Source organism: Colius striatus, chromosome Z, assembly GCF_028858725.1.
Source record: "Colius striatus isolate bColStr4 chromosome Z, bColStr4.1.hap1, whole genome shotgun sequence".
Lineage (NCBI taxonomy): Eukaryota > Metazoa > Chordata > Aves > Coliiformes > Coliidae > Colius > Colius striatus.
Window position 1 is genome coordinate 21,432,890 of NC_084790.1, and position 121,896 is coordinate 21,554,785.

Here is a 121,896-nt window from a genome sequence, read left to right on the forward strand (position 1 = left end):
AACAGTAACCTCTCTATTCCTTCAGTCAGTGTAAAAAGAGTGATTCTATAGAAAATGTGTGGTAGAACAGCAAGATTCTTCAGCAACTGAATGGATACAAATATCAAGAGAGGATAGTATAGCTGTGATACTTGCTACCGTAAGCTTATAGGATTACTGTTCCTAGAGGGCGTTTCTGTTTGGTTGTTAACATAACAGAATTAAAGGGCGCGAGTGTTATATCCTTGCAGCACTATAGATATAAAAATATGAAGTTTATGTCTGCCATGGGTGGATACTAAATCCTACTTTATTGTATGCAAGCACTACAAAATTCAATGATTTAGGAATGAAAATGTTATGTATATTCATGGCTGCATTACTTCACACATCCTAACTTTATTGGCTGAACTGTCATAAATGTAAACATATTCATTAATGGTGGAGTTAATTGGGCCAATCTTAAAAATGCAAATTATCAAAATATAATAACTCCAGTTCAGTTAAAATTCATGGATTTACACCAGGTTAAAGAAGAGATAAACATTTCCCTATGTAACGTTACCCTCTGGATAACACTATTTCATGCATTGATCCCTTCCACAAGTCCAGAGCTTTCATTTGAACTGCAGCACACTTTGCAGACAGGACTGAGATTAACCCCTTCAAGCAACAAGCAAACGGAGAAACTATCATGTCCCTGGTTATTTTCTTTGAATCTTAATTAAAGAATAACATTAATCATTTCTGCTGTAAATTGTCTGTGCTTCTCCTTGCCAGATTATTTCATACATAGTGTATTTGATTTCATGAATAGATTCAGAATACACAATGCCTCCAGCAATGGCTCCGAGCAGTTTTATGAAGAAATGGCTTCCTAGTTTCCATAATAACCCTCAAGACATTTCTCTGTAATATGATAAGCATGAATGGCAATCTGCCATTCAGCACCAAATATGTTTCCAGATTGATCACAGGGACTAGTATTTGGAAACAGATGATGTTTGAATTTTCAGACTCTGATCCACAAAGAGGAGATTGCAGAGGAAAGAGACAGTGATCAGACACATAAACAGACTGAAAAGAATCAGCCATACTTGCAGAAGTAAAGTTAGGATTTAAGGATTATTTCTTAAATTGGTAACGAAAGTATGTGAAGTGAGATAAATTATTTATATACATAAATTAATCTTTCCATTAATACAGTATGACAGGGCAATGTGCCTTCTCAGGGCTTTTGCTTGGGCTAGTAAATAATTTCCATCATTTTTGAACAGTCAAGGAGGACAGGTGAAGTGCCTGAGGACTGGAGTAAGGCCAATGTCACGCCAGCCTTCAAAAAGGGCAGGAAGGACAACCTAGGAAACTACAGGCTGGTCAGCCTCACCTACATCCCTGGAAAAGTGATGGAACAACTTATCCTGACTGTTGTCACTAAACATATGAAGGAAAAGATGGTTATCAAGGGGAGTCAACATGGCTTCACCAAGGGGAAATCCTATTTGACCAACCTGATATCCTTCTATGAGTGCATAACTGGCTGGCTAGTTGAGGGGAGAGCAACAGATGTCATCTACCTTGACTTGAGCAAGGCTTTTGACACTCCCATAAAATCCTCATCAGAAATCTCAGGCAGTGTGGCTTGGATGAGTGGACAGTGAGGTGGATCGAGAGCCCAGAATGACAGAGCCCAGAGGGTGGTGATCAATGGCACAGAGTCGAGTTGGAGGCCTGTGCCCAGTGGGGTTCACAGGGTTCGGTTCTGGGGCCACTCTTGTTCAACATCTTCATCAACAACCTACATGAGGGGAAAGAGTGTACCCTCAGCAAGTTGGCTGATGACACCAAACTGGGAGGACTGGCTGATTCCCCAGAGGCTGTGCTGCCATTCAGCAGGATCTCAACCAGCTTGAGAGTTGGGCAGAGAGGAACCTCATGAGGTTCAACAAGGACAAGTGCAGAGTCCATTTAAATATAAGAAAGAACTATTTCACTGTGAGGGTGACAGAGCAGTGGAACAGGCTGCCCAGAGGGCTTGTGGATTTTCCTCTCTTGGAGGTCTTCAAGTCTCATCTGGACATGTTCCTATGACACCTGATCTAGGTGAACCTGCTTCTGCATGAGGGTTGGACTAGATGATCTTTAAAGGTCCCTTCCAACTCTTACCATTCTATAGTTGTATGATCTTCCTCATAGCTGGTATAGTCTGTGTTTTGGATTTGTGCTGAAACACAGGGATGTTTTAGTTACTGTCAAATAGCCCTTGTAAAACATTTTTTTTTTTTGCTTCTCACACCACCCTACCAAGAATAGGCTGAGGAGTGCACAAGAAGCTGAGAGAAAGCATGACCAGGAGAGCTGATGCAAACTAGCCCAAGGGCTGTTCCGTAACACAAAACATCACAGCGATTATATAAACTGGGGGGAGTTGGCCATGAGAGGCCAATAATTGCTTGGGCATTAGTCAGTGGATATTGAGCAAATGCATTGGGCATTGGTGGGTTTGGGGGTTTTTTCCCTTGGATTTTATTTTTTTCTCTCTCTGTTATATTTCTTTACATCATTATTATTTATTATTGTTGTTGTAATTATATTTTATTGTCATTTCGGTTAGCAAACAGCTTTAACCCACAAGTTCTACTTTTTTTCCTCTTGATGTTCCTTCCCATTTCACTGGGAGTGAGTGGGTGAGCAAACGGCTGCTTGGTGCTTAGTTGCTGGCTGGGGTTAAATCCCAACATGCTGCTACAGAGAACACTAGTGTCTCTGGACACTTACCTGCTATTAGTGGTGAGCTAGAACCCAGATGTCTGCCAATAAAGTAAACTTAGATACTATCTACACAGGGAGCAACGCCAGCTCTCAGATATCCTTGAATGGAATCACACTGTACTGTCCCTAGTTGGTTTAAAATGTGATCTCAGTTTGAGCTACAAAGTTTGGCAGACATGATTTAATAATTGTTAAGGGAAGTTAGATCCAGTCGACTGCAGGATTCAGACCTGAAGCATAGCTCCCAGAGACAGGGTGCTCCCTTGCAGCCCCTCTGATGCAGGCAGCTGCACTTCTCCCTTGACAGGCCCAGGAAGAGTGAGATTGAGGACAGATTCCCCATAGGAACATGCATGCATACACATATGCCTGTGCATGCATGTAAAATTAATACACAGGTGATTGCACAGCTTTGCACATTATTTTTTCTTCATTGGTTCTAGTTTCACTAAATTCACACCTGAATTTTGTATTTCTGATACAATTACCAAGGTCACCTCAGCCTAACATGGTAGTAGTAAGGCTGCTGCCTTTGCAAGGCTCTGTTCCCCAAAAGATCACCAAAGCATGTGTCCAAATATGTGTAAAGCTTAGCAGTTTCTCCCTTTGTGAAATCTGTAAAATTCAGACACCCCTCACAGTGTGATCTATAACTTTTTCAGCTTCTTGCTGTGTTGCCCATTATAGCCAGCAACCTTCCACATCACATCAAGTAGTTTCTCACTGTCCCACCAGTCCAGTTAAACCTCTGACCAGTGCCCAGTAATCCCCATGCATGCCTTAGCAATACTTTCTCTGACATCACTGATGAAAAAGTAACAAGTATGGGTTGCAAATCAATCTCTGGAGACCTTAACTGGATGATATGCCAACAGGATTCATTTTCTCAGTCTTTCAATGAACTGCTTCTAAATTAAGTTAATCAAGCACAAACCAGTTTTGAAAAATGTTAATATTTTCACATAGATATCATGCAGGACTGAGCACAATGTCTTACAGAAATATAAGCGTTGTATGTCAAAACAATTACCACGGTAAAAAATAGTCAAATTAATTTGTTACATTACCATTTGTTTATTCCTCAATGACTATGCCACCGCTAAGTTTTTACCTTGTTATTTTGAAACGTCATTCCTGCCTCCTTAGGTTATTATCTTTTCCATTTCTGAGCACACTCTTCACTGTTTACTGAATGTTATCTGTTTCTTTTTAAAAATACAAAGCCTGATGGTCACACTTTTGTATTACTGTCCACTGTCTTGAAATGATAGGAATTCTTCTGTTCTCCTGTAGAACTCTGCACAGAGATTTTGAAGCAAAATAGGAAACCTAGTTTATAATTTGGTTTTGCCCTTAAACATGCTCTTGGGAAGGATTGCTGAAAGCTTCACAAGTCTATACTGATTTTGGAATAAACCTTCACAAGTTCATGACTGTGCATGAAAATCATGCAACATGCAGACAGCTTGCACAATTTTACCAGAGCTAGCAGAAATCTTTTCAAAGAAATGAAATTGCATTAAAATGTGCTACTTTCTGGAAGCAAAGAATTTTTCAGAGATCTATTTAGTGCAACAAACTCCTGCTCTAAATCCTCTTGCCACTGTCAAGGGTAGACAAGGAAAAAATGAGTATTTGTGAATCAGTCTCAATAAGGGAAAATGAGCTCAGACTTCTGCCTTCCTTGTGGGCATCTTCATTTGAAATTCTCTCTGGAAATTGCACTAGTTTTCTTACAAGAAGGTCCCTATAATTTGCCTAATTGTCAGCCTGGCAGCTTTACATACAGCTTAAATGCAGAAAATGAAAGGAATGATGAGGGAATTTCATGGAAGAGCTTTTATTTCCCCTGATAGAAATATCATCTCAACCTAATTTGCATGTTAGTATTTCACATCACCCTCCATACCTTACTGGTGGAAATATATTCACTCTCATCTATTCCCATAAAAACAGAAAATGAGAATTGATGTTTGTTCATCTTGTTCCAACAAAGCAGCTCCAGAAAGAGTGAATTTGGGTCAGACTAAGTCATTACCTGTCATAGGGATATTCAGACTTTTAAATAGAATTTATTTCTTTTAGAAACAGAGATAAAAGAAGAAACATGATCACATTTCTGTATTTAAAAAAAAAAATAAAATATCTACAGGACAGCCTAGGTTTTAATGGCAATTACATGCCCTCTTTTTTGGACCACATCTTTGTAGTCAAGGCCTGAGAGACAGGAAATCCGAGTCTTGCTAGTAAATTGCTACTGCACCTACATGGTCATTCCTTACCCAGATTCTTAAAAGTGACTTTTGACTTGTAAACCTTAGCAATATTTGAACTCTTGCAAAGACTGACTACTATTCTAAGTCAGTAGGACTTTCTGATGGTCATGTCCTCAAGACTCCTAAATGACAATTTGAGTAATACAAGTTACTTGGAAAAGTCTCATACTGTCACATTTTCTCTCTCTTTAAAATCCATACTACTGTCACCCATTTCCAATGGAAAAGAAAGTCCAATGGCAGAGGTCTGTTATTGATCACTTGATAGTGATTGACATTATATTTACAAGGCCATAAATAGTTGATTCAATCTCAACATCAAAGCTACTGGGCTTTTTACATTACTGTACTTCATCTAGTGACAGAAGAGCATTGTGTATAACTCTGGACAAAAAATGGTGTTGCCTCAGTCTCCTCCAATAAACTGTTATTAATTTTGTTTATCTGAGTACCACGTAGCTGGAAGATGCACAAAAATTAAGAACTTAGAAGTCTGTATTCTGGACTAAAAAGGAAAAGGCAAAAGTATGAAGGACCATCTAACTATATGTAGTTAATATTATGTGGGATCTCTGCTTCTGTGCTGTTAAATGCTCTGTTTAAACTGCAATGTATGTCACTAGCACACATTTTTGTAAGTAACCAAGACACCATGGAAGAATTTGTCATAAATCATAATAAAAAGTGACATATATACATATATTATATACAGAATATATGCTATATATAGCTGCATACTTAACAACAGTTTTCAAATTTCCTGATTTCTTATGCATTTAGCTATATTACCTAGAATTTAAATACATATGTTTTTACAGAGATTATGGTTCACATTCTCTCTAGTATTTTACTCTTTACTGTTATGTTCAGAGATTTTTAATCAGATCTTTTAAACATGGAATGTGCATTTAGCAGGAAAAGGATTACAGATATATTCTGTGTCTTGATGCAAACTACTGGCAACGTTCCTATTCTCAAATTGAGATTTTCAAGTCAACTCAACAGTAATGTTTTAAGCATAATATACTTCATTTATACTCTTCCTTGAGGGAGATGGAAACACAAATACCATCTTAACTAATTCATAAAGGATAGATTTAGAGTTATAACTAAATGTGTCTGCAAAATACCGCTTGGGAAAATATAGGCAAGTGTCATTACATGTAGAGCCAGTTATCCTGCTCGAGAATCACTCCAGAAACCTACAAGGTCATATCATATACAGCATGGATTAATTGCTGTTGTCACTGCACTTCCAGCATAAGCATGGGAAATGCTGACCTCAGTTTGTATTCAGCATTCAGAACTGTTCCAAAGTGGATCTAATATAGTCTTAATGAATGCTTTCAAAAAGTTACTTCTGGTTTTTATCTGAATAAATGGGTGAAAAGCTGTAATTGAACTACAATCCATACCATGACTTCAATCTGCATAACAATTGATACATATGTATTATTTGGTTTCTTGTTTCAATAATTAACCAAAACATAACAATTTGCTCTATGGACAGTTTACATAAATTATTTGGCTGCATCCAGGGTACAAAGTAAAAAGAACTTTTGCTGTACATCATTGAAGTAAGGTGGATACCATGTAAATAAGATGCTGTGAAATACGAAGGAGCAAATTATGAGGCTACATACACAAATGTTTCTCTGGTTCTAGCCAAGTACTGAGCCTTCTGCTGTAAGAAATGTACATCCATCAACATTATCTAATCTTTCTCTAGTCGCAATACATAAAGACTATTGCAATTATTTGCTATTATTTAATTACAATTCTTTAATTCCACTCTTATCTTCAAAGTTTTGTTTTACTTTAGAGATTAACCAGTTCTAGTGCAAATTAATACAATTCCTTTTTATAGTAAAAGCAAGCTTCCCTTTGCTGTTCCTACTCTGTCCTCAGAAATCTCAGAAATCTTGATAAACTGGTGCACATCATTTTAAATTGCTAGTGATCAAATCTCAGGTGAACTTTCTTTAAAAAGTTTTATTTAATTATGCATTTAATTCAACATATGTTCAGCATAAAAATATTATTCATTGACATTTACTCACAGTCAATAATTTCTATTCAATATTCATGATTTTACAGCAATTGCCTGGAAAAATGGCCCCAGACCTCAGAGCCTCACCAAATAGCTACACAACAGTTTAATGGCACTAGAAAATGCCTTTCCAGGTTTACACACTAAATATATGGTTAGACTCAAGGCACTAAAATTTCACGTTTGTTTCACAGGACAGAGGAAGACCTTTTAGTAGTCCAAGTGACCTGATAAAAACTAGACATCTTCACACAAGCATATCATCCTCTTAAAGCAATTTGAACTCCAATGTCAGGCTACTTACAAGAGATAAATCTAGGAAGCCCTATAGTATTGTTAAGAGGAGACCTAGACTTGATTGTAACATTTTCCTCAAGCTGACAGAGAAATTTCTGATGACGACATTAGAAAGATCATCAAATCATAGAATGGTTTGGATCAGTAGAGACCTTTAGGGACCTTTACAGCAAGGGACCCTGCAATAAGGAGGGACCTTTTCAACTAGTTCAGATTCCCCAGAGTCCCACCCAACCTGCACTTGAACACATCCAAGGATAGGGCATCCACAGCCTCTCTGGGCAACCTGTCCCGGTGACTCACCACTGTCATCACAAAAGATTTCTGCTTTATACCTAGTCTGAATCTACCATCTTTTAGTTGTCCCTTGTTATCCCTGTCCTATTGCTACAGGCTATGCTAAAATGTCAGCCCTCATCTTTTTTATAAGCCCCCTTTGAAAGGTCACAAAAAGGTGTCCCTGAAGACTTCTCTTTGCTCCTTTGTCTGACAAGCTCTCTCTGTATCCTCTGGCTGGATCTGGTAAGTACAATCTTTCCAGTCTGGTAAAAATGGGGCTCCTGTCACAGCATAATCACATTTTAATGAATTGGTTTAAGGCCATTTTCATTTTAAGTGCATGGGAGGATAAAGCTCTCAGTTTTATCACAAATCTACACAGTTCAAGGGGAAAAAGGTGACTCTCCCACTGGTGCCTCTTCACCCTCTGATCTGCCTGTGAAGTGAGTTGTGCTGATTCTGAACTACCTGCCACTAGAGAAAACTCTAGAGAGTCCTGTCGCAACAGGATCAGGCTCCTGTTAGCGGTCCCCTACTAGGCAGGTATTAATCAATCAAGCACAGCAATCCACATTAGACTTTTGCTCAATGACAAATTGTACAGAAGAGAAGAACAACCAACAGGTAATGGGTTGTAGCTAATTAAGCAAGCTGAACAGAGAGGCTACTAATGACAGTTGATTGCTAAACAGCTACAACTGTTAGTTGTAAAAGTTTCTAGAGCCTTTTGACACGATCTCTGGCATGTTATATACAAAACCACTTGGAGGAATAAATTAATTGCAGCTTTGCCATGTCCAGAAAGAAAATGGGTGGGAAAAATCCGATGCAAATTAAAAATGAAAAGGTGATTATCAGAATTAAATGAATCCTTTTAAAAGGAGCAAAGTCAGACAGAGGGCTTGATCAGCAGAAATGTGACAAAATGAGAGCGTTAGGTGACTTGTCTTAAAGTTCACTCTAAATTTCAGTTCCCTTAAAACCAGCAAATGAACCATCTTCAGTTACTCAGTCTCAGAATATCTTCATGACTCTCATGGCTTTTAATAGAATCTTATTTATGTAAGTACAGTTTGGAGATCACCCTGAGCAGCAGATACACATTATCCAGCTACCTAGAATGAAATACAGTGATTTTCTTTTTTTTTTTTCATATTAAAATTGTTACAAGCTGCAATTGGTTTTGTTTCTCTGGCTCTGGAGATGATTGTCACACTGGTGTTGTCCCCATTTCCTGTAATGTAGTTTTCAGTCCATGTAATTATATTGCCCTCCTGGTTCTTGACCAGGTAAATAACAGTATGACAACATACAATCCAAATTCCATTTCAGGACATTAAGAAATTGCCACTTACTTATAGAAAACTGGGTTTGCTCTCTCCAAATCTAACTGTCTTGGAATAATTTTGTTTGTATCATAAGGAGTCAGCAATCATTTGCACTATGTACAAGACAGTGGATATGGGCTGAAATGCCATCTCCGGACCTTAATGACAACATTTCAAGAAATGGGAGAATGCTTGGGATTGACAAATTGGAACTCATATCCAGAGCAGTGATCGGGAATTATGAGTGAGACAAGAGAGCTGGATCATTTGGTGTGACAAGGGCCTTATCCCAGTGCCTGGGAACTCACAGGACTGTGGCTAAGCAGAGCTCGGAAGAGTAAAATGCCATCTGCAACATCCCACCAGGCTGTCTGAAAAGGTACAGCATAAGTAACAGAAGGTTGAGTTACAGGGCATCTACACAAGCCTCACTTTTGACTTCTAGCATCTCCACATCCTGCTCTGCAAACAGTCTGAGGACAGACAGTACTACTCACTATGCACCAGCAAGTCTCTTCTGCAAATCATCTGGACACATGCAGTAATACAATAAATTGCCCTGTGAGCAACCCAGGGACTGATTCCTAGTGAATTTGATTGCTCTAGCTGGCTGAGTTTTAGCAGAAATATAACAAGGGAATGCTCTGGATGAAGAGTGCTCTGTCACGCTTCATTAGGCAGCAGAGTATCTCTAGCACGGAGAAGCCATAACTGAGGAATTAGGCCCCCAGTGGCTTGGGCAATTGCTCCAGGCATGTTTCACACATACCTGCACTGTCCTATTGTAGGGCTTGAGTTCAAATATTACCCTTTTTTTTTCCCTTTCCACAAAGTGATCAGTGGTGTCTTTTCATTTACTAAACAAATCTACTTCCATGAAATAAGAAGCTTGTGTCTTTGGCTCAAGTCATACCAGGAACTTAAAGAGGGACAGCAGACAGGCTTAAGGACTGGTGTATTTACATCAATACTGTTTAATTATCAAGATAATATCTGGCACATTTTTCTATAGTAACAACTAATTCCCACCAGGCAAAGTTTGGGCATTGTTTTGCAAAGAAGCAATTCCAAAATACAGTAAAGGGACAAGAAAAAGAGAGTGTAAGTATGTGAATGTGAGCTTTGTTCTGGTTTAATTGTTGCTAAAGACTGACAGCTTTTAAATCATGAACACTTCAAGTTAAACAAAAACTTAACAGAGTGAATGCACAGACACTGTCACAAACCTATCTGGCAACATAAGCAAGTAAACCCTAACTGATTAAAAAATGTATCAAAAGAGTACAAGCAGTTCTTGGCAAACCAATAGTGAGGCACGGGGGGTTTTCCAATAAAAATGATTGAGTTCTCAGTGTTTCAGGAAGCCCTTATGTGCCATTCGCAGATTTACAGATCAGAATCACCAAAAAGAAATGAATCAATATACAAATTAATTACTGAAGGAAAATATTTTCTTCAAGATCTTCTTTTATTTGCAGTATTTTACCGAGTCCTTATCATCTTTAAACTAAGGAAAGTGAAGTGTCATTCCAGAATTGTACAGCAGATGAGTTAGCTGAACGTAGGACGTGTTCCTCGATATTTACTTTCTTTTCCTCTCCTTCTTCAGCAGGTTGATAACCTTTGTCTTCCACAGTTACTAATTCATTTTTGGGGGTGTAACTGCCCTCCACTCATGCCATAAATATTGTTAAACACAAAATTTCTTTTCCCAGTCTCTATCTGCAAGCTTTTCATATCTGCCTCAGCACGCAGTAAGGGCTAATTCATCTGTAAGCGTACACATTTTCCAGGTATATGAGTCAGTCTAACAAATTATTTTGCAAACCTCTCTTATAGTCTTAGTTCAACACTACTACCAACCTACCAGAAAGCCTACCTAACAATGGGATGCACAGATATCAGCACTGAAGACAGGTCTAGGTGAAACATTAATATCCTCGATAATCCCTGGTAATCCTTGGTGGAGGAATCCAGACATCATGACTAAACCCAGATTACCTGAAGGCCACAGAAGATTTCAGTCATATTTTCAATAATTGCCCAGACTAGGGAGAATAACTCCTCCCTATCACTGAAGAGTCTTTTGTTTAGGCTTTTCCATTCTTCTTTTGTAAAGAGGTGTGCTGGAAGTGTTAGATGACTAGAGGAAACCTTGTTCTGTTTCTTCTGCAGCCAAGTCAAAAGGCTTTGGCTGACATTAGAAAGATGATTTTTAAAACAACCAACTATATGTGCGGTTGCTGCATCAGGTAAGGCTGTAACAGCTGAGAAGAGCAGACAAATGTAAGCAAACCTCCAGAAGCCTTGTGCCTCATTCTTGTCCCTTCCCTTCACACCTCCTAGTCAGCTTGCTGATGCACAGCAGTGTGGAAGGATGGGTTAAACATTGCAATTCCAATGACTTTTTAGCAGCATGGAAGAAAGAACAAGTCAATAATTATCTATTTTCCTGACCGAGTTGCATTCTATAATTATATGTGTCAGTAGTATTTGATGAATCATACTCTTGAAAAGTCCATTTTCTTTAGAGATCTCTTAGATTTTTCATTACAGTTGTTTAAATAATTATATGACTTATTACCTTCAAGAACATGATGCAGAACCAGCCCATCATTGATTTTTGCTTCCCCATTTCTTTCTGTTCAAATTATTGTGCACCTAGAACTAGTTTAATTGATACTCAGGTCAGCTGGGGAGAAAATTTTAACTATTTTCTATCTACAATAATGTAGGGCTTTTTTCTCATCAATTTTTCCTTACTTTACATTTGGACACACTCATAATTACCTACCCTATCTTGTGATTAGCAGCACTCCCCAGACACACATCTACTTCTTAGGGAAGCACTTCTGATAGATTGTGGAAAGGAACTAGTATGTAAGGCAGTCAATAAAAATTTTGGCACAGTCATCTTCAACAATGTTTAGGGAAGGCCTCAAATAATATTTTTTTTATCCCACATTCTTTCCCTCAGAGACCACTAATAATTTGGTTCAAAAGCTATACCTAGCATTAAAATCTCCCAGAGTATAACAAATCTGCTTGTTTATACAGAACATAAGCTTGTAGAGACTCATGGCAAAAATGTTAAAGAAGGCATGACCAAAGAAGCGGTGGCAATATATATATGGATACACTCCCAGGAGGAAATTTATGGGAAGGGCTGTTTTTGTCACAGCCACCAGACTGTTGCTCCTGATGATCCCACAGTCCACACACTAGCAGGATGGCTAGAAGGCTGCTGCGCATCACTGCTACCTTTTGTCTTCAATCCTATGATGGGTTTGTGTGGAGCCTCGTGTGCTTGGTAACAGAAAGGGAGGAGCTGACCCCATAAACAGTTCCCAAAACTTCCCCCGGCTCTGAGTTGGACCCACCTCCCACCCAGCTAGCCTGATTTGGCACCTCTGTGATCACTATTAAAGAACACAAATTTGTAGTGCTTAGGAGGAGGTGAAAAAGGAAGAAAGGAGGGGCACCAGACCAAAGAATTCCCTTGCAGCCCACAGCAAGAGAGCAGCTGTCCCCCTGTAATTCACAGAGGGCAATGGCAAGATTAATGATTGCCAGCAGCTCTAGGTGAACCCCAATCAGAGGGGGTGAGTGTTGTAGACCCTGACCCAGAGGAAGCAGAAAGGAGCTGCAGACCTCAGGATGAACCCACATCAGAGCAGCCCATGCAGGGCTGCCCAGAGTGTGAGGGACCCCATGCTGGAGCAAGGACGACCAACAAGGAGTCCACCTGCTGTGAGGAGAGCCAAGCTGCCAGGAGTCATCAGGAAAAGGCTGACTGAAACCCTCATTCTCTGCACCCCTCAGTGGGGAGGAGGAAGGAGCATCAGGATCAGGTGGCTGAGCTCGGTAAGGAGGGAACAGTGGAAGGAAGGGAATCTTAAAGTGGCTGATTGCACTTTTCATCTTCACCTTTATCACTTATGGATGGGTATTTCTGTTTGTTATGGTTTTGGTTGGTAGTGGATTAGATTACATTTCCTTTTCTTCCCAAGTCATGTAGTCCCGTCTGTTTTTCCCAAAAGTGGTGAGCAAGCCCTCCCTGTCCTTAGTTCCAAAGGCCCTGAGTGCCTTCTCTTCCCAGTCCTGTCCAAAGGCAGAGCAGTAAATAAGTGGCAGATTATAGTCCTTTTTCCTGGATGGACCTAAACCATGATAGACCTGCACAAACAGACATCTGAAACATATTTCATACAAGGAAGAAGAGTCAATGGACAGCAAGGATTGATGTAAGGTTTAACGATTTAAGTAAGATTTATGAAAGGTGACATAACCATGAACCCAAAGCAAATGTTTGTTTCATAACAACTGATGTTTTGTACAGAATGTAAAAGGAAAGTCAAAAAATCAGCTTAATGTTGCCTATTAGGAGCAACCATCAAAATCTGACTTCACAGTCAGTACTCTTTACCCTCTGTGTCCAGTCCACATAGACTCATATATTTTAAAGTTTATGAGTTTAGGGGTGTTGGAGAGTGAATGCATAAAATCAACTTGCATAAAGACTTTGTAAATAAATACCACATTCTTCTTCCAAAAGATCCTGCACAAAGATCTTTTCTCCAAAATATCTTTCATTGTGTTAATTTCCCTGCAAATAGAAGAGACCTGCATGCCTGAGATTCTTCTAGAATTGGGCTTGAAAATGCAGAGCAGAAAGACTGTAGCAATGCCTTCACATCAACAAAGACACTCCGCACAGCAACTGAGAGAAAGGTCCTGAGGCTGGTTATTCCCAAGCTTTCCCTGCACTCACCTCCTCAGTTTCAGGAAGACATCCCTGCTCCTTTAATCTAACTTGGTCTAATTTCTCTAGTTGTAACCTTTTCTTGCTTACAGAGAGTACTGAGGCCCATATTTGCTGCTTCTTATTACCTAGCAACAATCTCAGTAGAAATCCCTTGCAACATCCAGCTTTGGCACAGCTAGTCTAGAGGGAGTTTTGTCAATGAGAGTAATGATTTGGGGATAATTGGCATATAAATACAACTAAACTGATTCTGATGATAAATACTGCAAAGGGCAGTCTCATTAAGTCTTGCACTGAAATGAATCAAGAGAGTTATTCTAATACATGGGCTAAAATTACTCTATATATGTGTGTGTGCATAGTTAAATAACATTATTTCTATTTCAAGGTATTTCCAAGGAGCATTTTTATATTGACCATGGTGGGCTACTGTACGTAGGGTACCACCCAATTGGGAAGCTTACTTCTTGATTCTGTTTTTTCACTCCAGTTACAACTAAAATTTCTCTACAAACATCCATATAACCTGAGGTAATAATCTTACCCAATGTCAGTAACTTCTTCATAAAAGCAAGCCTCTGCTGTTGCCCTTGTCATTTATGTTGTGCAGGAAAGGCTATATTTAGCAGCTTCGTGCATGGAAACATCCAATCCAGAAATCTACAGTGATGGACGATGAGCCCTTGATTTCTGCATTTGAAACATCATCTGTGTGCTGCATTGGAGCTTCCTAAGACCATAGCCCTTGTTTAGTTGTACCATGGTTCTGTCTGCACTGAATTACTGTCATCATGTTCTATGAGTGATGCTAAGAGAGCATGGTTTATCAACTCTACGCTCTCTGCACTGCAGATGTCACTTGAAATTGAAAAACAACCATCACAATTGTCCTTAGGGTATGTAGCAGTAACGCAAGGGCTGAAGAAACGAAACAGCCAGACAGAAGAGGCTGTCTCTTTAGGAAAGCTTCAAGGGAAGTCTAAATCAAAAGGAAAAATATATTTTAAAAAGGGGTGGGGAAGTAAACATGGCTGGAGATAGTTGTGTGGTATTCTAAACTGTCTTCTGTTACAAAACAAATAAGCAAACAAAATATGTTTGTGTGATAATCAATCCTTGCTGACTTCCAGACATTTTACAGAACTAAAGTCCACATTTCCATCCATGTCAGATAAATATATTATTCATCTGTTCCTTACCACACTTTCACATCTGTCCTACTGGAAGACCTTAAGGTCAAGAGCCTCAAATCTCCTTGAGAATTAGTTCCATTCCATGAGAATGTCCTGGTCTTACAGGACAAGTAGAAACACAGAAATGAAAACAAAAGAGTTTGCTCTGCTCTGTGGTAGGTTGTTGCCTGGACTGTTGAGTCTTCTGAAACATGTGCATGGCCTGAACTCCCTAATCATCAGCCCTTTAAAGTATGGAGGATCTCCTCTCTCTCTCTCTCAGTGGCTGTGGCACTTTGCAAAGTATTTACTTTCCAATGCAAGAGAGTGAACCCATGACTGGTTCTACTCTTGGCCAGGCTTTCACCTTGCAGGCACAGGCTATAATTTAGGCTGTGAGCCCTTTCAACAATTCTTCCATCTGTCTGCATATGTTGTCTGGAGCTGCAGTCCATTTTTCATTGGGAAGTAACTGGAGCCATATGCTTCTGATCCCCTATCAGGAGCAGGCAGTGATGTTGTCCTTGGAGGAAGAGAGCCCAGGCTGCACACCAACAGCTGGCTCAGAGCAGGGGATTGCTCCTTACCACTACTTGAGAGAAGAAATTACCGGTTTCTGAGATTAAGAGGATGGGATTTTGGCTTCCTGAGATGTAATTGCTTTTGTTGAGAAGCCTTGTGGCAGCATTACTAGGGGCTGTGTGTTTTAGACCTATATAACAAAAGGTAGAATAATCTTTCCAGACTCATATGTCTATATGCTGTATGCTCCTATATAAGACAGTTTGCTGAAGCCAGCTTCCCTTGGATAGTTTTGGGTTAGAGACATGTACCACAGGAATACTCCAACAATCACGTAAATAACTTCCCTGTTACATAGTCCATTCCTTCCAGTCTGCATACAACTCAATGCCACCACAGGGCTGGATGCCATTCACATCTCCTGCAGACTCATTTCAGGTTTGTTGGAGTCTCCAGTGCTGTCTTCACCAGCTTTTACCATATGGAAATCATTGCATAACTTATACGTCACTCAAGTATTTTCTCTCTCTTTGCCAGCCTTTCCTCTGGAGCAACTCCCTGTAGTTCTGACATCTGGCTCCAGAAAATGTATTATGTAACCGAGTAAGAAGGGACTCATGGCTGTTGAGCCACATGCATTTCTGGATGCTGTGTTTTTTTCTTCTTACATTTCTCTTCCTACCCTGAGAATGTAAATTTTTTTGCTGTTGTTACCAGCACACAGGACAGCACAGGAGAAAGGAGACAGAGTTGCCTGCTTTGTCTGTGCTCTCTGGTGAGAACTACTATACACAGTATGAGGCTTGCCTGCCACCATGGACAAGAGGCAGATGTGAGCTAAGTGGGGTGTTTGGAGCTAAGCATGGTAACGACTAAACCACTGCATTTTAGAGAATCATAGGATCATTATAGTTGGAGAAGGTCTTTAAGATCATTTAGTTCAACCACTAATCTCACACTGCCAGGCCCATCACCAAAATAAACGATTCTATGATTCTATGTGGCTTCAGCAACTTCATTCCAATTTAGGACTGACATCAGTAAAAATGCTTCTCTGTTACTGGCTCACTCGAGGCATATTGCTTTCACAGTAAAGGTCACAGAATCACTGAGTTGTAGGCATTGGAAGGGACTCCTAGAAATTATCTAGTCCAACTCCCTGCAGAAGCAGATTCACCTAGATCAGGTCACTCAGGAATGTCTCCAGGTGGGTTTTGAAAACCTTCTGAGAAGGAGACTCCACAACTTGTCTGGGCAGCCTGTACCAGGGCTCCATCACTCTTACAGGAAATAAGTTTTCCCTTGTGTTTAAGTGGAACTTTTTGTTTTCTTTGTGTTCAAGTGGAATTTTGAGGTCAAAATATATTTGTGGTCTAAAACATATATAACATCAACACCTGCACTCGCCTCTGCTCTCAGCCATCTAAGCCTGGAGGTGAGTGAAAGTATTTCCTGACAGAAGTCAGAGCACCACCAAAGCAGCACCACCCAACTGTCTGCTGCCTTCTGTATTTACCACCAACAGTTTCATCACATTCATCCTCATGGAAGCTGGCTGCTTCAGGAACCGACAAGCTTGCACTTACCTTAACAGCACCCTGGGAAGGCAGGAATGGTTCATAATCCAAGGTCTGCAGCAAATCCACCACCTGACTGTTGTCATCCTCCATAAGAGGGAATGCTTTCATAGCCTTTGTCAGGGACCATGGAGGAAAATTTATTTCTGTCTTTAGTTTCCCACTCCTCTCATATTTTGGGTGATGTCACACAGTGCCTCACTCCCTGGAAATAAAGTGGCAATATATTTACCAGCACTACAACCACACACTTGGTGACCATGCTGCCTTGTCTCACCTGTTACCAATCACATTACAAATTAAACCCTCTGACAGCAGCACTCGCATAGAGGTTAGCACAGACTCCACTGAGGCAGGACTCTGCACCTACATATCATTCCCAGATTTCTGACACATAACAGTGCTCTGCCTGGCAACCTCATGAGAAGTGAATTCACTTACCCATCTTGTGTACACAAGGAACAGAGCTTGTGCAAGACTTGACTTTCAAGTGCAGAGAGACTTACCTACCTTCCATTCAGCATCCATTATATATTAGTAGCTTTCACAGTTCTCTGTCTGGCAGATGCACAGCTGTTTCACAAAGCACTGCAGCACAGCAACATATACATTTTGCCAGCCACATCACTAGCAGTAAAATCAAATTAACAACCGAGAAGGAGCATTAATTTAGTTTTTTCAAAATAAAGCTTTTGCTGGAAGCCACAACAATCACCAGTTCAAATCCCTGGCTTTTAGCAGGTAAAATTTGTCCTTGAAAAGACTGATCTGTGTAAATCAACTTGCTTTTTCTTTTCTTTTAAAATGGTATTAAAGTAATTTCTCACTTTTACCTTTAAAAAATAATAAAATATTTCTGCTTGTCAATCTTATTTAAGATTATTTTTCACTCTCTCTTTGCCTATCTCAGCTCTCTGTCATTATTTCCCTTCAGGGCTCAATTATTCTCAAGTATTATGTCATTAACATTATTACATATGCACCCATAGCAGTACAGCTAAGTCTTGCTTTCTCCTATTTGTGGTCTGGATTCTCACATTCAAAATAAATAAATAAAGGATTACCAAGGACTCCTATCTTACTGATCTTTGCAGTTTTCACTAGTTTATGAGTGTAAACATTTATAAACAACACAATTTTAACAGACCTGATAATGATAAACAGCAGACCCAATGTGATGTTAGATATATTTACACATTGGTAAAGAAAACAGTTAAGGACAGGGAGAAGCTTGCTTATATACTACATTAAAGAACATGTTGACTGTGTCCCTACAGAAGCAAGCAGTCTGTATCATGTTCACGGCACAGATAAGATTCTGGGAACTGCTGCCCCTTGCTGGAAACAGATATCCATTTAACTATTGTCTGCTTATGCAATACATGCGTAAAAGGTTAGTGAACCACTGGCTGTACTCTTGCATGCACCCAGTGTGTGAAATGTTTTGTCACATCACTTCTTCTCTTTCGATACTTCTTAGGAAGACTTCTGGACATTTTTCTTGGACACATGGGACATATGACATATCTCTCCTTGCTGACTGGGTAGCCAGAAAAGCACAGCTTCCCAAAGCAAAAACGTACCTTCACAAATGATTTCTCCACAGATCTCCTCCATCACCACTGCAGTGCAGGGTGCTGTGCTGCATAGTAACACAGCTCTTCTCCTCCCCTTTTTCCATTTTCTTAGTATCTGCCATTCTTTGCATTATAGGAGTCTGCAAAAGCTCAGCATTGCATTTTGCAAGAGAGTGTACAAATATCTAACAGGAGACAGTCTCCACCCTCAGAATCTCAAATTTACACTGAAAATTTACAGGAAAAGGAGAAAGCACAATTACCCCTCTATCACAGCAGCTATCAGTCACAGGTAACATAATTTGTGTCAGCACTGTAGAATGAACCTCAGACAAAATTTCACCATCATTTTGAGTGGACATTGCCATTTGTCACTGGCATAAGCAGCCTTGCGTCTACTCCTTTCCTGACTGCTTGTCTTGGTAACAACCAGCCTTCTACATCTTCATAATAAAATAATTCTTCACCGCAGAGCAAAACAAGTCTGATATAAAACTAAGAGGCAAAAGCAAGAAGGTGTTTAGTCTGCTTCACTTCACTTCACTGAGCAACCAGGCGATTGCTTTCACATGCATGGGGAAAGACAGAGGAAACAGGGAGCTAAAGGGCAAATCTGTTTTCTGGAGGCAACACCAGCTTATGCAGGTTTGTGGCCATGGCCAAGCTACCCTGATTCCTTAGCGAGGAGACAGTTTTCTAAAGGGACATGAATTCTCTCTTGCTTGTCTGCAGAATAGCAGGGCAAACCTGTGGAAATGAAGTACCAGTAGGAGCAAAACTGTGCAATTGAGGGAAGTACTGACCATGTAATTGCACAGGCTCTGCATAAGATTGTAAATGGACTGCTTATAACCACAGTGAACTTGCTGGGTTCCTACTGTACAACACCTGTGTTCTGTGTTAAAGACACTTAGGGTTCTCAGGTGTAAAGACCCTATTCATCGTTAAGAAGAAATACCAGTAGGCATGCCTGTAAAGACTTTATCCTTAAAATGATCAGAAAAAAAATTACAATCCAAATAAGAAGAAAAGCAGAGAGAAGTTATTTGTAGAAATCACGTTACTTGCAAGGACAGCCTTTCAGCAGTCCTTCCATCCAAGATCCTCTCTAAAGGCTTGAACAGCGAATGCTGCCACTGAACAGTAACCTTTGTCTAAAGTTATTTGTGCTTACAGGTGTCAAAGCACACCTATTCCTGCTTCCAACATGAAGTCCTCTGGAACTGCAGAAAACAAGTACACAAAAAACCTATTTCACATGCCTGCTGCAAAACTATATTTCTATCCTGGGTCTAACCACATTCTATGTCAATGTAGTGCAAAACATCTGTTGCTAGGCATTCTGCCAAGTCACAGGACTCGGTGCAAAACCAAAGTTATGAAACACCCAGTTATGGAGCTATAACAATTTTATTTTCTTGATCCTGTACCATTCTGTTTCTTCAAGACCGGTGGGAACAGCAATCTTCTCAGGTAACCTACTGCTCTGGAAATGACACCATCCTGTATTAGCTGGAGGAATTCTGGTTTTGGCCCTTTCCATTTCCATCCTATTTATCCCATCCGCTTCCCCATCTAATACACAAAACAATTCAGAAGAAATAACCAGTTGTGTATGCTGCACACAGAAAATACACAGAGTCAACCATCCCTTAAAAAGTGAATAGTTATCCTTCAGTTGTCTTGAATGGGCTTTGCAGCAGGACAAAAATGATTAGTGAACATATGCTACTTGAACATGTGAAAGGAAAATAGAAAATGTTTCTGGTATTTCCCAAAGCTTCCCACAGATTCCAGCTGCAGAGGTGGTTCAGGCACAAGTTTCAGATACGGAAGAGAATCCATGAGGATTCAGCACTTTGCTGAATGCATTGACATGAATTGCTTCTAGAATATGATTTCCTTTATCATGCTTCCCTTGATTTTAGTAGCCTTTCTTCAAGAGCTGTGAACAAGTTCTTCTAGTGATCTCATCCTTCCAGTCCCCCTTGAGCCACTCACTTCAGTGACAATGTAATCATCTCCCCAAAATATAAATAGACAAATGGTACAGAGAGGTATGCAGAGAAGCCATTTTGAAGTATTGTATAAACCTGTCAGGGTTCTGTAAAACACTTCTATAACGAAAGACATTCAATAATTTTGCAATTCACAGAAGAAGAGATCAGTCAAGTTGCATAAAGTCACTTATTTCCTTTCTACTGTGCTTTTTGCTTTTTCAGACAGAACAGCTTGGACTCTTTATTATGGGATCTAGGGCTTGGGTTTCTTTATTTCTTTTTCTATAAATGAGTTCATTAACAAAGAATGTGAGAAGAATTTACTGGGTCATGGTTGGGGTTCTTAAATGGGGGTATCTAGGAGAAAGGCAGGATTGACCATGGAGGAGACTAGTTTAGAGGAACAAGGTCATCCCAAAGATGGACAAAATGGCCAGAAAAGGAATCCAACCATAATCATCTTCTCTAGTTTGTGAAACTCTCTATCTCCTGTCATTTCAGAGAGCTCAAGAGAGCACATTTAACAAAGACAGGTCCCAGAAAAAAAGAGTAGGGAGAAAGCAGCACAAAAACAAGGCTTACAACTCTAAACCACATTTCAGTTCAAAGGTGCAGGATGCTCTTCAGATGCAGCTTGAATAGTGGCTAATTTAAAGCAAACACTCAGACCAACATCTGCCATCTGGGATGTTTAACTCTGCTGGGAATCTGAGGGCAAGAAAAGCCTTGCTAGTCTCAACATGTCTCTATTATATTTTTCTTTTTGATCTTTGTGCTACAGCATCTGTAACCCATGTGTCTACCTTTTCTTTTTCCTAATAAATGTAGATAATAGCTCTGTAGAAACAGCATCGACATTAGCCTTACAAAATATCATACATAAGGATGTAGTTGACACCACATTATTGTGATGTATTTTTATGATGACTTGAGAAATGCAATGTTTCTCTAGAAGAACTGAATTTTCAGTTGTATTGCTCAACTGCAGAATTGCTCAGTCCCCTTCCTTCTTAAGAGCAGTGGAAAGAACAGTCACAAGAAAAATGCACTTCATTTCATAGTGCAAGTGAGTTTCTAAAGTGATTCTTTTATCTGGAAATTAAAAACAAACAGTTAAAAAGATAAAATGCTCATCTTGCAGTCTCAGGACAAGCAAACTTATCAAAAGGACAATTTTATAGAAGTTGTTATCCTAGGTCTGACCTCAGGCATGCTTAGACCAATATCCTGCTCAATACTGTAGATTTCAGATGAACGCTAATAAACAAACTTCTAACATACGCTGTGATAAAACAATTTGCTTCTAAGGGAAGGGGTTTTAACCCCAACTGGTTAAATTTAACACACTTCCTATACTTCAGGAATTACTAGAGAGCAGATGCCAAAGAGCTGTCCATGGAACAACTGAAAAAGAGTTAACTTTTCTGAGACTTCTATAGTTATGAATTCATAAGAATTAATTTATTATTTATCATTAAAAAATAAACTGTGTATTTCTGATCACTTTAAATATATTCAATTGCATGGAACATCCTGTATGTCCAGATTCCCTTTTGGGGGAAAAAATGGAAACATGAGCAGTGAGAATGTTTGCACCATTGGCTGCTTTATTTCTATTAAGTCTCATTTGTCTCCTCTTTCAGCTACACAGCTGTAATCTTCTACAGTATCTCCTTCTTAGAATCATAGAATCATTTCAGCTGGAAGAGACCTCTAAGACCATCAAATCCAGCTTTTGTCCCAACCCTATCAACCACCAGACCATTTCCCTAAGTACAACAACCACTCCTCTTAAACACCTTCAGGGACGGTGACTCCACCACCTCACTGGGCAGCCGCTCCAATGCCTGACAACCCTTTCAGAAAAGAAATTCCTCTTCATATCCAGCCTCAACATCCCCTGACACAATTTGAAGCCATTTCCTCTTCATAGAACATAGAATGACAGGGTTGGAAAGGACCTTTAGAGATCATCTAGTCCAACCCCCCTGCTCTTGTTCTATTTCTTGTTACTAGGGAGAGCAGACCAACCCCCAACTCACTACAACTTCCTTTCAGGTAGTTTCAGAGAGTGATAAGGTCTCCCCTGAGCCTTCTTTTCTCCAGGCTGAACAGCCCCAGATCCCTCAGCTGTTCCTCATATGAGATGTGCTACAAATCCTTTACTAGCTTGGTAGCCCACCTCTGTATCCTCTCCAGCACCTTAATGTTGTTCTTGTAGAGAGGGGGCCAAATCTGGACACAGTATTTCAGGTGCAGCCTCGCCAAAGCTGAGTACAGGGGAATGATCACCTCCCTGCTCCTGCTGACAACACTGCTCCTGATGCAGGCCAGGATGCCATTGGCCTTCTTGGCCACCTGGGCACACTGCTAGCTCATGTTCAGCTGCTGTCAAACAACACTCCCATGTCCCTCTCTGCCTTGTAACTTTCCAGACACTCCTCCTCAAGCCTGTAGCACTGCTGGGGGTTGTTGTGGCCCAAGTGCAGGACCCAGCATTTGGTCTTATTGAAACTCATGGCATTGGCCTTGGCCCAGCCATCCAGCCTGTCTAGATCTCTCTGTAAAGCTTCCCTACCCTCAAGCAGATCAATACTTCCACCCAGCTTGGTGTCATCTGCAAATTTACTAAGGCTGCACTCTATCCCATCATCCAGATCATTAATAAAGATGTTAAATGGGAGTGGCCCCAGTACTGAGTCCTTCAGCTCTCACAACTTATTCTCTGCTTTGCATAAACTGTGTGGGAGACTGGAGAGAAAGCACTGTCACCACTCCCTTTTTTAACAAATTACAGCATCCCTATATTAACTGGTCTCTAAAAACATGGGATAAAGAGGATTTCCACAGCACTCTAAGCTATACTGCTCCAAGAGGTGCAAGTAAGGAGTAATCTGGCATTCAGAGATGAATCAAGAAAAGTGTGTCCATAAGGTCAAGGGAGGTTCTCCTTCCCCTCTCCTCTGCCCTGATGAGGCCTCATCTGGAGTCCTGTGTCCAGTTCTGGGCTCCCCAGTTCAAAAGGGACATGGAACTGCTGGAGAGAGTCCAGCATAGGGCCACCAAGATGATCAGGGGACTGGAGCATCTCTCTGATGAGGAGAGGCTGTGAGATCTGGGGCTGTTCTGTATGAGAAGAGGAGTCTGAGGGGCAACCTCATTATACTTACAACTGTTTGAAAGGTGTATGTCAAGAGGATAGGGCAATGGTTTTTTTCTGTAGTGTCCAATGATAGGACAAGGTGTGATGAACAAACCCAAAAGACAAAAATTCCACTTAAACTTAAGGAAAAGCTTCTTTCCTGTGACGGAGCACTGGGACTGGCTGCCCAGGAAGGGTGTGGAGTCTCCTTCCTTGGAGATTTTCAAGACCCGCCTGGACATGTTCCTGTGCAACCTGATCTAGGTGGACCTGCTTCTGCAGAGGGATTGGACTAGATTATCTCTAAATGTCCCTTCTAACACCTACCATTTTATGGTTCTATCTTTTATACCAACTTCAAAATCTTTTGAGGTTTCCAGTGAGACAAAGTACTACAGCTTCACTGCCTGAATTTCAGAATAACTCATATAAAACCATGACAGTAACATCTATTTACAGTGAGCTATGTATTTGAATATGAACCATGTCATGTTTTGAAAAAAATCTGGATTTCAAGCTTAGACCTTTCACTGGCCAGAGACAAATTGGCCTCACATTGTCCACAGGAATGTGAAATATAAAAATAATAATTCACCAGATTAACTAGACCACAGGCAAGTCAACAATTTTTCATCTTTTACAATGTGAGTTCTTGCAGAAGTAATGAATCTGTGACATAGATATGCTCTGTCATGCTCCATTTAACATTACCAGTTATTAGTACTGTGTAAAAGACTTTCTAAAATACACAATTAGACATCTTAGTGCGGTGTACTGACTTAACCTATTTGAGGCTTTGCTTTCCTGGTTGGAGACACTGGTTTCCACTGTTCTGAAATAAACTGTAATTTACTGCCTGGTCTTCGGTTTGATCTTGAAAAATGGATATCCGAATCTACTCTTTTCTTATTATCTCCACCTAATCCACAAATTGGCCTATTAAGGATGTGGAAACAAATTTCATCTCTTTCCTCAGCAGAGGTTATAGATCACGAATGCTTTACTGCATTTCTGTGAAGCCTAGGAACATGATTCCTGCTGATATACTGCAAGGGAATTAATGTTTCTCAGATGCAAAGGAAAAGAGATAAAGTAGTCAGCTGAACTATTTTAACAATTTTCTGCTCGTATTCCCAAGAGACAGCAAATAAGGTGCTAGACATAAGATGGGAATATAAATAGTGGGGTTCTACAGCATTGCTAAAACACTCTGTAACAACTGAAAGGTAAAACACTGTCAACGTCTCAACACTGGATGAGATTGGAGAGTGGAATAAGTGAATCAGAAGCGTGCTTTGCTACTGTCTCACTGGAGTAAGACAATGCTCCATGAAAACTGGGAGAGAAAGCAGCTTTATTCTGTTATTTTGGACCCACTGTGAGCAATTACTTATTAACCATGAAGAGTAAAACAGACTAGAGGTATTTGTGAAACAGTCACCTCATTCATAAGAGCAGATATTTGATAAAAGTGTTGCCTTCCAATGATGTTAAAGAGTCATTCAGTATCTTCCATACTCATAGCTGTTTCTCATTCTACCCTCTCTACAGTTTGGGGGGGCTTTTAGCACATCTGTAATCTTCACTTCAAGGAAGGTGAGAGCTCAATTTCTCTTTTGCTAAGCCTGGACTGTCTGATGGTGATGGGCCCAGGACTGCATTGACACACAGATGGACAGCGCAAGGAGAAAATTAGTTATTTCAGGGATAATTACCATCTTTCTTCTGTGCTCTGATGAGGTTTATTCTACCATATATACCTGGCAAGAAGTCACAGAAAGGTATAGAGCTGTGTACAGATACAGAGCTGACAGCCTTTACACCTGAGCTGGGGTCAGCTTCACTATAGTATGAAGTAGGAACAAACATTTCTTGCCAATGTGTAGAGCAAGCCTGGAAGGAAGAGCCTTTGTCCTTAAGCCACAGGTATGTCCCTTTTGTGGTTTGGCCCAGCTAGCACAGCAGCACCACAACAGTCTGTCTCTTGGTGCCCCCATATTCTGGTTTAGCAAGGAGCAGCTTTTGGCTTAGTAACAGGGGGAGCGGGTTGCAGTGAAGACCCGGTAAAGAGTTTGCGGACCCTCCCCCGGCTCCTGGGTTCACACCCACCTCCGGCCCGGCTGGGCCAATCTGGCGCCTCTGCCATCACTATTTAGGGGACGGGAATTTGAAATGCGAGGCAGGAGGTGTAAGAGTGATACAAGATGGAGGCGACCACGCGGACCCTTCAGCCAGAGGAGGAAGGAAGGAGGAGCAGTAGACCGGAGACCCTTCTGCAAGCCGTGGCAAGAATGCAGCTGTACCCCTGAAACCTGTGGAGATCCGTGGCAGGACTGAGAGCCACCAGCAGCTCCATGTGAGTGAGCCCGGACGGGCGAGGGACTGTGTGGGGAGACGGCCATGGCCCAGGCCGTGTTGGAGAGCCTGCACGTCGCAGAGCAGCCCCACACAAGAGGCAGAGAGGAGCTGCAGCCTTTGGGATGGGTGCACGTCAGAGCAGCCCGTGCAGGGCTGCTGTGTGTGTGAGTTACCCCACGGACTTGCAGGGAGGACTGGTGTGGAGTTCACCCGTCCTGAGGAGGGACAGACGGCAGAAGCTATTGGGAGCAGACTGACTGAGACCTCCACTGCCTGCCCCCACGAACCGTTCAGGGGGGGGCAAGGTAAAAACCTCGGGATCAGGGCTCTGAGCCCGGGAAGAGGGGAGGTGTGGCGGGAAGGTGTTCTTAAAAAGGCTGGTTGGACTTTCCATTGATGTATTACTCTGTGTTGTTTCGTTTTGGTTATGTTTTGGGGTTTTTTTGGGGGGTATGTTTTAGTTGATGTCGCATTAAATTATTTTCTGTTTTCTTCCCCAAACCGAGTAGCCTGGTCTGTTTTGTCCTGGACCTTAAGCGGCAGTTAAGCCCTCCCTGCCCTCGAGCAATTCTCAGCCTCTTCGGTACTTGAGGCTAATCGTGGTCTTTGTTCCCTGATGGGCCTAAACCAGGACACCCCATTCACCCTCACCCTTATTAGGATGGCAGAGGCCCCAGCGAAATGGGAGTAAAAAGATAAGCAAGTTTGTTTTGGCTTAAGACAAGGGTAGGGAGAGATCCAGTACTTGACTTAGGAAAGTAGGAAAGTTTATTCTACAAGAAACAGAACAGAATAAAAGCAAAAAGTGAGCAGGATGATGAGAAAATTACAACCAGCACTTTAAGATCTCCCTCCCCCATCCCTCCTTTCTTCCCGGGCCCAGCACACTGCTCCTGATATCTCTACCTCCACCTTCCTCAACGGCTCAGAGAGGCAAGGAATGGGGGATGCAGTCAGTCTCTCACAGATGGTGTCTGCTGCTTCTGTCTTCTCAGATGAGGACAATTCCTGGCATTCTTCCCCTGCTCCAACACAGGGTTCCTTTCCCGGGACACAGTCCTTAAAGAACTTCTCTGGTGTGGGTTGTTCCCAGCAGCTGCATCTTCTGCCAATACAGGGTCCCTCACATGAGACACGGTCCTTGGTCAATATCTCTGTCGTGGACTCTTTGCCACGGTTGCAGTTTCTGCAGTTACAGGGTCCCTCTCTCAGGACAAGGCCTCTTCTGGGCATAAGTTTAATGAGCTGCTTTGTCGTGGGTTCCTCCTCACAGTTACAGTTGTGAACATGGGGTCCCATCCATGGGACATGGCCTCCTCCGGCCATAGTGATAAAGGGTCCCTCCCTTGGGACATGGCCTCTTCCAGCCATAGTTTTTAATGAAGACAATCACTGCCCCGGCTGGAGGTCTGTAGTGAAGTAATTGGGTCCCTCCCACGGGATACAGCCTCCTCTGGCCATAGTCACTATCCCTGACACAGGGCCTTTAACAAAGTGAATCACTGCCCCTGGATCAGAGTTTGTAGCAAAATGAGTCTCTACTGCTGATGTGGAGTCTTTAAAGAAACAAAAATAAATCTCAGTTTCACCACTCCTCTCTGCAGGATGCAGGGGAGTTTCTGCTCCAGCACACCTCCTCCTCTCTTTCCTCACTGACCTTGGAGTCCATATGATTGTTTCTCTCACTGTTTCCACTCCTTGCACCACCACCAGCCAGAGAAGAAGAAGAAAGGGCAGAAGAAGGAAGAAACAGGAAGAAGGAGGAAGAAGCCTCCTCTTCCAGTTTCTTCTTAAAAAAGTGATCGTGGAGGTGTCTAATTGTCTCAGCCCCAGAAGTGGGTCTGGCTCAGAGCTGGAGAGAGTTTTGAACAACTTCTTACAGGAGCCATCTTTACAGCCCCTTCCACCTTACCAGAAAAGGCTGTCATGTCAAACCATGACCATCCCAAGTTGTATTAGAAAGCTTTCCCTAACAACACCACTGAAGCACAGCTAACTCATCTAAAATATCAGGTGATAGATACTAAGCTGTGACTGATATTTTCAGGCAGCGAACTGACACAGCATCAGGAAGATGAAGGATTTCTAAAAGCAACACTAGCTTAATTGTCAACTCACTGCTGACCTAATAATTTTGTTTTGTCTTTATCTTACTTGTCTTGACCGCATGAGAGAGTTCTTCTGTAGACACAACTGCATACATAGTTTGACTTTTTTATTATATACATAGAGTTGAAAGGCTGTATGTACCTTTTTACATTAATCCAAATAGAAGTCTTTCTGCAGATACTCTGAAAGTTGAGAGGATGCATACTCCATCTATTTGACAAAGGGAGTGGCAGGTGGAGGTTCAGGCATCGGGGCTGTCTCTAATTCAACAGACAAATTTTAAAAGAATCCACCTGGTGAGTTAGGAATGAGCAATAGAATGTTAACATCAAGCCTGGAAAGAATTAGGATTCATCTGAACTAAGCATATAAAAATCTCCTGCATTCTTTAACCCTTGAAATACCAAAACTAATACATTGATTTCAAAACCAGCAATTCTTTGAAAGAACTAGACTGACCTGCAGCTACTTGTCAACTCTTCTGTTCAAATAAAGCTCAAATTCTTCCCTTTTCCTAGTGCTTAATACATTTCCTACCCTTTTTTTACACTTTATATCAGAATTGCTTCTCCATGAGACAGACAGTTTATAACCACAAAACACGAATATACGAATATCCGCAGCCTCCACAGCATACAGAGAAAATTAATATTTTGAAAAGCATAGGACTTGAGCTCACAAAGCATTTTCTCTCAGAGATGTACTTCAACATTGAGCCTCTAAACCACCTGGGAAGTATGAAAGCTGGGAAATGGTATACCTAGGAATTGTCATGGCCAAAGTGTCTGTCACTACAACATAAGAGCTACATGCAGATGACCTCTCCTAGACTGGTGCAACCTAGATCTCATCAAGATCCTTATTGTAGCAATATTTCATTCTCTCCATAAGAACTGCTCTGACACACAATGCACAATTCTTCCAGCTGGCTTGAATGAGCTGTATGTGCCACGCGTGCGGCTGATTTCTTTCCATAGTCCTTTTCCTTTTGATGGTGGGGAATGATATCAATGAATCTGCAGTGCCTTCCCTGAGTATTTTATAAAGCTATAACACAGTGTCACAATTATAGTAACCAAGAAAAAAAACAATAACGTGCATGCATGTATTATACTGTTTACAATGACTTGCAGAATGATCAATTCTCTCTGTTTTCTTTCACTAACTCCTCCTCCATCTCTTCATTAAGTCAGCAAGCTTTTTCTGACCCTTTCCTCCCCTCTGCTATGAATAAATGGAAAACCTCTTCAAAAGCTTGATACTGACAGATTCTGCTTTCTCAAACACTAATGCGCATGTAACCTGCTGGGCAATGTTTTGTAGAAATAATGATGAAATATTCATGGGACCATGATGGCAACAAATAAACAGAGCAAAGAGACACTACAAAACAAGACAAGAGGTCATTTATCACATTATTCTAAGCCCAAAAAATGAAATAACAATGCAGTCTTTGGAAGCCTGCTGAGTGAAGCATGAGCCTTCAGTTAGGCCTATCTGTATCAGATTCTTTTCTATTGCCATAGCAAATCAATCTGTTGGCCTCTGCATGCTCCTTAGTATGACAGCTACCACTATAAGATCTCCAACATATACCAAAATGGATAGACCTTGCACTATAGGCAAGTCTCTGTCTAGATAAATCTGGATAATAACATACACAGCAGGGCTATGATTCTAATATTTTAAAACCAATATTAAAGAGAAAATTTTGCCATCAAAATGACTCAGAAATCAGGTAATAGTCATGGCACCTTTGGCAAAGTGTGAAAGGAGTGGAGGGTCTGCTTTTAGAAAGACATTTAAAAGTTTCTTCACTCTTACTTCTTCAAGTCTTACGCAACAAAAAAAAAAAAAGGCCAGTGGGGTATTTTTTCTGGAAGTTGCTAAAACTTCACAGTTGCCAGAGAACAAAGTGGGACTCCAATTTTTAAGTGGCGATTTCCACTCACACAAAGTAAACTCAAACCACTAAGCAATCAGGATGGTAACACTTTTGCAATGGCTTTGCAGAGGTGTAAATGAGTCTAAGCAAGGAGGACGGTGGCACCTGACGTGCAGACTGCAGTTAGTTACAATGATATGAGCAGGTTGCCCTTGTCTTCACTACTGCAAAGTCACAGCATTTTGATCATGAATTTGATTCATCCTACTTATTGCCTAAAATGATGAAATGTTTTAGTAAAGCAAGGACTGTGAAAATTCCATCTACGGCTTAATCAGAGCTATTCTTATGTGAAACCTTCAACCACAATTTAAAAAACGATGGCTTATTGTTCTTTGCTTAACAAAATCATAGAGTCACTTCCTGGAGCAGCAGTGCCAGGCAAGGCGCCCAGCAGGTCGTTCATTCATCACTGGTACAGAGCAGGAGCTCAGGTCTGGACTTGCAGCCTCCAAGGAAGGACACAACAGGGCCTTCCAGGCAATTTCTCCAGGGCTTGGCTACTGTCTTTGGAAAGCTAAAGAAGTTTCTTACATGCAGAGAGACACTGCTGTAAAGAGCTTGTCCCTGTCCCCATCTCTTTTACCTCCTCCCCACAGGAATGAAGGTGTTGCTAAGTGCCCTGAAGCTCTCTGCTCTCAGTTGAATCAACCCCAGCCCAACAGCCTTTCGTCACCTCACCGGCTCACCAATAAAGATGGTTAACCAGGACAGACTCCAGAGCAGGTCCTCCAGGACTCCATGGGGCACCAGTCTCCAGGCAGGCATGAACATCACCTCTGAATTCAACTACCCACACAGACTCTAATGTCTAGTGTGGATTCAAAGACATTATGGGAGATTGTTGGAACCCTTGCCAAAATTAAAATGCATGATATTCCCTCTTCTTCACTTGCCCACATATCTGATCATTTTATCACACAAGGTAACCAACTGGTTCTGTCATGATTCACCTCTGGTCAACAATGCCAACAATCCAAATCATCACCTTCTTCCTCACATACCCAGGGATGTGCTCAAAGAGCACATGCCATGATTAAATCGGTGAGTGAAGTGAGTCTGACTGGCTTGAATTTCTCCACATCATCCATCCTCTCTTTTTTGAAGCGAGGTCTGATATTGCTCTCCTTCAATTGTTGGGAATCTCCCCTCCCTTCTCCACTAGCTTTTCAAAATGCTTCAGAGTGACTTTACATGGACATTGGCCTGCTCTTTCAGCCACCTTAGGTGCAGGAGTCCCATGGTCTTACATGGTTTGAGTTTGTACAAGTAATCCTTGTCTCGACCTTCATCCACTAGCTAGTTGTTCTCCTCTCCTAGAATCCTGTCGCTAGGAAGCCCATCAGTGAAGACTGCGGTAAGAAGAGCATTGAGCACCACAGCTCTATTTGTGTCTCTTCTCATGTAAACTTCCTGCCTTTTTCAGCCCATATTTTCCTTACTTAGCCTTCCACTGTTGATTCAGCAGCATGACTTATGAGATTCGATTTTGATATTAATTTTGCCCAAGACAGAACCAAAATTACTGCTATAAAAATAAAGAATGACAAATTCATTGGTATTATCTGACAATGAAAAGATTTAGATTACACTGAGAGACCATCATGTGCTTATATCATGCAACAGTTATTCTAGAATTGTCCCTTCAAACCATTATTTAATGAACAAAGTATCCCTTTTCCTATAGAGAAATTATTTCTGCAGATTTAAAGTTTATTTAATCACAAACAGCTTTCCCATTTCCATTCTTTTTCCTTATTCTCATTCCATCCAACAGTTTTTTTGTAATATCATAGCTTTCTTTCAATTGAGATCCCTGGAGATACTTCACCAGGAGATTGCCATACTTAGACATGATGTTTCTAGGAAAGCACATCAATGTAACATTTCTGAAAGGCCAGGTTTCTTCCTGTTGTCCCTTAGGAGACAATATCACTTTGTCCTATCATTGTTTAAAATGTACTGAGAGCTTTTTGGCACTATGCCTGAACAGAGCTGCCAAGATTGTAAATTCAAGTTATAACCCAAGTAGCATTCACAATTTTATCTTATCCTGAGTTGCCTAACATCAAAAGAAATATTGAGAACACAACGAGCTCTCTGCATCCCTGAAATGTGCAGCTGCAGAAGTGTCTAATTTAAAACAGTTAAAAGCACAGTAGCTATTTAGAGAAGGTTGTAAATGAATGTCGTGGTTTGGCCCAGCTAGCACAGCAGCACCACGACAGTCTCTCGCTCGGTGCCCCCATTCACCCCCACCCTCGTTAGGATGGCGGAGGCCCCAGCAAAATGGGAGTAAAAACATAAGCAAGGTTGCTGTGGATTGAGACAAGGGCAGGGAGGGCTCGCTGCCAATTATGGTTCTGGGCAAAACAGACTCCAGTACTCGACTTAGAGAGGAAAGTAGGAAAGTTTATTCTACAAGAAACAGAACAGAATAAAAGCAAAAAAAAAGGGAGTAGGATGATGAGAAAATTACAACCAGCACTTTAAGATCTCTCTCCCCCATCCCTCCTTTCTTCCCGGGCCCAGCTCACTGCTCCCGATATCTCTACCTCCTCCCCCCACAATGGCTCAGGGGGGCAGGGAGTGGGGGATGTGGTCAGTCTCTCACAGATGGGCTCTACCCCTTCTCTCTGCTCAGATGAGGACGACTCCTGGCATTCTTCCCCTGCTCCAACACGGGGTTCCTCCCGCGGAACACAGTCCTTAACGAACTTCTCTGGTGTGGGTTGTTCCCAGCAGCTGCGGCTTCTGCCGATAGAGGGTCTCTCACACGGGACACCGTCCTTGGTGAATATCTCTGGCGTGGATTCTTCACTGCGGTTGCAGTTTCTGCATTTGCAGGGTCCCTCTCTCAGGACAAGGCCTGCTCCAGCCATAGTGATAAAGGGCCCCTCCTTCGGAACACGGCCTCCCCCGGCCATAGTCACTGTCCCTAGCTCGGGGCCTTTAATGAAGTGAATCACTGCCCCTGGTCCAGGGTCAGCTTTAGCAAAATAAGTCTCTGCCCCTGATGCGGGCTCATTATCAAAATGAGTCTCCACCGCTGATGAGGGGTCTTTAAAGAAATGAAAATAAATCTCAGCTTCACCAGTTCTCTCCATAGAATGCAGGGGAGTCTCTGCTCCAGCACACCTCCTCCTCTCTTTCATCACTGACCTTGGAGTCTGAATGGTTGTTTCTCTCACCGTTCCTACTCCGTGCATCACCACCAGCCAGAAGAAAGAAGAAGGGGCAGAAGAAGGAAAGAAGATGGAGGAAGAAACCTCCCCTTCCGGCTTCTTCTCAAAAAAGTGATCATGGAGGCGTCTAATTGGCTCAGCCCCAGAAGTGGGTCTGGCTCTGAGCTGGGGAGATTTGCGAGCAACTTCTTACAGGAGCCATCTTTACAGCCCCTTCCCCCTTACCAGAAAAGGCTATCATGTCAAACCATGACAATGAAATTGTACTTTGTGCAGTTGCTGTTGTGAGTCAAGGTAAGCTCATATGGTGGGACTTCATGTCAAGATGAGCCACTCTAAGGGGTAGAAATGGAGATGTATGCATAAAAAACATAGTCTGATGGAGGGTAGTGCAGCACTCAGTTCCTTATTGCTGCCGTTACAGAGCTGTCTTTCTCCTCTTCGAGCATCAGTGGGCTGAAGCCATGTGACCCTAAGAGTGATAGATATCTGTAGTCAAAACTCATCGAGATGGAACTGGAATGGACATGTGGCAAACTGAGCCCAAACCTCTTGAAATTTCATCCAACCCTCCTGAGTCTGTGGTTTGTATGCTTCGATGCGCTCACCTTGGACAGATCTTTTGGCATGTTTAACTTACTGTTCACGTTTCCTCATAAAAATCCACACTTCTAAATACAACTTTCACATCCTAAGGGCTTAAGCCTACAGTAATTAAAAATCATCTCAAAAGTCAATAAAAGCATTGAGTAGGATTGACCACTGGCTACCAAATCCATCCTCTGGAATACACAGTTTTGAAAGGGAATTTTGGTCCCCTGATTGAAAAAGACCATTCAGAATCTTCTTATAAGCAAAGAAATGTGTTTAAATGCAATGTTTTTAAATTGATTTCTTAGGTTTTCCAATTCAAGTATGCATACCTTTGTCTGGGACACAGGTCAAGCTTGGAAAAATCCCAGATAGAGGACTCCGCCTGATTTTTACATGTCAGATAGCTCTGAATGAGACAGATGAATGACACAAATGCATTTCCCGTATTTAATATTTGCACTCTTAATGCAATGCTGTTGAGAGGCAATATCTTCTCATCCTTTTGTCTTCCTGGCCTTAACATGAAGCTGTTCAGCAGTGAAATATCATTTAGTTGTAAGCATAATATGTGGCTCTGCATCTGCCTTGTATTATGAAAAGTAACTTTTTACATATGTGCATTTTGCAAACACTGTAATGGCAAATGCACAGGTATATAACATTTCATATGAGTTCCATATTTTCAAACACCATACACACATATGTGTGCCTGCTACTACAGTGCAGAAGTTATTTCAGGTTTCCTCAAAGACACATTGCAAGAGAGTATTGACACCTCTCTCTCACCCCTACAATGAGCACAGTAGGATTCTTCATAGGACTTCTTGGAAGTGTCCCAGCACCAACATTCCCTGGTGGTTATGGGCTCACCAAAAGGTCTTTCCAGCTCTTCAGTCCCTGCATTGATCCCTAGTGCTTTTGCAAGGAACTGGGAATTTGAACCTACACAGTAGAGCATCATGAGTCCTACTAACCTTACAGCCCTACATAGTGATAATATGGGGCATGAGAGAGAGAGGACCTGCAAGTTGTGTATGGCTGAGGCACATCTGTTTTCTCCATCTGCAGTACTGTGGTGCTGGTTACCAATCTCCCACAGTATATCTCCACCATCCTGCAGACACAGAGCTGGGTCTAGCCATGTCCAACAGGTTTTCTAACATCAAAGTGTATCTCTACAAGGAATTTTCCTTTAAGTCTTCTGACAAAGAGACTCCCTCCATGTATTGAAGTGTTAAAAACAGTGTCTAAAATTTTTGTTAGAAGAGAGAGTTCACAAACTATAATAGATCATAATCATTCCCATATTCCAGTGACCCAAAGAAAACTGGGAATGTTTAGTGAGTCTCTGATTAAAGATCAAAGCACACTTGCAAATAATAGATTTAGGCTCCATGAGGAGCCATGCTTCTGGCTTCTTTCACTTTTCTAAATTCTTTATTCCTGAAACTTTAACTGTCTCAAGAGACAACTTTAGGCCTTATTATGTATTGTTGGCACATTTACAACTTATATTATCTAATGCATCATGACTAGAAGGTAAGATGTAAGTAGTTGTGGCAATGATAAGCATGTTCTTGATGTTTGCTGTGACACTTTTTGTGTCATAAGGACACACTAGAAAAGAGTACTGAATAGTTATATGGCCACAATTACCAGTAACTCTATAATAAATTATATTTCCAAAACTCTATTAATTGTACTGTAATCTTTCATATATCATTGAGAATATACCCTTAGTTTCAAGGAAAAGGAAAATAAAAAAATGAGGAGTGGATAAATGATAATTATAATTTTTATTTTATTAGAATCAAATGTTAAAAGTGCACTCATTTCCAGTAGTTTGGTCAGTTTAGGAACTGACCAGACTAGTACTTCTAAGATAGTATGCTTTGGGATCTCATTTGGTGCAGTGATTTCCTTTAGAGATTAAAAAGACAAATTTAATCTCCAGGAAGGTTGGTTCTCAGTGGAAGGTACAAAGATCCACAGCCCTAGGTCAGATCCTTATCTTCAGTCAGTTTCTGATGATATTTCTGTTGTGTCTCCTGCAGTAATGATAACAGGATTGTAATACCAGAAAGTCTACATAGTGCCAACACAGAGCAAAGGTAGTAGTGTATCTAGAAGGTAAAGCATACCCATAAGATTTCTCAGTTAGGCACTTTGCTCACTTCGCAGCAGTTCTGTACATTAGAGGAATCCTGAACATACTAAAAGGCAAGCAGCACATTTTTAAAAATATCAGAAAGCTTTACTGGTTGTGTTTGGGTGATTAGTTTGGAAAAAAATAATGTAAAAACTGGATTAATCTGGCAACTGTTCTTTCCCATTCCTTCTAGCATGAGAAAGCAATAAGTAAACCTCATAGTTAACAAGTGTCTGTGTAAAAAAATATCCCTGGAAATAATAATGTAAGATTCTAATAGCATTAATTGTTCTTTTGTAAAAACAGAGGTGGAGCAGAAATTACAAATCCAACATCAACAAAACTCATCAATTGCTCTAGAATACTCAAATTATCATTAGCTCTGAAAATAACAGGACACAAATGCTGCTAATGGGATTACAGATAAGATGGTGAATTTCATAGAAATGTTTTTCCAAGTTGAAAACTTGACTATCCTAAATTATAACGCTTCACCCAGAACGTTTTACCCTTTTGAGTCCCAGAAGTCAGATTTTCAAAACATACAGAGAAATATAAATTAAGGAAAATACATCCCAGCTGCGAAACTGGTTGTCATAAAAGCAAATGTCATTGCATTCAGAAAAAAGATTAAATGGCCAACACAACTAAGCTTCCCACATGTTAAAGCATGGAGAAGCTTTACATGATAACGCACTAAAAGCATGCCTTATCCTTGGGTGCAAGCAACCTCTTCCAACAGGAAGATCACGATTCCAACTCAATGTGAATTCAGCTCACGGAGTTTCAGTGAATGTCCCTGCAGTTGTCTTGCAGTTATTTCCAAAGCCCTGTTAGTGGGAATTCCTTCAGATGAAGTAATGAATTAAAACCACATCATGAAGAAAGGAGTCCTTCTCCAGTACCAGACTCTGGCTGAGGTCACCATCTTCACAGAACAGACCACATCAATCAGTCATGGAGCAGTTATTCTACACACACACCAGGACAGGGTACATGGCCATCCTGTCCAGGACCAGTCGCTCCTAAATTCTTGCTCTGTTAAACGGCAAAACTAAGTTCCAGCTCTAAGATGATGCAGATCTTCACAACTAGGTCATTCTTTGCATGCTTCAATTATTTGGGAGAGAGTTCATAACAGAATCATAGAATGGTTTGGGTTGGAAGGGATCTTTAAAGGTAGTTTAGTCCAACAATGCGATGCAATGCACAGCGACATTGTCAACTAGATCAGGTTCCTCAGAGCCCTTGGTGGAGCAGAGTCTCCCAGACACCCAGCGCTGTTTTGCTTATTTGCCGCTTGCTTAATAAATTTCATCCATGAGTCACTTAAATTGGCTAGTGAACTTTATCACAGCAATCTATAACAAATAAGCTGACTGTGATCAGCTCTTTGTTTCAGTCTATGATCTCCACAGACTTTAAGGCCTGAAGTCTGTATCTAGTGCATCTGGAAAAGATAATTTAAAAAAGTAAGCTGTTGGCTATTGGCTTGACTTCATTATACAGTTGTCTGCATTTCCAATCTTTATATATTCAAGGGGCCTACAAAACTTAGAAGGTTGGAAACCACTGCTTTTCCAGCCCTGATTGCACTTCATAGGAAGACTTGGTTGACTGAAGAATCCCTATTTGCCCTTGCCTTACAGCATAGGAATCTTCCCTTTAAGTTATAGGACCTTTCACACTCATGAAGCTGTGAATACCTCTTCTACAAACCACATACTGAACACACATGACACTCAAGCATCAAAAGCATGAAGAAACCCTCCTCCACAGGGTACCTGGAACTATCCCAGCTGGACTCAATAAAAATCATGATAGATCTAGCCCTGAGAGGGATCTCGGCAGGACAACAGTTTTTTACAGACTTGCTCACAACTTGTCTGTGACCTCATCTCATTTCAGCAGCTAGACTGAGGCAATAAATTTGAAGTCATATACTTCCATATCAGAGCCTACCTTTGAAATTTTTTCTCTCTCTTTGCACTGACTTTAGAGCAATGTCGTGGTTTAGCAAGGAGCCAATTTTGCTTGGTAACAGGGGGAGGGGGTTGCAGTGAAGATCCAGTAAAGAGTTCTTGGACTTTCCCCTGGCTCTTGGGTTCAGACCCACCTCTGGCCTGGCTGGGCCAATCTGCCACCTCTGCCATCACTATTTAAGGACGGGAATTTGAAGTTCTTGGGAGGAGGTGTAGGAGTGGTACAAGATGGAGGTGACCACATGGACCCCACGGTCAGAGGAGGAAGGAAGGAGGAGCAACAGACCAGAGACCCTTCTGCAAGCCATGGTGAGAATGCAGCTGTGCCTCTGCAACCCCTGCAGGGCCATGGCAGGACTGAGAGCCACCAGCAGCTCCGTGTGAGTGAGCCCGGATGGGTGAGGGACTGTGTGAGGAGGCGGCCATGGCACAGGCCGTGCTGGAGAGCCTGTGCATTGCAGAGCAGACACACGTGAGAGGCAGAGAGGAGCTGCAGCCTTTGGGATAAACGCATGTCAGAGCAGCCCATGCAGGGCTGCCAGGTGTGTGAGGTACCCCACGGACTTGCAGGGAGGATGGGCGAGGAGTCTGCCTGCCCTGAGAAGAGGAAAATGGCAGAAGCCATCAGGAATAGACTGAAACCCCCATTCCCTGCACCCCTGAACTGTTCATGAGAGAGCAGAAAAAGACACCGAGGTCAGGGCTCTGAGCCCAGGAAGAGGGGAGAGGTGGGCAGAAGGTAGTCTTAAAGGGCTGGTTGTACTCTTCATCATTGTACCACTCTGTGTTGTTGTCTGTTTGTTATGTTTTAGAGTTTTATGATTATGTTTTGGTTGGCGGTGGATTAAATTATTTTCTGTTTTCTTCCCTAAGCCTTGTCTGTTTTGTCCAGGACTATAAACAGCAATTAAGCAATTAAACCCTCCCTGCCCTTTAAGCAATTCTCAAGTCTTTGGTACTTGAGTCTAATCATGGTCTTTTGTCCCTTGATGGGCCTAAACCATGACAAGATCTGTGTCATGTCTTAGCAGTTTGCTCATTTAATGTACATCTTACAAAACTAGTGTGTTCAATCGACAGTCACTGTAGGGAAACATGCACTTTCACTATTCATGCTGTGCTGACACTGGAAATTGAGCATTGCTAATTCATCTCACAGCCACTAAGCTTACTCGGGGTCTGATCACAAAGCAAAACAAAGTCTTACCCTTCACTTCAGTAGCCTTTCAGCTGGTCTATTTCACTGCTCTGTGTGTGCTCCTGAACCAAACTGTCACGCAACACCTTTCAGGCCAGAGAGAATGTTTTTATTGCAGTACTATATTCTCTGGAGGTACAAGTTCTATAATGAAAGCACTGACACTGACCCATAACTAAAACACAGCTTTAGATCCTGCTACTGCTCTACCTTAACAAGTCTCCTATCAGCTTCACAGCAATAAAGAAGAAAAAGCCAAATCTCATGGTACTGTCAAGGAGCATTTCAGTCATATTCTGCACATATTATTTTTATTCAATCCATCTTTACCAAATTTTAGAGTCTATTTCACATCCTCTCTGAATACATCCGCTGTTGTCATGGCACTATAAATTCACTTGTTCTTGCAACTAAACAAACCATTAGATTTATATCATCATTAGTTTACCTCTGTGCACACAGCCTATAGGCTGATTTATAGCTTTAAGATAATTTATGGCCATCAGCATCTAGGAAAATTCTATTCCAAAACCAAATAACAACGAAATCTGGCCTTTCTGTCTGTTCTAACTCACTCCTCTTCATGCCTGTATGTGCATCAACTTTGAAAAGCTCTGAGTGGCCAGGCCCTAAAGACATCTCACCTTCCCCACTTCTGCCACTGGCTTTACTATTGCACGAATTTGGAAAGCATTGTGCATACTCAGGCAGAACCTAGTCAGGTTCTCAGAGCTCAAGCTTATGATTGAACACATTTGTCCATTATGCAGTAGGAATAAAGCATGACAGAGAAGGTAGACTTTGAAAGCTCTGGATGTTTCAAGCATCTCCCGCCAGCCAGCACTCATTGCTGATCCATCATTTCAGAGATGAAGCACTGCAGAGCTGTCAGTATTGCTGTCACTATGATGAATGAGGCCACTAGCTACAACTTTCTAAAACAATATATTGAGCTCATCTATTGTCAGCATTTATAATACCTCTCTCCCAAGACACTCCTAGGCAACTACCACTTTACCAGTTGCTTTGTTTATTTGTAGTTGTTGGAAGGGTTCTTGGAGTAAACACTTTGTGATTAGAAATACAGGGAGTGGCTCATAGATAAGAAAGCAGACATAAGCATTTGTAACAGCTATCCAGCTACAAAAATGCTTATAGATCACAGATTCAGTCACTTTAGCCATTGCAAACTATACTTTCACTATTCTACCCAATAATCACCCCTTTCATTACAAACCATATTATCCAAAAAAATTATATACTTAATTAGATTTTCTAAACTCCCTCACCATTTTGGTATCTGGCTTTGTGATTTGATAAAGTATTGTCTTCACAGTGAGACAGGCTTAAAGGTATTACACTAGCTTATCATTCACTGCTTCTTACATTCACTTGTGCACTGTTTAGTACACTGGAAGAGCAAACTGATTCCAGTTCAAAACAAGGGAATTTCCAAGTTGAAAATAACTGGACACTGGGGTAAGTTTCATGTATGTTTGCACTGTTCCTATTTTACCACTACACCTTGATTGCTACTGAAGACAAAATACTTAGTTAGACTTTTGTTCCAAGTCACCATGACCATTTTTATAGTCTTCACAGTGAAGAAAATGATCTGTGCCCTTGCACACTTACATACTAGCTTGTGAGGCATATGTGTATGCTTACAGTTTTATGGTGTTATCAGATGACACACTGATGCACTGATAAATTCACCAGCATGGATGAAATACTGAAGAATTTCAAGTTTATGTGAACAAATTTAATTTTTTTTGCAATACAAGCCTTATAAAATGCATTTATGTGTATGTTGCTCCTGAATCTTTTCTGTAAAATGCTTTGGTCAGGTAAGCACAATGAGTATATGTTTATCACTTCTGTTTATAAATAGCTAGCTTCAGAACAAAAAATGTAGTAATTTAATGATATAATTCCAACTACAGAATAATATTTTGTTGCCTAATCCTAGGAGCACAGTAACAGATTTCAGGTCCCTTTGCTCCTCTGTAATGATCTCCCACAGCTGCTTTCAAATGCAGACGTTAATCAGCAAGTACAAAATATTAAGAAATGTCTTTTGTCTTTGCTGTGGTTAAATGTGAGACAGAAAAAGAGGAAACTGCTCAAGAGAAGGCTTGATTTTCCAGGTCTGAAGATAGTACAATGATAAAAATAGCAGTAGCCAGTCATCGTTACTGTTGACATTTGGTTTTCAAAGGGAGATCTGTAAATCTGCTTCCCTGAACCACACTACTGAATACTTTGTTAGAAAACTTTTCTGGGAGGAGACATGATTGTTAGCTTAAATAACCCCTGCTCAGTCACTCTTTAGGCCATCTCTTCCTGCCTTGTTTCAGACTACACTCATGTCGTGGTCCAAGTTGAACGAATCCATGTAGCTGGAAACAGGAAAATATATACAACCATTGCTTGTGAAGAAGAGAAAAAGCGATCAACATTTTTTGGTCTTTGAAAGGATATGAAAAGGATCTATGACCAAATTCAGCCCAAAAAAACCCCAAAAGTTTCATCTGCCTGAATATGAGGTCTGCTCTGTTCAGGATGAACATCCAATTTACTGTAAGCTACCTGCCCCTGACCCTGGGCAGAGAGGTGAAAGAACTGCCTATTCTCCTACCTCTGCAACTGCTGTTGACAGCTGAGGGTCACAATGTCTTAAGCAGCCCTAGTATGAACTGCCAGAACTTCTCCAGAGGCGTCCCTCGAAAAACAAATTAAGCCTTTTCAAAATGCTAGGAAAAGACTTATAAAGCAGGCAAAGAAACATTAATGATGAATACCTGCCATGCAATTGAAATGAGGCCACAGGAATGAATGCCCCAGAAGGTGCTCTAACAAAATAACAGAAGTCAATCAGCGCTACGTCCCTTTTGATGAGTTTATGCAAATATGTGGTAAAGACAGTGTATTACTGTGATATCTGAGCTGTGATACCAGTAGCGTCTTTGTCTTCAGCCTGGTTACAAGGCTCAGACAGATTAAGGCTGAGACTCTCCTACCTAAACAACTTTTAGAATTACTGTGTCACCATATTCAGGATCCCTGCACCATGCACAGACTTCACCATTTTGAGAAACCTACCCAATGCAAAAAAATTCTTTCTGTTGAAGAAGGCTGCTCCTCCACTGACTCCACAGTTGGTACGTCTTTGGTCCAAAGCTCAATGTGTGCATGTCAGGTGACTAGAGCTAAATGGAGTGAAACCCCAACCCAGAGGCTGGTCCAAACTTGCATATACACCACAACAGCAGAGTAAAGAGCAGTGTTATGGTATGTTCCTATCTGCTTATTCACTATCATTCCTTCCCAGAAAACACTCTGACAATACTCCGGATTAAAACCACAGGAGAGGCATGTAAGATCTCTCCCCACAGGCAGAAAACTAAGATTTCTCTAAGAAATATTCAGCTAATTTTCAAGGTATCAACATATTAAATAGATCTGTGTCTTTTTAAAAATTCTGAGGCTGACAAGTACCCTGCATACCTCATCTACCAGTTTGCAGTCACTAGAAGTATCACTTGATCTGGTAGGCAGCTTGGGTTTTCTTTTTTAAGCCTATGATGTCATCACCTCAATGTAGTTTGAAAAATATCAGCACCACTACAGCTCTTATGAAAAGCCTGAGCTTGCTTGATCAATTGCTGTCCTTATTATAGACTCCAAGAAAACAATATTCACAGACATTTTGTTGAATCTACTTGCTTCTACCCTGGTTCTTCCCCACCCCAGCGTTCCTTCAGAGCAATGACAGAAGTTGTCTGTGTCCTCTCTTCTCCTTCATTCCTCAAAACTTTGTCCATTATCTGTTGGGAACTCTGTGCTCTTTAAAAGAATGATTTAACATATGTTTTTCTTTTCATTCTTAAGATTACTCTTTCCCTTCTCTCTCATGAGTTTTTCTGCCTTCCGCTTGCATTTTCACAACCTTGCATTCATTGTTGTGCCATACACTTCGCGTCATACCTCTTCCAGTGTGAGTATACAAACTACCACTATCTTTTGTGGCGAGCTTGAGGTTAAAACCCCAAAAGGTAATCTCTTTTGCATTTTTCAGAGAGTAAGTTTCTTGGCCACTGCCTAAAGCAAGGAGAGCTGGTACTCCCTTCACTCTGCACATGCAGTTTCACTGAAGTTTATTTCTAGTTGATATACTTATTTCAATCATGTCATTCTTCACTACATGCAACCAAAACTCTGGTAGAGAGAGTACCAGAACACTGTAAAACAATCCTGCTGCAAGCACAAACTCTTCTAGCAAGAAGAAAAAGCCACAAAAGGGTTGCTTTTCCCTAGCACTATCCTAACTCCTTCTGGCTGTGGCTACTTGCCATTAACTTAAACAAATATCAAGTTCCACAGGATAGTATTAACTGAGGCAGGTTGCACCTATATCTGCTTCTTTTCATGACATGTCTTCTATATCTTGTCTACTTGCTCTGTGATGCATTCCATTGCATCACAAGCACAACATTCATTTTCTAGCACCTGCATAATATGGCTGAGATGTCTGACACACCCCAGTAACGACCTGTAACAACCTCACAACTCCAATTTCTCATGAAGCACTCAGAAGGAACAACAGATATGTCCCCAGCTGGTGCCTATACTGCCCTTTATATTTGTTTTTTCACTGCTAGACTCTCAAAGGGCCTCTGAAAGAGTACTGTAAGCTTGTAAGTGAATAGGAATGCATAAATATCATTGTAAGTGTAGATTATACTTCACATTTCAAGAAGTCTACGTAACATCTATCTTGTCACAGGGAGTCTGCAGTTTAAGAGCTTTCTGTGTATTAGGGAGAAAGAATGTCACTCTTACGGAATCATAGACATCAGGTCTCTTGTACCCATGTCAGCCCTGTCTACATGAAAATAACTTTTGTCCTGTTGCTAACACTGTCGTTTTTCCATAGGACTAGGTGTCTGTCACTGCAGAGGAAATCAGTAAAGGTTGAAGACATGCAGTTACTGAGGCAAACGTCAACTTAAGGGAGTATAGCTGCTATAAGATAACTGAGCCAAGGAGTATTCTCTAGTGGAAGATAATGCACAGTAACTGCATTAATTCAAATTCAAATTCAAATACCAGAGGAAGGAACTCATTATGCATCTGATCCCAGAAAGCAGAAATCATCTTTTCTCTGTTTGTTGAGACAAGGATAAAATCTGACAGAAGATGCAGGACTTTGAAGGTATTTCTGAGACCAAGAGACCATCCACCTTTCCCTCATCAATGTTCTGCATTTCTGTACAAAAATCTCACTCACCTGACCCAAAAAAACATCAGAAGTATAAGAACTCCCTGCTTGATCCTTTAGATTATTTTGCTCCTCCTTACATACCATTAAGTGATCTTGATCTTAAACAAAGGGTATGCTGTAGTTACTTTCTTGAGTCAACAAGATCAGCCAACAGTCAGCAGTAGACTAAGTAGTAAACAATAAATTTTTTATTATACTTCTCTTGATGCTTTGGGGAAACTGGCCTGGACAAAGGTCAGAGCAGTGGTGAGGAGGTAGAGTTGTTGGGATCCACCCAACCAAATGCCATTCTGGTCTTTAAAAAGTGAACAAAAATGTACACCATTCAGATTTTAGAAAGAAAGAAGTACAATACTTCCCCTTGCTGCATGCCTCAGAGACAAAGTCAATATTTGACACCGTCCCACATGACATCCTTGTCTTTAAATTGGAGAGATATGAACCTGATGAACAGGCCACTCAATGGATAAGGAATTAGCTGGATGGTCACACCATGATGGTCTAAGCAGAGATCAGTGAGAAGCAGCCCTCCTCAGGGGCTGGTGTTGGGACAGCACCATTTAACATCTCTGTCTGGGACATGGCATGGTAGTTTAGCCCTGGCTGAGTGCCAGATGCCCACCAAGTCTTTCTATCACTCCCCATCCTAAACTGGATAGGGGAGAGAGAAAGATAATAAGAGGTTCATGAGTCAAGATAAGGACAGGGAGATTGATCAGTAATTAGCAAAACAGATTTAACTTGGAGAGAAAAGGTTTGATTTATTAATGAACAATCAAAACAGAACAGGGAAATGAGAAATAAAACTGAATCTTAAAAACATCTGCCCCTACCTCTCCCTCCTCCCAGGACTCCCCTTCCTTCCCCACAGTGGCACAGCGGATGGGGTTATGGTCAGTTCATTACACATTGCCACTGCTTCTTCTTAGGGGGAGGCCTCCTCACATTTCCTACTGCTACAGTGTGGGGTTCATTCCCACAGGAGACAGTCTTCCATAAACTTCTCCAATGTGGGTCCTTCCTATGGGCTACAGTTCCTCAAGAACTGCTCCAGCATGGGGCCTCCCACAGGGGCAGCTCCTCATACCCTGCCCCATCATGGGTCGTCCACCAGCAGAAGAATCCTTCAAGTACTGACTGCTCCAGCCTTAGTCCCTCACAGGATCATGAGTCCTGGCAGTAAACCTGCTCTGGCATGGGCTTCTCTCTCCTCACAGACTCCCAGGTCCTGCCAGCAACTTGCTCCAACATAGGCTTCCCACAGAGTCATAGCCTCCTTCAGGCATCCACCTGCTCCAGCATGGGCTCCTCCATGGGCTGCAAGTGCATCTCTTCTCAGTGGCCTCCATGGACTGCAGGGGCACAGCTGCCTCACCATGGACTGCACCACAGGTCATAGGGGAGTCTTTCTTTCAAGGCCTAAGCATCTCCACTCCCTCCTTCTCCACTGACCTTGGTGTTGCAAAGAAGTTGTTCCATTCTCACTCCCTTCTGCTGCTGCTGCCACCATTTAGCTACTGCACTACACCTTCCTCTCCTTCTCAAATACATTATTTACAGAGATGTTACCTCAATCACTAATAGTCCAGGCCTTGGCCAGCGGTAGATTCATCTTAGAGTTTACTGGTATTAGCCCTATCAACCACAGGGGAAGCTTCTGGCAGGTCTTTGTTTAAAGAATCCACCCCTGTAGCCCCCCACTAACAAAACTGGCCTAGGCAAATCCACTATACGTGGATAGTGGGTTTGAGTGTACCCTCAGCAAATTTGTGGACAACAACAAGCTGTGTGGTTGTGGTTGTCACACTGTAGGGAAGGGAGGTCATCCAGAGAGACCTTGACAGGATTGAACAGTGCACCCATACAAACCTCATCAAGTTCAATAAGGCCAGTTGCAAGTTCCTGCACCTGTATTAGGACAGCCACAAGAACAAATACAGACTGGGCACTGATAGTTTGAGAGCAGCTCTGAAGAAAAGGACTTGGAAGTGTTGGTGGATGAAAAACTCCATATGATCTGGCAATGTACACCTGCAGCCCAGAAGGCCAACAGTATCTTGGGCTGCATCAAAAAGCAGTGTGGTCAGCAGGTCAAGGGAGGTGATTCTCCTTATTCTCCTCTCATGAAAGCAGAGCACCTAGAGCACTGCATTCAATTCAGGGCCTCTCTGCATAAAAAGGACATGCAGCTGTTGGAGAGACTGCAGAGGAGGCCACAAAGGTGATTAGAGAGTTGGAGCACCTCTCCTATGAAGATAGAAAGAAAATTGGAGTTGTTCAGCCTTGAGAAAAGAGGGCTCCAGAAAGACCTTACAGCAGCCTTCCAGTATCTAAAGTGGCCTACAGAAAAGATGGAAGGGCACTTTTTACAAGGGCATGTAGTAGTAGGACAAGGGGAGATTTAGGTTAGATATTAGGAAGGAGTTATTTACTATGAGGGTGGTGAGGCAGTGGAACAGGTTGCCCAAAGAGGCCAGGGATGTCCCACGCCTAGAAGTGTTCAAGGTCAGGTTGGACGGGGCCTAGAGAAACCTGGTCTAGTAGAATATGTCCCTGCATACGGCAGGGGTATTGGAACTAGATGATTTTTAAGGTCCCTTCCAACTCAGCCAGTCTGATTCTGTGATTCTATGCTCAGCTCCACACTGAAGCAGTCTACTAGCAAACTACTTCCATATGCATCAGTAGTCAAGCATCCTAGTGTGTGTGCATAAGAGTATACATACATATGCCTACATGCATATATTTATAAAGATTAATCATCTGACCAAGACAAAGGTGCCAAACCCTTGAACAGTAAGGTGATGTAATTGTTCCTGTAATTGTTCCTCTGCTTTGCAATGTTATTCCAAAGAAGATACAGAGAAATGGGTCATGACACCTTTAGCTGCAGAGCTAATCCATCATAATGCACTGTAGCTCCTACAAATTGCTGCCTGGCAGATAATGGCAAGCATTTCCAGTCATCCCCAGATGGCTAATATGTGGCAATAGTTTGCAACTTGCATATGCTAGACCACCACAGTTGCTCCACCGAGCAATGTTGCAATATTTATGGACACTCTTTTTGACTCAGAACATTGGACAAGTTTAACAGAGAAGTATTGCCACCAAAATCCTTCCCTTCTTTTCCTCCACATCCTAAATTCAAAAGTCAGAAGTAAAATCAAGCCCTATCAAAACTGTCTGGTTTTCTCATTTTTTCGGAAGAGATATTTGCACTTTCATCTGACATCTCAGTTGAAATATCCTGTCCTATGCCAATAGAAAAAATGGTTCTACATATTAGCAGCAGTGCAGAAGTGAAAGAACTGTCACATCCTTACCAGAAAGTGTATAGGTTCTCTTTGTGATGGAGTATACGTCTGCTGCTTTCTCTGTTCCCAAACTGAAGATCTGTCTTTTCTCTGGAATATGAAGATGACATACTGCTGCTTCTTAATTTATTCTTTAAGAAAGACACAACTGCACAGAAAATAACCACCTATTATCACCACAATTGGTAGTGTATTATGCACCACAATGCTTTCTCTCAAGGGCTGAATACAACTTAGTTTTCAAGTTCTGCCAGGTAACACTTCAAGATTATTAAAACAAACTCACTCCAATTATCTGAGTATGCATTTGTGTGTGTGTGTGTGTGTGTGTGTGTGTGTATGTGTTGTTGTATATACTTATGGTCACATATGAGTTGCAGACTTTATTATTTATTCTCACCTCTTTAGAATCCATGTTGCTTACTAGTATTAAGATGCCCCATCTTCCATGTTCTTTTTTAGCTTCCCCTCCACATTACCTGCCCTTGGCATTATTAACAATATATATTCTCACTCACCTTTCTTCATTCAATGATTTTAAGACTGAGGGGACTGTTAAATTTTCTGATCTGATCTCCTATGTGACCAAGTCCAGAAGAGATCAACCAGGTACTTTCACAATGGACCCAGTGACTCAAGTATAGCTAAAATATTATCAAATAAGCACTTTGCCATAATCCAAGGACATCACAAGACAAAGAATTCACCAGAGTCTTTTTGTGATAGTGACCTTTGGGTGTCAGTATTTTGGAACAGGAAAGGAAGACTTATTTCCACTTAGCTTTTTCCTACCTTCACCTTCTATCAGCATGTTCTCATTTTTCTCCAGCATTTTTGCATATTTGTAGTTTATACTTAATTTTTTTATATGTCACAATGTGTATTTCAGTAAAATAGGAAAACTAAAGATTTTTCTGCCTACACTGAAGATTCAGGAGAGGCCTCAAATCTGAGGAAGAGACTCCATTCTATGGTACTGTGTACTCAGAGAGATCATTCTCATGCCCTCTACCAGGGAACAAGATATCAAGACATCCAGTCATTTTATAAACAAGTCTAAGAGAAGTGAATGAAAGTAAAGTTTGAGCCAGTAGGCACTCACCCAACTCGATGAATGATGCTGTTGAGTATGGTTGAGTAAGAATGACTGGACAACTGTTCATTGATTTCGACTAATAAAGACAATTGGATTCCTAGCTATTGCAATTCACCATAGCACTGCAATCTTCATGAAAAAAAAAAAAATCATCTACCTGTTCCTGAGGGCACACAGGTGAAGTTTAACCTTCTATTCCTTCCTCCTCAGTAATACTTTTATTTCAAGATGTTTAGAAATAGTTTTAAGCAAGACATGAGAAATACAACATGTAGTCAGAAGTCATCATCTGAAAAATACAAAGAGGAAAGCATATAGCATCTCTGCAGGAAGGGAGGTCAAGATTACAGTAAATACATCGAGCACAATTTCACACATTTCTGTAGGAAAGCAAGCATCACACAAGCATTCAGACACAGGGCTACAGCCAAGATAATACGTGAATGCACCACTGCCCTATGGGAGTCTATGTACAGTGTTGTTGAATAGACCAATTTAAAAAGGCCCAGAGGTTCCGTGAGAACTATCCAGTGGGGAAGAAGAGAATGAACTAAGGGTAGTTACACCTACAGAGGAGGGTCTTAGTGGTCTTCAGCAGGGCAAAGAGCTATTGGAGAGTGAAAAGAAATAGTCTGTTCTGCAGTTCCACAACACAGGACAAAAAGTAACAGCCTTAAGTTACAGAAAGGAAAAGCCAGGCAAGACATTAGTGTAAATCCAGCTGAAGGTGAAGATGGAAAAACATTGTCACAAATTGCAGAAACAGGACACACATCTCTATCCCTGGAGGTTTTTAATAGGCTAGACAAACACCTGCAAGGAATGGCACAGGTGCAGTTAATCCTCCCTTTGGCAGGTGGATGGGTTGATGACCCCTTTTATCCTTTTCCACCTCTGATAGAAAGCTGACATAACACAATTGGAATACATAATTGCAATCAAAAGAACTAATAAGGAAGAGACACTGGAGTTGACTGTGCTTACTGTCCCCAGTGAGTTCCTGATCACATTTACTTAGTTTTCTAAGTCTGAAATACATTTGTTTGCTGGTACAGCAAAAATCTTTTATATGGATAAGTTACAAAGCATTTCACACCATGCCAAATCACAACTGGAAATCCAAACTCAAGTAATATGTGGAGAAGGATTATAATATAGCCTCAAGGTATCATCTGGAGTCCTATCTGCTTAGCTTATAACAAAAGATGCACTACTCTAAACTGTCAGTGAAATGTCTTGCCATCTTAACTGCCAATTAATCTGTGTTCTTTCTATTTGGAATATCATTGTCAATCATCAAGATTCAAGAGCTGGAATTTTAACTTGTGATTTTTTTTTTTTGAGGGTTAATAGGACATACCACCATAGCAGTCTTGCCACTGTGTCAATATTCCTAGGGAAAAATTTGAAAGGAGTGAGAAGATACATGATAAAGAGGAGGGTGGACGAAAGACAAAACAGATATTATTACTTAGAAAACACAGAGAGAGTAAGAGCAAACTCATTACAAGTGGCCAAGCTTATTTCTTCCCAGCCACAGACTGTAAAAACCATTATACCTCTACTGCAAAGTGCAGTACAGTGTTTCTGTACAGCATCTGGATATCCGTCCCACTGGTTTTATTTGGAGCTACCCAAGAAATGAATTCAGCCTGTTGATGGTAACCAGAAGCCATTGTATGGTGTCATCTCCCAGATAGACACACTGAAAAATGTTTCATCAGTCTTACTTTCTGTCAGCAAGATGAATTCATGATGGCTATGTGAAAGTGGAGAAAGCCATTCAAAATAGCTGCCAGGATCAGGCAACAAATCAACAGGTCTAAAAGCAAAGCCACAAAGCTGTCTTTACTGGTCTGAACATATTACCTTGCTGTTTAGCAGTAGCAATTAGAATAATGGTATGGTTTAACTGACAAACTGTTAATTGGAAGTTTATGGTACCCCTCTAACTACAGACGCTTGCTAGCATAATTGTTAACAGTTCATCAGATTTGTTTTCCTGTATACATTAGTACTAGGGAGACCATGCAGTAGGACATACTGTCCACACATTGTCCTGAAAACAGCAATTAACTCTATTCCTAATTCCAGACAATACACTCAGTCACAGGCTCCAAACAAGTTAATAGTAGCTTGATGGCTTCATGTTGTGCCTTCACTCATTACTTGGCACTCATCTGAATGATTTTATGCATGATGACAGGAATGTGAAAAATATGCCAGGATACAAATACTTCATTTAATGTTCAGTATACAGGCTAAAACCAATATAGCTAAAGATGGAAACATACCGTCATCACTGAGTAAATCTAACAAAGGAGCCTCTTCTTCAAAGATACGAGAGCTGCAAGAGCACTGGCTATTAAATTCTCTCAGCATATACATACAACAACTGAATAGGAAATAATAATTGCCAAAAAATAATTCCAAATAAGCTTTTCTTTAAAAATTGAGGGTTTTGCAACATACAAGGTCTAAGCACCAGAGTGTTTACTTCAAGGAATCCTTGTGAGAGGGAAAACACTCCATTCTGATTTTTGGCAATGGCTCATTACAGAAAGCTGCAAACAAAAGGACTCATTTTTTTTGATCAGGCATTCATTGTTCCCAGAAAGGCTTAGGCATTTAATAAAAAAATCAAATTAAACCCAGTCATGTTACCAAAGTAACCTAAGTAATATTTTTTTTTTCATGTGCCAGAAAACAAGTAGGATCTCAGATGTTCCTGTTCTATTATGTTCAATTTAACTTATATATTTTTATATAAATCATCAATGTAACAGTACTCTAAGAGCAAAGATAGATGGAATTTGTTATCCTTTCCTCCTTTGTTTTTTTGTTAAAACCTCTAAATAGCCTCAATAGATGAGGTGTTTTTACACCTCATCTTTTGTTCTCATTAAAGAAACCCATTTTCATCTTTACTGTAGATGTTAGAATGTTTTCTAAACTATTTGCTTGGACTTGCCATAAATGAAACAATAGTCCCCTCTTCTGGACTGAGGTAATGTTGCATTTATTGCAGAGAAACCACTGCAGAATGGAATTCCTATTAATGTTTACTGACGGTTTGGGTTTCTTCCTAATTAAACAACTTTACAGTAACAAGAAAAGCCTTTAGGTCTATATATAAAGAAGTCACGCATATAAAGAAAGAGTGGTGAAAAAATCAATGAAGTATTGGATTGTGGGGTTTTGCATTTGATCTCAGCTGAAGGTACTGATAGCTACAACAGCTGTAAGTAAGGGTCTATTACCATTTCAGTAGTGAAACATGAGTTCTCTGAAATAGATTGACTCTCAAACTCTAGTGTTTTTTAAAAATATGAATCTCTGAGCTGGAAAGAAAAGTTTATTTTAAACAACTGTTTAATTCAAGGTCTTGTGCTTTTGGATTATATAACCAAAAGACCAGCTACAGACTAGATTAGAAATAACCCCACACTGAAAGAAGAAACAGTGGACAAGGAAAGTAAGGCAGAAAAAATGTAAGGACCCAAATTGACAAAACAAAATGGTCCCTTAAAGACACTTATTTTCATCTCCACCTTGAGCAAAGCATTAGGAAACACATTTGCAAAGGACGACAAGCATCTGAAAACAACTTTTTTTCTCTCCCAAGGTCCAGATTTTTGTTTGCAAAAAGCAGCCCTGAAGAGTAAAGTATACAGTATGGAAGAGCTGAAACATATGAGGAACCTTCAGCTAATGATGAATGGCAGCTACAGAGGCAATCTTGCAAATAGAAGGTACTGAGGTCCCATCCAGAGAAACACATCCAGAATATTTCACACTGCAAGACTCAATTCTTGCTTTGGCTGACAAGGAGAGCCTGGGTAACCTGACAGCCACCATGGAGGTCTCTTTGTGCCCTGGTAAAAGCAGAGGACAGGAAGTTGTGAGAGGTGCTGCCATGGCCATCATGCAGCCTCACCTCAGCCTGCTTTCATCTGAGGGCCAACACAAGCTTTCCAGGTTGGGCTGCCTCAGTAGAGATGCCAAGCAGATGAGTTGCAGGAGAGAGGGTGGCCAGGATCCCTCAGGCCTCAAAGCTGTGGTGGGCCCCAGGAAGGCAAGAGTTTTCCACCCAGAGTGGGGCAGGGTCTCCAATGGGGCCAGGTAGTAAAGGGGCTGTGTCCCTATACAGCTCTTACTCCCAGAGGTAGTAGGTAGTGTCAGGGGGCTTCAGGGTCTGCACAAACTTATAGGCTGGCATCCTGAAGTACTCTGGGGATGCTGAGTCTCCGACCAGTCTCACTAGCAAGACAGCAAAGTAGAAGGAAAGTCTTTCAAACACCACTCCTCTGCTGATGGCCACACTGCCTCAGTAATGTTGGGGACTGCAAAGGACTACTGCAGCAAAAGCAACATCCCCTCCACCTGCATGAGGAGCCCATACATGCCCATGCCTTCTCCTTCTCCATCTCATTCTTCTCTTCATCCCTCACTTTTCCTTTCTCCTTGCCCTTTCTCCGCCCCACAGACCCTGCTTGCCTGCGGCCCAGGGAAGTAGAACCTCTTACCTGCTTCAACCTGGTTCCCTTGGTTTGCAACATGTACACAGACCATGCACCTTCTATCAAAATGTCCCAGATCCTCCAGATGCTGCCTGACATTCTTTTCCTATGGATGATTCCAGAGAAACAGTCCAGTCTAGGGAAGACAAGAGAGATCCATGGGGACTGAAAGTGCTGGGCAGCAGCCACCATGCGACACACACAACAGCACCATTCACATATTCTGGAGAGCCATCTTCTTCCTGTGTTGGATGACCATCTTATCTGCTGGTTGGGCTGTGTGCAGCCAGGAAAATGACAGGCACCACACAAGGGTGCACAGCGCCTACCTCTCCCTAGAGAGCAGAGCCCTCTACTCCCTGTTCCAAAGTGATGCTTTTGGTTGCACCAGGAGCATGGACTGCATATTCCCCAGCAAAATGCCCTTGGTGTGATGGGGCAGGAGCTGTGGATCAGCTCAGGAAGTCTCTCTGGCAGCACCAGTCACCACCTATTGCCTGCTCTGTGCCAGGCCTCATCAGTCTTCAGTGTGCAGAGCTTAATTCTCTCCTAGTACACCTACTTTAGTACCCGGCCCATGGGCTGCACAGGCCTTGACATCCACCACCTTCCCTTGGGTCAGCCTTGGAGCCTGGCATCATGGCTGTGTAGATCAGGCTTCATCACACACCCTCACCTCTGCCTGGATCACAGCAAGGGTCACACTTAAACAAAATATCCCTAAACAGAGACTGATCAAAACAGCCCATCAGGAAAGCATCCTCTCTTTGAAATACAACCGTGTCATTGAAAGGAAGGGGTGAGACTCTGTAGAGGTTCACCTGGCCCTGGAGAGAACAAAAGTTGTGAATCCAACTCTAGAGCCTACAATCCATCAAATCAGGGCCTCTTTTAAATATCAGGAAGTTTTATTCAAGACTCTGTGAATGTCCACAGCACATCAGAAAACTTGCACAGAGCCTGGGCAGACTTCAGTATGTCCTTCTAGTTAGGCAAGTAGAAAAGACAGATATGCTTGTATTCCTTTTTTTCTGTGTTTGAAAAAAAAAAAAACAAACACAAACAAATCCACACAGTAAACTTTACCAGAAAGCTGGGTACTATCCAACCTTTTCTGCTCTCAGGTGTCAAAGATATTGACTTCAAGAAACACATACTCCTAAACTTAGTAACCCAGTGATTGCTACTGGGATATGTGATAAAAATCTCACCCCCAAACATACAAAGGAGCCTGAGGCTACAACAACCCTTTGAGAGTAACACTTGTAGCAACACAGTCACCTTTAGCTAGCTGAAGGAGAAAGGTTCAAATGGTGGCATATTGAGCTGTTCCCTTCTTGTCTTGGATTAAAATGAACAGCCAAACATGTCTGTAACACTTGGCTTCCAAAGAAGAGAGAAGTAGATGTTTGAGGCAGGTATTTGTTTGCATGTTCTTTTTATGAAAGGATCTCAGACATCTGTTCCATCATTATAAGATTAACTAGACTAGAAACAACTATTTCCTCCCGTCCAGTGAGCAATGGAACTAAAACTCAGCTTTTCTTCATCCTTTATTACTGGTACTTCTGCTGACTGCTTCTGACTTTTGTAGCGGCTTTGCTTTTCTGGGGGAGGAGAGAGGGAAGGTGGGGACTAGGGGCAGGGGGTTATCTTCCTTACTTCAGGACACAAAACTGTCCAAAGAATCATAACATTCCTCTGCCTACACGGGCAAGGGCCAAAAGTGCTCTCAGTGTCTGGGTATGACCAGCTATCACTCACTTCCATTGCCCTAAAAACAACTAAATCCCTTTCCATCACATTTCTCAGATGAAAGGCAAGACAAGGGGTAATGGGTTGAAGCTGGAACTCAAAAAGTTCCATTTAAATATAAGAAAAAACTATTTCACTGTGCAGGTGAGGGAGCCCTGGCACAGGCTGCCCAGGGAGGGTGTGGAGTCTCCTTCCTTGGAGGTCTTCAAGACCTGCCTGGACATGTTCCTATGCGACCTTATCTAGGTGAACCTGCTTCTGCAGGGGTGTTGGACTAGATGATCTCTAAAAGTCCCTTCCAACCCTACCATTCTATGATTCTCACTTTTTTAGGGTGCTTCACTTACATAAAAAAGAGCTGTGTATTTAGCTTGCGAGAGACTAAATTTTGAACTTCACCACCACCAAAAGTAGTCATGGGCTTGTGAGCAGTCAGAATTTATGCCTGTAGAAAACTGTGTGACACACCTCAAATCAGAGCGTGTCCAAGCCTTAGGAACATCAGTATATTCACAGTTCCTCTCCTGAATTTATGTTCATGTAACTTCAGCAGAAATGGAAGCTAAAATCCATTTAGTTTTTGCAGCTCTATATAAATGCCACAGCTTTCATTACTTTTCAGGCTCCTGCTAGGACAACACATCTTTGCTCAGCATCCTTGCTCATGAAAATAGTGCTTGAGCACAATTTCACTAAAATCTTCCCAAAGATGTTGCCTCACAAATCACATTCTTTTTGTTAAAAGTTCAGATAAACTCCATGAAAAAAAAGTTCTGCAGGAACATTTTTATGAAAATTGAAGAGAAGAATCCATGGCTCCAGCTTCTGGCAAAAGTCCTCCTGCAGCTCGCAGCCTCCTTGCTGCCAGCAACAGATGCTGGCCAGTCCAGAGCCAACAAAAGTGACCTGGTGCTTCTCCCTGAGGGTAAACAAAGGGGGTATAAGCTCCATGGTCACTTCTGCTCTCAGCTCCTGGAGCACTCCAATGGTACAGACCCCCTGGAGTAGGAAACAAAATGAGAATTACAATTATTGAGTAGGTTTGAGAGAAGTTTATTTCACAGTTGGCAGCTGGCCTGGAGTAAAGGGTGAAGACGTGACGTGCTGTGGCTTTAAATGCAGCAGGGAAGTAACAGGGTAGGGCTGTGTTCTGTCTGTGGTTTAGCGGCCATAACCCCAGCACAACAAAGGTGCTGGAGGTTATTTGCTCTGCCTCCCAAACTGGCTGGCCTGTTGCTGCATTTTCCTGAGCTTTGCTCAGAGCAGTGAACTTGTGTCAATGCCAGATGGGGGACACAGTGTCTGCCTGGACACCTTTCATGGTTTAACATGAAGCAGTTTCTGGTAACGGGGAAGGGGCTGTAAAGATGGCTTCTGTAGGAAGATGCTCAAAACTCTCCCCAGCTCTGAGTCAGACATACTTCTGGGGCTGAGCCACTTGAGTGCCTTCACGATCACTTTTTGAGAAGAAGAAAAAGTCAGAAGAGCAGAGTTCTTCCTGTTCCTTCTTCATCTGTACTTCCTTCTTTTTTGGCTGGCGGTGCTGCAAGATGTTGTAAGAGAGAGAGGAGTGACCATGTGGACTTCAAGATCAGTGAGGGAAGAGAGGAGGAGGTGTGCTGGCACAGAGACTCCCCTTCATCCTGCGGAGAGGACTGATGAAGCAAAGATTTGTTTGCACTTCATAAAAGACACCACATCAGGGGCAGTAACTCCGGCCAGAGGAGGCCATCCCGCATGTGAGGGACCCTGTATTGGCAGAAGCCGCAGCTGCTGGGAAGAACCCACACCAGAGAAGTTCGTTAAGGACTGTGTCCAGTGGGAGGCTTACTGTATCAGAGCAGGGGAAGAATGCCAGAAGTCATCCTCATCTGAGAAGAGAGAAGCAGCAGAGCCCATCTGTGAGATACTGACCACATCCCCCATTCCCTACCCCCACAAGTTGTTGAGCGGGGAGGAGGTAGAGATATCAGGAACAGTGAGTTGGGCCCAGGAAGAAAGGAGGGATGGGGGAGGGAGATCTTAAAGTGCTGGTTGTAATTTTCTCATCATCCTGCTCTGTTTTTGCTTTTTGTTCTGTTCTATTTCTTGTAGGTAGTAGAATAAACTTTCCTTACTTTCCTTTCTAAGTCGAGTACTGGAGTCTGTTCTGCCTGGAACCACGATTGGCTCCCTGCCCTTGTCTCAATCCACAACATCCTTGGCTATCTTTTTTCCTCTCTCACTGAGGAGGCCTATGCAATCCTAACAAGGGTGGGGGTGGGCACGGAGCAAGAGACTGTTGTGGTGCTTCACTGCTGGCTGGGCTAAACCACAACAACTCCCTTCCCAGCACAAGGTCCCTTAAGAGCCACAGCGGTCAAAGAGGTGTCCTGGTTTAGGCCCATCAGAGAACAAAAGACCACGATTAGCCTCAAGTACTGAAGAGGCTGAAAACTGCCAAAGGGCAGGGAGAGCTTAATTGCCACTTAAGGTTCAGGACAAAACAGACCAGGCTACTGGGCTTCAGGAAGAAAACAGGAAATAATTTAATGCAACATCAACTAAAACATAACCTTAAAACCCCAAAACATAATCAAAATAAAACAACGCAGAGTAGTACAACAACAAAGAGTCTGACCAGCCCTTTTAGGAACACCTTCTTGCCACTCCTCCCCTTTTTCTGCGCTCAGAGCCCTGATCCTGGTGTTTTTTCACCTCCTCCCCCTCTGAATGGCCCAGGGGCCCAGGGAGTGGGGGTTTTAGTCAGCTTTCAGATAGCTTCTGCCATTTGTCCCTCCTCAGGACAGGTGGACTCCGCACCAGTCCTCCCTGCAAGTCTGTGGGGTAACTCACACGCATGGCAGCCCTGAACGGGCTGCTCTGATGCGCACATTTACCCCAAAGGCTGCAGCTCCTCTCTGCCTCTCGTGTGGGGCTGCTCTGCGGCCCGCAGGCTCTCCAGCACGGCCTGGGCCATGGCCGTCTCCCCACACAGTCCCTCACCCGTCCGGGCTCACTCACATGGAGCTGCTGGTAACTCTCAGTCCTGCCATGGGTCTCCATGGGTTGCAGGGGCACAGCCTGCATTTTCGCCACGGCTTGCAGAGGGGTCTCTGGTCTGGTGCTCCTCCTTCCTTCCTCCTTCTCTGGCTGTAGGGTCCACGTGGTTGCCTCCATCTTGTATCACTCTTACACCTCCTGCCAGCACTTCCAATTCCCGTCCCCTAAATAGTGATGGCAGAGGCGCCAGATTGGCCCAGCCAGGCCAGAGGTGGGTGTGAACCCAGGAGCCGGGGGAGAGTCTGCAAACTCTTTAAGGGTTCTTCATTGCAACCCGCTCCCCCTGTTACCAAGCAAAAGCTGCTCCTTGCTAAACCATGACAAGAGGTCACAGTGCCTTGATTGTACGGCTGGTGCACAAAGTTCCCAGCACAGATTTTCTCCTGCAATTTTCACCTTTTTTTTTTTTCCTAACAGTGTCTTAAAACATATTTGATTAAACAAAAGTTACATCCTGAATACAGTTATGAAAATTTCCATGCCCAAAGCTGTGAGTTATCCACAAGCCCCTACAGTGTAAGGAGGACATGGGCACAGGCAACATACTCATGATGCCCAGTGAAGAATACAGGAAGCAACCATAGCTGTTGTGAAGACAGCTGAACTTAGCTCAATGGAAAAGGGATGGGAAGGTGGCTTTTGTTTTAGATTCATTGACATATCAGTTGAGTGATGAACTGGTTGTGTAGGTGTCCTGAGTTAATCAAAAAATGTGAATGTCTTCCTGAGCCAGATGGATCAGCACAGAGATCAGCTCAACATAAAGCATAAAAACTGAGCAACCAACAAAACAAACTTTGAAGAGAGCTATCAGCTTGGGCTGGCTTCAACTCACATATTTCTTCCCAGTGACAAGATATCCAGCATCAAGACAGTGATCCAACTGTATGTTGCAACTGCTGCTTGACACTTGTATTGTGATTGCTGCTTCACTCTGCTAAATCAAAATCCTGTCTTAACATCAAATGTCTTCAAATAAGTAAATACAGTAATGACACATTGAATCCTCCTCATGTGGCACACCTAAAAGAGCCTGGTCAGAGTGTGCTGGACAAGAAAAGCACCAGGACTGCAAGGCAGCATGGTCTGGAAACACCTCACCATTTGGTATGCATCTCCAAGAGGTCTCAGCTAACTCAAGACAACATACACATTAGTAAGACACGGAACGGTTTGAAATGGCCAACGCTCTGTAGCACCAAGGACCGACGGGAAAGATGTAAGAACAGGCCCACATGCATAACACTGTATACAACCTGTCTACTAACGTAAGGTCACAACTTTATGCAAGCAAAAGAGACAGCAGTTGATACTGCATTCTGACCTTGATTCAGCTTGATTTTATCACTTCAACAACAATTATAAGAAATCAAAAACCTTGCACATATTGAAAAGGAAACTCAAATATTTTTATTATTCAGTTACATTTTTTTTAATTGCACAGATTTGGTTTTTATCCCCATGTTTTACAGGTTTTTACAAAACTATTAAGAGTTTCAGAAACTTTAAATGATCATTTAAACCTATTTAGGCACAGTTTTTTAACACATAACTCCATTTCCTCCACATGAACAACTATCCCCTCTCTAATGCTGCAGAAAGAAATATCTGTGACTTTTTAGGGCCCACATCTACTGCTGTATTTAAGAACAAATTAAATATGTTTGAAAACTAGATGAAGTCTTTGTAGTGAGCAAAAGGGAAGCCAAAATCTTTATATAATCTATATTCTTTAGATATCACAAAAATGCTGGCCCTTGGCAGCTCCAGTGCAGCCTCCCACAGAGCAGGACTATCCTCAGCACCAGGCTGGGGCAGCCATAGCTCTGTGTAGCCACACAGCTGCAGAGCTGAGCCCTGAGGCGTCCATGAGGATTGCTTTGGAGCTAGAGGTGCCTCTGAAGTTCAGATGAAGAGTCATCTCCCAGAGTAGCACGAGGACAGCAGTCACAGGAGCCACGCTGCTGGATCTAGCAGTAGGAAAGGAAGCTGGCAGCTGCCTCCAGTCTCCCATCTTCATATAAGGTGGAGGGACAGCTAAACACGTTGTTCCTAGAACTTAAAATGTGGCTTCTCCAGGACCAGAACAATACAAGTTTCCAAAATCTCTTACTGGCATTAATGCATGAGCTTCTGACGTAAGTGAGCAGGCAAGCAAGGGAAGCCTGACAAAGCACAGAGCACAACAGATCCAACAATAACCATCAGTGATGATTAGCGAAATGTAACCACCACAAGCCAGGGAAGTCCATGCTGCCTGAAGCATCTTTTTTTCCCCCCAGCAAAAACTCTAGTAAGAGCTATTTGCAGGAACAGGAGCCTGCTTTAGTTGCCAGGGGTGCAAAGAGCTACAGGCCAGCACCCTCAGTAACTGCTTGCGTCTGTGCAGAGGTTTCTGAGCTTCAGCCCCATGTGTTTAATTTGGACATCCCTCTGGATAATTATCTCACGTAGTCTGCGGATTTCTTCCTGTTGCCGGTAAAACATCTGCAAAAGCTGTAATAAAAGTTACATTTTACTTTCTTTGAACTAAGAAAACCCAACTTTAACCTGTCAAATGCCACCAGTCCTGTCACACCACTTCTGCAAGAAACAGGCAAGCCTTCAACCAACAGACTGAACATCAGCAGTGCTCCTGCTGTCCACTAGCCTGGGCTGAGTGCAGGTGTTCCCTAGCATCATTTAGTAATGTCACATTTGCTTAATTCAGTGGAAAAAGATCAGAAAAAAATTATCTTCATACGTCTCAGAGAGAGCCTAGACACAGGGAGTATTTGGAGTGTAGAATCCTGGATTTGCCACATCTCCTACTCTTACCTTGGGCAGGTCACTTTACTTTCCTTCTTTTTTTCCCCTGTTCATGTTCTGCCCTCTCCAGCTGGGACTAGTATGGCCTTTCACTGTGCACACAGCAGAGCATTCAGCTCTGCAAGAGTTGCCTCTGTAACCTCAGGACACCAGTTCAGAAACATGAAGAAGATTATCCTGTTCTTTTGCACATCACAGGGAAATTCAGCTGTAAAAGTTCTTGCTCCATCAAGCTGCAGATGCTAAAATCTTGCAGAGCTGAGAAGAGGACCTGAACACTGCTATGGGAAACAAATCCTTCTAGGGCTCCTAAAAGAGAACAAGCTGCATGTACTTGAAAATGTCCCTGAACTGGCAATGACGGGGGTTTGTAAATCACCACAGAGATTTACCACTGTACAAGCTTTGGTTATTCTATGGAGAGGGAGTTGGCCATGGCTGAAGACTCTTTACAGAGCTGCCAGGACTCCAGAAAAGCTGCTCCAAGAAGCAGTCTGCAACCAGCAGCCAGCCTCGATGGCACTGCATTGCCAAGTCATTTCACAGCAGTGAGATGCCAAGGCAGGGGCAGTGCTAGCCCCTTTCCCATGCCAGGGTTCACAATGCAGTTAGGCATATATAAGTACATGGATGTGCCATGGGCCAAGGGAGCAGGGTGCAACTCCTCCTTCCACAGGGTATCTCTGATGTCTCGCTAGGCGCTTTGAGTGCAGCTCTCATAGGTGCCTAAACCCTCTTCTGTCCTCCAGAGCCTGGAGGTCACAAGGATGCTCTTGTACTCAGGCTGATATCAGGCAGGCCTGTGCCACAAGAATGCCTAGGAAGAGGGAATACTGAGCTCTTCTTCCTTTCCAGACCCCCTCAGCTGGGGTGCTGCCAGCCCACATTTCTCCTTCCTGTGTTGCAATTAGTACACACAGAGCTTCTGCCCCCACAAAGAACAAAATACTCTCACTAGCTCATCTGCAAAATAATCACTGGATTCTGCCACCTTGTGAACTGTTTTCTTTCACTAGCTGACTCTGAGCTTCACCCCACAACTCCAACTCCCAGACATTCACACCTCATTTTCAGTTTTTGGTGGTGGACATTCAAATACATCAAAGCCATTGGAGAGGCACATCTGCTCTTTTTCTGGCAATTTCTCTTCAACTTTCAGTGGTTTTCTTCTGTCTTTGATCTCATTTGGCTTCTGCATGTCTTCCAGAGACATCCTTCCTCTCCAACCTTCGTGCTGCCTCAGATCGGTAGTTTTCATGGCTGGCTCTGGCTCAACAGACTGTGGTAAGGAATTCACAACTCCAGAGCTCGGTCTCAAAGATACCAAGAGAGGCCCTAGGGAGAGAGACAGGTGATGGGGTTGGCATTCACAAGCCAAACTCAGAAATCAGCTGCAAATAATTCATTCAAACAACCTGCAGGGATAAACACAGAGGCATTTGACTGGAGCAGCTTCCAGAGTTCACAGCAGTGCATATTTTAGCCACCAAATTATTTTAGCTTACAGCCATATTTGTTATGTCTCTCCTTTTCCTTCCTTCCTCTTTTTCTGTCAGTCAACAGGCTGGAGAGCCAGTGGCAGCTTAGCCAAGCCCTGGGGAGCTGAAGGGCTGGGGAACTCTCCATGTGCTGACCTTTGTTAACTCCGTTCAGCCATTCCTGTGCTGTCAGTGCTGGCTGGGGTCCTGTTGTCAAGGGGTAGATATCTTCCTGGAATGACTCTGACTGCAAGCAAACAGAGGCCCAGAATTCGAATGTTAGTGAGGTTTTGGCTCTAGAACAACCATCTGTAACACAGCTGCACCTACTGGGTAGAGCCTTGGGAATCCATTGTTCACTTTTTCCCAGGGTGATTCTTCTTCCTTCCACAGGGAGATATTCATGTCAGAGAATCACAGAATCACAGAATGGTAGAGGTTGGAAGAGACCTCTAAAGATCATCTAGTCCAACACCCCTGCTCAGCAAGTCCACCTAGATCAGGTCACATAGAAACGCATCCAGGTGGGTTTTTAAATCCTCCAGAGAAAAAGACTCCATAGCCTCTTTGAGCAGCCTGTGCCAGGGCTCCCTCACCCTTACAGTTTTCTTCTTTATGTTTAAGTGGAATTTTTGTGTTCCAGCTTTTGTCCATTACCTCGTTTCCTGTCACTGGACACTAAAGAAAAAAGCATTGCCCCATCCTCTTGACATCCACCTTTCAAAGAGTTGCAAGTATTAATGAGGTTGCCCCTCAATCTCTTCTACAGGCTGAACAGCCCCAGATCTCGCAGGCTGTCCTCATCAGAGAGATGCTCCACTTCCCTGATCATCTTTGGGGCCCTGCACTGGACTCTCTCCAGAAGTTCCCTGTCCTTCTTGAGCTGGGGAGCCCAGAACTGGACACAGGACTCCAGATGAGGCCTCACCAGGGCAGAGTAGAGTAGTATGTCACCCAACATCATCCTTCAACCCCTCTCTTTCATTTGTCATTACATCAAACAGATGCCACCAACTGAGGTTTGTAGTCAGTTAATTGACCTGATAATCAGAGACTCCATGTTGCACCCAGATTGAGCAAATCAGTGAGCAGGTCTTAGAAAGTTAGGTAGCACACAGAGACCTAACTCTTGAGTTGCCCAGACAGGGTTTGTTGTCACGGCTGCTCCACAAACTGACTAGCTTTGTCTCTCAGACCAGGAGCAGTCTTATTCTATCTACTCTTCTGCCCCCAAGAGTCATAGACAGGAGACATTGCCTCTCTTTTCACTCATATTTGTCTCAGATGAATATGATCTGAGGGTAACTTACCCGTCGAGGCACAATCATGGAGATGGGCTCAATGAGGCCTTTAGTTGGTATGAGTTTGTAGAAACGGAAAATCTCACAAGCTGACACTTCAAGGCCTCTCTTTGGCATAATTCCTGGTGGGATATCATGAAACAAATGAGGTATAAGTGCCTCTAGGTAAGTTAATGTGATTTGCCATGGAAAAAAAAGGCCACCAAACAAAAAAAGGAGTCACAGCATCCACTCCACAGCAGTTTTATCTAAAATCTGCACCCAAAACTGGCTCAGTCGCACAAATGACAAGGATAAGTCATTTTTTTTCTGTCCATGTGTGTTACAAGTTGCTACACACAGCACCTGTGGTTTTCATGCTAAGTGTCCTGTTCCTTATGCATTCTCATGAGCTGCAAATAGAGTGACCAGGACTGAGCAGAACTAGCAACTTGATGCCACAGGATTTTACCATTGGGATCACTAGAAGGCAACTTCAGGACAGTTAGAACACACCAGAAAATCCTTCCAGACCAGTAGCCTTCCCTCCAACACTGTCACAAAGCACAATGGAGTATGAGAAGGGTGTGAACATCTACTCTATCAGATAGACAGCACTTTTTGTGTTTCAGGGATTGGCTAAGACACACAAGGTCCCTAAATACCTAGTAACCTCAGTGGACTTCTCTCCCATGACCTTGTACAGTCCAAAGCCTATAATCACGTCAACTCCCTTAACAAAACAGATTGCCTCTCCCGGTAAAGGTTGCTCCATGGTATCCCACAAGAGCTTTGTTTTCTACTAATACCAATTGACTTCCTTAAACAGTAGATTCTATGTGAAGAACTGTTACTCCATACATTATGCATCCATCTAAATGCAAATCTAAACTCCTCTCCCACACAATGTATTTTGTTTTGGCAACATCAAGAAAGAAGCTTTTGTGCAATAATCTTAGCAGTGTGTTCAATCAGAAGAATAGATCAGATTAGGAAAGTAGATTTTATTTACTTAGGCATGTTAAAAACCTTTTCTCTTCGTGGAATGGTTTTTAAAGAGACTCTAACAACATAAAGTCAAAATGCTGTACATTGAAAGGATTATAAAAGCTGAAGAGCTGAGAGATCTTCCAGTTAAGATTAAAATACTTTACTTCTTTACAATAACAGTTTTTTGAAGGAGACCTGCAGGCACAAAATCCAGTGCTGGTAAATATCTGTAACAATGTCCCATAAGAACAGGAGTGTCCACAAGTAGTGTGGAGGGGTGGCAAGTGGTCAAAAAAACATGTCAGTCTATACAAGAACAGGGCAGACTGGAGAAGTTTCAAAAAGGGCTACTAATAGAGTCTGAGAGCTGAAAGTCAAATTCTGTAGCTTTAATGACTTAAATAGTGGGTAGTATGTGGACAGGTTAATAAGAAAGAGTCTCCAGTGGAGGAGAGGTGACCGAATCACTGCAGGTTTATCTCTAAATGGTAAACAGAAGTACACAAGAAGGTAGACAAGCAATAAGAGTGAATGGATTAAAATGTGGACCACCCACTACCAGAGAAATGCCAGAGTGGAAACAACGTCAGCAGAGTTGGATGCCAAAAATCATGAGCAGATTGACAAAGGGCAAGGAGCATTCTCCATCCTTAAATCCAGACTATCCTCCCTTTCACCTAGACCAGATATGTGAGAGGGGATGCATCAGATAAAGCTGCAAATGTCATGTTCTGCTGGTCAGAAGGGACTCTTCCAAGCTGTGACCCTGTCATACCACCTGTGATGTACAGGTCAGTTGGGCGAAGCTGGGTGTTACACAACTGTAAACTTTAGTGAAGTCTGGAACCTGACCCCCTCCCTTTTCTAAAAAAACACACATATCATAAATATCTATCCATGATATTTTGGATAGCTGTGGACATTGACAGTGTCTAAAACAAAGAAGCCACCATCCTTTTGTAATGTTAGATCACTCACCCATTCCCTTCTGTGGTAAATGAGAACGATATTCCATCAGGTAGTTCAGATATGGTTTCTCAGGGTTTATCTCATAGTACCTTATATTTCCATCGCCCTGAAGGCAAAGAAAATGAATATAAGCCAAGCTTTGCTATTAAGCCTGAGAGTCTGAGAATCCATGGTCCCAGAAGCCATGCAAGGTCAAGGCTGAACCAAATATTTAGCCACAGATTCCTCTGTGGGAAGGTTCAGGCTCTGCAGTGTACCTCCCCACAGTAAACATGGCACACCTGCAATGCAAATGTGGTCTGGTGCCACAGCACTCTCAGGCCCCATTTCATCAACCCACATCCTTAGGTTAACATGCCTCAGGAGCTTTTTTCACTCCAGTCTGATGCAATAGGTCAGGACAAGAATCCTGGACAGCACTCACTAACATGGAAAGCACTTACCTTTCCCACCACATAAAGCATACGCGTGTCTGAGTCATAGAAAGGAAACAGAAGTCCTGAAGAGCCATCCAGATCCTCCTCCAGTAAAGGCACAGAAAGGTCATTCTGGGTAGGACACAGGAAAAAATGGACAGCTGTAATCACTTGTCCATCACCTCAAGTTCGGGACATCTTACCTGAATCCCTTCTGACAGCAGCATGTGAGCACAGCTCTATAATGACCTCAGGCCATGGCCAGCTGCTGAGAAGAGGGCCATGCACAGGCTTTTTCAAAGCTCTATGGGTGGAAAATGAGTGCTCTGGCTCTGGCTCTTGACAGTGCAGCACATCAGGACATCGGCTCCTGCCTCTAGAACATTTTAGGCAGCTAATTGACATTTCAGGGATAGATGCAGTAAGAAACACTGTCTGTCTCTGTGGGACACCAGACTCAGGGAGATGGAGAGGCCTTCAGGGCAACATCTGCATCACACGCTGAATTACTCACATTCTCTGACTGCTCCTTGTCAGGGCAATACCTCCACAACAGTGGAGCTGCAACACTCACCACAGTAACAGCCTCATCAATCAGTCTCCAAACCGCACGGTGTGAAGGTGTCCTTTGCTAAAGCTGCCACTGGCCTTTTGCAAGAGGACATGGCACACCACTCCAAACACAAGGCTGGCATGTCACCTCTCCCCACCCTGCTGAAGGGAGCAGTATCAGGAAGACAAATGGGTCAGAGCATGGCAGCCCATGGCTACCATTGTGGCTAATGTCACAGAAATATGTATTTGGCAAAGTGTTAGTACATATTTTGTCCCACAGAACTTCACAGCTGTGGGCTCTAGAAAGCCAGAGCTTGCTTAGATGTGATGATGACATGGGTGGAAGTGGACCTCAGAAAGATGCCTGCTGGGCAGGTCCCGTGCCCACGCCTGTCTCTAAGGAGGCTGCACATGCCCAGCCTCACCACCTTCCCAACATATTCTCAAACTAAATGTGCTCAGTTCTTCCCACATCTCTAAAGGCAGTGAAACCCTGATGTGAAATGCATGGTGTGTCAGAGCACTGTGCAGCTCTGTGGAAAGCCTTCAGAAAGCAGCACAGTGGTTTGCTTCTCACATAGGTGAAGTAACCACATCCAAACATAGCCAAATGGCAAATCACAAGCCTGGTCTATCCACTTTGTCTGGTCCAGAGGATGACAGCACAACAAAGGAAAAAACAATGTGCTGCAAGGTGGATGACACAGAGGGACAAAGTGAGATACTGACATAGGAAAAGCATCGCACTTCATATGAGAGGGATAGAAGAGAGCAGAGCTTCAGCAGGCTAGCAGCCATCATGACAGGGGTCATATCTTGGAAGTGGCCAGTGACTGCTACCTCAATATTCTCCTGTAAGGAATCATCAGAAACCAAAAAAATCATACATCTTTTTCTCCATTGCAGGCTTCACCTGAGTAGAAGAGCTCATATTGTCTAAAGCTCATTTTCCAGTACCAGTAACAATTTGCCAGTAATATCAGTAATAATTTGCCAGTAATACCAGTAAAAGCTGATTTGAAGCCCTTTGAAGAGCTGCTACAAAGGTCCTTTGAATGTCTTCCTGTAGTGGCCACAACATTCAGGGGTTTTTTTGGTGGATTTCTATGCTGAAAGCTTTGAGAGCTTCTTCAGAAGCTCATACTCACTTAACAGCATCATAGCAGTAGGACCTGTCACCCATTAAGAACTTGACAGAGCACTTCTGTATTAGAATCACAGAATCATAGAATTGGTTTATAAACCAATTCTTAGGTATTTGGCAGATAGAAAACTAAAAGTAAAAGTAAAAGAGAGAAAACTGAAGCTGGCATGATTAACATTACTAGTCCAACTCACTTGATCCCATAATGCAATTTGCCTATTATTCCACTGAGATGTTCCAGTAGAGAACAGCTTTTTCACGTTTCCAAGGAACAAGACTTTATTGGCTTTGTGAGACTTGTAGCTGGCTTCCTATAGGAAGAGAAAGGACACTGGGTAAGAGACTACACTTGTTGCATAGTTACATTTCATGTTGCACAAGATATCTGCAGTCAGGCACAGCTGAAAGATCTGCTTAACGTGGCTGAACTACAGTGAGTGGGGTTTCATGATGATCCTGTGATCACAGAAAAGTGGCTTAAACTTTTCAGGACCATTCCCAGAAGCCCAGCCATTCTCTATTGATTCATATATTTGCAAGAGGGCAACCCCTATTAGTTGCAGGCAGGACTCTCTGTGTACACAAATATGTGCAAATACATAGGAAACACAGGCAGCTCCATCTTACCAACCAATACAAACTAAAGGCAACAACAACAACCCCGGCAGTGGGACAAATGTATACTTGCATCCACGTGCCCAGCTGACCTCTACAAGGTGTCCACAGGAGACTGCAGGAGGGAGCTATGAAAACAGTGCACCTCAAGAAGGGTTTCAGGGAGCAAGAAGCATGGTAGCAAGATGCAGAAACCCCATTTTCAACAATGATAGCAAGTGTTCCATGGAAAGTAGAAAGCAATAGCACATCTGGTGCCTTGGGCAATGCGGGACACAGATGTGTCTTCTTTAATGGCAATCATAGAATCATAGAATGGTAGGGGTTGGAAGGGACCTTTAGAGATCAAATGAATCTACCCAGAAGAGGAAGTACTCCAAGAGCTGATCAGCTGGAACACAAACTTGCAAACCCAACCTACCTGTAGGACTGTTCCTGCACGAGGGTCTATCAGGCGTATCTTTTTGTCCCTGCAGGCTGTAGCAAGGAGACTGCCATCTGTGTTGAATGACATGGAGAGGACCACATCTCTGTGAGCATCGAGGATCTTCACTGGGTTTGAGACGACAACCTCCTTGGTGTCAAGGTTCCAGATCATTATCTGGAGCAAAAGAACAGAAAAAAATCAGTCCTTTGCCTCCTGACCAGCTGGGTACTATGAGTACCTTATTAACTTCCTCCTCTCTTCTCTACATGTATAGGTCTTAACCATTGTAAGTAGTTGTTCTCTAGCATTTAAAATAATTTGTGGTACTTACCCTGATATACTTACAGCAGTATATCAGGGACATAGTGTCTGCTAAGAATGTCCAATATTCTCATTTCATTTGCAATCACATTTTATACATAAAAACGTCCAGCATCAGTGCAGATATTTGCACTAGCACGAGAATGAAGCCAAACAAAAGTGCATGGCCTTGCATGTTGTATGCAATCCACTAAAGGAGAAGGGCAGAGCAGACTGAAATTCAACAGAAGACTGGAAAATTGGCAAGTGCTTTTGAACTTGTAGCAACGTCTTTTTGCCTTTGGGGTCACCATGCAAATTCTCCCTGAAGAAGGCTTATGAATTATTTAGTATTATCTCACAGCTTGAAACTAAAACAGATTTCCAAACACCCTGCCAAACAAGGTGTCCCAGAAGGAGAACTCCACAGAGAACAGACCCACCTTGTAGTCATAGCCGGAGCTGAAGAGGATGTTGTTAGCAGTGGGATGCCATTCAATGAGGCCTACTTTTCGAACATGCCCAAGAAGCTCCTTCTTCGGACTGGTAATGTTTGTTGTTAGCAAGTGCTTGGGGATGTCCCAGATTTTAACCTGAATGGCACAGGATGGGTCTTAGTGAGATTCCTGAGTAAGGAGCTAATTCGGAACTTACTATTATGCTCTTGACATTATTTCCTTGGTACTGAATAGGAATGCTTCTGTCTTTATTAAATGTCTTTTAAATTTATGTCTCTACATTTCTGTGGGCCTGAAGACTCCTCTTTACCCTCCACCTTTAACCACGAGTCCTACCATTTCATTTTAACTTGGCAATCCCAGCCTTACACCAGCCCAACTACAAAAATTTGTTTTGAAAGAGAAATGGTAAACCATAGATATTCCAGACCTTGTCTCCTAACAAACTCTGAGCAGGGACAAGCAAATCTGAAATAGGCTTCAGCAGAAGGGTCCTAGAAGATATTATAGCAGGGACTGATCCAAGCAGTCATCCACTCCACACTACCTGATAAAAGAACTGAGAACTTCCCTGGTGAGATAACAGCTATAGCACTATTTGCCCTACAGAAAACTGCACTAGTACTGAATGATTTGCAAATGACACAGACATTTGTCGAAGTGTACAGAAGCCTACTCAGGCGGCCAAATGGTAGAAGTCCATCAGAAACCTAAGTACAGGGGTCCATTGGCCTCCAGATTAAGCTTTACAGCAGTAAGTGAAAGCATCACACTTTACAGCTTCAAAAGTTACCATTAAAGTGTGGGACTGAGAAAGCAGGAGAGGGAAAAATAGGTTGTGCTCATGCGTAGAAGAACTGCCTAGAATGAACCATTCTCTCCCCAGGCTATGAAATGGTTGATGCTAAAAGCAAGGAAAAGCCTGTGGCTGAAATCTCAGGAAGCATTAAGCAGCAGAATTTGCCAGTGCTCAGTGTGCAGAAGAAGCAGATTTTTGAGACAGACCTGCCAGTTCAAGCAGGAACAATGCAAGAGCTGCTTGCCCCTCTACGCCTTGAAGAAAACCTGACAAAGCAAAGTAAAAGGCACAGAGTTGCCCTTCTAACCACAGGGAAGAAGATCTTCAGCAAGCTGAATTCATACGTGCCTGATGATTTGCCAAAAGGAACAAAAGGGGTAAAGAGGATAAGTTCTTTCTGCATACTGTTTAAACTCTCAACCACTAGCACCAGTCTCAGTGCTAAACTTGCCTGAAGCAGCAGTGGGAGCTGGAAAGGGCACTGAGTGTTCACAGAGACTATGGGCCCTGCCGTGTCCAAAAGTACTACTGTATGTGCTTCAGCTACATGCCACAAGAGATAGCTGTGGTACTGCCAAGGCAAGATCCAGAAAAGCTGGTTAATGGCCAAGAAATCTCTGAGGAATGTGGGTGATGGCAAACTTGTACCACCTTCACAGAAGCTTGTGCCCTTCCTCAAAATTTCCAAGGAGACCCAGTCCAGGAATGCCATCAGATGCCTTATTGCACACAAGTCAGAACAGCAGTTTATGCCAATGCTCAGAAATCATTAGATCTTTAACAATAGACTGCGAGGAAGGCTTTGACTGTAATTTCCATCCCAGTGGAAATGGTGGACATCTCTGGGATCCCAAAAACTTCCTCAGACTTCTCTTATCACAGAGAAAGTGTTGCTGTGGAGATATACCAACAGTAGGTCTAATCTGAGCTCTCTAGTACACACCAGGAAAAGTAAGACAGATGTTGACCTCACAGAGTGAGTACAACAGAGGACAAGTGCAGCACAAATCTGAGGAGAGCTGGAAAGAAAGGGATTTATTCAGTCTGGGAGACAAAAGTCTGAGGAAAGTTCTTCTGGCTGCCCTTTAACTGCATTGCAGGAAAGCACAGAGAAGATGGAGCAAGGCTGTGGAAGTGCACAAGGAGAGCACCAAAGGATACAAATGACAGTATGGGCACTCCCTGGACATCAAAGGAGTCCTATTTTCCTTACAAGGAAAGTACTCAACACCTGGAAAAGAGCCCATTGAGGCTACAGGATCTGTAGCCTTGGAGTTATTCCCTGCTAATCTGGACATGACTTGAAGCAACCTGATTCAACTGGCCTGCTTTGAGCAGGGCTTGGACTGACTGAACTCCACAGGTCTAGCTACCAAAAACACAGCCTGCTGTCCTCCCTGTTTAGCAGAGGAAAGAAGTGTCCCTACATTGTGACACTATTCAGGAGACCCCTAAGATCTCATTTCCTCAATGACAATAGAAGGGTAGTACCAAAAAAGAGACTACAGTCACAAGACAAATAACCAAGAACAACTTTTGGTGCTGAGATCAGTGACAAGCCTCACATTTCCATTCTTTAACGTGGAGAATGATGCAGTGCCCAGTAGGAAACTGGAAAAGCAAGCTGACATAGACAGCGTATCTGCATAGACTCTGGGGTCTTGGTGGACAACAGAATAAATACAAGTCAGCAGCATGCCCTGGTAGGAAAGAAAGTTATCAATATCCTGGTCTGGAACAACAAGAAGATAGCCACTAGATCAAGGGAAGCAATTTTCCCCTTCACCTAGCAATCACTAAACAACAGCTGGAATATCACATCTCTTGCATCCCAGTGCAAGAGAAATGATCATAAATCTGAATAAGTCCAGTGGAGGCCACCAGGATGCTCAGGAGGCTGTGGCACTTGTGCTCAGAGGAGCAGCTTGATGAAATGGACTTGCTCAGCCTGAAGAAGAGACAGCTTCAGGAAAAATTGATAGAAGCCTTCAATACTTCCAAGAGTACTGCGAAAATAGAGCCAGGCTCCATCTTGAAGTGCAGGGTGGGAGGACAGGATACAGTGTACATTAACTACACTGAGAAGGTTTTGACTGCATATGAGAAAAAAAAATTCCCACGTGACTGGTTGAACAGGTTTCCCAGAGAGGTGGTGAAGTTTCCATCCTTGCAGATTTACAAGACCCAGCTCCATAAAGCTGTGCTGAAGTGTGGGTAGAGACTGTCCAAGCTCCTTTCCAACACAAATGGTTGTTTCTGTAACTGCAGCAGGAAGCTTTGAAGCTTGTGCTTGTTCTTCACCTAAGGCTCAAAAGAAGTTGTGGTGGTGCCTCACTGTCACAAGTCCTTTCTGAGGAGGCGTGAAACCTGGCATACAGGTTGGAAGATAAAAAAAAAAAAAAAACCCTCACAAGCAGCCCAGAAATTGGAAAACAAACCAAAAAAAGCCTTCAAAAAAGATAGAATATACAAAGAAACAAAGGCAAGTCACTAAACAGGAAGGACAATTTAAAGGGCCTAGACTTCCAATTCAAGAGTGATTTTCAGCAGAGCTGAAATGGCAGAGGATATGCACCCAGCCAGGGCTGGAGAAAATGAAAAGGAAAGCCTCCTTGATGCTGTGTGGCAGTGGGTGAATATATTCAGTGGGAGAAAACACATGTGGGATCTCTGGAAAAAAAGCACACTAGTTAGTCAGAGGCCATCACTGTCACAGAACATCACACTTTTGACATGACACAGAAAGCAACCTTTCAATGGGTAGATATGAGCTAAAGTGTCCCTTACAAACACGAATAAAATCTTTCTATTCCTAGTAACTAGTCTGCATCTATGCTAGAGTAAGACTTAATAAGTCTGCATCTTAATTATGCAAACTTCAGCCAAACCACTTACTGCAGAACAGTGCGATGCAGATCCCTCAGCTACCCTATATTTGATCAGGTGTGACTGCAGAATAACTGAGAGCAGGAACAAGCTCCACAGGGAATTAATCTGACATAGCTGTTTCAGATTAGGTTATGTTGAAACTTTTATTCTAAAGTAAAGGAAGAGTTTCATAGCAATTAAACTTGAATAGTCATTCTATTTCAAATTCATATTCCATTTTTCTCATGCAAATACAACCAAAAAGATGCAAGCTCCTAGAAAGCAGATCCTCCTCCTTACACTGATTTTGATATATCATAAAAAGGGATCACACAGGTCTGACCTCAAGAGGAAAAAAGGAATCTTACTCTTACCCGACTTGTTTCCGTAAGTATGTGTATATATGCTTTCACATCTCACCCATAGGCTTTTTTGGTTTTTATTTCTTTACCCAAAAAGCACATTAGCCAGTTAATACCACAGAGCACAAGCTAGCAAACTTACTGTAGCATCTTCTGAACATGAAGCTATTACAAAGTCATTGAATGGGTTCCACTTGATGTCCAGAACATTCCCCTTGTGTCCACATACTCTGGGATAATGTGGGTCAAGCTTGCCTGTCTGGAAAAAAACAAAAATCATCAAAACTAAGGTGAGTCATAGAATTACTGGACATTTTCAAGGACAATCCAAGTCAGCTCCAGCAAAAACCTCTTTCTGCTTCTTATGCTCCAATTGCCCTAGGTGCTTTCTATCAGTTGAGAATGGGGTTTTGCTTTCCCTGCAAGGTAAGTCTTGACATACCACCAAAAAGAAAGGAAACAACTGTTCAAGCTTTCTTAAGTACACATTGCTATCAAGAAATCTCTGTAAGTGCAAGGATTGAGACTGTGGAAGTTAGAAGATGGTATTTGGTTCTGACATCAGAATAAAGCTTTGAGGGGAAATATTTATGAATGAGCTGAATCTTCCACATTTTTTAAAGACCTTGGCAAGGAAAACAAACAAACAAATCTCTTTCAAAAGTAATTTCTTATAAGCATGGGTAAAAAAAAGTTTTCACTTTTTCTTTCTGGCCTCATCAGCAGGATTCCTTCTATTTTTAAGAAAAAAAAAAAAAAAGACACTTGTGACACAAATTATACATGTAGTTTTTATTTCAACGAGCTATCTGTTTCTCTCTAATGATGTTCGAATCCGACTATTCATCGGATTCAATCAGTATCCCAGACTCTCCCAAAAAATGCCATGTTTGGGCAGCCTCTCCACCAAGTGTACTAAGGAGTACTTAGGGCCTTGTGCCACGTGGGGGCTGTGTTGCATCAGAATAAACGCATACTGCAGGCACAGGCTTTGCTAAAAAAAAAAAAAAAAACAAGTCAAAACATTCACAACGTGCTAGGAAGGGTGCTGGCGAGTTTATTAAAGTTGGAGCGGTACTTCCTTCTCTCTGCCTGGAGCAGGAGAGGAATGGGGAACGCCAGGACTCATCCTGCATCCCAGACACTGGTCCAAGAGCAAAGGTCAGTAACTTAAGGAGAGAGACATGATGGAGAGCTGGTGATGCTTAATCTGCTTACTTTTTATCTCACCTGGAAGAACGGTAAATCAAAATTAATGCAAATGCAGACGCTTCTGGAAAGCAGATGTTTCTGTTGAGGTACTCAGAGGTAGGTCTTAAGACTGCACATCCGAAAGGAATCAGTGCTGGTCCTAACCTGGATATGGCTAGGATGTCATTTTCCCAGCCTTGAAAATCCATACAGTTTTGAATACAGGACACGGTGTGTTACTGTTCTGGCTTCACTGGAAAGTTTGTCGAATAGATTGGGACTAACCTGCTTTACACTGAACACCCAGAGGGCTTTGAAATGTAAAATACCCAGCTTTTTTAGACTACAGTCTAAAACAATTCCCTTTTATAACAGCAACAATGCAAAGTGACTGGGGAAGGCAGAAGACAGATAAAAGGCTTTTAGTAAGCAGCGTTCCTCCCGCCCACAGTGTCCTTCTGTAGGCTTTAGGGCTTGGTTTCAAGCTGGCAACTCAATGGGCTGGGCAGCCAGCTCCACAGGGATTCCCTCATCCCTATGGGAACTTCATCCCCTCCCAGAGCTGTCTGCCTGTCTGCTCCCATTTCCATTTGGGAGACTCCCAGGCTGCCCTGAGCTTGCTTTGCCTGCCCCATCCTGGAAGGCTCTCCTACCCCTACACTCCCAGCAGGTTCAACTGGCCCCAGGAAAGAAGCCTCTGTCCTCCCAGCCACCAGTCCCACCCCATTGCAACCCTGCAACCCTTGGACAAAACAAGACCCACAACACATGAACTCCTGACATGGAGGCTGACAACAAACATACGTGACAGAGAGGGCTCTTGGTCTTAGACACACATCCGCATGTGGAAGAGAAGCTCTTCATGTGCTGGGAGCAAATTTCATTCTACAGATTGAAAACTATTTTATAACTACATATGTCCCTTCCAAACCTACCATTCTATGAATCTATGTTGTTATTCACGTAGAAGTACCTGACTTCCATAGCTATTTTCAGAGCTTGAAAATTAGCAATTTTTCAGCCACTGACTTTCTAAACTCACAGCATTTTTAGAAGTAGTCAAACACTAGAGTTCCTTGACAAAAAAAACATTTCAGTGGATTTGTAGAGGGTATGTAACCATTGGATGGGTCAGCCCCACCTCTCAAGTGTTGTCCAAAGGGCACTAACACACTTCGTCACATCACAGCATAAGACTCACATATGGCATCAGTTAGGTAAGGCCTGAGAGGTCATCACAAGTTTCATGTCACAGTCCTTGCCCCAGAGAGAAGAGAGTTGGGCTTCCGTCTAGGAGGTTTACACAATCACACTTGTCCTCTCTGTCACACCTGGTGCTGACACATTGAAAGACTGGAGACTGCAAAGACTTGCACACAAATATCTCCCTGTCTCTCGGGACTTTGTTCTCATTTTTCTGTTCGTTTGATTTATGCTGCAAAGAAAGAGACAGACGCAATCTCAACCAAGTCTGGTCATCAGCAAAGGAAAAAGGCAGGCCTTTGTCTTTCAAAGGAAGGCCACAAAACTGCCATCTGAGTCAAGGTGCTTCCTTGGCATGTAGTGCATGGACACTTCTATCAGTAACCAATCTACACTCAGGCCATGCTGTGGAAAAGCAGCTCATCTGCTAGTTACAGCTACTGAGCCTGTGTCTCCTCAGACATGGAAGATTTACAAAGGCATTTAGTCTGTTCTAGGCCACAGAACCTGTAGCCACAGTCACTTCCCTCTCTGGTGAGATGTGCTGCCACTCCACTTAACTGGCACATTATCATGGGGATCTAACTGACACATGCTGCCACAGACAAGGGTGGCAAATACTCAGCTTATTCCTCTTCAGATTGAATGCAAAGGTCTTTTGAAAGAAGGGTATCAGTGGCAAAGAGCTTTTTCACTACATAACCTCTGCTGCTCACAAGCCTACCTCACCTCCAGGCTCTCAGAGAGGAAGAATGGTGCAGAAGGTAAGAAGTGGTATTTATTCATGGAGAGATGAGAAAGCTCCATACCCATGACTCAGCAGGAGAGGTGCAGAACAAACAAGCAAGAAGGCAGGGTTAAACAGAGGAAAGTTGAGCTTCCATATGAGCACATCCTAAAGCAGGCAGCCCCTCCAGTAGCATGCACATAATGAACTCAGAAAAGCACTGGAGGTACAAGAGCAGCATCCCAAGCAGGTTGCTCATCCTCTACAGAAAGTGCAGCCCTCCTTGTCATGGCTACCTCCAGCTCTGGCTTAAACACGACAACCTGGCTCTTGGGCTTTTCCTCCAGACTGTGGCATGCTTGAGATATGTCTGCTCATATGGATAATACCATCACAGGCACATGTCTCCAGATCAGACAGCTTTCAGTGCCTGGTCAGCCATGACAAGAGCCCAGGATGCTATCTGCCTTGGGTCACCACCACAGGAAGAGATGGCAGCCACAAATAACTACCACCAGGAGCACAAGTCAAAAGGTGATGCTTTTCACCAGAAAGCACCACTTTGGAAGTGTATAATGAAAAAAAGTAACCGGTACCACAGGTCACTCAGATAACACTTTTCTGTGGGTGGCTGAGGCTGCTCTTCCCTGACCAGCATGGGTCAGGAACAGGTAGTCAGAAGAAGGCTATATGAAGCACAGCCCATACAGATCCTTTCTCTGATCCACCATCAATGTTTAACCCTCAAAGGACTTTCTGAACTAGAGGACCTGCATCCAAACAAATACAGTTTAGAAAACAAAACCACTCCATAACTCCATCCTGTTTTGAACTGCTTATTTTTCTGGGCTCATCAGCATCTGAAGCAGTGAGTTCCATATCTGAACTGCAGGAGCATTCACATCTGCTGCTAATGATCTGCTCCCTGGTCTCCAGGATCCCCTTCAACACACAAATCAAGAATTGCTCCTTAAACTTCTTCCCTATCCTCTTCACAGTTTTATGTATCTGACTTATTCATCTTTTTTCCCAAACTGGCTGAAGTCTAATCTACAAAGTCTTACCTCACATTAAAGCAATTTCACACTTTCATTGACGTACTTTAATTATCCTTTTCTGTATCTTCAATTCTACCATGCTTTGGCTTCTGCAAGCAGTATTTCAGATCCGAGTGGAGTATCTAGGCAGATGTTAAGAACAAGAGAAGTGCTACTAAAGCCTAGCCAAGCTAAGAAGTAAGAAGAGAGAGGAAATCATTCTGCCAATGCTTTGAGACCTGGGTTCCACCCCACATCCCACAGTCATGGCTGTCTGCTTACAGATGCAGGTCTGTGATAAAGACAAGTTCTCCAGCTTCAACAGATCATGGTCGAGGGGGTAGAAATAACTCAGTCAGGAAAAACAGGGTAGTGGTTAATTTTAGAAGGACCGCCTCTGAACAGCACTGGCAGTGAAGGATATGAATAAGCAACGTCTACAAGGGCCAGGAACTGTGCTAGGTTCTTCAAGCATAGACAGTTCACTTTCATCCTTGGCAAATATATATTGAAAAAGTAGCATTGTAATAACACCATCAATTAACTTTTAATTAAAGGCTGAACATCTGCTTTTCATCTGTTCTGCCCTGATTCCAGAGAGCTCATAATCTCATAATGATGTTAATCTACATGCCTAATTTTTCTGAAACAATAAACATCAGACGGCCAGCTTCTCTCCTCTCATCAGATCCCTAAGTCAACAAAATTCAAAAACATGAGATTTGTTTCCGAAAGCAAAGTTTTTCCAACATCAATGCTTGAAGCTTAAGAGCTTCTTTGCCCGATAACCATGTCTCTGTTCTTTCACAAAGGAGAGAAAAACATATTAGATTCCCCTTTCGTCTCAGCTGAAGTCATGCTACTAACCTTTCAGTTTTTGCCCTGTGTATCTACTAACTTCTTTTTTATTCAGAATTTCTCCTAGGAAACAAACATCTGAACAGCACAGCTCCTGCTGATTATGCAAGAAAGGCAAATGAGATATGAAATGAAAGTGTTAAAAATCTGCAAGAAGCAGTGTTAAAACATAAGTGTACACATGAAGTCACTCTCTGGGGCATCTGGGGCACCTTTCATCATTTTGCAATTCAAGCACCAGCATTAACTTCAGTTAATATTCTCTGTGAGACCTAGCTCCCTATAAAGCTTGTCTCTTGTCTAGTATGTTTCCAGGGCAGAGCTCACCTGCTGGATGGGAATGATGACAAAGGCTCCCCCACCCGCACACTCGGTCACCACTGCAATGAAGTGGGGGTTCACAGTGCAGAAGTGGTTGTCATGGACATTGTGGGTGATGGGCACACTGTCGTAGCAGTTGTCCTTGCTGGCTGCTTTGCCGAACACATGGCGGAACTTGGAGCTGCGGTACGGCGGGTGCCACGACATCTGCAAGGAGAGAATCAGAACATCCCATGACATAAGGACTGGCCACCTCAGCAACACTTGCAGACTCAGACTCACCTTTACCCAGCACAGGATCATCCTCCCCATCTGGGCTTCTCACACCAACCCTCAGCCAACAAGCATTAGCTGCATTTTTCTCTGCTGGTCGTCACTCCTTTGGCATGACCTGTCTGCAAATGTTGCACATCTCTGATGGCGAGAGGAGAGTGCAGGAGAGAAAGGACAGCTCTCTCCGCCAGCCAGCTGGGCTGTGCATGGACTGGCTGTTTCTGGGCCACGTGGCAGCAAGTTTAAGAAGAGATGAATTCTGGTAACATAGAATTCAGGAAGCATGAAAGGTACAACATCTTGGGTGAAGAAAGTCTCAAACATGTCAAGTGAGCAAGTCAGTCTGGATGCATGCTTCACTTAGCTCTCATGTGGTTTAGGACCAAAAAGGAGTTTAAATTTTGCTCACATGAAGGGGAAAAAGAAGTTTAACAGATCATCGGAATAGTTACAGACATCTGTTGGGTTTTTTTCCCACTGACAATGACTTCCTGTATGTCTGGTTTATAACTGCACCACAGCCCTCTGACAGATAGTATTTTAAATGATCTTTAAATGAGATAAAGCAAGATAAGCACAAGAATGCCCTCCTACAAAAAGCAGTGGTGCTTAATGCAACTGATGCAATTTATTTAAATAGGAAACTAACAGTGTTGGGCAGAAAAGGAAAATGATACTATTAACTTCTGCTCTTTCCACAAGACCTAGACAATAAAAGGTACATAGTGAGGATGGTGAGAAGATCCTACTGTCCAAAGGAAAAGAAACACAGATCAGACAGGAATGATATGAGTGAGAGCCCCAGACAGTCAGCTGGGAGTATGGATAAAGACTGGGAGAGGAGGACTTGGTTTTGCCCCATATTGATCCATTTAACATGCCTTTACTGAACAGTATTATCAGTGATGCTGGAAGTTAATCCAGTTTGTTATCTGAATAATAATAATCAAGTTTGAGAATATGTCCGAGTTTTGCCTGGGAGAGAGATCATTTTTTCCCTAGTAGCTGGTACAGGGCTGTGCTTTGGATATGGTGAGGGAATAATGTTGACAACACACTGACGGTTTAGTTGTTGCTTAATGAGTGCTTATCCTAAGTGAAGGACTTTTGCTGTGCTTTGCCAGGGAGGAGAAGGTGCACAGGAAGCTGGGACGGATTGTGGCCAGGAGAACTCACCCAAACTAGCCCTCTACCACAGAATGTCATAACCAGTACATAAACTGAGGGAGAGGGGGTTGGCTCGGAGGGGCCCATCACAGTCAGACATCGGTCAGTGGGTGCTGAGCAACAGCATTGAGCATCACTTGGCTTTCTTGGGTTTTGTTTCTCTGTTATCTTCATCACCATTATTATTACCAATTATCAAACTGTTTGTTATCTCAAGCCACAGAGTTTTGCCTTTTTTTTTTTTCCATTCCGATTCTTCTCCCCATCCCACCAGGGCTGGTGAAGAAGTGAGCAAAAGGTTGGGTGGTGCTTAGTTGTTCATTAGGATTAAACCACAAACAAGCAGCGTCTGAGCTACAGCAAGATTCAGACCACTCACTCACACAGGTAAGGGTTTGAAGGGAAGTATGCACTCAGTGGCAGGAAACCAAGTGCATCATCATGTGACAAGCAGGGATCTAAACAATTCTAAACCAAAATGCCATGTGGCTGGCAGGGTATTGTATCTTCCTGGAATGGCTATTAAATGCCAGAAATCAAACTGGAGCTTTACAAATATCCGTCATCACAAAGATCCACAAAGCTCACAGCCCACATCATACTGGAAGATTTGGGCTGAGAACAGTGCTATTCCTATTCCCTGTCCCATTCCCTGCCTCCTTCCAATTTACCAGTACAGTTCAGAGCCAATGCCACCTTGGACAAATAGACATGAGAGATCTGAGAGATCTGGTGATGCTTTAACAGTCATTTGTTTGCTCACTTTTACCTTGGCATGTTTTACCTGTGCTAACCCTGCATTTGTCCAGATTCTTAGCTGATTATATTTCTTGTGGGTGAAACATTAGGTGCAAAGTAGGGGCTACCTATCTCAAACAAAAACAAAGAAATGTCAAGTTATTTGAAAAAGAAAGCATCAGTCCTGGGAAGCTCATCTTGGAGGAAGGGATATTCACAGGCATAAAGAAAGCTGAAGTTATATACAACCAGCTAACTCCCCAAAAAGCCCCAGAGATGCAGCGTACTCAGATAACTCCATACTCCTTACGGTGGTTAGGTTTATACACATCAAAAAAAAAAGAAAACTATTATATTGTCTGGATGCAGCAGCTCCTTACAGCAGGAACATTATCTTTCCAAAAAGAAATTAATTGCTTGGCTCCAAGGAATTTCTAGCTAAACTGCTCTTGAGGTAGAAGGGACTGTGTGGTCAGGAGGTCCAAAACGTCTCTGTGCATGTGTTTCCAAGCACACAGGAGAGATTCATTATTGCTATAACATTCCTATGGAGAGCAGGAGCACACAGCAAGACACTGACATCCAATATAAGACATTAATGGCCAATAAAGAACAAAGGAAATAAAATCAATTAAATACCCAAATTTGGATGGAGCTTAGGAAAGACAGCCCTCTCCCATTTCAACTTCTAGAATCAAGGTTCAGCTGCCACAGGAATTGGCTTGAAAATACCTACATTTTGCACAGCAGGGAAATATAATAAAATTGGCAAAGATAATCCCAGTTGAACAGCATTCCTCTTGACACAACTGCAGCCACAGCAGAAAGGTCAGCATTAAAAGAAAAAGTTTTAGGATAAAATATGGCAAAAAACATCTTGAAGAGGTGCAACATCAGCAGACTGCATCTGGTACAGTGGCAAATACCAACCACAAATAAAGCAGGCATGAGGACATTAGGAAAAACTTGTTTGGAAGGACCATGGAGAACTGTTCTACACTAGAGGTTGCTTGAGAGGTGACAGATCCCTAACCCTGGCAGTCCTTTCATGACTTGATTATACAAAGCCATATTCTATTTGATCTAATGTTCATAATAGTCCTGTTCAGAACAGGATGCTGAACTGGAGAAAACCAAGGGCATGGTGCTGCCAAATCACTGAAACTTTAATATTTACTACTCAAAGCAATCACATTTTCAGTAAGTAAAATAAGCCCCTGTGTGTACAGCCTGTCTGCTACAAGCTGTGCAGCAGACATAATACAGTTTCTCAGCCACTGACAATGTTTCAGGTGGCTGTTAAACGGCATGGTCAGGCCTCTGAGAGGTCTCAGCTATTAGACAGCACAAGCTTTGGTGCCTACAAGAAGTTCCTTGTAGAGGAACAAGGTCACCATTCCTAGAAGTACTCCATTAGAACTCTCAACACACCAAATGCTGTGCTGTGTATAAATGCAGGTCAAATGCCGAATGCATAAGTGGGTGCATAGATTCTAAAAGGAATACAGAAACACTTCTCTCCCAAGCAGGCCCTCAGTGCAGTCAGCCTTCATGTAGCTTGCCATGACCTACCCTTCCACCACTGTCAGGACAATGTAGGAACCAGACACAGGCCACTGGTAGCCCTTTTGCATCAGCAGGCCTGGCCCACCCTGTTTCCTCAATTCCTGTGCTTGCATGGCAGAGCAGAAGAGGCCTCATTCCACAGCCACAATCTCTTCCTTGGGTTTTTTTTGTAAAGCACCAGGCTCTCCATTCACTTCTCCTCCTCACACTTCTACCTTCCTCCTACCTTCCTGGAAGGAAGAGGTTGGTTTATTTCCTCGTCACCTGGTACTTGAGTCATCTTGACCACCCTTTACTCTTTGCTCTACTACATGCTATATCACATTCGTTCCTGGGACAGACAATCTGACTGAGTTCCGTGTCCATTCTCCAAAGCTGAAGGCAATTCCGGGTCATTGGATAGAGCGAAAAGAGGCGTCTCTGCTCCTTCCTCTAAACAAGGAGAGCAGAAAGCATCACAGTGAAGGCAGAGCTGGGCAAAAAACGCATGTGGCCACACAAAGGGAGGAAGCATGGTTTCCACAGCATCTCCCATCCAGAGCTCAGAGAACCTATTCTGGTGCAGTTGGCAAAAAAAAGGCTGAGCTTGCCTTCTTACACAGGTGTCAGAGAAGACAGTTCTGTGAATGCTGTGTGGGAGATGAGAGTCTCCTCAGCTTACAAGCACAAGGAGTTGACAGTTTCTAGTATATCTCCTGTCCCCAGAAGGAGCTGCATCTTGCTCTGAAGTGCCATGACGCATCTGCAATACAAAAGTTTCAAGTGCCACTTCTGGACACAGCTGTGCTGAGACACACACAGAGCCCATCAGAGGCTCAGTTAGAGAGGCTGGCAAATGCTGGGCTGTACAAAACACTCATCAACAGGGCTGCTCTTGAGCAGCTCCTGAGTGCCTGTTATGGAAGAACACCACAATGTTATCTGCTGCACTCCTGTATCAGGTACAGAGATAATCAGTCTTTCCTCCTTTATTCTCTGCCCCTGAAAGATTGTCAGCTACTCAAAACAGCTTCTTCACAGAAGGGAAAGAGCTTCCTGGCAGTGAGCAGAGATGGACACTTGAGCCACTGAGAGCATTTCCCACCATCCACTCCTAGAGACAAGCCCACCTGCAGTCCTTCCCCTCACTTTGAACACTGTATTAGTTTTTGTGCCTCTCACTACAAGAAGGACATTAAGGTGCTGCAGTGTGTCCAGAGACAGGCAATGAAGCTGGAAAGGGGTCTGGAGCACAAGTCGGATGAGGAGCAGCTGAGGAAGCTGGGGATGTTTAGTCTGGAGAAAAAGAGGCTTAAGGGAGACTTAGCTAACTAGAAGGAGGTTGTGGTGAGGTAAGCGGTCTCCTCTTCCAAGCTACAAGCAACAGGACAAGATGAAACAGACTCACGTTGTGTCAGGAGAGGTTTACATTGGATATTAGGAAAAAATTATTCACTGAAAAGGTTGTCAAGCATTGGACCAGGCAGCCCAGGGAAGTGCATGGATTCATGAATCTCAGTTATCCCTGAAGTATTTAAAAGACATGTAGATGAGCTGCTTAGGCATATGGTTTAGTGGTGGGCATGGCAGTGCTGGGTTAAGAGTTGAACTGGATAATTTTAAAGGCCTTTTCCAACCTATATAATTCTGTGGTTCTACATGCTGCAGCAAAGCAATCCCTGCCCCCTTCATAAGGGACCTTTGAGCTTCCAGATGAACCCCACACTCCAGTTTATTTCACATCAGACCAGTCTGTCGAAGCCATGCCACAATGACACATTTCCTGTCTATCTGAGGAGAGGACTGATAGGCTTTGGTGGACACCTGGCATTTGAGTAAAGTCAACCCACCACAACTGCTAAGATGGTCTTTAAGGTATCTGGACCCCCTGAGACCTGTGGAAACTCCAACACGAGGAAGGTTTGGACATAGTTTATATCAACATTAGTAAGGCTTTTGAGACTGCCTCTCGTAACAGCCTCACAGACAAATGGATGAAGTGCAAGCTACATGCTCAGACACTGAGGTAGACCACAAACTGGCTATACTCCTATGCTCAGAAGTTTGTGATCTGCATGACGGGGCAGTGTATTCTCAGGAAGTCTGCGAATGGCACAAAACAAGGAGCAGTGGCTGATACACCAAAAGCTCGTGCTGCCAATCTGAGAGACCTTGACAGGATGAAGATATGGGCCCACAAGAGCCTAATTAAACAAGTTGAATGACAGAACGAGCCAAGTCATGTACCTATGGAGGAATAACTCCATCCACTACTGTATGATGGGTGCCAACTGGAAAGCAACTTTGCAGAAAACAACCAGTGGGTCCAGGTGAACAAGCCAACCGTAAGACAGCAGCAACGTGTCCTTGGATCAAAGGCAGAAAATGGCCTCCTAAGCTACCTTAGGAGGACTGTTGCCCATAGGTTGAGAGAAGTGATCCTTCCCCTTGGCACTGGTGAGACACGTCTAGTGTGATGGGTGCAGTTCTGGGCTTTCCAGTGTAACAAAATCCAGTCAAGGTGAATGAAGACAGTGAAGGGATTGGGAGTATCTCTCATACGAAAAGAGGTTGAGAGCACCAGCAGGTGGGCAGGCTTGGGAGGTTATTAATCAATATTTACAAACACTTCAGGAGCAGAAGTAGACGAGACAGGGACAGGCTGTCTTCAATGGTGCTGAGCAACAGGACAAGAAGCGCGGACACAAACTGAAAAACAGAAAACTCCACTTAACACAAGGAAACAGCTTTTTTTAATACGAGGGTAGCGTAACACTGGCACAGAGTTACATTGCTCAAGGAGGTTGAGGAGTTTCCATCCTTGAAGGTACTTAAAACCTGACCAGACATGGTCCAGGGCAACTTGCTCTGGTTGACCCTGCTTTGAGGGTTCAACTGAGTGATCTCAAGGGATCACTTCCAACCTCAATTATTCTCTGATTGTGTGACTTCAGGGCCTCTTGGATCTCAGCCACGTGATCTTGTACCACCCTAAAAATGCCATGGGCAACATACCAAGATGTACCCTCATGATGTGGACTTCCAATCCAGTAAACCTGACGGTTGTCTTTCAGGCTCAGCTCTCCCATCTGTTCCTCTGATAGAGAGTGACAGCAATGTATTTCTTCCACATTCCATGAAAATTGCTGTTTGGATTGGCAACCATTTTCAAAACTGCAAATAGCAACTGGTATATGGGGTGGGAGGGAGAAAGTAAGGGAAAATAAACCAATACTTTGTTAACAAGACAGGGCTTCTTTTCCATTGCAAAAACTTGCACCATCACCTCAAAAAATAAGACATATTTGTGTATTTCATAGAGTCCCAAAATTAAATGTTTTACTTAGTCCCTTAACACTATGCTTTCCCTGGATGTTTTTGAGGACTAATGGGATTAGCTTTCTCCCTGCACTGGAGTGTTGGCCCCAGTGTAGAGAGTATCTCCTTGCATAGCCATGTCTGGGCAGAGCAAGTCAGCATGGGCAGAGCTCAAGATCCTGAAAATCCTGGGTGTGCAACACCAGGTAAGGTCTGAGCCATAGCTCAGGGATTCCCAGCTCACCTCATCTGCTTGCGGGGCAGTATAGAGCCAGGTTGCCCATAGGCAGGTACATGCAGAGCACTCCTGCACACTGGGCAGTGCCCATTGGGAGCACATCTCTACCTTCAGAGCCAGCTGGAGCTGAAGTCTGGGTCCTCTCATCTGGTCAAGGAGGTGGATCTTCCCTTCACTTGCTGTTCATGGCTCTGGTGGCACTATGCCAGCACAGAGGGTGATGTTGAACTGATTAAAAAGTGAAAGGGACTGAGGAAGAGACCACTGAAAGAGAGCCCTTTGCATCCTGGAGAAAGAAGGAAGGCAAAGGAGGAAGGCAGTATAGCCTTTGCAGTTCTAAAATTAGACTCCTTCCTTTCCTTCCCATCATCCTGACCTAATTTCCAGTATCATCAGCCTCTCTGTTGGAGGAGGGGCAACTGGGAATGACATGGACACTGCAAATTGTATTACTGTTCATAAAACCATACCATGATGCAAAGAATGCCCTTAGCAGTATCCTTCCCTTGCCCAGCTGTTACAGTAACAGCTGTTACTCCAAGTCATGAGACTTTGAAGTTGTTACTCTCTCCACTTCCAACAAAAAATGCTAAGGAGATTTTGTTTCTGAAGCTGCCAAGATGTCCTGGAGTAGGATAAAACATCTTTCATATGAGGGAAGGTTGTGGGAACTGGTGCTGTTTAGTCTGGAGAAGAGGACACTGAGGGGAGATCTTATCAACATTTATAACTATCTAAAGGGTGGGTGTCAGGAGGTTGGAACATCCCTTTTTTCTACAGTAGCTAGCAACAGTGTTCTCTGTGAAATAGATTAAAATGCATCCATTTGCTTCATAGTTTCTCACTGCCATCAGAAACAGAGGAAGCAGCTCCTCTGCTTCTCTAAGCAGGATAATGCAACTGCAAGACACAGAGCAACAACATACACATAGTTTCAAACCATTCTCTGAAGTTTCTCTCAACAGGCATTTCTAAGTGCTTGAGTCTGAGCTGAAAGGAGGACACAGCACGGCCAGCCCTGCAAGACAGACCTGATCATTGTGGAGACTGTGAAAACTTTGTCTGGTCCAGCCCTTTGCAAGTAGTAGGGATTCAGACAACTGTCCAGCATAACAGAGCCCCGTGGGTAAGCAAAGAAATCTTTGGAGGTGTCTTAAATGTGCAGCTCAGAGTGCAGTCTTAACTAAAAATTGGGTCTACAACTAGCCCTGCTGTTTCTGTGATCCCATAGGTTAAACACAGATGCAACAAGCACAGTCAGCAATGGCTCACCTAAGGAAAATCAGAAAGGAATCCACCTACAATTCATCTGCAACTCTGCTGCTTGCAAGACTTTTTGTTCTTTTCTTTTTGAAACAGAGTCATATTGTCCTTGGCTCAGAAGCTGGATCTAGTATTTCAAAATAATACCCCAGAAAACCACTGGGGTACTTTGATATCCTCAAGCATAGCCTAGACAGACCTCTCCTGCTCACCAGACATGAATGTGGAAATGCTTAAAAAAACAGACTGTTAAGGATGGAGAATCCATGTCTGTCGCTTGTCTTCAGAAATACAATGCAGCAGTAGTGAAGAGGCTTGGCTTTTCTTTATTGCTGACTCTTTCACGTGGTTGTTTATGAAAAGTTAGCTATCCATGACCCATTTCTGAAAGCTGACTGCAAAGGTCCTAGTTTCTTGCCAAAGGTGGGAACTCTTAAAAGGGCTGTAAAGTTTAGGGATGTCTGCAGCACTCAGAAGTGGTCTTGGTAGAGCTATACTGTGGCGTTTTCACTACTCTCCCAAAAGAGTCGGGTAACAAAACAGTCAAGTGCACGTTTAGCTGACTGAATGTGTGTTTCACTATCAACCAGCGTACTCCTGCTCATCCTATTGCATCCCACTTACTCCAGGATTTCAGATTCGTCCGCGTTGTGAATTCTGGATTAAATTATTTTGCTTCTGGACAAAATAGCCACACTGAAAAAGTGAAATATCTTGAGGAAACCCAGGTCTGCCTGATCCAGAATCAACTGAGAACATCTTTCCTGGTGCACAGTGCTTTGTGAAAGTCATAGCTGTCAGGTCAGACCTAATTGTCTAGATACTGGCAGTACTTTCCTCTGCCTTCTACCGTCTTTGATATCCTTGGCATCTATAGTGCTAGCTGCTGGAGGGCACATAAACCAGGAAGTTCATTATACTCTGAGGAAGGCCTGAAAAAAAGATGGATCAGCACCTTATCTCCTGGAAATACCAGCTCTTGAGTGTAGCTCCACACACTGTTGTGAGCTGACCTCTCCAGCACATACAGCTGGCCCATTCAGCACACGCTTTCAGTCCCATCCACAAGTTGCTTTCTCCTGCTCAAAGAGCAGAAAATTAAGCCAGAGGGGAAACATAACAAAACAAAACAAGACAAACAGCAACAAAAAAAAAAAATCCCACCAGAATACAGCACTTATGCAGAATAAGATCAGTAAAAGCATCTGATATGAGTCCGACTGCACGCTAATGGATGGGAGTCATACCACAGCTGCTCTGAAAATACAAGCTAGGAATAAGGCAGACTGGGTCTGTGCTGATGTACTTAACTGTGGCATAAGCTGTCTGTATTTCCAGGATAAAAACAATATACACAAGATGATGCTGGATGGTGTGTTCCTGCCACACTCCACATGCCTGCACTGGGATTTCAGTTTAGCTTGTGTTTCCCATAATCAGCAACATGAACATCAGACAAAAGGCTTCAGGTCTGGGCATTGCTCTTAGGAAAGATGCCAGTTAGAGGAGAGTTCTTTGGAGAGTGGTACAGACCAGTGATCAAAGTTGAGTGACTTAATAAGAAATCTTAAAAGCTTCAGAGTGGAGATGATAGAAGGAAGCCATGACAGTAGGCTTTAAACATGGAAAAAGCTGCCACAAAGAGGTTATAAATCATCCGCTTTCAAAGTTATTGGCAGACAGAGTCAAAAAACATATGTGTTAACCACATCAGAGAAGTCTCAAATTAGATAGCAGAAAAACTTGCTAACAGTCACAACACTGGGAGAGGCAAAGGCACGGATTCCTATCAGCATCATTTCACAGGCAGACTTGATTAAACCCTAGTAATGACAACAGAGCTATGTCTGTACCTGATTTGGTCAGCAGACAGACTCACAGAGCTGGAACAGAGAAATCACATGATATTGTGATTTTGTGTGCAATAAGCCTTCTATATCCAGTGTGTCAAGGCTACACCTGCTTGTGCCGGCTGCACTAACCCCCTCAGCAAGGCACCCACTAGCTCCATTTTAAGCAATTTTCAGTTGCAATACTTAATGTCAGAATTGCAGTTCTGAACATCCAGGGTAAAACAGCTGAATCAGATGCAGCCGCTGCAGAACACTCTGCCTCACTATGGTACCGAGAGCTTTTCTGCAGGCCAAGCTGTTTAGCAATGGACATCATTCCCACCATTAACAGGTCAGAGTAGCTCTTTTCAAATGCATCACCATTTAGAGTCACTATTAAAGTGGTATTATGGTAGATGAAAGACAAAAGTTTAATTTTAGTTCATCTGTTTGGTGCTGCATTTGAGTTGAAACTTCTCTACTGCTCTGATGAAAACAAGCAGGCCCTATTACCCTGCAACTAACCTCAACAACTGTATGGGATCGCAAAAAGGAAGAGACAATTGCACTCAAATGTAGAGCTGAAGATGATGGTCAGCAAAAGACGTAAGACCTTCAGAAGCAGAGATACCACACAACAATTCGGAAAAAGGAAGGAAACCAAGGCACAAAAACAGTCAGAGGGGCACAAAATGGCATCTAGAGAGCTCACAGGAGCTGAAGAAGCCTAGTGGGCACTTCTCTTGGCTAGGCCACTTAGAGATCCTTCAGGGAAGGTGTCTGAGGTCTCTGGGTACAGAAAGTTTCTCACACTAATGAGACTGGAAACCATATTCCTGTTTGCAGACAGGTGGCTCTCTGAGCCCAGAGCCACTCCAGGCCACCACAGCACACATCTCCTGTGGTACCAGGCTCCAGACTTGAACTAAACTGCACTCTCCACTTCCATGTACAGTGTTTCCAGGCACCCGCTAGAACCCAGTGTGCATCCACCCAACAGGCATCCACTGAAACACAAGTCCTTGGCCTCTTCTGTCCCCATACCAACAAATCCTGACATTTCACTGACTAAAGACTGTAGCAGGAGGGGACTCACTGCAGACTTGTGATACAGACAGACATCCTACTCCACAAGCTCCGAGATCACCCTTATTGAAAACCTTTTTTTACAAGTTTAATCCAAACTAACAGGGACAATTGACTCTTGCAGGTAAATTGTGGGCAAATTGCAGCAAGTGACAGGTGGTCAGAGAACACTGGAGAGCAGTTGGCACTGCGTGGCAATTGGGCCGCAGAAGCCAGGTGTGAGGTCGTGGTAGGAAATCTGCCCCCTCTCCCAGCACCCGGGAATACTAGTTGAGGGATAGAGACTGAGGCAGCGGTGCAGTTGTTGGCTAGCATACTCTCTAAGAGAGGACTGGCAGCCAGCATGAAGAAACTCCATGAGTTGATTAAATGGGCAAGAGAAAGAGGTCATATGCAAGATACACCCTTGATCTTTAGCCCAGAAGAATGGAGAGAGGTGGGAAACCTTCTCTGGGATATCATTGTTAGTGGCCATAGGACAATAGTAAGATCAGTAAAGATCTAGGCCTCATTTGGAGAGACGTGATAAATACTTTAAAAGAAATGCAAGAACAGTGTGTGGCCATGCCTGCAGCCCAGGCCTTAGCCGCTACACCGAAGCAGAAAGACATGGATAGAGGGACGGACAAGCTCCTGCAAGAAGTATTAAAGAAATTGGAGCGACTACAGGCCAGCCCGGTGCAGCCCGTCGCCACTGACAGACAGACAGCCCGGTGCAGCCCGTCGCCACTGACGGACAGACAGCCCGGTGCAGCCCGTCGCCGCTGACAGACAGCCCGGTGCAGCCCGTCGTGCTGACAGACAGACAGCCCGGTGCAGCCCGTCGCCCTGACAGACAGACAGCCCGGTGCAGCCCATCGCCGCTGACAGACAGACAGCCCGGTGCAGCCCGTCGTGCTGACAGACAGACAGCCCGGTGCGGACGGACAGCCCCGTGCAGCCCGTCGTGCTGACGGACAGACAGCCCGGTGCGGACGGACAGCCCCGTGCAGCCCGTCGTGCTGACGGACAGACAGCCCGGTGCGGACGGACAGCCCCGTGCAGCCCGTCGTGCTGACGGACAGACAGCCCGGTGCGGACGGACAGCCCCGTGCAGCCCGTCGTGCTGACGGACAGACAGCCCGGTGCGGACGGACAGCCCCGTGCAGCCCGTCGTGCTGACGGACAGACAGCCCGGTGCGGACGGACAGCCCCGTGCAGCCCGTCGTCGGGCGGCGCGTGCTGCGAGGGGGAAAAAAAAAAAAAAAAAAAAAAAAAAAAAAAAAAAGAAGAAGAAAAAAAAGTTCTTCTTTACACAAGAGTTTTTACAAAGTCAAGGAGGCGAAAAGGACCTGGCGCAGCCGAGAGCAGACACAGAGCGAGCCCGACCCCGGCCGAGACCAGCAGCGGCGGACGCCGCCACCTTCGCCAGGTCCGGCACGGAGTGAACTAGACCCCCCCGCCTCTTCCATCCGCAGCCGCCGCGGAGCCGCTTCCAGTTTTGAACCCGTCTCCGGAGTGGCCCCCACCCCGCGCGCCGACACCACCGGCCCCAGCCCTCATGGACTGCTGGGTTCATCCTTTCCATCCTCAATCCGTTGCCTCAATGAGTGTAAAAACTGTTGGCCGTGATGCCATGCATTTTGCTGTAAATGTGATGACGAATAGTGGTTTTCTTACAGTGGAAACTTTCTAAGGTGTTTAGGTGTCAGGAATGGAACTTGGAAGAACAGAATATTTTGGCATTGAGAAGTCAGTGGCACATTAAAAAAAAAAAAGGTGAAGAAGGTTTGTGGGAAGTGGTTTGTGTTTTGGACTCATTGGTGAAGGATTTTTTTGGGATCAGGAGTAAAAAATGGATTTTGTCATACTGTTGATGCTTCAGATGATTGTGGTAAATGGTTTTAGGCAATTTCAACAACCCAAGCAAAACATGTGGGTTACACTGGCCAATGCAATCAATCAGTCTACAAAATATTTATCAATGGCCACTCCAGATAATCCTTTTTCTACCTGTTTGGTGGGAGTTCCATCAGATGTGGCACAATGACCTGTATCAAATGCATTAAAAACAAATCCCTTAGTTAAGGGTAAAGGCAAAGTTGACAACTGGGATTCAATCATTTCATGGTTGACAACACGAAAGACAACATGAAATGACAACAGAGTGACAGGAGTTAAGAATTATTGGGATCTATAAAGATGGATTTCTGTGTTATGTTTAATTTTACTGGCAATACCAAACAATTTCAGACAGAATGTGGATCCCATCCTGGGTGTGTATAAGAACATGACATCTTGGTGCAATTATACTTCACCAAAAAGGTCCAGGTCTAGTCTTGTGCCTATACAGTTACCAAAGGGAATTTTTCTGATTTGTGGGGACCCAGCATGGCCTGGAATACCCTCGAGATCACAAGGGGGACCATGCAGTTTGGGATGACTGACGATCTTGATGCCTAATCACACAATGATTTGGAAACATCATCGTCCAAAACAGTTTGTACATGCATTTACTAGCAAATGTGATGACCACGTTACCCTTTGGTCTCCCTCAGCAATAATAGCACCTAGTATATTTGCTCCAGGTGTAGGAGTATCTGCTTTATTAACTCAGCTATGCAAATTAGGATGCTGGCTTAGCAAACAAAGTAATCTCAAACCTCAATAACATTAGAAGGCTTGATTAGTGATGTAAGTAGTATTAGACATGCAACCTTGCAAAATAGAGCTGCTGTAGATTTTTTGCTTTTAGCACAAGCGTAATAATTTTGTTTCTCAGCTGTGCTGTATTTTTCAGCGTATAAAATGAAGCTTACCAGGCATGAGCTGCTCAAAAAGGGGGAATTGTGGAGGAATTTCTGTCTGAAAGAGGCCATGGTCTGGTAACAGTGAACAACCCATGCTTTGAGAACTAATGTGCTTGAGTCGTTCTCGACTGTGAGAAAAGATGAAGAAAGAATGCCTACATGATAACAAGCTCGAGCAAGGAGGAGGCTGAAGCAGTATGTGAAACCGCAAGGCTTATCACAGAAAGCACACCTGGCTTTCAGAGAAAAGGACCGATTAGAAGTAGTATAAACATGCTAGCTTTGCTGCTGATTATCAAAGTCTGATGCTTGTTAGTAAAATTGGAGTTATGACCTAACCATATTGGTATCTGTCATTTCTCCATTGGTGCTCTCTCCAACAACCAAAGGACAGCCAGAAGTCTTCTGGAGACCAGAATCTGGCACACCATCTCCTGAAAGGACAGGCTTGCATTGTCTCCCCAACCAAACATACACTGAGGTACTCAGACTCCTCAGAAGACCCTATGCCTGGGTTGAAATTCTTGCAGTTCATCAGGTGCAATGTGGATGGTACATGCCATTAGGGTTTTCTGTTTTCTTGTGATGCTCACCTCTGAGCAGGGTATAAATACATGCCAACTAGTTAGTAATAGTTATGTTTGCTTTGTACTTCCTCAATTTTGCACAAACCTGTGGTCCACGTGGCCTTTGTTGCACTCCTCTGTGAAAGCTGCACCGGCATAGAGAGATACGGGCTGAAATTCAGCCATATCTCTGGAGACCTCACCCCAGTGCACTCCTGGGGAAAGCACATAGCAGGACAATACTCCAAAACTGTAGTTTTTTCTGTTGTTCGTAGGCAGGTTTCCAAACCCTTGCCTATATCTCAACTGCCACTCCAAAAAGCACTTCAAGTGATCAGGTGATGCAGCCTAGATTCTTCCTCCCCATCCTCATTTGACACAAAATCAAGAGAATTTACAGTTCAGAAGGACTTTTCTGAGGTCTCAATCTCCTGAAAGGTAGCAATAGTTGAAAATCAGAGGACATATCAAGAAAAAAATTACACCTCATTCCTTCTCTAGCATGCAGGGTCAAGAGATAAAAAGGGGAGAAAGGAACGAAGGCAAATGATAATAAGGGGTATTTTGAAAGTTATAATGAATATTTTTGGTATTAAATACAGGAAAAAAAATAATTTCCCTTTTCATTTTCACTTTTGGAATGCTAAACTTGTAAAAGTAATGCCTTTTCCCTTTCAACCTCATTTCTTGGTGATGTTCCTATGGACAAAAAAACCATAAGACTGCCTTGCTAGTCTATTGAGAGCACTGTTTGCAAGTATCCAAGGAGACTGTCACAAGAGATTCAAACTTCCAACTCCATGCAAATAAGCAGACTGAAACTGGCAGAAGAGTACACAACCAGAAGGCTCCAGAGAAGACACACATCCTCTTCTCAGTCCTGTGTCAGCAGCCCATGAAATAAAATCTTTACATGTACTCAGCTCCAAGTAATAAAGTCAAACAAAAGCCAGAGTCATTGGCCATCCTGAAACCTGCCTCGGTCCTTGGTCCCTTCTCTCCTACTATTTTCAGCTCAGTTTCATTCATCTTATACTTTTCTCCTGCTAAATACTCTCTTCTCCCCTCCCTGTCCTTTTCTTCAACTTCACTCTTCCACAGCCAAAAATGAATGATGTAACTTGCTGCCAAAAGACAAGAGTCACTCTGGGAGTCTGTAAAGACCCTTTCAGCTACCTAGTCTCTGCCAATGACAATTAGGTAATGCTTAGAAACAGATAATGACAGCAAGATGCACATGAAGTCAGCTTCAACACTGACATACACTGAACACCATGCTGTTGCATGGGAAATAGGACAGACATTCCCAGTACCTCAGAGCCTAAAGAAAGGAAACAGTTAAATATATTATTTTAAATAAGGCAGTTAATTTATCATGAGATATTTTTCTGCCTGAGAGACAGCTACATGCACTGTCAATTTCATTGCATAAGAACATATTGAGCAGACTGCACAAGAAAGTTCCATAAAATGTATCTCCCCTCTCTTCACCCTGATGTCCCAATAGATTCATGTTGAAGCAGGAAGACATCAGCTACCTGCTTCCAAACCAGGTTTTTGCAATCATCACACAGATATGAGGTCTTGGTTTCAGTGTCTCCATTTTAAAGAGACCATTTCCCCCACTTCTGATTAGAGGCATGAGTGTTTCTTGCTGCATCTTGCTGAATCTTGGCAGAGGAACAGCTGCAAAACCTTCTACTCCTACCTATCTAGTATCAGGGCACAGCTGAGGAGTAGTGTGGTACATATCTGAGATCAGCAAGGCCACTATGTCTCACACCTCCTGCAGAAGACATCTGTTATCTGGGTGCAGTACACTGGCAAGACTCACAGACAAACATGTTCACTGTGAAACATCTGCTCTTAGCAGGTGACTAACCGACCAAGCCAACTAAGTCCCAGGTCCACGCAGCTAGATTGGGATGGTTTTGGCAAAGATAAATACATCACATGATTATATTTACTCTAAATAATGCTACTGTTCCCACGGGACAAATATCTCACTCCCTGAGACCTGCAAAGTCACAAGTGCAGGCATTGAAAAAAACAGTGTGCAGCTCTGATAGGAGCACAATTATCACAAAACAATCAAGCAGCAAGAAATATATCTCTTTGTTGTGCTGGTCTGCAGCAACTCCCTAGCTACAAACAACCAGTGCTCAGTTTCAATTTCCCATCCAATGTGCCTGTGGCAGGACACTCTGTCTAATCAAAAGACTCCGTAAGCTAACTTCAAACCCTTAATTAATAATAAGTAGCAACTACAGTACTAATATCATGTAGTAAGTGTTCCTCTAACCTATTGCCTACAAAAAAAGAAAAGCGATATTCTTATCCTGATTGAAACCTACTCCCAGAGACTTCTGCTTGTGGTTCTCCCTGGCCTGAAGAACCATCAGAGCAGGGATTAACCAGGTGGAGAGATGGTGGTAGGGCAGTGGATGTGGTTTATCTCGATTTCAGTAAAGCATTTGACACTGTCTCCCACAGCATCCTCACAGCAAAACTGAGAAAGTGTGGGCTGGATGTTCAGGTAGTGAGGTGGATTGTGAATTGGTTGAAGGGAAGAAGGCAGAGAGTTCTGATCAATGGGGCAGGGTCTAGTTGGAGGCCTGTATCTAGTGGAGAACCTCAGGGGTCAGTCCTGGGACCAGTACTGTTCAATATGTTCATTAATGACCTAGATGAGGGAACAGAGGGCACTGTCAGCAAGTTTGCTGGTGATACTAAACTGGAGGGAATGGCTGACACACCTGAAGGCTGTGCTGCCATTCAATGAGACCTGGACAGGCTGGAGGGTTGGGTGGGGAGAAATCTAACGAAATTCAACAAGGGCAAGTGTAGAGTCTTGCATCTGGGAAATAATAACCCCATGTACCAGTACAGGTTGGGGAATGAACTCTTAGAGAGTAGTGTAGGGGAAAGGGATCTGGGGGTGCTGATGGGCAGCAGGATGAGCATGAGCCAGCAATGTGCCCTCATGGCCAAGAAGGTCAGTGGCCTCCTGGGGTATATTAGAAGGGCTGTGGGCAGTAGGGTAAGAGAGGTTCTCTTCCTCCTCCCTCTGCCCTCGTGAGACCACATCTGGAATATTGTATCCAGTTCTGGGCCCCTCAGTTCAAGAAGGACAGGGAGCTGCTGGAGAGAGTTCAGCCCAGGGCCACCAAGATGACAGAGTGGAGCATCTGCCTTCTGATGAAAGGCTGAGGGAGCTGGGGCTCTTCAGCTGGGAGAAGAGGAGGCTGAGGGGTGATCTCATTAATGTTTACAAATACATGAAGAGGAGGATGGAGCCAGGCTCTTCTCAACAATGGCCAGTGATAGGACAAGGGGCAACAGGCACAAGCTGGAATATAAGGGGTTCTAAAGAAATAGAAGGAAAAACTTCTTCACTGTATGGGTGAGGGAGCAATGGAGCTTCCTTCTCTGAAGACATTCAAAACCCACCTGGACAACTTTCTGTGTGACCTAACTAAGTGGTCCTGCTCTGGCAGGGGGGCTGGACTAAATGAATTTTTCAAGGTCCCTTCTAACTCTTAGGATTCTGAGAATCTGTGATTCTGAGTACTTTCAGAGGCACTCACCTCCTGGCTCCAGAGAGGACTCACCAGTAGCCTGAGGGAAGCCTCATGGGTTGGGCTTGTAAGTCTCTCAATGACCAGGTCACTAATGGTATGGCTGTACTCACAAACACCAAGCCGTATGCACCACCAGGAAGATGAAGAGGCAGTCCTTAGTTTGTAGCCTGCAAATAAGCTGGAGGACACCCCTTAAAATGCCAAGGGAATTACTGTGCTGTCAGACTGTTACAAGATCATGTGAAGGCTTTGCCAAACCACCTCTTTGCACCATTGGTTTGACACCATCCTCATCTCATACTATTAGCAGCTCTTGCTTCCCCATGATGAAAATCTCTATCACAAAGGCAAATACTCCTCCCTCCTGTCCTCTCCTGCTCAGTGACATCTCATTTATAACAAGCTCTTCCCAAAAGAATGTACATCAAATAAATCAAATCCAAACCCTCTTACAGTCATCCAAACCTTGTATTGATAGGGTCCTCCTGTCCTTTCTCTTTTTAAGCATTCCTTGGTTTGAGTGTGAAAGGTCTGGGGCAAGGCTGTATGAAACACACTGCCATTACTATGGATGAAATATTGCTAAGAACTGATCACGAAGATGAACATTTTACAGGTTATCTTGTCCCCAACAACTGCCAGCAGTAGGCAGAGGCCATCCTCCAATTCTCTGGTACCTAAGAGGCTGCTGCTGGCACACCAGGAGGATATAGGTCTCATAACAGATCTCTAGCATCTCAGCTCCTTTCTTAGAGGAAATGTAAACTTTCTCTTTTATCCAGAGAAGGCAGAAATTCCAAACATTAACTGCAATTCTGTTTTGACTCAGGAAGAAGTTTGAAACATAAATGTGAAAGCTTGTTGCAAAGAAGCAGTAGAAGAAGCAGCTAAAATAGTTAAGATCTTGTGGCACAGAAACAGCCAATAGCACAACACTAGGAGCAAGAGGGGTTAAAGTTGCAGCCAAATGAAGAAAATAGAAAGAGGCTTATAAGTTTAAGGCAGATCCAATATTAAAAAGTACTACTAAGAAGATGAGAAACAATTTCTAACTGGCACAAAAGCCACTAACTTATTTCTCAAGCACAGGCATAGCAGGATTTTCAAGGTTCACTCTTCCAAGTTCATAATAGTCCACCCCAAAATGCAAGAAAACAAGCAAAGGCATCATGAGACCTGCATGAATGACCCAGGACATCCTCATAAAACTCACAAAAAAAAGATACACACTGGAGGCAGTAGTAGATACAAGTGTCCTAGAAGAAATACAGGGACACTGCCCAAAGATGCAGGGCTGGGCTTAGGAAAGCTAAAGCCCACCTAGAGTTCAATATGGTGAGGGAAGTGAAAGGTAACAAGAAAGGTTTCTACTGGTTCATTATCAGCAAAAGGACAGCTGGGGAACATGTGGGCCTGCTGAGGAATGGGAATGGAGACTTGGTGAAAAAGGACACCAGAAAGGCTGAGGCACTGAATGCCCTTTCCACCTCAGTCTTCATTGCTAAGAGCAGCTTTCAGGTATCCTGCACCTCTGACCTGTGGAAAGTCCAAGGTGAGGAAGACTTACCCTTGTTGATGGAGTAACAGATCAGGGAACATTTAAACCGACTGGACATGCACAAGGGCCTGATGGCATGCACCCAGGCCAGGGCAACTGAGGGATGTCTCTGAGGACTGGAAGAAAGCAAATGCCACTTAAAAAGGTGCAATACAGAGTATATGTGCCTTCTAATACAGAGATCAGTCCTTCAATCTGAGCTTGATCAGGCAGTTAAATATATAAAGAAACTTTTTTCCATGAGATTAGTCAAATATTGGCACAGGTTGATGAGAGAAGCTGTGGAGTTTCCAACCTTAAAGATATCCAAAACCCACCAGAGAGTACCCTGAGCAGCCTGCTGTAGGTGAAGCTGCTTTAAGCTAGCAGTTGGAGATGATCTCCAGAGATGCCTCCACTCCCAGCCATGCTGACTCTGTGAAAACTGCACAATAATCTCTAGAGAGGGCATCCTGAGCAAATACAGTGAAAGTCAACAAGAAGTTTCTCTGCGTGTTCAGCATAAAAGAGATGAGAGAAGTTCCTATAACATGACATTGCCGGCCAGGGACTCACCAGACAGGACATGCTCAGGGGAAGGAAAACAAGCAGCATCTCAACTAGATGACTTAAAACAACCAAATAACTGGACTACAGTATGCACTCTGTCATCTAAATCCAGTTGTATGAAGAAAGCAAGAAAGCAATGTTAGGTTTTCAAGGGAGGCTGGGGAAAGCAAAATGACATCAAAGAATCAAAAAATGGAACACAGTTAGCAGAGACACAGATAAAAGTGAGGTGGATGGACTGTCAGCACAGCTTTTGTAAACTCTTGCCAGGCCTCACAAGACAAACTGCACTAACAAAAGCCAAAATCTCTGTGACATGATCCATTCAGTTACCAGTACTAGCGTGGTTTCTCACTGCAGTGGTAAGGCAACATGAGGTTAGCAAGACAGTCCTTAAGTGGATCACTGGACTAAAATGGGAAATATCTACTTTTTGAATACTACAGGCTTACATGAAAACTAGACTTTCACCACCTTATTCACGTGCTTATATGTCTTCCAGGAAGGATAAATTCATGAAACAGAGGCAGATCATCAGAGGTCTTAGGAGTTCATCTTTCTTTCTATTCTTCTCATTCATTTCTGTACATCCCTCCTTAAGGATCTTTTTCTAAAATTCTCCAGTAATGGACAGACCATCCATTTCCTGTGAAAATGTGCTTCCCAGCACACTGCTGCCTTTACAATTATGAAAAAATTACTGTTACTTAAAGCTTTTCCCTGCCTTCAAAACTGAATCTCCTTTTGTGCAATCAACGTCCCTTGCTTCTTGTCCTATTTAGCCAGATCACAGGAAAATGACTGTCCCCTTCTCCTTGCAGCAAGCTTCCCCTCACACACAGTGGACACATAGCTTTCCAGTCTTCTCCAGTTTTTACCTCATTCTCCTGCTGTCAGCCACGCTTTATCGATAGCTCATCAATTTGTCCTCTTCTCCTGTCATTAGTACTTAAAGGTATTTAAAAGGTGTATGTCAAGAGAATAGGGTAACATTTTTTTCTGTAGTGTCCAATGACAGGACAAAGGGTAATGAACAAAAGCTGGAACACAAGAAGTTCCACTTAAACATTAGGAAAAACTATTTTACTGTGAGGGTGAAGGAGTCCTGGCACAGGCTGCCCGTGGAGGGTGTGCAGTCTCCTTCTCTGAAGGATTTCAAAACCTGCCTGGACATGTTCGTGAGTGACCTGATCTAGGTGGACCTACTGTAGTAGAGGGTTGGACTAGATGATCTCTAAAGGTCCCTTCCAACTCCTATCATTCTGTCATTCTGTGATCACTCTCTTTGGCAGATCTGTATATTTCCAGAGCAGCTGCAACTAAAACTGGCATACATCTGTTCTACTAATACAGATAAACAGACGCTTCCTTTATAGTTTACCAGATACTCTCTTCTTCATATAATTTTCTTGCTACAACTTGTCACTGGGTTTGCTCAGCCTGTAACAAATTGCAGCCCCTGGATACATTTCTGCAGAACTGAATTCGGTCTGACAGTACTGCGTCATCTGAAGACCTGAACCTCTCGCTACTGAACTGTATGCTCATTTTCCCATGCCATTTCTTCAGCTTATCAAGGCAATTTCAAGCCAGAGCCCTGTCCTTCTGCAAGCATCCTGCTCTTCCTGGTTTCCTGTTTATTATTTATTCCTTTGTCTCAAGTAACTAACTAAAATACCAAACAGCATCAGATGGCAGGAAGAACCTTGTAAAACTCTTCCTAATAAATCTTTGCATTTTGACAAATGTCACATAAACTCTCCTGTATAGTTTCCCCCTACCAAATTTACATGTGCCTTATAATCACAGAATCTTAAAATGGTTGGAAGGGCCCTTTAGAGATCATCTAGTCCAATCGCCATGCAGAAACAGGTCCACCTAGGTCAGGTCACATAGGAACGTGTCCAGGTGGGTCTTGAAGAGCTCCAAGGAAGGAAACTCCACACTCTCCCTGGGCAGCCTGTGACAGGGCTCCTTCACCTGAACAATAAAATGGTTTTTTCTTATGTTTAAATGAAACTTTTTGTGTTCCAGCTTCATCCCATTACTCCATGTCCTGTTGCTAGATAATAATAGAAAAAAGGGATGTCCCAACCTCCTGATATCCACTATTTAGATATTTGTAAGTATTAGTGAGATCCCCCCTCAGTCTCCTCCAAAATTGCCCCAGTTCCTGCAGCCTTTCCTCATAAGGAAGATGCTCCAGCCCCCTGATCATCTTGGTGGCTCTGCACTAGACTCTCTCCAGAAGTTCCCTGTCCCTCTTGAGCTGGAGAGTCCAGAATTGGACACAGGACTCCAGATGAGGCTTCACCAGGGCAGAGTAGAGGGGAAGCAGAACCTCCCTCAACCTGCTGGCCACACTCTTTTTGATGCATCCCAGGATGCCATTGGCCTTCTTGGCCATGAGGGCACATTGCTGGCTCATGTTCAGTTTATTATCAACCAGCACTTCCAGGTCTCTCTCTGCAGAGCTGCTCTCCAGCAGGTCAATCCCCACCCTGTCTTGGTACATGGTGTTGTTCCTTCCCAGATGCAGGACTCTGCACTTGTCCTTGTTGAACCTCATGAGGTTCCTCTCCACCCAACCCTCTCTTATGATAGACAGGTTTATCTAGCACATATTTCTTTATCTTAATTGTGTGGGATAGCACTGAACATTCTTCCAAAGTCAATATAAATGACATCCCTTGCTTCTCCACACCTATCAGGCATTCTTTGCACGAGAAAAATCAGAGTATGTTGACATGATTGTTTTTGCCATCCTCATTCTGCCTCTTTTGTTTCATTGTTTCTCCCAAGTGTTCACTTTTACTTGTTCTGATAATTTTCCTTAAGGAAAGGTTCAAGCTGCCATCTGTATAGAGCTCAGGAATTATCCTCCACTCCCTGCAGAGCCCTCAAAAACAACTCGCTAATTGCTTTGAGTTAATTTAGGACAGTTCTTCCTGCATCCTGCAGCCACACTGACTGACGTCCCCACACATCTGCAACACTGCCTAACCTTATCTACCCCACTGTACCACTCATCCCTTCTTGCTGTTTCAGAGGAATTTAGCTAGGTTTGGGAAGGGCTCTGCATTTTTCCCTCAAAGAAGTGAATATGGTTTGAAGCTATAAGCCCTGCCAGCCAGGACTGTGCTGCTGGGATTATCACAGGGCATGTCAAGACTGCTAGGTGGCAACTCACTGCGCTAAGCAATCAGAACCCCAGTACCCACCAGGGACTGGATGGCATGCAGGACAGAAAACTGCTTCTTACCCATAACAACCTACTAAGGTTGCATCTTAGGCATCTCCAAACCTTCAGTCTCTTGGGGCTTCAGAAAGAGGTTTTTCCAATTGCCTTGGTTTTGGATAAGATAGAGTTAATTTTCTTTGGGATTCATGTTGATAACACAGGGATGGTTTTGTTATTGCTGAGCAGTGCATGCAGTGTCACAGCCTTTTCTGCCTCTCACCTCACCAGACTAGTGAGTGGTCTGGGGAAGCATAAGAAGCTGGGAGGGAGTGTGGCCAGGACAGCTGTCCAAACTAGTCAAGAGCTATTCCATACCACACACAGTATATAAACTGGGAAGAGGAAGGGAGGAGGGGTGAATCACTGCTCAGGCATCATTGGGCAGGCCGTGAGCAATTGTGTTGGTCATCACTTGTCTTTCCTTGGGTTTTGTTTCTCTCTCTCCTGTTGTTATATTCTTTTTCTTTGTTGTAATTATTATTAATAATAATACAAATAATTAAGTTATTACATTGTTCTTACCTCAACCTACAAGTTTTGTTTTCTTTTCCACTTCCCTTCCCCATCCTACAAGGGAAAGGTTCTTAGTCACTATCAGGGGTTAAACCATGACACCAATACACAAGACTGAGCTCTAGGTCCAGCAGAATCAATATGTGTGTCATTGCTCACAGGGTGTCTTATCTGCAGCAGGTGGAGAGCTCCTGTCTCACCTGTTACTGGAGATCTGGTACAAAATGCAGGAGTTCAAATTCAAAGTCGGTGGGTCAGGATGCCTCCTGTCACAGCACACTTTCTCAGACTGCATGAAGTCTTGCTGCTCCAACTGTGGAAAGCCAGGCCAGCAGCACTGTGCATCCTGGCAGCTCCCTGCAACACAGGCAGCCTCACACCCCTGTCTGCACTGGGTTTTGCTCAGCACACTACCAAATGCCCCTATGCAGATATGCATATCTGTAAACAAGATGAGGATAAAGAGCATCTTCACTTTTTCCCCTGTGAGAAGTCCCCTTTTTGGATTAGTTTCTGCATGCCATGGTTGACACTGGTGTGGTTGAGTTGATTTAATTTAATGTTTAAGTATTAATTTAATGTTAAAGATACAAAAATATTTGTATCTTTATTAATCAAATTACAGGCTTTAGCCTCTCCAGAACTAGTATTCCCACATAAATAAGCCAGGAAAGCCCAGCAGTACTGACAGGATAACTAAAGGTATCTATGCTTTGCAGTACAGGGAAAGCAACAGCTTTAGAAGTCCAGCAAGTAATCACAGCTCACACTTTACAGTTCAACAGACAACACTGTGAATATCATTTTCTTTTCTTCTTCCTTTTATTGGCACCGTAGCTCTTTAATGTCAAAGCAGAAATCGTCTTTTCATTCACAGGAAAGAGGTGGGGAATAGCTCCCAGAAAACACCTTCCTCAGAAAACGCACACATTCCTGTCAATGTGTCTGCTTTTGCAAGTTATCCACCACTTAGGTCCACCACATCTGACTGTTGCCCTTTGCCAGACATTTCCCTGCACACAGCACTGCAGTCAGCAGGGGCACATGCAGACAGCAGCTATGCTCTATGGCCCTGTGTCCCTCACCAGGCTTTTGATATGCCCTGGTGCATGGATCTGACGCAGTCCCAGTTTTGGCTAGGAGAAAGTTCATTTTCTTCCTAGTAGATGGTACAGGGCTGTGGTTTAGATTTTGTGAGAGAGTAATGTTGACACACTGATGTTTTAGTTGTTGCTGATAAGCACTTACCCTAAGCAAAGGACTTTTCAGTTTGCCATGCTCTGCCTTTGAGGAGGTGCACAAAAAGCTGTAAAGGAGCATGGCCAGTAGAGCTGACTCAAACTAGCCCAAAGGATACTCCATAGCATAGAGCATCATTCCCAGTGTATACAAACTGAAGAGAGTCAGTGGGAAAGGACTGATCACTGCTTGCAGACCATCTGGGCATAGGTCAGCAGGTGGTGAACAATTGCATCGTGCATCGCTTGTCTATTCCTGTGGTTTATTTCTCTCTTTTGATTTTCATTATCCCATTATTAATAAAAACAATTGTGTTTCGTTTCAATTCTTAAACTGTTCTTGTCTCAACCCATGAGGTTTTTCTTCCTTCCTGATTCTCTTCCCCCATCCCACACAGAGGGGAGAAGGGGGGGCAGGGAGAGAGTGGCTCCATTGACAGTTGGGGTTGAACCACAGCACCACGTTACAGGTTGTCCTGGTGGTTCCAACCCTCATCTGGGCAACGTTTGTCACTAAAATGAGGCTCTCAGGTTTACATGTTTGAGTTTGCATTTAACAAAAAAGTAAAAAAAATCCACCCACATGCTTCCACTCTCAAAGTTTTGAACTTCAGACAAGTACATCCTCAAAAAAGCAACCCTGAAGGCAAACAAAGGAGTGTCAGTCTTATCAACAATCTGTAAAACACACACATCAGAGCCCTCAGAAGTTCATCACCAGCCATCAGCCTCCTGGGTTGGGTGCCAAAGAAGCACAGACTGTTTCCTTTCTGCTCCTACTTCTCTCAGATCTGTCCCAGAAAATGGTCTCTGAGCCCCAGAGCTTAAGATGGACTCCCCTCCAATCCATCCATGTCCTCCTAGGTACATCTGCAAGAGGTCATGCACCTGTGGACACACCTCACCATCCAAATTCCAATTCTGCTTTCTCCTATCAAGGAGAAATTATCGGTAATAAATTCCTTTGGATCCAAAGTCAACCAGAACACATGATTATGTAGCAACCCAGAGCTTTAAATACCATTTGTATGTGTCACCTCAGACAATACTACAATCTCAGAGGCTACAGATCTATTGTTACAAGAGTAATAAATGTACAGATACAGATATGGTGGGTTTCACTTCTTGGTTCACAGTTTGGTTCAGCCCAGCCCAGGGCAAACAAAGGCAGTTGCCTTTTGCTCAGCTGTAGACTGAGAAGCCTGTAAGTATGCCTTGGAGGTGAGATTTGTCAGTTCATAGGCCCCAGATGGGCAACTTGACCACTGGACCATGACCTTGACAGACACTTGACAGTTCCTAAAAGACAGCAAAGAGCTACAGAAAGAGACATGTTCCTGGGCTGGCTTTTTGCACATTTGGCTCACAGGCTAGTGCAACTACAGTCAGTGGCTACAACTGGGAAACAAAGCCTGCCTTACTGAGTCCAGGAAAGTCTTCTCCCCATCACAGTGGAACAAGCAGGAAAAGTATTTCCCATCCTTGAGTCTGGTGTTTGCAATATAATTTAAAGCTGTTTCTGCAAGCAGCACATACTGCTAGCTGCCTGTAACTCAGAAGAGGATCTTGGGTAGCTTAAGCAGTCCAGGCCACTGCATGCTGTGGTTGTGCCTCTTCACACAAAAAGAGAGCCTTGCATCTCAGAGCATGGCACACTGCATGCAGAAATGTATGAGCTATCTCCCTCAGTCCTGTGCTGGTGGTGGGTGCCTCAGCATCGATGTTCACCAGTGGGAATCCTCATAGGTTAGAGTACTGAACACGCACTAATGGGGAATCACCCATGGGCACTGTGACTGCAGGGCACGAAGTTTTCAAGCCTGCTATTGGTACGCATCCTGCACCTCAGTCACTTGAGCCCAGTCAGGGAACAGGGAAGCTGTTTAGGTCGGTGCCACAAGAAAACTGAGTTGTAGATGAAGTCTCACAAACCAGACCAGTCTAAGAAGCAATTTTGAGTGAATAATGCATTAAAAAAAAACAAAAAAAACCCCACAACACCACAAAAAGGTGGAAATAGTTCCTAAACAATAAAGGAGGTGGAGAACCATTAGCTAAGTGATCTCCAATTTGCTTTATCAACCTCAGTATTCAGGAAAAAAAATAAAAAAGCTTAAGAGCAGTTCAGGCTCTCCAGTGAATCAACAAAACCACACAAAGGACCATACCACTTTCCACAGCCTCCAGGCTGTGCATTAGCTTTTAGCAAAGGTATCTACCACATGAATAATGCAGCAGTCTTCCAGAGCATCTGTACTCCAATCAATCCACAGTAGTGAATAAAAACCTTTCAGCAAGCCTTTCTATCAGGCAGCAGGACCTTTTTACAGCTGCTCAGAGGCATATCCTTGGAAAAACAACCCTATCTGCTACCAAAGGAGGGAAGCCTTTTAAATCGGCCAGCTGGGAACCAGCCTTTTAAATCAGCTATCCTGCAATGGACCTTGATTTTATCAATTGATTTTCTTTGTCTTTTGTTCCTAGAGGATCCACACCCACTGTTATTGGGCTTAGATTAGAGGAGCTCTATCACTTGCCATTCCCAAAAGCAATAGCTTACAGCCTGCAACCTGCCCAGGTGCCCTCTCCTTCCCAAGTGGGACAATGTAGCCCTGCCAGCCACAAAGCACACTTGCCACATCCCTCTCCTGCACTGTAGTCTCTTAATAAAGTACCCTTCCCCAGAGTGGAGGTATGGTGGGGGAAAAAGCCTTCACCAGACATACATGCAATCTTCTGTACTTTTGTAGGCAAAACAGGTGATAGAAAGCGGTGCTTTGTCCATATCCATCACTACTGCCAATGCAATATCAACAACATGTCACAAAATGACAACAGCTAGCAAGATCTCAAAGGAGTTCATGTTAGAGATGTGTTATCTTTCATCAAAAATCCAGCTCTAAGTAACACTCCAGGATACTTGCAGTTCTCTAGCATGAAAAATGATACTTAAATATAATGTTCCAGAAAGCTGGTTGCGAAAGAATACCTCTCTGCCTGTAGTATAAACATTGCATAAATACAGAGGACATGAAGCAGGGGGTGAAGGAGCCACTTGAGATGGAAATGAACTGATTTCCTCATCCACAAAGCAGGAATGTGACAATCAGCTCGATGAGCAGGTACAGTATCACCTTTTGCCCCTTGTTTTGGGTGCATGCTCACGAAGGGAGGACATGAGCTCCCACACATGTCCCTGGGAAAAGACAGGTAAGACCTTGTCCCATGCTAGCAGCAGGTCAAGGCTTATGCAGAGGGTACAAGGTGGACAGAGTCCAAACAGAGGAGAGACAGTGTCTCCTCCACTGACATGGGCATCATCTGCTTGACCAAAACCAGAAGGAGATTCCAGGATTTGCCTCCCCCAAATATCTGCTTAGGCCAAAGAAGGCAAACTTTGCATAAAGACCTAGCCTATCTGAACAGCAAGACTCCAGCAGCCCACTTCTACCCTTGCGCCCCACAGACATGATCATCAGCTAGTACCACACCATCTCAGGACATTTTTCTAGTGAGGGAACCCAAAGCAGCCCACCATGGGCTGAGGACGTACCAAAGTCCCAAAGTTGGCAAAATGCACATTGTGCAAGTTTTGTCAATGTTATAAGATACACTAAGTGTTGTTAATCTCAAAATAATTTTAACCACATACATCCAGGAGCAGGCTAGAGCTGCCAGGAGCAAAACAAGGTCACTCTACCCAAGACAAGGTTGAGTGGGCAAAAGCCCAGTTTTCCAGGTTTACGACTGCATTTGTATCCAAAGTTGAAACGACAATGACAATGCACTCCCTGAGGCAGGCAGCAATGCCCAACAGGGTCCAGAACAAAAACCTCCCTGATGATGACAGCAGCTCACAGTGTTGCTGTATCCCCACCACCTGGTACTACTGCATGACTGTGCCCTTCTGTCATGGCGGCACAGCAGGGAGACGGACAAGGGTGCATATGTGCCTCACAAAAATAGCTCAGCCAGGTTATTTTTAACTGGGTCATACCAAAACAGCCAGCAGCAGCAGCAGGCAGGAGCAGGGAGGAAAGTAAAGAGGAAAACTGGCAAGAGGCTACAGCCTTAGGCAGCTCCCAAGAGGCTCAGACTTTCCTACCACCCGACCTGACATGAAGCCGAAGAGTGTATTTTGAGTAGGATCCCTCAGAACACTGTAAAATGAAGCCATGTCCTGAAGTACTAGCTGAATGGTGAGCCGTTCCTTACTCTACTGCTGAGGTCACTTCCAAGCCTGACACAGAACATGCACTTGAGCCTCTCCCAGGACAAGTAAGAAATGGCAACAAATAAGCATATAGAATCATAGGGAAAAAATTAAGAAAGCAAGCCCTTCCAGAAGTCCCAAGTGCTATCCTCAGCCTCCAGCAAGGCTCACCAGAAAGGCAGCTCATGTTGCTCAGACTGTCCAGCTGAGTTTGTAGGACCAACAAGGATGGAGATCCTACAGCCTCCTTGGGACACCCATCTGCCTACAGTCCTGTGGCAAAGCCCAGGCTGCTGTTGGCCTGCAGGGCTTGTAAAATTTCCCAGGTGACTCTGGTCAGATTTACTGCCCATCAGGACCATCATGGGCCTCAATCAAAGAGCTGCTCTTTTGCCAGTCGATTGAGACTGCACTGCTGCAGGGAGCTGCTGCACATCTGGAGCAGAAGTTGATACCTTTACTGAAGTTCATGAAGGGCTGTTTTTACCCCTTATGACAGGCATAAAGCAGGCTGGGAAGTCCAGAGGCTGGAAACTGCCCGTGGAAGGTCTGTTGCCAGACCCTGGGCTTCCCTGCAGTAGCCAGACAAGCATTGCTTTTCCTATGGGCAATCAAAATTATATACCCTGAAGCAAAGGAGCCTGAAGCACCTGTGGCACCATCACTGTCACTCCTCTTTCTGGAAGCTCCACTTTCTGGAAGTTCACATCTCTCACTCAGGCATAGGGAGTGAAATACCACCTCACTGCACACTGGCCATAGGAGAAGTTGTTTCAAGAACACTTTTAAGACAAAGTCAGCTAGAAATCAAGCTGAAGAGCACAGCCCACACTCCAACAGCTACACAGAAACTCGTGCTTAGTCAATACAAACTCAGTTTGCACATCCAGGAGAGGCAGGGGAATCTTCCAGAGACGATCCCACACTCAGTGGCCACACAATTTTCTGGCAGTTGAACCTCCCCTTCAACATACATCCCATGTCCCTTTCACATGATGTCCTTTCTCTGCAATCTCTGACAGAAAGAAAGACGATGCATTAAGGACACAAACAGCTTCAGGCAACATGGCCTTTAAGAAATACAGTAGTTGGTCAGGGGAGTGTGAACGGCTGGCAAATCCCAAAATGTCACTGAAATTCAACTTGGTTTCATTAGGCTTATCAGAGCACTCAGAAAGGGGAGGAGGCAGGTGGTATGACTGAAGCAGAGGATGGAGCCACCCCAGACTCTTCAGACAGCGAGCTCCAACTTCCTCTGGTTCACCTCCAGCTTCCCAAGATAGCCTGTGTACTCCAGCAGAAAGATAAAGCCAACTTGCCTGCATTCTCCAGACACAATACCCTCTTTCACTCTGCCGGTTACCTGGGCAGCAAAGAAAATATTATTACTTTATCAACTTCCTTGTAAGTACTAATGTGCTTCTGAATTCAATGAGAGGGCAAATTCCACCTTAGAGTGCTTTTCTACCCTGGCAAGATCCTGCTCCGTTACGAAAGAAAAGCAAACACAACAATCTCGGTTCAAAGAACAATAAAAACTGGATGCCTCCTCCACCTCCCCACTCTGCACAAACACATTATAAAAAGGAAGAAGTGGTCAAATGCACAGAATTTTATGAGACATTGCCATATTTCTCACCAGGAAGGCTGTCTTGAAAAACTCATCATCTGACCCCCTGCAAGCTCAACATTTTTTCCTGCAACCAGAACACTATGCTGTCACTCTGTTTCACAAGAAGTTTCCTGCTGCTCAAGGTAAAGATACCTCATGAATTTCAGGAGCCAAAGTTCAGCTCCCCATCAAAATGATGCAGCTGTGTCTCAGTAGCCTGCCACATTGTCTGGGAAGATAGGGATGCTTGGTCCCACTGCTGTATATCGTGAGGTCTAAGCATGCCCACAGACATCTGGTATATGGAGTACCTCTGCTAAATGTTACTGTACAGAAGGCTTTCCTTGATGAACATCACTAGTTTGGGGTATTTGACCTTGTTTAGTCACTCATAGGAGTCTAAGTAAGGTCCACTAGATTAGCCAGTGTTTCCCAAACCTCTTCTGCCTAGCTGAGAAGCTGTGGCTGCCACCAGGACATAGATCCATTAGAAAATCTGAAGTGGCCTGCAGGATGGTGAGGCAGTGGAAATATACCAAGTGCAGATGTTTCTCCTGAGTTCTGTGAAGGTTTGGAGGCTACACACTTCACTCAAATGTCTGAAGATAAGCCTTTCCATCTAATGTGATCTAATGTAACCACATTTCTCCATGAGTGAAGGTTTGTGCACTAACCAGCCCACAGGTGAGAATGACATTGAAAGATTCTGGCCAGTGAGACTAAGTTTGGCCTTAGCATCTCAGCTCCAAAGCAACCTGGAAAAACAGAGTCCGATCAACCAGGTGAAAATGGGAACTGCTACAGAGCTGGGGCACTAATCAAGCTCTGACTATCTGGGCAGGAAAGCAGAGGCACAGATGGGGACACATCCCAGGGGAACCTGGCCTATGGTGGTTCCTCACAGGGAACTTGCCCACAGCTATAAACCAAAGCAGTTGTAGAACCTTCAAAACTGCCAAGGATGAAGGCCTCCACCTGCCTGGCCCCAGGGATGCACAGCCCTCCTGGGAATTCAGCTTTCTGAGCTACTTGCCTCCAGCTGCAGCCCACATCCTTTTCTCCTTGTTACACTATCTCTCACTGACAAGAAGAGTCTTGCTCTGTAACTGCCCTTCCAGGACCTGTAATCTGCTCTTTGTAAATCAGTTGGGCTGCAAAAGACACGGGTACAACATGACACCATGGACAACAGAACCAGATGTGGGTTTCCCAGTCGTGAGCCAGGAGCAACAGGAACCCCCCTGCTCCCATCCTTCTGGGATCAATGGCAGCAGGACCTTGTTCTTTGAAAGGTGGCAGGCAGCATCAGAGGTCTCTGAAGCCCATGGCTACAGAGGTCCTCCATCTCCCTTGTAGCACCGTCTGCACGCAAAAAACATTTAGGGGCCTGCAGAAAAGAGAAGTGTGCGGAGCTCTCCCACATCTATGCAGCACCCTTGGAATTGCTTTATGACTCCAGTTGAGGCCTTTCTCTTTAACTGGCTGAATAAATCAGAATTGACTTCTCTCTGTTCTCCAGAAAACTCCTCATGCACTTTTGAGCTCTCTAACAGCAGGTCCCATTTATCTGATGCATGACAAGCCAGCAAGAGAGTGTGGTATAGGCAGGTGTTACATACACAACAGCCAATGCTTTCTTCTGCCACATCACAAGTCTTAAAATCAATTCACCACTTAGATCAGAGACAGTGGGTTCAGCTTTGCTCCTTTTGGTTCTTGGCCTGGCTTTGATTGATGCTGACTAAGTGGGAGGGTTACCCATGCTTTCCCTGCCAGGAAAATGGCATTCTGCGCCCATTCATTCACCTGCTGGGCTTGGCAAACATACAGTTTCTAGAAAAACAGTGGCATCACTCTGAACCAAATCCACTGGTGCAAGTGCAGAAGTAGTGTTTTGTTCAGAATGTGAGCATGCTTTTGAAGAAAGTCCCCTTACTGCATTTAGTGCATTCCAGTTTGCATTGCAAAGCCATCTTGGAGCATGCACATAGCATTTCCTCCAGATGAAACTGAAGTCATTCCAGAATCAGAACCTAGTGCTGATGAGACCTGCTGGGCCAAATTAGAATATCCAAAATGCCTGTGGACATGAAGTCCTGATACTGCCTCTTTCACTTCACAGGTCTACTCCTCTTGCACTGTAGATATGGTCCTAGTTAACAGATAGGTGAGGCCAGTCACTGCACAGACACTTTTCCACAGACATCCCTCTCTATTTGACATACAGCCTTGTCTGTTTTCAGATAGACTTATTTACTTTCTCTCCTCCAAGCATTGCTCTTTTATCCTGATTTGGGGTATTCCTTCACCTATGATCATTTCACCACTCTCCTGTGTGACTAGTCCCCATCTTCACACATCCCATCTATCAGAAATGAAGGTCAGCCTCTCCTCACACGTAGTAATTTATTTCCTACCTACTTCATTCCTGCCAGCCTCTTTGCATATCTCCAGCACAACTCTGAATAGTCTTCCAGCTCTGTCCATCTGCACCACTTCTCTCTCCACCTCCTTCAGCTGTGAGCACCCTGGCAGAATTTCTGCCTCCGAGATGAGCTTGGCACTACAGGTCCACTCTCTCCTTCTACCACTGCTACTTCCCATGCCAGTCTATTTCTCCAGTATAGCTGACATCCACAGGGCATCTGTGCCTCAGACACTTTTTGAATCAAAGGCTTATCTGTCTGTTTAGCCAGCCCTAATGAATTTTATGCCTGTAGATTCATCTAATGACTTTCCTTGAATAACATCACCAACATCCTGTGTCAATGACTTCCACTGTTCATCTGTATCCTGTAGTTCCTGGGCAGTGATAAACAGAGGAACAATCACTCCCTATCTGAACTCTCCACCCCATCATCCTACACTATGTCATATCCTTTTTCAGGTATAACTCTTCCAGGCTGAACAGTTGTCTCTCTCTGCTTCTGCACTACCAGGTCCTTACTGAGCTGTAGAAATGCATTGCATGAGGCATCCAAGACACAGCCTCACTGTAGGTATATCCAGACAGTATTTGATCTTTTCACAGTGCCAGTGGAAAGCAAAAACAAAATTTAAGGAAAAAAAAAAAAAAGGAAAGGTAGCACAGCCCTTGAAGTCTGGCTGTGAATTAAAGCAGCATTTGAACTCCCAACACAATGCAGCACAGGCAGCTTAAGGATGCAATTTCCATGCCTTAGGCAGCAAAAACAAAGACTGTCTGTGTGAAGAAGAGTGAGAAGAAAAGCACCAGCTAGGACACGATGGGCCACACTGCACCTGATTGAATATGCAGTTTTCTCTGGATATCTTATATGCATTCATGAAATTATATCGGCATCTCAGGCTTTTCAGCACCAGACAAAGTCTTCAGGCTCCAATAAACTTCTGCAGACTGACCAGAGCCAGAGGAGTGTCTGCATGGTGCTCCCAGTTCTTGCTCAGCCAGAGATGGCAGCAAGTGGGAGCAGTCACACTGAGGGGTCCTCCAGCAGGCTTGAGGGCTGCAGGTGAGTACTGACACCCTGGGCCCCCTCCGTGCTGGGGAACTGCAAGTACAGGGAGGACAGGGAAAGGTTTTTTGAAAGAGCTGAAAATGAAGATCTAGATTTCCTGGGGAAGATTTGCCTTCCTGCAGGAGTTCAAGACACTTGCAGATTTACAGACCTGTAGACTACAGCATCATCTGCTGGCACTGCCAGTGTCCAGTGGCAGTAGAATCCCCAGCAATGAAAGGTGTGTGAAACCCTTCCAGTGCCACATACAGTGTCTGTACCATCAATCTTCCAAAGCCTCACAACTGAGCTTGATTGCAGACAGGCAGAAACGTGAGTACAAACACTGCTATATTGTTTTAATGCAGAAGACACAAGCTGTCAATGAAGCCACAAAAAAGTTCATTCTGTAAGTCATGCTGTCAGGGAATGAAGAACAGATAAGACACTGGAAAACTCTTCTGAGACATACAAAACCATACACAATATAATGACTGGTTTTGCTGGTTTCTCAAAGAAAGAGACAGTAATGAAACTGTCACTTCAGTTCCCTCTTTACACCTCAAACAGATCTACTCTCAATTAAGCTTAAGAAGTCCTGTTTCACTAACAGCCCACAAAGGGCTAGGTACCAAAACAAAGCTCTTGACAGTCAGAGATTCCTCAAGCTAACAGTAAAATCAGCTTTTCTGAAATGTTTTTTGAAACCTCAAGGATGATCAAAATATACTCAAGGACATCCTTTGATATTGTTGTGGTTTGGGGAAGTTAATTTTCTCCCTAGTAGCTGGTATGGGCAGCTGATCATCCCTTGCATTTTTTTAATTTTAATTCTCTTTTTAGTTACCTTCCTTTTCATTTCTAATAGTAGTAGTATTAATACTACATTTCAATTATTAAATTGTTCTTATCTCAATCCATTAGTTTTACTTTTTTTCGAAATATCTCCTTCCCATCACTGTGGTGAGAGGAGGGAAGGAGAGAGGGAGGGAGGGAGTGAGTGATTGTGTGGTGCTTAGTTGCTGGCTGTGGTTAAACCAGTGTGCTAGGTGCAAATGCTCCCTGATCAAATGAGACCCAGGCAAGGCTACAGCAGAACAGGTGGCTGTGGGAGAGATCTGATGCTCCCCATCCCATGCTTGCTCATTTTGGTTCTTGTTCTGCTTTGTCAGACAGGTTGAAGAACACATTATCTATAAAGCTACAAGGGGCTTCTGGCCTTCTCAACTCTACAGGAACCAAGAGTTCACCAAAACAACTCGGATACCAAGAACAACCAAAGCGTCAACTGTCCACTGGAGTTTTTGCTTCTAAAATCTCCATGTGAGCTTGGTGTTTTCTGCTTCAAGACTTGGTTTGCCTAGCAGGGTACATCACACCTATAGCTATTGCACAGGGTTTAACTCATGATGGAGGGCACAAGCCTCATAAAAAAGCAAGAGTCTGCAAAGTCAAGCCCTTCTAATCAAGGCCTACTTAGCCTTTAAATGAGTTCCATGATTTTTAAAAAACTGTGAAACATTGAACTCTTCTTGGTTTCTGTGGAGGTTGTCAGGTGCCAGGCTATCAATAGCAAAATCAGTCTTTTCAAATAAGACTTCAGGCATCAGTTACTGACATCAAGACCTTTGCAAATTCAAAGAGAAACACAAACTACAGTCACAACTACAGGCATGAGAGGTCAGAAGAGAGATACTGATCCTCCCTGACTGTAAGGAAAAGAGCCTCTATATGTAGGGGGAGTTGAGTATTAGGAGACCAGGAAGTTGAAGCAATGCTACTCTGATTTTGTTTTTGTTTCTGTGTATGTGTAGTTTGGTATTCAAATTAAATTAGAGAAAATGGCAGAGGAAAATATTGTGAACTAATTACATTTAAGTAGATGGTAGCAAGGCAATCTTTGACTTCTTCTATTTGTTTATTGTAATTAAAGAGATGTCTGGGTTCTCTGCAACTATTACCCTGCAATTTTGTTTCCAGTGCAGGCTCCTTTTAGAGGCTAGATAGAAAGGAAGAAACCAGAGGATGACAAGGAAGATTTGTCCTTAGTGACATTGCTCACATTACCAGACGGTGCTCCCAATAACATCAATGTGAGGTTCCTTAGAACCAAACACTGCAACTTTGCCAGCAGATCAGGCAAAATGGCAAGTACACTTTTCTAACACAAACTGCTCTCTATTTTTCAAGATTTGTGTATTCCAGCTTAAGGCAAACACTGTGAAACATTGGTTTAAGTAACTGGTTTTAAATAACCTGACACGCTGATGGTTTAGTTGTTGCTTGTCCTAAGTGAAAGAATTTTAAGTTTCCCGTGCTCTGCCAGCAAGGAGGGGCATAGGAAGCTGGGAGGGCATGTACCCAGGAAAACTGAGCAAAAGTAGCCAAAAGGATACTCCGTGACGTAGAGAATCATGTCCAGTTAAGAAACTGAGAGGTTGGCCAGGAGGGGCAGATCACTGTCACGGGATGGCTGAGCATCCCTTGCATTTTTTTTATTTTAATTCTCTTTTTTGTTACCTTCCTTTTCATTTCTAATAGTAGCAGTATTAATACTACATTTAAATTATTATATTGTTCTTATCTCAATCCATTAGTTTTACTTTTTTCCAATTCTCCTTGCCATCACTGTGGTGAGGTGAGTGAGTGAGTGATTGATTGTGTGGTGCTTAGTTGCTGGTTGCAGTTAAACCAGTGTGCTATGTGCAAATGCTCCTTGGCTAAATGAGACCCGGGCAAGGCTACAGCAGAACAGTCAGCTTTGGGAGAGATCTGATGCTCCCCATCCCATGCTTGCTCATGCTCTCACTCACCTGCTGCATCTGACCATACCGCAAGGCAACAGAGGGCAACTGAGAAAAAGGCACTTGTCTACTAAGAACTACCCATGCGCTTTGATGGGGGTGCCAGAAAACCTGGGATGGGATCCAAGTTTCTGACTCCTCCAAGGAGGATTTCAGCCCCTCTGCACAAGCAGCCTGCAAGCAGAGTTCAAATCATAGTACCTGTATTGCAAGGGTTGCTTAATTTCTGCTCTTGAGAGTAGGTCCAGTACTTGCCTTATCTCCTGCCTGCACCTTTTTTGTCTGACTGTCCCTGGTTTACTCTACAAAGGAGCTGGGGATACAGGCTTTACTAGTATAACTCTGACCTGGAGAGCCTTTTACTGGTAGGAGCTCCCCTGGAGTGTTGCCTCCTCTACTGCTTAAGCACAGCTCCCAAAGCTGCAGAAGGAAGAACAAGACAGAGTTTGGCTTCTGCTACATTCCTGGAAGCTATCTAATCAGTTTCCATGGACTTTAGTGATAAAAATATCACAAATGCTGGGAGTTTCTGCTGTTTTGAATTCCTTATTGTTTTCCTCATGACTTTGACCCACAGAGGCAGAAAAGCAGTGCAGAGTCGTTGGTGCAGAAGACCTTCTCTCTGCAGGTACCATTGTCTGTGTTCCCCAGCACAGAGACAAGGAGTACAGCAACTCAACAGTCTGGAAAGAAACCCTTGCACAACTCAGAGACCAGAAGGATGCTTGGAAGAGAAAGGAAGAGAAGGAAGAGAGAGGGCAAATTTTGGGCACTGTTCTGGAAAATACGAAACTATACAAAATAGAGCAGAGAGCAGGTCAACAGGAGAAAGAGAGAACAAGGCTTGGAGCTGCACGCTATCATTGATCCTACCATGGGTAGCAGCATGTCTCCAAGCTTTAGAAAGGCTCGGCTTGGCTGAGGGTCCTGTTGGTGAATTTCATAGTTCTTTGAAAATAGTAATAGTAATAAAAATAGTAATAGAAACAGTGATAGTCCTATTTGTGAATTTCAAAGTGCTTTGGAAACAGTAAACATCAGCGTTACCTTCGCAGAGCCCTGCAGGGTGTATTTTCAAAACTGAGAATTGCTGGCAAGCCACTAACACCGCAGAGGGGAAATCCCTGGAAACACTAGGTTAGTCTGGCCTCTACTTTCAGGCCATCATAACTATGCGAGTGTCAAAACCCCTGAGCCCATACAACCTCCTGGATATGCTGAAGGTCTTTCCTGTTTCTCCTGTGTAGTGGCAGAAGGTGGGTCAGTGTAAGTGCTGTGTGCCGTGGGGCTGCTTGCCACAGCCAGCCCTCTGCAGCCACAGCAGCTTATGGGAAGGCAGGTTCTTCTGCAAGTTTCTTAGCAGCCGCCTAGACATGAGTCCACTGGCCAACTGTAATACTGGGTAACATTTTATTGCCAAAGATGACTGCTCCTGTTTATAACCAGCAGATGAGAACACTCAGAAAAGGTGGTAGGGCTGTTTTCATTGGAGCAAACACTTCAAGTAAACTTTCTTGGAGCAGGTTTATTCACAGGAGTGAAGGATGGGATTTGGCTGTTAAGGATGATATTAAGATTCTGCTGAGGTCTCTGTTTTGTTTCTTCACAGGAGGTCTCCATCGTACCCTGTTGCAACCCATTCTTCGCAGTTTCCCCAGTGAAATCCCTGCTGTGGAAACCAGGGCCTGTCAAGGTGGCATGTTGATGTCATGCTGTGCAGCCACAGTGGCCCAAGGAGTACAAAAACATCAGAGGCACTAAACTGACCATAACGTATGAGGAGCCTGCAAGGTCATCTGCAAAATCTACCTCAGCTTGTCCCTGAGGCAGCTGTTTCTCACTCCAAAACATCATCATCACTTCTGGGGATTTGCAAAAGCCTTCGGTTCTCTCCCTAAGTCTCTTAACACTGAAGCACCCATGTGCCAGGGCATCTGCAGCTCACAGTACAGGTACCCGTGACATACTCAAGTGTACACTCCCAAACATGGTCTGCACAGAACTCTGGTGTCTGGCAGTCGAGACTGGCAACAGTCAGCTGCCCTTGCACAGGCACCACAAACTGGTTCCAGAGACCAGCAGCCTGCCCCATGCCAGCCCACCTAGAAAGAGACTCACAGAAACCTATCAGAGAGTCAGGTGACCCAAAATCCACTCATTACCTTGCTAACAAATGTAGCAGACACATTTCAAATATTGTCTATTACTGACATTTTCTGAACAAGAAATATGCTCAGAGGTGACAACTCAATATACTCAAGAGACAGGCAGAAATTACCCAAGGGAGGAAAGAGAGTAGAGAAGCCCACCAGATCTGGAGATACCCTGACCTACTCTCAGGAAACCCCTCTGCTGCTCCAACACAGACAGCAACAGGTCTGATCTATGGGACTGAGACGAGCAGTGATGCTGGCCGGCCGCAGAAGACACCAGTCTCCATCTCCCCCCGACTTTCAAAACCAACACACTCATGCAGAGCTGTTTTGCATCTAAGGAAGAGAGGTCAGGAGAAGCTCAGGGCAGAGCAGGGGTGCAGGTAGTGGAATGGTCTGGCTCTCTGTCCAAACATCTGGGCATCTGCCTGGGCCTCATATTTCCCAGGTCTACAGAAGCTTTAGAGAGATGACAGTGTTTGATTTGTTGATACAGCCTATGGGGTTGAATGAATTTTAAATACTTCTTATTGATGGAGCTATAGTTTATTTGCAATAATGCTAATTCACCAAAGAATACCAGCGCAGATGTCATGGTTTAACCCCAGACTGCAACTAAACACCAAACAGCCACTCACTCACACCTCCCCTCACTCCCATTCTATGTCCTATGGTATGCAATAGCTCTTGGGCTAGTTCAGGACAGCTGTCCTGGGCACACTCCCTCCTAGCTTTTTGTGCACCTCCTTGCTGGCAGAGCACAGAATACTGAAAATTCTCTCACCTGGCATAAGCACTCACTAGACACAAACTATCAGCGTGTTGTCAAAGTTATTCTACTAAATCCAAAACATACCAGCTACTAGGAAGAAAATTAACTCTGTTCTAGCTAGACAGCAGACAAAAACACCTCTTTTTCACCTTGTGTCTAAGAAGCAACCAGGTCCCTCCTATTCTGCCTCCCAAAGCTTTGCTCTAGAGTTTCCTGAAATGCCCACACCAAAACATAAACTCCCTGCATGTCTCTGTCAGTCACTCCCTATCTCTGAAAAAACCAGGAGAGATCAGGGCCCTCCAAAGAGGGTACAGTCAGTGGGCAAACAAAGAGAACAGCAGGGCTACACAGGCTTCTCTTTTGTTAACAGACCGGGAATCCTTGGTTGAGAAGCCTAAAAGGCAACCAACATCCAACCTCCCCGCAAGTGTTCTTTGAATCCTCTGCAGAAATCACTTCCCTTGCGCACCCAACAGGCCAGAAGAGGTTAGGTATGTCCAGGTAAAATTGCTTTACTGGGATTGCAGTAAACACAGAGTCTTCTTAGGAGGTGTAAGTGAACAGCAGGGATCAGGACCAGCCCAGATGCTACAGAGACATTTTTCCACCCTCGAGAGCAACACATGGAGGGCACCACTCCCTGCAGGGTGAACAATGAATGTTCGGCAAGACAGCGCACATAGCTGGCCTTCCCAAGCCACCAGACACTTGTCTGTAAAGTTCTGTCATTGTACCTTTGTGATGGCCTGCCTTTGCCCCTGTCAGAGCTGCAACATCAAAGCCAGACCCATGGGAAGAAGCAGCCCTCCAAAGCTGTGCTGCCTAAAAGTAAAACTCCTTTGAGGGCTTGCCGTGATGGAGGAACTGGCACCAGAGGACCCTGCTGCCAGAGACGATGGTCCAGATGTCATACATGGCTAGTATCATGCCCTGCACAAGATGTGACCTGCCCTGACACCAAGCATCCAAAATCCCTATGACTCCGGCACAACGAGTACAAATTGAAGCACTTGCTCACAAATGCAGACGTAGACGAGGCATTTCTCTGTACCATCACCAAAGTTACACAGACGCCGATCCACTACATGCTGGCAGGGAGCGGTGGGCATCACGCCGACTCCCGGCTGCCGCAAGTCGGCAAGAAGCCCTGTTGCTCCGTGCACGGGCCATGCACCTCGAAGCGGAGCCGGGCCCGCTGCAGACCCCCGAGAGCCGTCCGGCTCCCACTGAGGACCGATCCTCGGTCTATCACCCTCTGCACAGAATTCTCCCCCTTCCCTCGTTGCAGCTAGCTACCTGCAGGGACGGCCCATGGGCAGGGCACTGCCGTGGCGACAGAACCCTGCCCGTGGCTGGCGCGACCAGCGCCGGCTGCCCTGACTGCGGCCGGTGGGGCTGTCCCGCTCCTGCTGCCGCTGCCGCTGCCGCTGCCGCTCCCGCCGGGGGCTGCCCGAGGCCCGCGGCTCCGGGGCGGCCGCCGCATCCCCCGGCCCTCGGTGCCCCCGCGGCTGCGGGCGGCGGCGGCGGCTCCGCACAAAGCGGGGTGGGGCCGTGGGAAATTGCGGCTCCCGAGGCACACGGGCGAGGCAGGCGGACCCGCTGCCCCGCTCCCCGGTACCACCGGGCTCCGCAGGCCCCGGGCTGCGGCAGGTGCCCCGGCCGGCTCTGCCCACATGTGTCCCGCCCCCATGGCCCCACCACCACCTTCCCCCCGGTCTCGCACCTTGCTGTTTGCGGGGGTGGGGGGGGGGGGGGCACGGCCACCCAGGAGTCCGGCCGCCAGGAGTCCAGCCGCGCCGTGCCGCGCCGCGCCGCGCAGTGCCAGCCCGGGCCACCCGCCCTGCACTCCCGTCCCCGCCCCGGCCCGCCCCCGCCCCCGCGCCGCGCCCCGCAGCAGGGAGGTGCCGGCGGGGCTCAGGGATTGCCCGTCGGCCGTGATGCGGTGAGCCTCCACCCCCAGAGCCCGACGCCCGAGCGTGCTGTGCCGCGGGAAGCGTGGGGTTTGTTATGCTGCTGTTGCGGTGGCGAAAGCCCGGCGCGTAACCACCGCAACGTGCTTAAGCGCTTCTCCTTTCTCTGGGCTCTGGGAGACAGCCCGCCCGGGCGGACGTGCGCAGTTCCCTGTCACCACCACCGCTGCAGTTAGATGCCCCGGGCCTGTGCCCGGAGGTACACTGTGGAGGCTGAGCACATTTCCATGGGACACCATCCTGACAGCATCTGCGCAGATAGTACCCACAGGTCTTGTCTTAGCTCACAGAGCTACCTAGGACATGGTAACACATTCCCTTA

The 121,896-nt window shown here is 43.7% G+C and overlaps 1 protein-coding gene across 2 annotated transcripts; it reads right to left on the reverse strand.

The window, feature by feature from the left end:
* Positions 1–59,657: 59,657 nt before the first annotated feature.
* Positions 59,658–121,434, reverse strand: CORO2A (coronin 2A). Of its 2 annotated transcripts, none has more exons than XM_062017633.1 (12): positions 121,328–121,434; positions 79,083–79,283; positions 73,882–73,998; positions 69,696–69,845; positions 68,947–69,126; positions 68,105–68,221; positions 66,239–66,343; positions 65,805–65,901; positions 63,867–63,979; positions 62,713–62,803; positions 62,142–62,413; positions 59,658–60,766 (listed from the first exon to the last, which is right to left on the reverse strand). In XM_062017633.1, the coding sequence occupies exons 2-12, from the start codon at positions 79,281–79,283 to the stop codon at positions 60,635–60,637; spliced, it is 1,575 nt and encodes a 524-aa protein (XP_061873617.1). In that variant the 5' UTR covers positions 121,328–121,434; the 3' UTR covers positions 59,658–60,634. The 2 variants fall into 2 exon arrangements, with proteins under 2 accessions (XP_061873617.1, XP_061873618.1); XM_062017634.1 differs by lacking the exon at positions 121,328–121,434 and adding an exon at positions 99,040–99,118.
* Positions 121,435–121,896: the final 462 nt, after the last annotated feature.

What these genes read in the sequence shown, in the direction of transcription:
- CORO2A (XM_062017633.1), bottom strand. Translation starts at nt 79,283, where the DNA reads ATGTCGTGGCACCCGCCGTACCGCAGCTCCAAGTTCCGCCATGTGTTC. An exon ending in GCTGAACGGAGTTAACAAAG is followed by an intron (nt 62,414 to 62,712) that starts GTCAGCACATGG and finishes CTCTCTCCCTAG; the next exon opens with GGCCTCTCTTGGTATCTTTG. An exon ending in CACCAAAAACTGAAAATGAG is followed by an intron (nt 60,767 to 62,141) that starts GTGTGAATGTCT and finishes CTTTTATTACAG; the next exon opens with CTTTTGCAGATGTTTTACCG.